The sequence below is a fragment of the Calonectris borealis genome, chromosome 1 (genome assembly GCF_964195595.1).
Source record: "Calonectris borealis chromosome 1, bCalBor7.hap1.2, whole genome shotgun sequence".
Taxonomy (NCBI): domain Eukaryota; kingdom Metazoa; phylum Chordata; class Aves; order Procellariiformes; family Procellariidae; genus Calonectris; species Calonectris borealis.
In genome coordinates, this window is record NC_134312.1 from 110,626,926 (window position 1) to 110,767,926 (window position 141,001).

The 141,001-nt window shown below is 37.5% G+C and overlaps 2 protein-coding genes across 2 annotated transcripts; one reads left to right on the forward strand and one right to left on the reverse strand.

The window, feature by feature from the left end:
• Positions 1 to 28,464: 28,464 nt before the first annotated feature.
• CHODL (chondrolectin) lies at positions 28,465 to 56,257 on the forward strand. The gene is made up of 7 exons (XM_075173776.1): positions 28,465 to 28,555; positions 44,586 to 44,898; positions 45,640 to 45,797; positions 49,183 to 49,230; positions 49,613 to 49,696; positions 51,392 to 51,494; positions 55,718 to 56,257. Exons 1-7 carry the CDS (start codon positions 28,465 to 28,467, stop codon positions 55,800 to 55,802), a joined length of 882 nt encoding a protein of 293 aa, XP_075029877.1. The 3' UTR covers positions 55,803 to 56,257.
• A 4,718-nt stretch (positions 56,258 to 60,975) lies between these two features.
• TMPRSS15 (transmembrane serine protease 15) lies at positions 60,976 to 119,781 on the reverse strand. The gene is made up of 27 exons (XM_075140596.1): positions 119,637 to 119,781; positions 116,806 to 116,936; positions 116,436 to 116,503; positions 115,542 to 115,586; positions 113,071 to 113,213; positions 111,334 to 111,378; positions 108,521 to 108,637; positions 106,432 to 106,551; positions 100,670 to 100,778; positions 97,800 to 97,909; positions 94,751 to 94,888; positions 93,339 to 93,488; positions 90,906 to 91,008; positions 90,268 to 90,418; positions 88,889 to 89,030; positions 83,997 to 84,086; positions 82,562 to 82,687; positions 81,957 to 82,088; positions 79,391 to 79,501; positions 76,576 to 76,708; positions 70,666 to 70,761; positions 67,131 to 67,180; positions 66,507 to 66,681; positions 64,220 to 64,401; positions 63,877 to 63,972; positions 62,821 to 62,960; positions 60,976 to 61,131 (listed from the first exon to the last, which is right to left on the reverse strand). Exons 1-27 carry the CDS (start codon positions 119,779 to 119,781, stop codon positions 60,976 to 60,978), a joined length of 3,204 nt encoding a protein of 1,067 aa, XP_074996697.1.
• Between the last annotated feature and the right edge of the window lie 21,220 nt (positions 119,782 to 141,001).

The window sequence follows — 141,001 nt, forward strand, 5'->3', positions numbered from 1 at the left end:
GAAGGCACTTTATGCTACTTCTAGTAGCAACTGGACATAAATGGAATAAAAATAAATAAAAATAAAAAATAAAGAATGTATTCTGATTATTAAGAACATAATTTTCATTTTCACGGAATTAATTTTTACCATAGGCTTCTGATGATGATGAGTGGCAGAAAGTCCTTTTACCCTGATGTGTAGGAAACAGAAAATAAGAAAATGTGTGTTTTTCTGGAAAGCAAATTATACAGGGTTAAGGAATCTGGCTTCAAAAACGCAAATAGATCTTTTTTTTTTCCTAATCTGTGATGTCCAAAACACTAAGTAATCAGAAAAAAGAACTGGAATTGAATCAACTTTTTGAGAATGCATCAGATAGTGTATTTGCCACATGTCTTTCTATCCTTATGTTATTTCTACCATATTCTAGGGAAATATGTAATTTGCAATTAATAAAACCATATCAAGATCACAGAAAAGCAGAATTTAATGGAATTCACCTATTAACAGACCATTCTGCCAATGATTTGCTGTAACTGAGCATCTCAAAAGCCATCCTTAAGATCACAGCACAATTCAGTTACAAAAGGACCTCTGGAGGTCTGTCATCCAATCTCCAGCTCAAAGCAGGGTCAGCTAGAAGGTCATACAGGCTGCTCAGGGCTTTGTCCAGGTTGGTCTTAAAACCTCCAGGGATGGAGTCCGTGAAGTTGCTCTCGGCAACCTGCTCCATTGTCTACCTGTCCTCACAGGCAAAAAGATTCTCCTTATACCCAGTATGAACCTCTCTTGTTTCAACTCATGCCCATTGCCTCTCATTCTCCTGCCATGCACTGCTGTAAAGATCCTATATCTGCCTCCTCAGTGACCGCTCCATAGGTATGGGTAGGCAGCTGTTAGGTCCCCCCACAGCTCTTTTCACCTTTTCAGGCTGAAGAAGCCCTGGCCCATCAGCCTCTCCTCACAGGGCAAGTGCTCCAGCCCTTGACCATCTTGGTGGCCCTCTGGTGAACTTTCTCCAGTTCATTGGAATCTTTCTTGTATTGGTGGGCCCAAAACTGCATGCAGTCTAGATTTGATCTGTCAAGTGCACGCAGAGGTGGATAATCCTTTCCTTTGATCTACCAGCTGTGTTCCTGTTCATACAGCCCAGGATGCTGCTAGCCTTCTCTGCTGCCAGGGCAGGCTGTTGGCTCATGCTCAGCTTGCCGCTGGCCAGACCCCCAGGGCTTTTCCAACCCGGCAGTCACCAGCCTATATTGTTACCAGTGGTTCTTCCTTCCAAGGGGCAGGACTTCTCATCTGTCCTTGATGATTTTCATAAGGTTTCTTTTGGACCATTCCTCAAGCCTGTCTAGATGTCTCAGATGATAGCCCTGCCCTCAACAGTATCGAATGCTTATCCCAATTTGATGTCAGCTGCAAACTTGAGCATGCACTCCATCACCTCCTCCAGGTCATTGACGAAGATGACAAACAGGACAGATCCCAGGATAACCCCCACTAGTATTCCACTTGTTACTGGCCTACAGTTAGAGTAGGACTTATTACATCACTCTCTGACCCTAACCATCCAGTCAGTTTTGTCTGACCATCTGGACCATAACATTGTAATTTGAACACAAAAATATTGTGGAGGACAGCATCAAAGCTTTGATAAAGTCAAGGTAAATGGCATCTGCTACTCTTCCCTAATCCACAGACCTAGACATTTCATCTTAGAAGATAATGAGACTGGTTAGGCATGACTTACCCTTGGTAAATCTGTGATAACTGTTCCCCATCACCATCTTCTGCTTTGTATTCCCGAAAATGTGTTCCAAAATAGATTGCTCCATGGGACTGAAGTGCAGCTGACCAGCCTGCTGTTCCCTGGGTTGCTTACTTGGCCATTTTTTGAAATGAGTGTGACATTTACCTTTCTCCATTCTTCAGAGGTGTCCCTGTGATTTCCATGCCCTTTCAAATATCATAGTGGTTTTGCAAGGACATCGACCAGTTCTCTCATCACCCTTGGATGATCCCGTGGACTTGTACTGGCCAAGTTGTCCCTGACTCAATCTTCACCCACTGCTGGTAGGTCTCCTCCTTGAACCCTATCACTAAGTGCAGGGGTCTGAGAGACACTGTAATGTAGTGGTAGAAACAATGTTGCCCTTCGTGTCCCTCATAGGTCTTGACTCTAGCTGAGCTTTGGTTTTCCTGGCACCATTCCTTCATGCCTGGACAGCTTTTCTAAATTCCTCCTGTCCTCCTAAATTACACCTGTCCCTGCCAGCATCCTCAATATATAGCCTGTTTGCACTGGGGCTCTGTCACGAGTTCCCTGCTTTGCTCAACAGTTTGTAGCTGAGTTGCACAGCTGCAGACCAGAAGTCTTTCTCTCTTGCAGGACAATAATTTTATTGCACAAAAGTCTCTCTGGATTTCAATGGGACACATGCAACAATTCATACTTCAACTCCCCTGTAGTTTGTGTGTCTTCTTCTTGTAGCATAGCTAGCCATCTAAAAAGGTATCTCCAGAATCACTGAGCTGTGAGCAGCCAGGAGTATAGTTTAACTACACAAGCTATGAGAACCCTGTTAGTCTTTTATACATAACAGAATTTGTGGAAAAAAAAGTAATAGAATGTACTTCACAACAATACGGTGTTTTTAGGCAGCGTTTCAGTGAGTAAGCACCCCAAATTCCAAGCATTCCTACTAAAAAACATGTGCACACAAACACTAGAATAAATGGAAAAGAAGAGAAATAAAACCTCCCTATCAGTACTGTTCCCTGATAGGAGGAACAACATGAGCAATTTAACACCAAATTAGCTACTAGGAGAACCTAGTAGTTAATTCCTTAGACAGCAAACGAGAGGAGGGATGTGGCAATTATTCAATAGAGTCATATTTAAATAGATCTGAAAAGCATTACTAATGTCTAAACTAATTTTTTTATTGTTGTGTAAAGAAATTTCATGTAAGAAATTAGATTTCTCAGCTGACTGAGATAGATACATTATAAAGTCTTACAGAAAGCGAGGGCAGAATAAGAAGCTTTTTATACCACTAAGCACAAGAACAAGCACAGTACAGGCTGGCAATCTCCAGAACTCTCTGGCAGACGCTACTGCTTCAGACTCAGCAGCTAAGTCAGGAAGATTCTCCTTTATTGTTCGGACGCTACAACAATCGAAATATTTCCACTTTTTGCTCAACTTTTTGGATGATGCATTTTTGTCTAGAATAAAGTTAAAAATATTGAACATTATACAAACAATGTGAAAAGGTTTCTTTCTATGCCATATTAAATTTGACCCTTCCTGACACATTATTCTGTGTAATTTATTATGGTAGGGAAGACAAATTCAGAGAGATGGAAAGAAATCCTAACAGCAAATTTGTGCTAAGTCCACTGTTATCATACAAAGATAACAGTTTTTCCTAAGGAGGCTGTCTACAGTGAGATAGGTTTAATCTAAAATTTAATATCAGCTTTTATGAGTGAAAGAGAAAACTGAAATAAAACATGAGCATAAATGAAAGAAATTATACAAAAATTACTATAATTATGAACATCAAAGTTACTTATCAAAACTCCATCTTCTTTATGCTAATTATTTTCCCAACAGATTATTCTGAATAGGATGAAGCCATCTCAGTTATGAAAGAAAACTAGTGTTTTCCCGTTCCCTGATAATTAGTCATTCATATTTAGATAGCCTTCATTCACTGCTGCACAGGTGCCTCAACCTTTGCCACACAACGTTGAGCAGTATTTAAAGAAATAGTCTTTGAATACTTCTAAAGGAATAATGAAAAACTGTATTAACAGCTTAATCACCCTGCCTCTCTCCAAACAAGAGATTTGTCATGTGAAATTCATCTTTTTTGTCAGAAACATGCACAAAACAGTTCTGACAGACTAAAATATGACAACGTTGTATCAGCAAGCCTGCTTCAGCAGCCCTGCTAATTTAACACCCTATTCAGCAGATATTCAATTTCCGTGCCTGCTGGCCATGAAGTTTCAGTGAACTTCTATGGGTTGGCACCTGCAAAGCTTAATTCCAATTCAATAAACATAAATTCCTGCCTTCCTCATTGCAGATATGTTAACTGCTGACTATGGCTATGACTCTCCAGCAAAAGCATGTCCTATTCACATATCTATATATAGAAGTCAGCATTATATGTCCATCAGACTTGCGAACTTATGTTTGGATAGACCACAACTAATGACATATGAGTGGGAGGAAAGTCCATGAAGAATGGTGGAAATACAGATGTGCTCAGAGATGTCAGAAGGAAAAAGGTTCCCTGATCAATGTATCCCCATCTGTCTGGACTCTGAAAAAGTTAGTTACTTACGGCTATAATAAGTACTAGAAACAATTTTACAAAAAAACCCCAACAAAACCAACACTCCCCCTCCACCCCCAAAGTCTTCTGAGCTACTGTATAACTTCATGGATAAAGCAATTCACCTGCATAACCTATTCATTGTCCCATGAGCCAGGATCTTCTAATGGAGAGCTACTGCTAGGATGCTACACTGCATCAACCATAATGCACCTTACTCTCCCACTGACACTGATAGGGGTGCATCATGACTGATTTAGGCTAGACAGGGAGTTTATGTAAGATTCAATAAGGGAAGAATGCTTCTAAATGCCAGGATGTCTGGTTTTGCCATCTCAGCCACAAAACAACTCAAAATCTCCAATCTGAGTAATTTTAATCAGAAATAGGTAAACAACACAATTCAATGTTGCCATGGAAAACTGTCATGAGATATCTGATTCATAAGATAAAAATTTCATTATTTTCACTATTTAAGCTGCTTCAAGATGAAAATCGAATGAAATAACCAATAGCAGTCTGCTATTTCAATAAGCTCCTTAAATGAGCATCATCCATGAATAGAAAAAGCAATTGTCAATTGTCATCACTGACGACAATTGATAATTGTCATCACTACTTTCAGGAAAAAAAAATAGACAGGATTAGCTGTCACTGCAAATACATAACATGAATGAGTACATTAGGCCAATTTACAAGGCTATGGGAAGAATTACATGAGATTATCACCAGATCACACCAGACTGATCTACAATGGTGCTTCCAGTTCAATGCTGGTGGTTCTTTGCAGTTTTGAAGGCCATTTAAAAATATTAAAAAATATTAAAATAATTGATCAGACAATAAAATAAATATAATTGGTTGGTTGCCGGAATGGCTAGGAGGAATTTCTACTGTTTATTTAATCTAGATTCTTGAATTCTGTTAGGCCTGTTCAACAGTGTGTGCATAGTACGGGTTTTATGGTAGTAGAGATATTTAAATTAGCTTTAAAACAAGCTGATTTGAAAGCTAGAAACTACCTAGCTAAAGCAGGAAATTTGGTATGGTCTAATTAACCATGCAGAAACAAAAATTGACACGTGGCACTGCTCAATTTATGTAGCCAAACTTTCAAAAAGATCATAATGAAACATCGCTGCAGGAGTCTGTATTTCAGATGACCCAAAATGACACCCTTTTGGGTGGTTAGAGGAGTCTCAATTAACAAAACTCCCACAGCCTTAAAGCCAGGATAACAAAGAACTGCATGGATTACTGCCTTTGCTAGTAAATATTAAAAGGGATGAGGGATTTATGTGCTGTTACTAAATTGATCTGGTTTGATCTCCTTAAGGAAAGGATATAATTTTTGAATATACTTATTTTTATTATCCCTCTAAACATAAGGACCATTTGATTTTGATTCCAATAGATGATCGTTACACACAGAAGATCTACACTTCCTTCTTGACCATCACCTCAGTGTCACATGCCTGGCTGCTAAAAGATGAACGACCAGCAGAACAGAAGTGGAAGTGCAGAGAGCTGTACACCAGAAATTGAACCATGATTGTTCTCTAGAAGATGGCTATCTATACATTTTGGCCAAGATATATTGGCTTGCCAATAGCTGTTTGTCCATCTGAAACCTTTCATTGACTGGTTCTGTGTGGTTCTGGATGCCAGGTGCCCACCAAAGCCGCTCTATCACTTCCCTCTTCAGCTGGACAGGGGATAGAAAATACAACAAAAGGCTCGTGGGTCAAGATAAGGACAGGGAGAGATCACTCACCAATTACCGTCACAGGCAAAACAGACTCGACTTGGGGAAAAAATTAATTTAATTTATTACCAATCAAATTAGAGTAGGATAATGAGAAATAAAACCAAATCTTAAAACACCTTCCCCCCACCTCTCCCTTCTTCCTGGGATCAACTTCACTCCTGATTTCTCTACCTCTTCCCCCCGAGCTGCGCAGGGGGACGGGGAATGGGGGTTGCGGTCAGTTCATCACACGTCGTTTCTGCCACTCCTTCCTCCTCAGGGGTAGGACTCCTCACACTCTTCCCCTGCTCCAGCGTGGGGGGAGACAGTCCTCCATGAACTTCTCCAATGTGAGTCCTTCCCACGGGCTACAGTTCTTCACGAACTGCTCCCGCATGGGTCCCCCACGGGGTCACAAGTCCTGCCAGCAAACTTGCTCCAGGGCTCCTCTCTCCACCGGGCCACAGGTCCTGACAGAAGCCTGCTCCAGCTCCCATGGGGTCACAGCCTCCTTTGGGCATCCACCTGCTCTGGCGTGGATGCCAAGGGCTGCAGGTGGATATCTGCTCCACCGTTAACCTCCATGGGCTGCAGGGGGACAACCTGTGTCACCATGGTCTTCACCATGCCCTGCAGGGGAATCTCTGCTCCAGTGCCTGGAGCACCTCCTCCCCCTCCTTCTTCACTGACCTTGGTGTCTGCAGGGCTGTTTCTTTCACATATTCTCACTCCTCTCTCTGGCTGCAGTTGTGCAGGTTTTTTCCCCTTTCTTAACTATGTTATCCCAGAGGCGCTACCACCGTTGCTGATGGGCTCGGCCTTGGCCAGCGGCAGGTCCGTCTTGGAGCCAGCTGGCATTGGCTCTGTTGGACATGGGGGGAAGCTTCTGGCAGCTTCTCACAGAAGCCACCCCTGTAGCCACCCCACTACCAAAACCTTGCCAAGCAAACCCAATACAGGTTCATATCATGTCAAACTAGAAATGTTTAATAGGAAATCCCTGGAAGAACAGGAATAGAGGGAAGGACTTGAGGATGAGAAGGGAGCTAGAAGAGATAAGAAGAAAGTAGAATGACACCACACTGCCAGTACTCAAGTGCAAGGTGGTGACAGAGCAGCAGAAGAAGACATAAAAGGAAAAAAAATCAGAAGGGAGGACAATATAAGAAGTCAGTATCTTGGATATCTTCTCTCTGTCATTTGACATGGATCTCTCTTCACTAATTCTTATTGATTAATTTCTACTGACTTCAGGGGGCTTGCACACTAGACTTCTAACACAGTGAAGGAGGGTAGGAGTTAAATAAGGACAGTGTGTAAAGTATGGAGACAGCAATCAAGTTTAAAACAGAAAATTTGAGACACTTCACGGATTTGCTGAATAATATAGGTATCATTAATATAAAATTCAGTAAAACTGAATTTGAGGTTCATTATAATATATCACTAATGGGCTAGAAATTAAAAACTGTAATGTTAGCTCATATTAACTTTAACTGGAAATTCTAGTTTCCCAAAACCTGTCAATATTCCTGTCTGTACACAGTAGCTTGCCTTTATTTCAGATCTCAACAAGAAAGATCAAAGCGCCCTTGCAGTGGTTAGCCTGGAAGAATATTGTACAAGGAGTCTGTGATCCACATAATGGTTAATCTAGGTGTATGCCTCTGTATCATGGATGTCTGTGATTGCTATTTAGTCAATATATATACAGTCAATGTATAGTTAGATGTACATGTAGTCAAAGCATTTTAATCTCAAGTATATGTATAGTATATTGTCTTGTTCAATTGAAATATTATATGCACTTGATCAGTAATGGCAGCTTTATTAATAAGATAAGAATATTAGAGTGCATTGTCCAAGGCACTCTTCAAAGCTAAGTCCATATTCCAGTCCTGACTGCTGTCATTGATTGAGAAATCTGTATTTTGACCAAGACCTTCTAAGAACACCAGTGATCTTAGAGCTGATGAACCTCACCATGGATGGGATCTGTGCAGCGTGCTGTGCCTTGACCATAGGTCCATCTGATATCATATCATCTCTGGGTTCCTAGCATCAGAAATAAGATTTTATAACTGGCTATCACCTTTTCTGGGTTATTAATAAATAGTTACCTGCTTTGCAAGTACTTGTGCATTTCTTATGGGATGTGGAAAGAACTGGCACCTCCTCAGTGCAAAACAGCTCTTGAGCTTCTCCTTACGCATACAAGGAAGACCTGACCTCTGTCTCTGTGTTGGTAACTGAACAAATCTAACTGCAAACCATTAAGGGTATATGCTGTGTGAAAGGTGTCACTAAAATCCACTGCTATTGCATTTTTTCCAACCCTCCTACCCAGCATGATGAACTCTTACGATGAATTGCACATCCATAGTACACCTCTGAGTAGCACACACAATAATATTGAACTGTGGCAAATAGTGCAGTGGGATATTTTTGGAACCAGGAAAAACCCTCCATTTTCCATAATGCAATAAAATACACCACTGCTTGCACTTCAGTGAAAAATTCACAACCAGGCCTTCAGTCTTCCTTTTTTTAAAACTATTGGAAAATGAACAGCATGCTGAAGCTCCATTCTAACTGTTTTTCCTCACTAATTTGGCCTCATTTCACAAGTGTAGACTGCCTGTGCCAAGATTTTATACACTGCTTTTTCTTTCTCTCTCCACTGTGCCAATAAAAATGTTTTTCATTTGAAGTCTCATATTTATTACTTTCAGTGTCACTTAAAGAAATAAATCTATCACGGAGTAAAGTGCAAGTCAATACAGTAATGTACATACATCAAGCAAACTTTTTACCAGCTCAGGTACTACGGTACAGATAATAGAATTCTTTGAAATATACTGTAAGGTAATGTTCTTAACTATAACTGTAAATTCTGCAGTAAGCCAATAAAAGTGTGCTTTTATGCTCTAATAAATGTCAGTTTTTAAATATCCTAAGATGCCTTAGCCTGTTTTAACCTCATCCTTATAGAATTGCTCCTTTGAATTAAATGGGAAATACATTTTATCTATTTTTCCTTCAAAAATAAAGAAAAAAAAATCTGTATAGTTAGTAGAGCTTCCACAGAAGATCTGCAATGAAGACTCTAGCTCCTAATAGCCTCAGACTTACTGAAACTGTATGGTTACATAAAATAATTATCTGGAAGGTAGCTGTAGAAGTAAAATAGATACCCACAGCCACTTATGCAGTGTACCCTCTCCTATTTATCTGGACGGCCCACGGTAAGCCAGAATGAGCTGTGTTCAGGCCACAACCTTACCTTATCAGAGAGATCCTTTGACTACCTAATGCAGTTGGCAGGAAGGTTTAACTGCATTTTTTTCAAATGTTTTGCTGGGAAATTAAAAAGTCCAGACAGCAAAGGGATCCATTTGGTGGACTTAACTCTCAGTATGTGGGCTGAGCGGTTGGCTAGACAACCTTCAGGCTGGCTTCTGTCAAAAATTTTGATGGAACCATCAAGTTGTCTACGGGAACACAACACCATCTGTAGTGGGCATTACAAGTGCATTAAAAAATAGGCAGATGAATAGGTATACATATATATTTCTGAAGTATTATGATCAGGCAGATTCACCTCTTCATTTCCATTGGCAGGCAGGCATTTTCTGTTCATTTTTCATATAGAACCTCTTAGAGTTTTCTTTAAAATAGTACATAAGGAATTGTATGTTAGACTTGGGTATTGCAAATAGCTTCCCTCAGACAAGCCATATGTCCATGCCACACCACACTGATTTCAGGCTTCTGGGTACGCTGTGAATCAGTAACTTACACATCAAATTTGCTCAGTTCACATGCAAAATGGTGTTTTGTTTGGATTTTATTACTACCAGTTCTGTCAGAGCATCCTTAAATCTGAAAGCCAAGCTACTTTGTTTTTCCAGCTCATGCATTTTCCAGTGGAAATGAGGTCTCTGATGGCCTAATTTCACTCCTGCTTCAATTGGTACTAGTCTTGTCCCTGATAAGGGCTTCAACCTGTGCAATTCTACAGAAGGTGCAACAGATGAGGAGATTACACATATAAAGCTAAATATATTATGGCAATGGATTTCCACAGATGCAACTGTGTGTCAAAAAAAAAAAACAACAAAAAACCTTCAAAATTCTGGAAATAGCACATGAGAAAGTAAGAACTGACAATGAGATGTAAACCATCCTCCTTTTGGATTGGTACAAAGATCACAAAAAAAAAAAGAAACCACACACCTTGCAACACTCCCTTTAGATGTGCAACTGGAACACTTAGATAAAGCAAAATCAGAAGCCTTTTTCCTCAATCACTTTTCTGACAAATTCTTAGTAACACTTTGTGTAGTTTGACAATGATCTGTGCAAGTTCATCAGTTTTTCTTCTAGGGCGTTTAACACAGCACCTATTTTAGTATGGAACGTACTTTATGCTGTTACCATTTCTACTCCTTCTGAACCCTTCAGTTTTTTTAGACTGAGTTTATTTGTGCAAATGGCATGCTGCACAAGGTCTGTAAGTACAGTATATAATTCTTTAAAAAAACAAAATTCATTTCACTGGTTAGTATTATAGTAAGAGCTGAGGTAGGGAAGTGACTACAGATAAGTGAATACTGAGCAGCTAACTTACAAATATTGTAAACATTGAGATTTTTCAATATTGAAGACAATAGAAAAACAGAACTGTTTTTACTGCCTTATCTATCAGCTGAAGAGGTTGCCAAGACTTCCAAGTGCCTGATGATGTCCCAGTGACATAGGTCAGAAGACTAATTACCAGCCAACCCAAATGGCAGAAGAAAACAGACATTCTTCTCTTTCAGGAGAAAGGAAGCTGATTAATTTGCAGATGAAATTTATCAAAAGAGAGTATTCAGCTCTAATGTTCTCCTTCGACTACAGCAGTGAAGCACAATGCACTAGCAAATTCAATACACACAAATCGCTAGTGATAAAAAGGAAGCAAAAAGGTCCTCAGAGTCTCTATGCAAGCAGATACTCATCAGCTCTTCGCTGGAATGATTTGTGCTCTTCATTATTATTTGTGCTGCTCAGTTGCCCAGAAGCTCCAATCATTACTGTTACCACCTTTGCTAGTATGATCCAGAAGGAAATCATGCCAGCCTCAAATAGCAGACTACTTTAAAAAGAAAACATAGGTAACTGATATAAGATCAGGACTGTTAACCTTATTTTACTGATTGGGATCTGAAGTACTACTAGATACATTCCAGGATGTTGGAAAAGCTAGAATTTAAGCCCATCTCAAAGCTCGGCCTTGGTCACAAAACTACCCTCTCTCATCAGCTTTTCACTTAACTATTGTTAGAACAAGACTGACAACTGAAACCATCTGCAACTGTCCGCCTTCTGAATGCTAACATACTGTTAGTACACCCTGGGGAACTGGGTATACAGTTGGCTGGTTACACATTTCAAATTATTTGACCCCATATGAACTTGCTTTATAAGCCTTCACATCAGAATAGGGGAGGTTCGGGTGTTACTAAGGTTAGGCTTTGATTAGCGATCAGAACAGAATACAATTTACGCAGTGCTATTGAGATTATGATTGCATACACTGCCTCAAAACTTCTACCTGATGACACCATCATAGGTCAACAGCAGCCCAGCTGACTTAGGGAAATGGCCTTCCTCAGCAGATATATTCAAACTTTGAAATAGGCACAAAGATATTTGCCAAAATATTTGACACCCATCTTGTTCCTGGATTCTGACCTTAAGTGCAAGTAGTAACACTCAGCTTTGTGAGCTGACACTGTGTGAGTGAACTTCAGAGAAGTAAATATGCAGCGATAAGCAAGTGAGGAGGGCGAAGGGTAATAGAAACTGTGACAGCAGGGGATAATTGAAATAAGAACTAATTAGGGTCAGGTTTTCAGTAATTATGGGGGCCTGAAATGAAATATACACTTTGGACATTATCTCTAGGCAAATTTAAAACAAGAAAGAGAAGAGAAAGTCAAATCTCCCTGCTGAGCACAACACAGATGTGTAACAGACCTGCAGGACCTCAGCAGCGTGCTGCGGTTCCAGGGCACGCTTGGAAGGGAAACGTGAAGGATGGTCTGACCCAGCATCAGCAACAGGGCAGGCTGCCCTGCAGGCTGGGATGCCTTTAAAGTGCTGGAGCACAGATTTCTGAGAAGGAGAGAGACAGGCTGAAGAGAGCACATTCCTAATCCTCATTTCAACCCCTAAATTCCAAACTGTGTTCCCTTAGAAACAAACATAAGAGTAAAAGTTTTCCAGAAAAGCGCTACATACGCTAACTATCAATCCCAAGGCAATTTTACTTTCTCATCGGGTCTCTCCCTTCCCACCCCCCTGCAACTGTCATCTTTGTGTTTAATCTTTGTCATAATGTTGTCCCCTGAATTTGGCCGCTGGCAAGAGTAGAGGCTCAGAAATGGTCATTCACTCCGGGGAGGAAAAAGTTAAATTGTTTTGATTTTCTTAGTAGATGACTCCACTGCAGTGTTCAGTTTCAGGTTAAATACTTCACTTTCATTATGAACTCCAAGTAAGGTATTATTGATCAGATCTGAAATGAAAACAAACCTCTGTATTTATACATTTACAATGTTGTTATTGTAATTATTGGTCTTGAATCCTCTCATTCATGTTTCATTTTAGGACTTCCAGGTTGAAAAATTAGACTATTCCTCCAGAGGAAAAATTCTGCTTTCTGATCAAGTCTATTTCAGATTGTCAAAATTAAATCCACAGCATGCAGAGAAGTCTGTGTTCCAGAAAAGAACCTTCCCTAGCTCAAGTACTTTTTATGACCATTTAGTTCACCTTTGTTTTCTTCCTCTATTTCACGAAGATGACGTGAGTAATGATTATTATATTAGCTCTGGTACCATGAATGCTACAGCAGACTTGCAGCATAATTCTCTTCCTCCCTAGGGAATTGATATTTTTATTCACAGCACAAGAAAACCTAGTTTGTGAACAGAATATTTTTTCCCCATTTCTGTTTCTTTCTTTGGTGTTTTGATGCAATAAATTGATTACATAGACTAGACAGTAGTTTCATAATCCTGTTCTGAGCCTACCAGAATTAATTACTGTTCACATAATACTATTCAGGTAATATGTTTTAAAAAGCAGAATACTCATTATGGTATAATTTTCAAGGATGCCATCCACATGGTATAACTCCCAACAGTTATGGGGCTGGATGCTTGCATATTGCAAAAGGGCAAGGTAGTTAGCAGGTGAGGAGTTACCCAGTAATGCCAGCTGGTGCAATGTGCGGTCCTGTCTGAGGTTGTCACAGCATAGTTCTTCTCCCCCATTAGATCAGATTTCACCTGCCCTGGCTGCAAGTATCAGTGTTATGCCAATGAGTGCAGATGAGGTTAAATAACTATAGAATGGATCTGAGCCCAGTGAAATGAGTAACAGGATTTCCACTGGCCTCATGACACCTTGTGTCTGGCCCTCAACGCAGTCCTTTGCACTTAAGACAGTTTTGATCCAATTCCCTTGCCTCAAATAATCCAAGGTTCATAAAAAAGGCATGTGAAAGTGTATCTACCTGGAGACCTCTTCAGCAGCTTGTTTGCTGTTTAGCAAACAGTTCTCAGCATCCACAACTGAAGTAACTTGATAGTTGCACTCAGAGATTGCAAAACCGAGGTTTCCTGTTCATCTTGTCCAGCTTACTTTTAAAACTGCACTTTTATCTGGTCTGTCCCTCAACTAAAGAAGAGGAGAACCTCAGATCTTGTTAATGCACAAACACAAACGCCTTTTGTAAAGAACTTATTAGCACACCCAAAATTTCTTTATGATGGCTAAATTTATTGCCTAGATCAATGCTGAAAGGTTTTCTGTCACTAAAATCTCTCTAAGCCCTAAAGTTAGCCAGTGATCACTCAAGTCCTTTCTATTACGACAGCCTCACTGAGCTTCTCAAGTTTATCAGTGAATCAAAATGGTATCTAAGGTACTTAAGTAGTACAAAAATTCTCAACGTGGCATCCAAGGCATTCCTAAGGATGATTTATTAGGATGATCCTTCAACAGATGGACTTAATGAGTTCAGAGAACCATTTCGATCAGTTACAGAGGTAAACAGATCTAGAGCTTAAGCTAGAAGCTTGGGAAGCCGTTTTCTAGATCTTCTTTGTACAAAATTACAACAATTTCTTACTTTGCTATTTCTTATACAAACCAGTCATCATACTTATCCTTATACAGACCTTGCCATTGTCCTTGCAATTTTTATTTTTTTTCACTAAACAAACATTTGAAGATGATATCAGGGTGACATTTGGAGAAGGATGCACACACAGACAAACACAGACAAACACAGCCTTGAAGTAAATCAACATTTATATTCCTTTGCTACTTCTGTTTTGCACCTTGCATCTGTAGTGATACACTTGAAAGCACACCTACTGCACACCTGAAGAACTATACAGCTGTTAACGACTGAAACACTTTAATAGCATTGAAAGGGGTCGGACATACAAATCACTATTAAAGGAGAAGTGGTTGCCACATTGGTGGTGTATAGCTAAATGTGACAAGATCTTCAGAGGCTATTAAGCTGATGCTGTATCATATTGAACAAAGTAAAGTTAGCCAGTGATGACTCATGTCCTTTCCATCACAACTTAATAAATGGATACAGAAATTATATTGATTTTCATGGATAAGTAAGTAGATCTGAAATCTGAACACTCGATGAAATATAAATTATGGAATATGGACCACGTGTGATGATCTCATAACAGGGTGAAAAGTCCTTCACTTGGAGAAAGTATGCTAAACTGCAAAGGTTTATTTTGACACACTATCACAGCAGGTTCGGGCTTTTCTTTTGGTTAAATACAGTTTGGCAAACTTCTCCTTGTGCCGTTAGCATTCTCTGAAGCCTTGACTCTAACTGTAGAAAGCTCTAATTGGAATACCTAGTTTTTCATAAAGTGGAGAGTATTAACGTGAAAGTAGTAATGTGAAAAGGGCAACTTCGGTCAATAATACCACAGAATGAAGAAATATGAAAGAAAAACTAAGTATTTGCTGTTTTTAAATGAGAACTTGACAATCAGCTTCCAGATTCATTGCAATTAGAATCATTAGGTAAAAATTGATTTTACCAAAAGAGATTTTCTACATAATAGTTTCTTCTGAATTTACTTTGTGGGGGATTTCAACCAATATGCCTCCACAGATTGAGGTTTCTAATAAAGATTTGTTTCTATAAAATCAATTTTCTTTTTTATAAAGCAGAAGTTAAACCTCTCAAACTTGTAACTCAAACAGGTTTTTAACCAAAAATTAAGAACTTTTCCAAAGTTACTTTGGTCAGCTTCTATCCTAACTACGACAATATTTTATTAGTAAGGGCCTGAAGATGCAAGCAGACCCTCTTGGTTATTTGTCCATATACCACACAGTCAGATCAAAAATCTTAAACAGAGAAGAGTACTCAATCATCAGAAATGTAAGTATACAGGTTATTCAGAGGTCAAGAAGATGCAAAATGGAGTCCAGCAGTCCTCTTGTTTCCTGAACTCTACAAACTAGTTTGAGAAGTCAATGAGGAGCTTTTTCAGCCTTTGAAAACAGAGTATGCTCTCCTTAAGCTCCTCATTGCTCATTTCTCACCGTTTTAGTAGTTCTCCTCCCTTCATGCCCCCAGAAGATGGCAGTAGTAGGGCAACATTTTTGTCCAATTTCCATCAGCAATGCTTTTTTATTATTATTATTTTTTAAATAAAATTTATGCCATGAATTTATTCACATTCACTACAGAGGAATTCATCCCTTTCCAGAAGGCTTCCTTCCATTCCCCATGACCTTGGACATTTCAGCTACCCAAACGTGCAATGTGCATTCACATTGGGGGAGCACCAGCACAGATATTTGTGGATATGACTTTTAGTCTTCACATCTCCCAGATACTCACCCCAAATTAAAGCAGACCACATAAATAAGTCCTGGCTTCCCTGCAAGATTACCAGCAATTTTGGACAGATCATGTGGCTCAGGACAATCCCAGATACGGCTCCATGAGGTCACGGCAGCCTGGGAAAGCATCTTACATGTTTGGGAACAGTTCAGTGACATCATGAAATAAAGCCCCTGAAGGGATACTGAGTTTGTACTATTTGTAGAAAGAGGATTCCCAAGTCTTGGGTCATTCAAGTCAGCAACAAGTCTCTCATGGGCCTTAAGGCAAGTAGGGCAAGATCTGCAACACACATGAGATCAGAATAGGATGCTTTGGGATTTTTCAGTTTTTGTTTATAACATTTGGATTAGCAAAACTATCTTTAAGATGTTCAGATACTCAAAACTTTTGAAATATAGCTCCTTTAACAGACAGCAGAATCACTCATTTCTAGCTTCTGTGCTTTCAAGATGGAGACAATCTTGATGTGAAAGGACAATTGGGGAAGAACACTTAAGGAGAGACAAGAAAAACAAAATTTAAATTAAAAATTCATTTCCACTCAGATATTCCTACAGCACTATCTGTAAACATTTGCAAGTTCTCAAAGATACCTTGCTGTTATTTTATTTTCCTTAACATGCTTAGGAAAATGTTTGAAATACAGTACCTTACTGTATACAGAATTTAACTCATACCTTTTTCTGAAGCTTTAACAATTAGACAAAAACAATTATTTCCTGAGCTAATTCAGCACCACAACATACCCCATAGCCAATTCTGCCAACTAAGACAACTACTTCCAGGACAGTTTCCATGCAGCCACTTGGCTGCAATCCCTTAGTCCGTCTTACTAAGAAACACTCTCAGGTTTTCCTTATTAGGCAGCTGGAACAGCCACAAACACTAAGATGTTTTGCATTTAATGATTTAATCAATTTTGCTCTCTGCTCAGAGGCCAGACACATGCACCTTGTATATGCAAAATGATTTTCGTCTTTCATCTATGGCAAAATAACTTTATATTGTCAGTGCTTTTCTAAAGGAAGATTCTGTTATTAGCATTCTCTCTCTACAGAGAGGAAAGAGGGCCATGTGTAGAGAATTGCATGCAACAAACATCAGTGGAATAGAAGGACCATGAAGAGGGGTAAAACGGAGATAAAGCAATACCCAAAGGAAAAGATTCAGCTAATGAGAGATTATGATGTATTGAAGCGGACTTATCTCCCTGAGTGGGAAACTTAGTCCTAACTTGAAGAATACTAAACGTTTAAACAAGATATACAAAAGAAAGAAAAATCAAGAAATCCCTGGATAAAACCAGGTTGGGAGTGGGATTTCTCAACTTCAGTGCAAGACAGGAGAACAGATTGGTCTCATGTAAAAATCTAGGAAGGAGGAAAAGGAGACTCTACAAAGAAAGGAGGGGAAAATAGCCTGATATTCATATTTTGGGGGAAATAATAAGAGATAGGAATAAGAAAGTAGTAGTTATGCATTTACAAGTACAAAAGCACTTTCCTGCCACCATTCCCTGACAGCAAACAGGCTCTTGATCTTTTAATAATTTGATTAGTTATATGTGTGCTAAGTTTTTAGTTTCCCCGAAAAACCCAACCCAACCCAAACAAAAAATCCAAACACTTTAAAAAGGCACAACTACCTACCATTAATCACTTGGCTAAAGTTAGGCTAGGAAGATATGGCAGTTTAACATTCCTGATTGTACCAGATATGTCTCTAAAACTCTTTAAATTCCAGTAAAAAGACGGATACATGTGCCAAATGAAATGATCAATTTTTTTCAGTTTTACGACTGAAGCAGCTTATATAGAACACAGGAATTAGTAGGTTTTTGCATTGTTTTGAGACAGATAAACTCATGCTTACAGCACTTGATTATTTTATATCTATCATCACTCTACTTGGACAGTGGAGAATATGATACTCTAATATATACACACATGTAGAATATATACTAAAAATTAGCATATATTAATATATTATTACATATATGTATGTTTATATAATACATATTCTCTAATTCTTAACGCAGTTTGGGTCTCCCTGAAACTAAGTGCTAAAAAAAAAAAAATTTCAAGCTTTTTCTCCTATTGAAGCAACCATAATTAAACAACAACGCCAAAAGAACAGACATTTTGTCCATAATGTGATCTTTCAAAGATGAATGAAAAGGTTTTCTGTTGCTGCTTTGAGGTATAATTTCAATTCTCATGAGCAGTTCTACTAGCCTGATGCTTGCAAATTGCTACGTTGTATGAAGCTAATAGACACCAAAGACTGATTCTATAGTAACTTTTAGGCTTTTTGTTCTATTTTAATGTAATTACTTATTTAATTTTATTTCATTGAGCTATGAAAAGTAACTAGCTTTTATTGTTGGTTAAGTAATATATTTACCTCACCAAAGTGCTTGTTAGCAGGATTTTGGGAAAGAAGAGAATCCAAACACATTCAGAGACGAATTAAAGTGGCCTTCATTTGGGAAGATGATCCGAAAAGGATCATCCTTAATTATCTTGCCTGTGGACTAGCCATATGGTGGAAGCTTTGCCAGTAATACTAACTCTGCAGTTTCACTACATACATTCCCTAATATCTGAGTTGTTCTACAGCCTGTTTACAAAACTAAGAGCTTACACCACATACAGAAGAATGGCCAGGTGACTTCAAAAGGAAAAATAAACATTCAAATCAGTTTTCTGCAGTGAGTTTCCTCCAAGAGGACATGAAGCGTTTCCATCCCATCCCCCTGTAGCCTGTTATTTGACATTCAACTCTAGAGAGCTGAAGGCATTCCAAATTTGGAAACTCATGAAACCATGGGTCAGCTTGTGCAATGCAACGTTTGACAAGAATCATTTTAACGAGCAGATATCCTTAAGGTATTCCACATATTTAAGATCAGAGTATGTATTGCATAAGTTTATTATATAGAGCTTTCATTGTAACAAGCGTTACCAGCATTCTTGGCGTGCCAGTATTTGTTTTTGTTTAGGTTAAGCTAAGACAAAATCCCCCAGATGTTTGTTTTTGAAGTAGTATCCTGGGTAGTATATCCTTTTGCGATAAAACTAACCTTTGCCAAACTAGCCAATGCCAAGAATTATCTTCTCTTTCCTTCTATAAAGCTATACACTTTTTTTCAGGCTTTTACTAATCAAATTTTTCATATAGGAATTCTTATTTCTTAAATGTCTAGATTTCTTTTTGTGCTGCAGATGTCAGCAGTTCTTTCCTTCCTCCTTGAATAAAACCTTCCACCCTTGAAACAAGTTGAAGTTTTAATTCAACGATGTAGTCTCACGAGATTATTCAGTCTTCTCTGTAAAGATGAAGTAAAATTACTGATTAGACTTTCTAGAGAGGATGATTCTGTATTTCATGCATGTTATCCATTAAACCAGCTGCTGCAGGGTGTTTTGCGTGTGGATTGACTTCCCCCCTCCCCAAGTGGTTCACTTCAGGAAGTTGCAGGGAGAAGGGAATGAAAAGAAAGGAAGAAAACAGAACAATTTAGGATGAGTAGCATGTTCAGATGGTATCAGTTGCCAAAGCTCAGTTTTGGACAGAAACATGAGAGCCAAGCCTTCAGAGTTCCTGGCATCCCTAACATTGATTAGACCTCATTGGGAATGCAAGAACAGTAGTTATAACTGGCATTCCTGCTTCTGCAAGATAGGGAGGATCACAAATAGCTTTACTCATGAAAAGAGATACCAGTATGTGTCTAGAAGAAAATGAATTCTGTTTCCTGCTGAATCAGCCACTTTATCACTGCAGAGCTGAATTAGCAACAATTGACATCTGCAACTGAATTAATCCCAGCTTTCCAGGAATTAGAATCATGAAACAGCAAGGAGTCGCTGACACCTTGTTACCGCCATCTGAATTACTGAAAGTTATGAGACCATACTAGTTCTCCTTCTTGAAGGGAGACCTATGATGAAGCTACCCCTTATTAAAGAAGCAATCCCCCAAGGTGTAGGTAGCCTTAGCAGACCTTGCATCTGGAAAACACCACCATTTGTTCAAGAGAACAAATCCATGGAGGTCACTGGTTTAGTGTTACATGTTAGGTTAGAATAGCAATATGACATTTGGTTTAGCTTCTTCTGGAGCTTCAGCATCACAGCTCATTTGATTCCAGCCAGAGAACTAGATCATGTTAATGAGCCATACTGCCTAGTCTTTCAAATGAAATGCTAAAAGGCCAGTAAACAAGGCAGGGAACACCATAGGTATAGCAATGTAGGATATGAATGAAAAGCAATTACCTTACTGTCCAAATACTGAGCATTTTTCTTAATTGGAATACTAAAGGTTAGGTGTGCTTGATCTAACAAGTCTATGCTTTTGCAGGCTTTGCCTTATTTGCAGCTAGCTACCAGCTGAACTCCAAGTTTTTCTCCACCCCACCCTATTCCTCTTTCTCAAGCTGTATTTATACGAGCAACCCATCTTTATTACAGAATCCTTTTACTTTTAAACTGTATCCATACAGAAAAAGCGCAAATGTACACAAATCTGAAACACTGGCTTCTCAGGCAGAAAGGCTGAGATCCAGCTGCCTGGGATCCAGTTGCTAGCAGCTGAACCAGAAAGACAGTAGGCCAGAAATCTGGAATTTTACAGGAATGCAACTGCTCATCACCCCTTCTGCTTCCAGCAAGGGGCAGCTTTCAGAAGCCTCTGATTTGCAGGACTTCTGGTTGGAACAAAGCCAGAGCTGTGAAAGACTGTTTGTTGCGGGAAACGTGTTTGTGTGTGGGAAGGAAGGAGAAGACAAAGATAGCAAGGGTAGCAGCACCTAACTGTTAATCCTCAGTATTGAAGCCTGAGAATTGGGATGACTCCTTCTCATAGAGAGGAATTAAAGATCTAAGCCACTGATGTGAAGTCCTTAGTCACCCTTCAGTCTCCTGTGGCTTTAGCCTGCTGTTACACCACAGCCTGCAGAGTCTGAGACCTTGGCCTCTCTCTCCTCAAATCTGGGTCGGAGAAGACATACTCCAGAGTATCATCCAGGTTGTCCTCTCCCAGGCCTAAATGGAGCTCTTTCTTAGTGGAAACCTGGACTTAAGTGACAGAAGTTGATCAGATCTGGTGCCTGCACATGAGGATGTCATGAGCTGGGAGGCAATGTAAAAATTTCAAGCTATGAGCCTTTTCAAGGCCAACAAGGAAATGCAGGTCAGAGATTCAGGGATTTCTTACTTCAGTTTCTGTCCCAAGGAGATAGGCCTTGCCAGCCTGGAAGTTCAAGCAAGGTGGGGAAGCACTGACTACATAGTGTTAGTGTAAGCTAACCTTCTTGTGTCAGGCCTCTTCTTCTAAGGAACTTTGGAGTGGCTCTTAAAGAAGGATAACAAAATTCTCCCAGCAACCATATTTCTATTTTGAGGTTTTCTAAGTAATATTGTTATTGGTGGCAAGAATGGATCAGAAGGGCAGCGAGAAAAACTTGAAACGTCAGCTGCTGACACCCGAGTACAACAGCCTCTGGAGCAACACAAGACAATCTTGCTCCTGTGTATTTCTGATGTCCCTTTCCCTTTGCTCTTGCATTTCTGCTTCAGTTGGTCATGACTCCATTAACTTACAGTCCACACAGTTCAGCCAGCAGAGGTGCAAGAAGTCATCTCTGCACACACGCTCATGTCTTGCACTGTGAGTGTATCCAGCCCTGACGTTAAGCATAGTTTGGTCTGCTTTGGCACAACACGCAAGATATCCTCTTTCACTCTCTCTGTATCATAGGCAAACCCATCAGGCAGGCTGGCTAAGACATGTGAGGTGACCTATCCAGGCCAGAAAGAACAGATTCCAACAGGTACTTAATGGGGTAGACGTCGAATAACGTTGCCGGCGTCAACATCGCCTCTTTCTTCTTCTGCTTGGAAGAGACAGAAGCAGGTGCACTACAAACTTCGTAACACAAGGCTGTAAGTTTGGTGAGAGTTCTTGCTAACAAATTGCATGATTTGATCAGAACATATTAGGAAACAGAACAAGGTTGTGAAACAAAGGTGTTTTGGTTTGTGGTTTTTTTTCCCTTCTACTTGAATGCTGATTTGCATTAGAGCTACTTAGGTCATTAAAAAGTTGAGACGCTGACAAAAGCAAACACTGAGTGACAGGAAGGACTCCTTGTTCTACTTAAGAAACACTAAGTCCTTCCCAGAGAAGGAGAGAGAGAAGACATCCCTACCACTCACAGCTACCTCTCGTGTACCCTCACCTCTTTGGCTGACATGTAAACCCCAAGTCTCAGCCTTAGGAAGCAGCAGAACCTGGAAAGGAAAATAGGCTTAGCGGTGAACTGAAACAGAACGGTGTGGCTGGGAACAAAGGAGGTTCTGCATGTGGCCATATCACTGCTGTTAGGAGGAGATCAGGACTACGCAGCACTACAGAGTTGCTCTCACAGCATTACAGAGCTTACGGAACATGACTCAGGCTTATCAGGAGGAGCAAGAATGAGCTGCAGGCCTCAGTATCAGCAGAGTTAGGGAAACCTAGTGTTGAAAGAAGAGGGTCAAGACAGGGTAACATTGCAGGATACTTGCAGTAACACTCGTAGAATTATCAAATTAGGATAAAACGGTAAGGAGTAGAGAAACAGCATAAGCATTGGCAGAGCTGAGAAAAACTGAGAAATGCACTGCAAGAAAATGCTTAAAAGGAAACATCACTACATCTGCAAAAACAATATGCGATGCTCACTTTGTCTCTGACAGCCTAGACTAACCCCTTCTGTTGGTAGGTACAAATACCTCCAACGGTAAGAAGAAACAGCAAAACACAACCCACAGCTTAGGTTCCACAGGGAAAGGAAGGATCCTGAGACTGTCAGGCAACCTCTACTGCTGAGCAGATCTAATAGTCGTCAATCTTTATTGGTTACCACATCTTCTTTGAATCTTTCAAATGCCTGAAAGCAGCTGAGAAGGAAAGAATGGGTGTATCGTCCTAGTAGCCATGCTTCAAGAAACAGATAAAGTTTTTAGGAGAAAAGAACACTTCAGCTAAAGAAGTACAAGATAAAATCTGTACCCCTTCTCACATGGTTGCTGATTCACAAAAGCACTTGATCGACCCTCCTAGCAAACCTGTCCTGCTCAATTGTCACAATAGTAGTTAAAAGTAAGCAGTAAAAACAAGGTCTGAAAACTTAATAAGTGAATCTCATGACATTCCTGAACAAACTTGCTGTCCAGAAAGTCTATAGAAAATTCCAGATTGTGAAGATTTTGATAAAATATATGAGCACAAAATAAGATTAGACAATCACAAAGGTCACAGCAAAAAGGAAATGTGTAGTGCATCTTTCATGCGGGGTACAGTGGCAAGGCTTACGTAAATACTGCTGGTATCTGTAATATATAGAGACTCTAGCATCCAAATGAGGTTCTATCATCATCTCTGGCACATAGAGAAAACAGGGTAACACAGTGAAAGAATAATATTGATCTTAATACTTCTACTCTCACGAATTTGCTACATGATATTTGATGTACACCAATAACCAGGATTTAAGTTCTCATTCAGGCAAATCAAGTAAAGATATACAGATGCACCCAAAAATATAACTTAATCTCCTCCAGTAGACTGGAGTGGAGACTTCCAGTGGACTTTGAAGCTGGGCATCTTAAGAAAATATTGCTGCACTCTTGCTGCTTCCTCTGACAGAGAAAGAAGGGGCTAGAAATTTGACTCAGCTGTGAATTCTCGTGAACCACTATTTTTACCCAGAAAGATGAATTTTCTAAGAACAGTTGTTTTCAATTACCTCCTTGCCTTGCATGTGTTTTCATAATAAAGCTTTAAAGTTGTCAAAATGCTCATCTTGGCAGTTCAAAACACCACTTACTATCTTGGTTTGGGACAGAACTGTTGCTCACTTAGAGTTAGTATTTTGCATCTGGTTTGAGAATCAGGCTTAATTAACTTGCACAGAGTTTCATTCTACTGATTAGTCTGATCCAAACCCAAGAAATATTAATAAATTGGGTCTGTAGCCATGAAGATTTTGCTGAAGGACTAACTTTAATGGGATTTTAAGGGTGGGGGCGGGGGTGGAGAAGGCATGTTATTTTAGTAGGTACAAGATACTACAGTTTAAGAATGCTTAAAAAATCTGTGAACTTACAATTTTTGTGCTAATATGTAAAAAATATCCTGTGGCCTTTAAGAAACCCTGTTTATCTAAAACATTTTGTTCATTTTTTTTAAAGCTACTTCTGCTATATGTTACATCTAAATGGATTATAATCGAAGGAAATTAAATTACTTTGGCCCTCCTTGGCAGAACTTGGTGTAACTGTCAGTCATACTGCATTGCACGTACAGCCACAATGGCATTTTGCACTGTGCAGTGCAGCACTATGCAGAAATACCTGAGTTAGCGCTGAATTAGCTGGCTCAGAGCTGGACAGATTTAGGTGGGAACGGTGCCATTCCAACTGGGGTCTCGCAATTCCACCCAGCGCACCTCGCTGGCCCCAGCTACACAGTCCACTAACTCACAGGTAGTTTGGGAATTTCTAAGCGGCACTGTATTGTGCAGGCTAGACATACATTTTTAGACACTTGAATAACAAAACATAGTACATTTCCTTTCTTCTATCCTCTCTCCTGCTCCTCTTTTTCCTTTGACTTGCATTAACTTTATGAGTGGATGGTACCTCAGATGCTGCTAAAGCAGGGTGAAGGAAGCTTAAAATTTCTCTAATCCCTTCCCTCCTCTAGTACATCTTGCATCTTCTCAAATGTTTTTAGCATCTGTACTGAATTCTTTTCCGTAACTACAGAAAAAAAAAAACCCAAACATTAAAAATATAATGCTATTATAATCCGAAGAAAATTGGCAGGGGAAGCTATGTAGCTTAAATTGTTTTTGGAAGCCAATGAGATATCAAATTGATAGAGGTCTAGCAAAGTTATTTAATAAATTATCCATGTGCAAGCCATTGCACATGGTAAATGTACAAAATTCTTTTCTCCTACTACTTTCAATTGTATACCGGGGCTGCATCGTTAGAGACTGCGTCATCTAGGCTCAGGGGCAAATGACAGAAAAATTTCAGATACAAGTGGGAAAACTAAAAAAAAAAAAAAAGAGAATAATCATTGCTGAGAAATTAACTGAGCAAACAGCTGTAACTCAGATTTTAAACAGAACTTAATGAAAGCGAAGTATACAGTACTACCACTTCAGTTAATGGTTAAATAGAGGAACTCTTAAGTCACCCCAAAGGGCAACTATTCCAACTTAATTTCCCTTGTTTTCTCTTCTAGGCTTGTTTGAAAATTGATTAGTGAAACTAAATAGTAACCTTATTTTAAGATTGGCCAAATTTGGTCTTTAAAGTGTTTAAAAAGCAATAAGGAGAAACACATCAGCATTTAAAGATCATACTTATTCACAAATTCATAGGCTAAATACCATTAAGTTATCCAATGATTTAGCCACCTTATGGAAAAAAGTGCTCAAGTTTACCCATTTTCTTCTATGATTAGGCAAATAATTTGCTTTAGAATAAAACTTACCTTAGAAAAGTACCTAGTCCCAATTTGAAGATAGCAATATTTTGAAAGTTTTATGTTCAGCTAAACTATCCTCTTTCTAATTTTGTTTTTTCCAGATTAGGAAATAAAACCTTGCAAATGTGGCAAAATAATGATGCCAGAGAAAAGACAGTCCACCTTTCAAAGAGTTGCTTCGTGGACATACAAGGTATTAGGATTTTGCAATAATTATTATAAACTTTTAATAAACTAGAAGTTATTTATATTCCGGGTACCAGAACTTTGAAATATGCATTGCCAGTTTTTTGAGTTACAATGCAATTATTGCAATTTGTTAAAATTGTATTTCATTAAAATTCTAGGTTGCTCAGTCACTTCACAATGCCACCGTGTCTTATGCACAGTTCTGAGGTGGGACATACATTGTGGATGAAACAAGGGTATCAACAGAGTGAATATATTATAAAGACCATAAACCTGGTCCCAGCAGTGAGTCCTGTTTCCATTGTTTAGAAGGTCCAGATGAACAACTGCAAATTATGCAGTTGCCAGGTCTGGGAAGCAATTATTTTAAACTGAAAGTGAAATCACCATTTCCTGAAAAAAAGAAATATACTTCAACTATGAAAAGGACAGGGAGAAGTAGACAGATTAATAAGTACCTTCTTAGCTGGTGTGAATTGGCACTGGTAAGGACAGCTCCTCTGATGCCCTGTATCACAGGGCTCTGTGTTTACTTTCTGCAGGAAGGGAAGCAGCGAGCGGCTGCAAGTAAGATGAAGACAAGCCTGGAAAGTTTCTGCAGATAATTATGAAAATGCATTTTGGTCTCAACACAACTGCACTTAGTCTTTTTTTTTTTCTCCAAGAGACTTGTGTGATGAGAAGTGCAGCAAAGATCAGCAGAATGCCAGGAACAGTCACTGTATATACAATTTTGGCTAATAAACCAGCATAAAGCATGGCAAAAAAGTGCTGCGTAATTTACTAAAGTCAGAATTTGTTTTGTTTCCCTCTGCATGCTGGTAATTCCACTGGAAAAGAGATGGCGATGTGGACGCCTAGAGAGTTTCTTTAGCTGTGCGAATATACGACAATTTCATTTCAACGTGGCTTTAGGAACTGGCAAGCTAACGAAGTTTTGCAAAGTTGTAAGAAAAAGAAAGAAGACCTTTCCAGTGTTTGTGGCTGGTATTCAACGTAAGATTCCCACCAATTTGGAAGGTGTAATTTCTGAGACAGTAGGAGACTTTACACTCTGGAAAACTTGTAACATCTTTCTAATTTTCTCCACCTCCTTTAGCTGGACATCACTTGAGATCCAGGTAATTCAGACAAACTTGAACTCCCTCATATTTGCAACACAGGAGTTGGTTAAAAACACATAGAGCTGAAAGGCTTTGCTTAGCAAACATGTTTTAAAATTCTCACTGTATTAATAGTTTTTGGTCATGCTCTTCTGTTTCTGCATACCATCAGCTTTACATGAGGAAAGGGCTGAATCTCAGATGCCATGGAGATTTCAGGTAACTTCTCCATTTCAGAATGTATTGTTCAGTATGACCGGTTTTAGATCACAGCTCAACTTACCTACAGATTTAGAAAAAATTAGTTATTGGCTTGGAAGCCTAAAATCCACATGGAAAAAATCTGTATCAGTCAAACAAATAAATAACTGTGCTATTAAATAGAAAAAGTTGGTAGCAAAACACAGCAGTGCTTGAAATAATTTTCCATTGCTACTTATAAACTTCAAGGTTTTTTTTAGTAAGAAACTGATCTCAAGTAGCTTTAAGGCAGCTAGGAAATCCATCAAATGTTTTAAAATCCATAGTAATCTGAGATGTATTGACTTCAAAACTTGGCTATAAACATCTAAAGGCAAAATGACTTACCAATATGCCATGTATATATGATCTCTAGCTGAGTTCTGAGAAAGATGAAGTTGACTGGCAAACCATGAAATCATTTGCGTACAAGATGTCCTTTAAACCTATCTATAATGATCTATCCCATTTAAAAGCAAAGCGTTCATAAATACGTAAGTAATAAATCTACAAAGTGTATTTGTAGAAAAAACCTTAACATGACCCTGAAGAAGAAAGTCTTTAAAGCAGTCCTTCGAAGAGGTCCGAAAGAAGTACCACAGTGTATTTTCGGAGGGCAGTAATGTGAATTTGACTACAGTATCTTCCAGGGCAGTGAGAAAAGCGGACTTTCCAGAATATGTACCTGTGCATACGCATACGTGTTTATACATTTTTAAGTTGGCAGTAGTACATTTCTGTCCTTGCTAGGGAAAGCCCAGACCAGGAAAGTCTATGAAGCCTTTAACTGATATGAAATCCACACGGACCTGGGTCTTGGTCACATTCACCAGCCGCTAAGGCAGTTACAGACCCCGAACGACCCGGCAGGCGGGGCTGGGCAGCCGCCCCCGGGAGCCTCCAGCCCGGTGCGGAGCGCGGCAGCCCCGGGGGCAGCAGCCGCTGCCGCGCACCGGACGGGCACCTTTCCCGCCCTGCCGGCCGCCGCGGCCGCCGGCCAGGAGGGGCGGGCGCTCCTCGGACACCGCTCCCCTGCCCGCCCGAAACCGGGCTGCCGCGGGCGGACACCCCCGTGCCCCCCGCGCAGCCGGCCCCGGGGCCTGCCGGGGGGCGGCGGGGGGCGGTGCGGGGGCGGTCCCGGCCGCCCGCCTGGGCCGGCCCTCGGCGGGGGGAGCAGATATAGGCAGGGCTGCGGCGTGGAGGGGAGGCGGTGGCGGGCAGCGGCGCGAAGCCGGGCGGGAGGGAGAGAGGGAGGCAGGTGGGCGCCCCTTCCCCGCCGGCGGGCATCGGCCTGCCCTGAGCGGCCGGGGCGCTTCTCGGAGGGGAGCCGGCAGAGGGACCGCCGCCATGGGGGCCGGAGGCGGGCTGGGGCTGGCGGCCGTGCTGGCGGCCGCCGTGCTTTGCGGGCCCGGGGGGCTCGCCGGGCGCGTCCTCAGCGGTGAGTGCGCGGGGCCGGGGCCGGGCCGGGGCGCGGCGGGGAGCGAGGGGCGGTGCTGCCACCCGTCCCGGCGTCGGTGTCCGGTGTCGGTGCGGGGCCGATGCGGGAGTGCATTCAGCGCTCCCGGGAGCCGGAGCCACCGAGGGGAAGGGCTGGGGCCGAGCCCGCTCGTTAACTGACCCGCGCCTGGGGGCGAGCTGTGAAATCCGCTTCCGAGCGCGGCGCGGGGGCTGGCGGGGCGCGCCCCGCCGCGGCGGCTTCTGAGGGGCCGCGGTGAGCCGGGGCCGGCCCGGCGGGACTGGCTGGGGGCTGGTGCAGCCGGCGGAGGGGGAAGCATCTATCGTTTCGGGTCTTCAGAGGCGGAAAGCCAGGCTGTCAGACTTGGGCGGCAGTCTGAAGTCCGGTCCTGCCAATACGGTGTTCTCTTGGTCAGGCACGTCTTTAGATTTGATTGATTGCCTGCAAAACGTAGCTCCGTTTTAACTGTTTAAAAAGATAGAGCATGTACTTGCCACAGTGTCTTTCTGAGGAACAGCTATACATTGAGATTTGTTTGCATCTGTACAGGAATGTTTCTTCTTTGTTTGTAATATAGTTTGGAGGAAAAAGCAAACTTTTAAGAGCATGCAGCATAAGTAGTTTTGTTACGTGTGGGTATATCTACAACTCTCAAAACCGAGAGGAAGACAATACTTCTTCAGAAATCCGTATCTAACGTTTGAGCTTAGGTTTAATTTAAGAGCTGTAGGATCACATTGTGATTTCCAACACAAGGTGCATATGGTCAGAAGCTACTAAATTTAATGAAAAGGATATTTTTAATTGCACTTCGGGTCAAATCCTCCAAGCTAAAGCTAAGAGGCACTCGGAGGCATGTTGCGTGTGCAAGCACATCCATGCATTTGTCTTGAAACAAAGATTTACATACTTGACTGCACGTGTTAACAAGTTATGTGTGTAAATCTCTGTATATGTAGGTAAGAACATGTCTCTTTACAAACTGATTCCAGAACAATGCAAATTATTTGTTTACAATTGTTTCAGAGGCTGTAAGGATAGCATGTCAAGAAAAATTTTTTTGTAGGGTTTTTTGTAGCAAATACTTGGTTGCTGAATTCAGATAATTTTCTTAGTTGCTGATGGAGTACAGTCACCGACCATTTTGGTGATGTCTTATTTGAAGCAAGTTTGTGTGCAGAACTGAGATGTGCTGTTGGGCTTTTGGTGACACTGTATCTTCCAGGAAACACTGGAATAACACTTTGTTATTTTAAAGAATAGTGAAGATTACTTACCCACGAGATGCATTTGGCGTTAGTAATCTCAGTGCAGGAGTCCATGTGCGGCTGAACAAACCCAGTCTCTTAATCTTTTAGCTGAAGCGTCTGCATTTAAGTGAATATATGTAGCAAATTGAGTAGAGGTCCAGCTTTTAAAACAATGTGTAATATGTGTATACTGCTTAGTCAAACTCTTTCTAGATGCATATAAAGCTTTGGGGTTTTGAAAGAATACAGGCTCTACCCCATATTTCCCTGAAGCATTTCAAAGTATGTGATGAGTCTCATGTCATTGTATTATGCGGGTAATACTTGGCTGGTAGAATACAGGAGAGGATTTGAAGCCAGTTATAGAAGGAACCATTTACGTATTATCAGGCATATTAGCTGAAGTTGTATTCATTAGATAAAGATTCTCTAGACAGTAATAGCCAAAGATATTTAGTATGCTTATGCCAGAATATTCTGATATACTGGCAGGAGAACTTACTTTTTTTTTTTCTCTCCTCTCAAGGACCACACCCCTATCCTGCCACATGCACATGGATACGTCTATACTAGTAGTAGTTGGCATTTTTTCAAACAAGAAATAGTACTATTGAGTTATTGGGCAGTGTGTGCTGTCCACCTGACTTCCATCTAGCTTATCTGTCTATCTTATATAAGAAACAACAGTTTGGACTTAAACAGGCTTACATTTAATATCATAAGTCTACATCATAAACAGACCTGTTTCTGAAAAATTGCTAATTTATGCTTCAGTCATGATAATCTGGAACAAATGGGAATCTCACTGCTCTCATTCCAAATAAGTTAAATATATAATTCCTATCACTCACATAGAAACTGTTCCTGAAGCTGACTTGAGTGCTGGTTGGACCTTGTGGAAAGATTCCCATTTACTGGAGTAAGTTTGCAGGAGACCTGGCAATAATTGCGAAAGTGCAGCCATTTTGACCACAGTGTCAAGAGGGCAGAGAAGGAAGGGTCTACCTTTTCAAAATGCCATTTCCGTAGGTAAAGGTTTTCTGTTTCTTTTTCCAAGTATGTTAATTTTCCTAGGATATAATTAAAACGATTATTTGCATCAAACAATTCACATTTAGGTGTTAGTTCTTTGTCATCTTTAATTTGGGAATTATTGAAGAGAAGTAATACAAATGCTTTGTATTTTTTAGTGTAGTTAGACGGATGTTTTGTGAGCAGTGCTCACAGCCTCCATATCAGAATATCTAGTGTTGCCAGAGAATTGATTCTTAAAGAAAAAAATCAAAGCAGGCTCAGGAGAAACTGCTGAGTTTGCCTTGCTGTCCCATGACATCATGAAGAACATGAAGTGATGATAATGCAGTTTGCAAAGATGCAATTACTTTAAGTATCTATTGGGCAGGCAAGATGCAAGCTAATCTGATTACTAATCATTTAACAGCCTATGTATTAATCATAGATGTTATACTTTAATGACTACTGTTTGCTATCTTTTTGTATTTCTATGGCTTTTTAAATTTTGCTCTTTGCTATCGCTATGCATCAATAGCAGATTAAATACTGATATTGTATTTTAAAGCAATATGGTTTTTTTTTTTGGTGTAAAAGTATTTGGATATATAAACCACTAAATTAAGAAAATCATTGGGTGGGTCATGAAACAACAAGAGTTGCCTCTAAACTATAGGCTTATTTGCTTCAGATGCCTTTAAGGATGTGGATATGTTCATTCGCACAGCTTATGACCGGATTTGAGTTGGTCGTAAAATATTGTAAAGTAAGATAATTAAAGAAGTATCTTCATGGGTAATGAATTGAATAGAGATAACAAACCCTTTCTCAAAAGGCACAATTTAATTTAGTTCTATTGGCTTGGCCTGCTTATTTCACCTGAGTTTTGTCTGTCAGACTTTAAGTATTTTCTGTAGATGAAACCTTCTACTGGTTTTTTTTTTTTGGGCATGGGCTGTTAATTTTAAGATACATTTGTAGCTCAGAATATGAGAAAGTATAGTTTGAAAAAACATTGCCAGTCTCGTCTATAGGATACACATGCAACAGTTTTGTTTATTGAACACAACATTTTGTTGTGAATGCCCAGCATTCGGTTCCATACTAGAAAAGCTTTTAACGGGCATGCATGCCCACATGGTACAAGACCTTTTTGTTCAGTTACAGGTCTCGGTAGTCACTGAAGCTGAGAGTCTGAGAACTGCAAGGGAGGTTGGGTACCTCACTCTCCTAAACTCCTTTATTAATTCCTCTCCTTATGCACCTATTCTGAGCAATGCCTTCCTGGAGACAAATCAATGATCTAGGTTCTTAAAGTGAAACGAGGTGATGACCCTTGGATATAATACACGTTTCTACTAAACACGGCTTGCTCCTAACCAAGAAATTCCATAATACCTTGTGGAAAGACACTTTGTATTAGGTAAACTACATGACTCATAGATGAGAACATAGTTTTGATAACCTGAGATGCGTGATGGTGGATGAGTCCTTCTATAGCAGGGCAGAAATACCAAAGTACTTAAATCAGTTTCAGGAATCAAACTTTTATATTAGAGGCGATCCCCCTTTATCAACCCTGTAAAGCTTACCTTGCCTATGGGGGAGAGTTATGCAGGTTGGCCAGACTGCGGCTCTATTCAGGGGCTAAGGAAGGTGTGATGAAAAATTCTAGCATTTTGTCTCAGGTGAGTAGGCTACTTTTCCAGGAATACAACTTCTCCTTCTCAGTATCTTGTTTGAAGATAGAGGAAGGCATTGCAATTCTCAGACTCATGATTGCCAAGCCCCAGTACCCTACTTGGCTAACGCGCCCAAGAGAAAATACTTACTGTGGAGGGAGCTATGATAAATAACGTGTGGGACAGTATGGATAGTCCACTTGTCTTTCACATGGCTTTTCTTGCTGCCAGCAAGACAAGGCTGGTGTGCTGTTTCAGTGCAGCAGCTAGGTGCAAAAAAGTCCCTCGCCTTGTTGAAGTCATGTTCTGTACTTTGACTTCACTTCTCTGTAGTTGAGGTCTGATCCTGTGCAGATCAAACTTCTTGATTAGAAGATGTTTGCAGGAAAACATGCTTTGGTTCATAAAGTGCTCTATACAGCACTTTTTTGAAACTAATTCTCAAACAAACAACTTTCTCTTTGCAAATGTCTCATGAATCAGAAAAGAATGGATAGTACTAATGTGAAATAAGTAAGATGAAGCAATGACTTGATAGTAATTTCTACACTGGAATCCTATACTCATACCTGTCACTCACTAGTCAGAAATTGAGTCTCTTGCTGAAGCAGTCCCCACTCCCACCACTGACAGATTGCTTCACTTCCAAGCAATCTTAAGAAATACTGAGTCCTAACTAAACAGTTGCATGGCCCTAACTAATGTAGCTGCAGTATACAACTAATCACTCTAGGCTCACTTTATAAGCAGTGAAGGAAGAAAAAAATCAGTATTTTTAGAGTGGGATTAATTTCATTTTAACATAGATCTTGAAAATACTGTAGGTACACCCTGTTTCTTTCAGTTGTCTACACAGTGAGGTCAGTGAGCCAGCTCAGATATGGACAGGTACATTGTGAATGACTAAAGTTTGGTGAAATCAATCTCATTCTATATATCTCAACAGTTTCTTCCCATACAGGGTTGTAAACGTGTGATGTGAATTAACCAATTATGCTTTACCTCCATTTAACTTTATTATAAAGGATAACTTACCCTAAGAGAAAAATATTTTAACTTACTTCTCATCCCCTCAAAGGTCCCTTCTATTTTTGCCTTAAGGGAACTGTCACCAATTCTAAGATCCCATGTGGATTGGCTTTTCCCACTTTTTTTAGTAGAAGGTGAATGAGCAAGGACTTGCCTGTTGCTTTCTCTTTTAATTGTGGAATTACTGCAAAAAGATGGGCACTCTATTGCACTCTTGTACTGAGATGCATATAAGGCGTTCCACCCTAGGAAACTTTAAGTCCATAAGCCAAGGAAATTAATATAATTTCACATCCATATATATATATATATAAAAATTTTACTTACACCTGTGGCAAATACAGGTATCTTGGTAACAAATCCATGAATATACACTTACTTGGAAAAAGGCATTCAAATTTCACTGAAAAAGAATAAGAGAATGGATGATGCTTGCTCTGGATGATGAGTGATGAAGAGTATATTTTAATGACTAAAGATTTATGAACTGTTTCCTTCTAGAGACAAAAATAAGAAATGAGCAATAGGCAGAAACTCTCAGAAGTGCTTAAGCTTATGCCTGTGAGAAATCCTGTTGAGGGAGTCTACTGATGTATATAAAACTAGGTATGTGTGAAAATGTCTGCTGGTTTGGGACAGGAGAATAAGAATAGTCTCTGCTCCCCTAGGCTGGCACACATTATACTTAAGCCATTCAGACTGCAGTTTTTGTCAAGACTATTCCACAACATGCTAACAGCAACTTACTAGCTGCTGTATTATGTCTGTCTTAAAAGTGTCTGGGAAATCTGTTCTGGTCTTCACAGCTACACAGAAAACTATTGATGAAGGGACTTAATTTGCCGTCTTGACAGTGTCTGTGTCAGTATTTATGCTTTTTTATTAAACACCTGAAATGATGGAACACTCTTGGTGTGTCTTTAGGCTGTAATATATAAAAAAATTATGTTAGTGTATGAGTGTACAAGACTTTTCAGAAAAATGAAAACAATCAAGCAAAACCACTGCCAACAGCTTCAGTGTTAAGTGTTGGGGTTTTTTGTTTGGTGTTTTTTTTTTTTTAAAGTCCTGGGTAAATAATCCACATCCTGGAGCAGACTTGTAGATGTGTAGGTCTTTCTAACACATCATATTTCCTTTATTTTGAATAGGCTCAAATAGATTCCATTGACATTTGGGTGTTATCATTGGCCTGCCTGCTTGTGTCTGTGGAAGTGAATAGGGTTATTTATACTCATGAAAAGTGTTATACTTTGGGTAGTTTTACTTTTTTTTTTTTAACAAACATAATTCTTTGTTAGGGAAACTGTAGTCCTGAGTATATATTGCAAAAGAAAATGTTTATGCTCCGTGTCCTATGCTTATGGTGACTTTTCTTATTGCTGGTTGAGAAGACGCAGATTGTGCCATGTTGAAATACAAGCCTGTCATCTCTGTGCATTGTTCTCATCATGCTTGGTGATGCCAAGGAGCCTGCATTGCTCACAGTGACAATGTTGCTAGACCTCTCAAAGACAGATGGGAAAATATAGGTCTGTCACCAATCTCAGTTCGTTCTTAACATGGGAAAAGGGAAGGCAACTTGCAATTTTTAGGGGTTGTCTTAGCAACTATGTTGGCACTTTGCATGAACCCCTAGGACAGTGCAGTTGTGCACTGGCCCCTCATGGAAGCAAGTGGCTGTCTGCCATGATCATCCCTGTGATATAGACCCATAAAGTTCCCATGATCAGAAGAGAGGAAAACAGTTATTACAGGAAAAGCTAAATGGATCTCAGGCTTTAAATTTATGATGTGCTAGATATCTGAAGCAGAGCTGATGCCAAGAAGTAGGTATGTTTCACTTAGAAGAAAGGAAAACTGTCAGTGCTTTAATGATTTGACCGGAGTGGGGAAAAAAGAAGTACTTGGGAAATACTTTATAGATTTTTTTTTTCTTGACACTGACACATCACTCGAATCAGTGACTAAAACTGTTTCATAAAAATGGATATTTATTTTCCAGTTAAAGACACTTACCCTGTATTGATTTACGTAATTGTAACCGTATGTTTTCCTGCAAGGGTAATTATGGATGGTAAAGTGTTGATTAGCTTCTAATGAGATGCAGACATCAAGCTACTTCTTTACAGTTCCATTATCAGTGGCCTGAGATCCCTGCCATGTGTGCCAGAGCTGAGAAGCTAACTAGAAGAAATAAACGTGTGTGTTTGTGAAATGAGTGAATAAGCCTATCACTGCTTGGTGAAGATGGCAGCCTTTTATGCGGGCAGGTATTCCAGTTCCCAGTACATCAAGAACAAGCCTGTGTCTGAAACACCACATCCCTGATTTTGAAAATCCAGACAAACTTGTAATCTGCTCTGGGGAAGACAAATCCTCCCAGTGCTTTATTCAACACAAAGAAAAACTTATCTGTGTTTTGTAGGACAAGGAATCCTTGCTTGCATCTTCCCAAGACCTAGAACAGTACAGGTTCTGAGCACATAGAGGCTTTAACAAACCTCACCAAAAATAATCCATTTAGATCACTTGTCGTCATGTATGTTTTTCATATGTATATTTTTTTAACCACCTATTTTACTAACCAACTATCTTGCTGCAATATGCAGGGAGGCTATCAGATTTCATTTTAATTGCATTTGTATTCAGCCAGATGGCAAAATCCGGGTGTTAGTAATAAGTAATATTCTTTAATATTCAAATCAGCACTGCCCAATGCTCCTTTATAAACAGACTGTCTCCTTTCTGATGGCTTGGTTTTGTATAAGTGTAGCTATTATGGGTCTATTGAGAACCGTTGTTATTCAGAAATAACTAAGTCAACTCCTTGTCTCCAAAAGCGCTTGGAAACACAATAGCATAACTAGTAAAGGCTGACATACAGGTGAAAACTCAATTTCAGCAATAAATGAACTGAAAATCACTTCCCATGGCAAAAGAGAAAATAAAGACGACAGGGATGGGACTGGGACAAATGCAGCTTTATATTCTGCATAAGTGTACTAAATCTGTGTATGAATGGTATAATACAGTACTTTCTTTTTACTTACAACTTCCATTGTCCCCTGTTTTCTCTCTCTGCAAGAGTTGCATTAATCCTTTGGCTGGTGTCTGAGGACCTCTATCATCATCTTTGCTAATTCACAAGATATGGGATGGTTAATGGCTAAAGATAGTCTGGCCTGTGTTTGAGAGAGAAGAGAAAGAATTTGCCTTTTACCTATCATTTTCTACATGCTATCTATACATCTATAATTTTTACATGCTAATGCCTAAGAATTTAGCAAGAAAGGGACTCCATTACGACAAGTATTGTAAGAAGTCTGGCTAATAGATGAGTTTTGCTTAAGAGAGGTTGGGGCCAGCCTCTCAAGCCACCTTAGACATTGTCTACTTGCTAATGACTATATGATATGATGTATACAAACCGTCTGCCTGTATACATATCTACCTGAAGTACAGCTACTTAATAGGCAAATGTGGCCCTCAGTTATTTTATATAACCCCCTAAAAGGGACTTGGAACCTTTGAAAGTTTTTCACAGAAGAAAAATCACTTTGGAGAAACTGTATTATGTATTAGGTATAACCTCTAATCCAGAAAAAGTATAAATGAATGTCTCTTCTCTCTACAGACTTAGTTATTAGGAGGGTGGGAGGAAAAAGTACCTATAAAGGTATGGAGGAGTTAGCTATGAAGATATTAATACAGATGCAGGCTGGCAAATGATCTGTGTAGCAGTTTGTATTTGAATGGCAAATTTGTGAACACACGGAATTCCTTAAGCTGCTCAGGAGCGTGAGCTGAGCAACATCTATGATTTGAATACTGACCCAACTAGAGAACGATGAGTCTTCAGTATTACAAGCTTTGGAGAGAAAAGATGGCAATTTGCTTTTATCACAAATGAAGACAGAATGTAATTATGAAATCTTATCAGAGTAGTATTTTTTTAAAAAAAAGTTATATGAATCATCAAAAAAAATTAAATTCAGTAGATGGACACAAATATCATGCAGTAAAACATCAACAGCAGTAACATAATATATCAAAACATGACCAGCAGCTGAACCCAATCAAAATCTGACTGGATAATACAAAGGTCAGTTGACAAGATGCATCAGCTTTCAATCAAAATGTGGTTAGGAAAATTTAATACCTTTTAGCCTCTTACTGGCCACATTCTGAAGTGCATTGCTGGAACTTGGCGTGGAGCACCCTGTGGCGTGGGGACAGGCGAAAACAAATTGTGCCCAGTGTCCTGCATGCTGGTTACACAGCCCGTGAAGTCCATGTGCTCACACAAGCTCAAGACGAAGACTAGTCTTCATAACACAAGCAGAGAAATATTATCGAGCCAGTGGAATATTTTGGTTAATTTACGTAGATTTCTGTCTTGCTACGATTTCATGATTACTTTCACTTATGTCCTTGTGTCGTTATTTTGTTACTCTATTTTCAGAGGCCTCCATCAGCCTCATGCTGACCTTTGGGACTCTGATTAGTGTTAAACATTTCACATTCCTTTGTACCAAATGCTCCTCTGTGTTTTCTGCTGAATCCATTGTCTCGGGAAGAAAAAAGTCACAGTATGAAAACATAATGGACTTTTCTACAGCAGGCTTTGTGCATTCCTTTGTTCTCTCCTCACATATGCTATGCACGTGCAGCTGCTGTTCCCTGCTAACCTAGGTGGATGCTAATGGTAGCAGACCCCGGACTGTAGGTTAATTTATGAGGTTCAAGAGGAGGAGGGATGGGATTTACCAGCAGGGAGCTTATCTTCTACCTGACATCTTCAAAACCTCCAGCTGAGTCATGTTTGTTACTCAAGATAACCTTTGTGCCCCTCATTGCCCATGGGGTGTAGTTAGGACTGAGCCTGATGCTCGTAGGGAGATGAGTCTTGAGCTTTAGTTACTTTATCAGTAACTTTGCTTCTAAATGACATTTTGCTATAACTACTGTCATGACGGACCTAAAGAAACCTATGATTTCTGTTTAATGAAGCATCATTGTTAAAACATAATGGAGACATAATTGATTGAAATACCAGCTGAGAATTTGCTTGTTTCTCCTTTTCTTGAAAGAGACTTTTTTCCCCTGCAGAAGTATCTGCAGAAATGTTTTAACTAAGTATCAAGTATTTCAACTAAAAGCTACTTTTGTTTTAATGTTGATATCAAAACATTCTACTATGGAGCTGCTAAGTGACACCCAAGGATGAAAACTGATCCATATGGATGGAAATGGTAGCTAGCACTTCTTAGAGCAAGTACTGTACGCTTGCTTTCTTCAGCTAACGGGATGCTGAGACAAAATGAGTGCAAGGGAATTTCAGCCAGTTCAGCCAGTTTCTCTGCAGTAGGCAACTAGAGCTGCTAAGGCTGAAGGAACAGGGCCAGAGCGATGTTGCGTGGCTGGTGTACGCAGGAGAGGTAGAAAGAACAAACCTGGAGACATTTCCATTAAGGAAACTTGGGAGACCTAATCTTGCAGTTTTGCAGCTGGGAAAAAAGAGAAGAACAGTCTTTGTCTGTCAGTTCGTTGTTGCTTCACCACAGCACTTTCCCTCAGCAGGCAAGAAAGCAATTGTTGATGAAAAGGTAAGGTGTGGGTTCGTGACGCCAAGGCAGGTGCATGTTTTGCCTATTTCTGTGCCCACTTCTGACCAGGGTCTGGGCTGTTCTGCTTGGGTGAGGGAAGGTGGGTCAAGGATTAAGGAGCTGATACACTCCATGAAAGGAAGGATATAAGCACTCCACCTTCACATCTGCAGGTACTCGGGTAGCGTTGGTTGAAACCTTAACTCGTCTGAGCATTTGTAAGGGAAAACAGTAAGAGTGAGTTCTTGGAGCTTATTAAATTAATTATGTTAATAATGTTTTCTTTCATCTCTCAAGCAGCACAGGGCAGATTTTGTTGAAAGGTTGTAAAGGCTTAACTTGCCTATATTTATTCACATTGCATAGTATCTTAGCCTGATTCATTCCAATAGACTTGCTTACAAATCTAGTTTCTATTCAATTGTGACAGAAAAATTGGAATTCAATTTGTACAGTTGAAATGGTAAAGTGAATGTTGCTTTAGAATTAACAGTGGAGTCTCGTCTGCTGCAAAGATGTTAGAAGGAGGTAAAATAGTCCATAGTTAATGTTTCCATACTTATCTTGCCTGCTATACAATGTGGTCCATTCTGTCATTTTTCACTGGTAAATTATTTCTGCTTTGTATTTCAGAAATTAGTAGTGAGAGAAGGCTGTAAAATATGAAGCTTGAAAACTTGACATCTCGGTGTGCTCCAAGAAGAGCACTAAAACGGGCACTGATTTGCCAGCTGTTAAGGCACAACTGCAGATTTCCATTAACACGTTGAACTAGCTCCGCTACAGCAGATAAAAGTCCCCTTCAAAAGAAGAAAGAAAAGATTCAGAGTAGGTCATTGCCTAAACACAGGGACTAAATTAACTAGAACAAAAAAAAATTCACAGCTTCTTCTAGAAAGCTTACTACTCTGCATCACATACTTCATTCATACCGGATGGGTCTTAGTGCCAAATATTTCTTGGTTTCTTGCTGTTTTCTCTGTTATTTTGCAGACCTATATTCTTGCACAAATGATCGGCCTGTAAGGAGGAAATTATTTCTTTTGCCACAGGTGTAGAGAGCAACAAATGAAAGAAGTAATTTAGGAGTTGGATTGTAGCAAATTTTCACTTGTTCAGTTCTTTAACTTTATAATACTTGATTTTAGAGTTATTTAACCCTGCACAAACAATAACAATGGTATCCTCAAAAAATGATTCAGATCAGTTTAGGGGAAGGAAAAAAAAGTCTTCACACAAAGTTTCAAGATTTTAACTCACTACCTGTCAGATAAACCCTTGGGTATAGACTGGGCCTTCACGTCTGTATTCTGGATGGCTCCAAGAGGGCTCCCTGCTCCGAGTGCGCGACAGTGGCCAGCTGTTACTGGGCACGTCCTAGGGCCGCAGTGGCACCTATGGAGCAGCTCTGCTGCCGTTGTGCGTCACAAGTGCCTGTCCTTCTCCCTGCTCTGTACAGTCCCACCTGGTTTCCTCAGCTTGGTGTGGTGATGGAGCTGAGCCTTGACACCGATGCGATCTCCGCATTGGACCAGTATACAGCACGAGTGACGGCTTACGGACACGAGCCTTGTAGCAGCTGAGAAACAGCAGGTGCCATTTGGCAACGTGGGTCTCCGTGCGGCAGCCGGCTGGGAGATAAGTACCCTGAAGAAGCTTGGTCAGTTAGCCAGCAAGGAGCCATTTGTCCTGCTGGAGAGGTCAACTGATTCGGGTTTTGGGAGAGTCACAGAAGAGCAGAGACTGTGCCTGGGAACAGAGAGTGAGGGGGACACTTCAGCCACCTGAGAAACACACGGGGCGGATGCGTGTGCTGCGGATGGAAAGCTAGCTGTTTTCCCATGAAATGGCGGCGCAGCACAGGAATGGAGATCAGTAGTGGCCAGCCCTCTCGTCTCAGTGCATTGAACGTTCCTGCGTGACTGAAATCGTGACGGGGATATTTTGATACCTGAATTTGCTCATAACTTACTACTTGGTGTCAAGGAGGAGTATGTACACAGAATGAAAGGCATCATGAGTTTATTTCTAAAAATTGTCTGGGAAATAAAAAGAGCAAGACAATGGACAAAGGACTCCCCATAAATCTGCATATACATCTTGAATTAATGCTTTGGATCCAATCTTTAGTTACAGGGAGAGGTGTGGTCCTTCTTCCTTATAAATGATTAGTGTCCTACATAATTCAGTGCTAGCCTTTGGATGTTTGCACTGTTATGTACATATGGGTATTCTGGCAATAAGCCATTGTCACTCACCCAGTGGTGAGGATCAAAATGTTGATCAGCTCCTCCTTCAGTGTGCGCTCTATCCTGTCAATGAGACAGAGCTCCTGGGGAAAATAAAAAGGTGACGATCGTATTAACGAAATTTGAATTGCAGCATTATAGATGAAGGGAATGAGCTGTGATTTCACGTGCAGCTTTCATTCTTGCACTTCCCACTTTTGAGCATTTAGAGTTATGACTTTGTAACTTTGAAAATAGGGGTATTTTTTCTTTTTGTTCCAAGAAGTCTTACAAAGAACCCCATTATTTTATATGCATCTCTTACAAGGGGTCTGCCCCTTGATTCTTCAGCACCATTGCCCAGCTAGGACTATGGCTCTTTATTACATTCATAGATAGCAAGGCTCTTAACCTATATGAATAAAGGGAAAGGAATTGGGACATACACAGCGTTGTCAGGACATTATCAGAGAAAGTCCAAATAGGTGCTTTCTTCCTGATCTCAGAGCCTGGCTTTTTCCACGGATATCTGTGGCACAAGCTTGTCCTTACAGTAGGTTATTCTTGTTCCTGTATTATTTTGGCAGATTAACTACTGATAAACAAGTGACTTTTTGTAAGTCTGTCTGCCAAGCCTAAGTAAGAATGAGACCGCCAAGACTCTTCTCTTACTGACAATCCTTCTCCCAGATGAACTTTAATAAGGTATCATAAAGAAAAGGTTTCAGAGATTTTTTTTTTGAGAAAGATTACAAGAATCATAGGAAACACTAGAAAACTAAACATAGTTTATGCCTACTGCCCCTATAATTTAGCTTTCCACAATAAAAAAGATCCCCAAAATAAGAATTACTTTTAGATTTAGCTAAAAGTCATGAGATGATCCTGTTTTTACGTTCTGATGTTCATGCAGCTTTGACACAGTCTGCTTATTCTCTGCAAATTCTTGAAACTATGCTCTGTGCAAATATAGAGAAGTCTTCAGTCAGTTCTTGTGCTGTATGCAGTCTGCTATGGGAAGTATGCTCCTTGTCATTAAATACGAAGATGAAGCAACACTAAAGCAAGAAGAATTAACTTTATTGTATCTTTTAGGCTTTTTTTTTCACTTCTATGTTTATTCTTTGTATATAGAAAAAACACTGGCTTAAAAAGCTTAAGTACAGCTTAAGTTATAGGATGATGTTACTGTTTCCCAGTGACAAATTACAATATTTTTTTTTAAGGTAAAACAGGATAAAACCTGTTCAAAGGTAAAGCCAAAGGGTTATTTACATGAGTCGTGTATCTGGGTTTGCTTAAGAGTGGGAGTAAATCAAGATTTTCAAATGCAAAACTGACATGGTGCAATAAAATACTGTCCTTGCCAAATTTTCAGTAAAATGATAAAATTTGTTGATTTCTAAACAATCTAGATAATGCCCAGAAGTTCTTGTTACTTTGGTATCCCTTGGTAATTCTTACTTAGTTAGCAAAACAAACTTTCCTACTTTTCTTCTCCAATGATAAATTTCCGTGCTGAAAAAACTTGATTTTTTTAAGAGATGGTTAGCTTTTTTCCCTATATTTAGAACCCTTCTCCTGTCCCTAAATAAATATACTGGAGTCCAGTTGCAGCTGATAAATGAGTTTGTTCATTCCACATCTTGTATATGTTGAATAAACTCTAGAGAATCTCACTAGTTGAAGATGATGATAATTATTTTTCCTCCTTAGGAAAAAGGAATGTGTCTTTCTCAGCCAAAGAACTGGAAGGAATAAACATTATTTCGTCATTTGGTTTTTGATTCTTTCCACAGACATAACTCTGAAGGGCAAGGAAAAACCGGTGTGAATGCAGTGGATCTAGTGCTGTCTGAAAGCATCACAGGGCTTCTTTGTTGTACCTGGATAGTATTGTGATATCTGCTGATATCTGGAGTTTCTGTTGGCTGTGTTAAGGGATGTGAAGAGTGTGGCCGCCTCCTCCAGTCCCAGGAGTCCCTCCTGCCTGGCCGCTGGTGCCCGTCCCGGTACCCAGGGCCCCTCTCCGAGCTGAGGGATGTGGCTGCCGCGTTCCCCTTTGCTGGTTCAACCAGTAGCAAAGCTGAGCAGGTGTCCCAGTGCCGCACAGAGAGGACGCTGACACGGCCATCACACAGACTGCCGCAGACAAGGCGCTGCCTTCAACAGCGCCCACGCGCAGGACCCACATAAGCATGGACAGCCAAGTCCCCTCCTCCTCGGCGGCTGGCAGAGATAGGTCACTAGGGAAGGCACGCGTCCAGACACCCCCCATGTCCCATTTTATATGTGAGCGGCCCCTTTTATACCCCTTTCTGCCCATTCCCCCTTTGTTCCTCCCCATTCCCTAACCCTGTGTGGTCTCTCATCAGATTGCATGGTCCCACCAACCCCCCCAACATCCTGGGTCCCCAGGTGTGCATCCTTATCCAGTTGCAAAGTTCCATTTGCCTGCGGTTTTTTGATAGCCTACCAATTAGTGTGTCTGACAAGGTGGGTTTTTTTCTTGTCTTTTTCTCCGTTATGTTCTTCTGTCAGGTTTGTGTCTGTATATTTTGTTCCTTTTCTTACTATTCCTTTTTGTGCTGGAAAAAGTCATTGACCAGATACCCTTAAAGGAGCAGACACTCTCCTTCCCTTACAGGTTGCGTTTAGACACATTATAGGAAAGAGTAGCTATGAGGTCCTTGTGAATACTCCCTCTCAAGGTTAGACAGCAGAATCAAGAAACTGCTAGCTGCTTCTTGCCACTAAAATTGAGTATTTTAAATATTTTTTTCTTCTGATCAGATAGCTTTGATTACCAAATAGAAGTGGAGTTGCTCCATTAGTGTGAAATAGTTAAGAAAATACCATTCAAATAGATTCTGGCTATAACAGAGGGGCCTGATGGTACAGTCATTAAAGTAGAGAACATTTTTCTAGAAGTTAGCGGGAGTCTTCAGTGTCCTGGAGAGTTTCACAGGCCTTGGGAAGAAAGCCACAGATTCCCATGAACTGATGATATTTGCAATTTAAATTAAAGCTGAGATTTTCAGCAGTGTCAGTGTATCACCGTGAGTCCTTTCAGACAGGGGCAGAAGGAAAGAACCTACTGTCCTTCTCCATCACTGTATGCATGCCGTGATAGATTTTTTTTTTTTTTGCAGTTGTGATATTCATTACTGTACTCTAAACACTCTCATATTTATATTTTTCAGGTCAAAAGGTGTGCTATGGTGACTTCAAGCGCTCTTGTTACAAGTTAGCTTATTTCCAGGACTTGTCTAGACGCGTGGGCTTTCAGGAGGCCCGCCAAGCTTGTGAAATTGATGGTGGGGCTTTACTGAGCTTGGAAAGTGAAGCTGAGCAGCAACTAATAGAAAACATGTTGCAAAACCTTACTAAATCGGGCTCTGGGATTTCTGATGGTGATTTCTGGATTGGGTTATGGAGAAATGGCGACGGACTAGCCACCTCAAGTGCTTGCCCTGACCTCTACCAGTGGGCTGACGGCAGTATTTCACCATTCAGGTAAGTCTGTAAAACTGCTTATTGAGAAGGTTTCATGGAAAGAAATGGAGAGTGAAATGCCTGCCAAGTCAAGTCTTCTGTAAAGAAGCTTGAAGACTTGCTGCCCCGTGAAGTTAGTAGCATCCCTCCTTAACTCCTCCAGAGAAAGGGGAGCTGGCAACCAGGGTTTTGAATTTGAAGCTGTAAGAGGATGGCATAGTGTGGCTTCAGCCTACAATCTTCTTTGCTCCCAGGTCATGAATTTGCCTCTGTATGGCTTTTGGAGGTTTTTCTGCCCCACGTAGAGGATTTAGGATGTGGTCTGAAAGCAGGCAGGCAAATTCTGCAAGACTGGCCACCTCGAATCAGGGAGCCGGCCAACAAGTAAATTAATGCAAGTTACTCAGTGTAAATTGTTCTGTTTCTACCCTGACTTTTGAAAAGCCTTTAATTTCCTGATTAAGCCAAAAGCCAGAGTAGCAGCAGCTCACAGGACTCGGACAACGGGACAGGTAAGAGTCAGATAGGAACGAAAACAGAGCAATATAGTGTTATTTCTGCAGAGGTGCTTTCAGAGGTCAGATTATTTTTGAAGCCCAGGCCCTAAACTCCTTTCACAGAGGAGTTGTGGGAAATGCAGCATGTCTTTGAAGAGGATGGGGCCATTGGTGTTGACATGTTTTCATTGATGTAAACGCCTTTCCTTGGCATCCTGATGAACCTTACCTTCAAAATTTGAAAGTTTTCTTTGTGTACCACTAGAAATTGGTATACAGATGAGCCTTCCTGTGGAAGTGAAGCCTGTGTTGTGATGTATCATCAGCCAACTGCAAACCCTGGTCTGGGAGGGCCATACCTTTATCAATGGAATGATGATAGATGCAACATGAAGCACAATTTCATCTGCAAGTATGGCCCAGGTAGGTGAAACTAAAGTTATATTTCACAGGTGGGACGGTTTCTTAGAAAAACAATTGCCTCTTGTTTTTTGAGGGAATCTACAAATGTCTTGTGGCCACACAAGACCTGCCTGTGGTGCTGATTAGTTTGGTGTGCGAGTGGCTGAGCTGACATTAACAAGGGATGTAATATATGAAATCTAGTGATAATTTAAGTAAACCTATCTGTATCCAATAAGAATGTTTTTAAGGTTAACTTCACTATCATGCATTCCCAGGTTTACTTTGATTTAACTCATTCACTAGTTATTTTCTTCTCCACAGAGTGTTTTAAGTGGCCATTTTCTACTTCCGTTGCTTGCTATCAAGTAGGATGATCAAGACATCTGTTGGTCCTACTGTAAAAAAATTACACTATCCTTCTTGTAGTTGCAGACCTCTGACATTTTATACCAACTTACGTGTGATGGTTGTTTCTAAAAGTTTTGGCCTAAAGAAAGAAAATAGAAGTTCAGAACAACAGGAATAAAATTCTGCGTTCATGCGTGTAGATTTATAGATATGAAAAGCAGATGCACACTAGTTCAGATGGTGACAGAAAAAGCCACATCTTAGGCAATTTGGCTGTACTTCCAGACATGACATAGGTTCTGTATATGTCATTAGAGGAAACATTAACTATACACTAGAACTTTGTGCAAACAGAAAAAGGACGTGAAAAGTAAACTTTCAAGTTGAACCTGTAACAGTTTCTACTTTTGGTGGTACTTACAGTAAACGAAAACATGTTTTTCAGCAGGATCATGCAAATATTTTCAAATAATTTATGGTATGTCTGCTTTTCAAAAACTAGTCTGAAAGTCAGAATGCATATGAAATCCAACCCTTAGGAGCTATTTGACCTACCTAATTCTGCAGTTTCCTACCTGCTTTCTCTATGCTCATGATCTAGCAATAATCACACTCTTTATAGAGATCCATCTCTCTGTAGAGATCCAGGCTATTTTCTTCCTCCAGTTTTGGTGGATAGATAGCTTTCTCACTGTCTAATATCTTAATGGGGATATTAATGGCAATTCATATTGCAAGCGAATATTAAATACTTGGAAGGCTTGATATACCCACACTTTCCACCCCCACTCCTCAAATCTCTTCCTGCTTCTAAAATTATTAGTGACTATCACTGTCTTATGGTGATCAGTTCTCATCTTGGTCACACCGGCCATTCAAGGAACTGTGACATATACAATTTTATTACTTTTACAACTGAACACAATTATTTTGAAATAAGAGAACACAATAAAATGTTTTAAGTTGTTAAAATAACAGCATTTTTATGTCAGAAAATGTAGGTTTGATTGAAAGGGCTCAGTTTCAAGTACATTTCATACCTTTAAAAGCAAACAAATTTAAGTGAAATAATTATTCTGTAACAGTGAACTGCTACAATTCTAGTTGTGATGTGATAAAGAATTGTTTTTTCCTATTGCTTTCACCATCTGAAAAAATGCCAAGTATTTGGATTGGCAGAAAACAAAGTGATAACAGTAACAGTGAAAATGAATTTATATTTCTTTCACTATGTAGAAATAGATTACTAGTGTATAATGAGGCATATAATAAGGCAAACAATATATAGGTAGATTATTATTAGGACTGACATTGTTACGCAGCTAAATACAGTACTGCTGAATTGTAGCTATTTACTTTTCAGGCTGTTGGAATTGTGCTCTTTAGCAAAGCAGACTATTCTCCAGAAATGTATTTTTCTATTGCATGGAGAAGAAGAGTAGATGCATAAATGTATATAAATAAGTATATGACATTTCTTTCTCTGCCTGAAGAAAGTACAACACTGTTTGTAAGAAAATTACATTTGCTATCTAAAAGCTAGTGAGACTTACAAATGACGTTTCTCCCCCCCGCAAATCACTGTAACAGCTTCAACATCAGCCGTTTGCAATACAAAATACATCCATTTTACCAGGATTATTGAAGTACCACATGCATATTGAATTTCACTTTGTTATCTGAGTACATTGTTTTTCACAACTTTCCTGCCTGTTTTGAGTGTATGGTGTATGATACCAGTCATAGGCCAAAACGCAGAGGTTGTAGGTGACCGTGATGAAGCTGCATCTGATTGTATCAGTGGCAAGTTTAGGGCAGCGCTTATTAGACAGTCTTGCTCAAGCAGCAACTACATTTCTGGTAGTCACTTCCATTTTTCTAAGCCCTTTTTATAGTACCTCCCTTGACAGCATTTACTGTTGCAATGTTCAGCCTGGCTTTAGATCATATCGATCATTCAGTGATCTTAAATTTAATTATAGGTTGGTAATTGCAACCACATTTAGTTCCCGTCCCGCTCCTGTAGGTTTGATTATGCCATCAAATTAAAAATTCATCTCCTCTTCTGCTGTCTAGAGCCAGCAACTCAGTTCTTTGTGATATTTTGGTATCTTTCTCTATATATGGCCAAACATAGCCAATTTTACCAGAGTAGATGGAATAATTGCCTTTGTTCTAGTAGGCTTTATTGCTTCTTTGATTTCTCCCAGCATTTTGTGTTTATCAGGACACTCGGAACTGCAGGCTCATAGCACTATTATGTTAATATAATCTTATGATAAAGGAATGGTATTCAAGCAATCATGCAGATTCCACTCCTATGCCCATCCTTTCAATATGAGGTAATTATTTCTGTAGTCTTTGTAAATTCTTAGTTGTAACGATAGCCATAAGTAAACTTGCAAGCCTCTGCAATACAGCTCAAAACTGTGAATTGGTTCTCCAGTTTCTGATGCATTGCAAGAAATAGGATACTGTCATTCCTCTTTTGGTAATTTCACTTCCTTGTGTGATGTATTAGGACCCGCTGCCCATGATTTGTATTTTAGGGCTGCCTGTTGCAAAACCAAACTACGTGAAGCTGACATCTAACCTCAAAAACTTGTGCTGCTTTGTTTTGCTTCGTAGCCAACATTCTGTAAGCTTTAGTCTGAAAATGTGAATAAGATTTAAGTATTAATAAGAACACTTCCTCTTATATTGTTTTAGGATCGTCTGCACAAATGAAACTTTGAATATGTTAGGAATTTTATTCAGCACAAGAAATTAAGGGATTCAGTGATTTAGCCAGTAACCTAGCAGAAGCCACCAAGAATTGGAAATACAATAAACTATAGCCCTTTTCTAAGGAGCAAAAAAGTATGAACTAGAAGTGATTTGACGCTAGTTTGCAAATAGTCTTTGGTAAGAAGGTTAAATGCTGAAGAATTAAGCAATTACTGTTTTGGAGAATGTATCTATTTTTGTGATACTGCATGCAAAATAATGAAAACATCTGGTTTATTACACACATTTTTCATTCTTCAACAATTGATTTCAAATATTGATTTAACAGATAATGTCTTAGAAAAAGAATTAGGAGACAGAGCAGAGCCAGATTACGGTAAGAAATTTTGAAACATTAAATTGAGTCGCAATGTTAAATACATAAATATAAGGATAGCTTATAAGAACCTCCAAAATTACTCAGGTTTAACAGGCATAGTTTAGAACTGGAACATATGAAAAATGAATCCTTTAGAGAGCAATAGCTACAACTATACAGCTATTGTTCAGAATCGTTCTGCTCATAATTCTTGTTCCAGATGTAATCTCGATTTTGCAATAAAATCCTGTTTACATGTTTATATCCAGCAGTTTAATTGATCCTGAAATGTTCATTTTTCCAATGTAAATTAAGATGTAATTACTATTAATTTATTTAACAACATAACAGCCATATTTTGTACTCACTGTTTTCATAAAGTGTCTGATACCCTTTTCAGGTATTTTTCCAACGGTGCCAGCAGGAAATCCTTATGACACAAGCAAACCAGAAGATCAGTATCATGTTATTGCTACTGAAACAGGTAATGTGTTCATATGAATTTAGTGTTCTGGTAAAAATATTAACAGTGACACAGTTAAATTAATCTTTAACAATTTCCATTATTGTCAGTGGGGAGGAAGCAGTCTATTTCCCCAGGAAGTGCCCTGAAAAAGTATACTTTTGAATAACATTTCAAGAGTTTTAGTCAGTCGTCTTTGTAACTGCGGAAACAAATTATTTCCCTGTCTCCCTGAACTTTGACCCAAATCTACAGTGTAGCAGTCCTTGAAATCTGCACCGTTGTCTCTGACCCTGGTGAGTCTCTGTCAAGATGCAAGATTTCACCAGCGTTCACCCGGCAGTGGAGCGTCTCCTTCTAGGCTGTGGTAACCCGTGCCTTGCCTCTCTCCATCTCCTCCCAGCCTCTTCCCCAGCATATGTAACAAACATATGGTGCATATATTATCTTTTATATCTGATGCCTGGGGCTCACCACAAAGGCACAAATGGTTCTTTCCTAACAGATAGGGCATGAATTTTTCAGTTATCTGCAGAATAAGCGTTGTGCCATAGCTCTCCCAGGTACCCTGTGTTTTAAGGAACTCCACGTGCTAAGAGGAGTTAAATGCTTTGCTGAGATTTCTAGCAGAAATGGCTCTTGATATTTTGAAAATGGATACCCACTGCCTAGGAGCTTGCTGTAATGCTCCTAGCTATTTCATTTCGCAATTTATGTCCTGATCGGAGTCCTGCGGTCCATGAAGCGTTGTAGCACGGCTGTAATTCAAGGATTTGAACATCTCTGAGGAGCAACTCAGGATCTTACAGGATTACAGCATGGGATTATGGAAAGCTGGCACTCCCTTTCCAGGCTTGTTGGCTGGATTCGAGCCGTTTTCCTGACTGATATTCCTCTGGAGTTACAAACAACGGGAACGGATATACTGATGAACTGTATTTTGAAATCAATAATACTATTTATACAAACCATTCAAAGGCTCTGTAACTAAAACTCATAAACAAACCCAATCTGAATATTCACATTTACTCTTGCTAGTGAAAATATGTTCAAAAGAGGACAATGGGTAAGAAAGTCTCCACAATTTGTAGTTAAATGTATACTGTAACAAGACATGGGCATATAGTTACTGAAAAATAGACAGACCCTTTCTGGAAGTTGTAGACCCCGTCCTCTATTCTAGGCGGGTAATAGAGTCTCAACTTGTACCATTTCCCACCCCTTTTGCCCAGAGACCTGCAGGGGAGCACCTTTAGCGCTCTCCTCATTAGTCAAGGACAGTGTATCTTTCTCTTTTAAGGAGAATGGGGAGACAAGAGCAGAGTTTGTTCCTCTTGTGGTCCTGCATGGGTGGGAATCCAACATGCAAGGGCAACTGAGCAGACGGGTTATACGGACTGTAAAAATAATAGGCTGTGAAACGTACTCCCTTTAAATATTTGAATTTTCAATTACAAAATTGGAAATCTCACATTGATGCACACAGAAAATGTCAGAATTTAAGTCCTTAAAATATGTTTTGCACATCGCTGGAGAAGTACTATTTTATTCTTGATATTGCTGAGTCATCTTTTTGGAGCTCTTCCTATAAAAGGAATGTATAAATGGTCTTTTGTGTAAGTTAATGTATGTCTGATATTTTAATCCAGATTTTTACTTATGTGGTTAAAAGTATTTCAACATGGGAGACATTAATGAGAACTTTTTGTCTTGTAGGTATAATTCCGAATCTAATTTATGTCGTAATACCCACTATACCACTACTGCTGTTGATACTGGTGGCTTTTGGGACTTGCTGTTTCCAGATGCTTCATAAAAGGTAAAATATACTAATCCAAATGGTCTTATAATGCAGAATTCATGTTTCCATTGGCAAGCTATTCATACTGAAAGGCTGCTTACATCTGTCCCCATATATGCGAATAAGCATCTTTCCTTCTATGAAAATCCAAGTAGTTTACAGCTGAACGCTCACCATCAGGCTTTTCCACAATGGACTGAAATAGTTCCAGGTCTCTCAAAGTATGTTGCCACTAGAACTTCCTCTCTTTCTGAAGACGAATTCTCGGCTGACCATTTGATAGGCTGAGCTACTGGCAGCACTTTTACCTCACCTCTTCCGTCATGATTACCACCTATACAGCGTCTGGGCTTTGGGGAATAATACCGGGGTCCTCACTGATAGAGGGCGAACTCAAGGACTCACTTCAAAAGTGCAGTTTGTTCCAAGGATAAACCTGAGGGGTCAGCAGCTGTTTAATGCTGTTTCAGTGCACATCTTATACGTACACCAGATGAGCCACTGGAGCAGACAAATTGAAAACAAAAAGCAAAAACATGTTTTGAGCCACACGCCAGTGCAACTCCTTTGTACATCATGTATCTGTCAAAGAAGATACATAAAGTAAATAGACATGTGTACATAGATGTAGTATCAAACAGTTGTATTATTATGCAAATAGTATCAAACAGTTGTATTGTTATACAAATGGGAAACATTTCAGCCTATGAAACAGGATATGTTTTGATCCATGCTTTAAAATTCTTGGGACTTTTTATCTTTCTCAAAATGTGATATACCAAGATATGACAACTTACAATTTTTTTTTTTCCTAACGGATCTTTCTGAAAATTTCAAAGATATCTTTCATTCTGTAGGTTTTTTTCAGGAAGCATTCTCAAGTTAATGTAAAAGTTTAAACTGAAATAACTGTTTTATGGATAAACGTTATTTTGGTAAAATAACAAGAGTAATAAACAGATTCACAAGCTGTTATCCCTCTAGAAGAGCAGGAGTACTAGTAAGGAATATGACATCACTGTTTTAGGAAATCAGAAAAAAAAAGTTTCCTCCTTACTTTTAGTGTTTATTTTTTCTTTGTGGTTTTTATTTAGCATTTTCTGCAAATAGCTGAAATACCTTATTTCAAGTGAGAAAACACTCCAAACGTCAAGTGTGCTTATATCTGTATGAGTGAGTGTACACTGATGTTCACAGCACTCTTCAGTGATATGGCTCATTGAAACAAGTGAACATAAAGAAAAGATATTATGAGGTCTGCATCATAAACTAGATTGTGTCTTTATGTTATGCACTTTCCTGTAAAGAAAAGGAAAACGTGCACTTTTCAACCTGTCCTATGGCAGGCAAATTCATTGTTGTGAAAGGTTGTATCCAGACCTCAGCACTGGGGCTGTAGAAGGTTGGAAACTCAAAGCAAAGAGAGTAATAAAGGGATCATATGTATAACAATAGCAATTATATAAGTAATCTACATCTGGATTATATAAGTAATCTAAATCTGGAACCCTTATCACAATGGACCTGGATTTCTTGGTAAGTATGACATACGTGTTCATACCTTTTCTGGCAGCTCTTTCTCTCCCCAGAAAAGGTTCAGCTCTCGATTACTCCTGGGAAAACAATGAGAGATTCATGGCCCACTGAAATCAATAGAAATAGTAGTTGACTTCAGTGGGCTTTGATCAGGCCTTTGATGCTATAGCAGTTCATCCAGAAGTAATTCATCTGAACTTCCAAGACTTAAAAATTGCATGACACAGATACTGGAAATTCAACTTGGAAGACTGTACTTTTTCTATTAGCTTGGTTAGTTTGGTAGATTAAATGATACAAAAATCAGGGAGAAAATGAATTTGAATCAAGAGAGGTTTTTTTTTTTTTTCCAGAATGTTCATTTTGGGTTGCACCAGAGCTTTTAATTAAAGAAAATAAAACAAATTTTCATTAAAATTCCTTTAAGTCAAAAGAGGATATGCTGGTATCAACAAAAATGAAGTATTTTCTTTTTTATCTGTTGAAACAGAACTTTGTTTTTAAAAAAATGTTTCCCCATCTATTTTCGGTTATATTTCCACATATGACCTACCTTGTGAATCATTTTGGTTCATCACAAATACACAGTTCTTGGGTAAAAAGCAAATCAAAAAAAGAAGCAATCCCTTGAACTGGTCATCTGGACACTGTAACACTGTAGAGCTTTAGGAAAGGGATTCTGTCCTGCTGGGGAAGGAGAGATCCCCAACTTTCCGAATGAACCTGACTTCTCATTCTTTTTTAGGCTTCCACAACATGGTGACCTTTCCTCTGAAAGCCACAATCCATGGCCAACCAGGACATGCCTAGCTTGAAAGGTCATGACTAATTTTGCCTGGCGTTGGGCTCTTAAAGGGTAGTAATAAGGCAAAGCAAAACATCTTCCCTGTAGCTAGTAGAAATGATCAGCTCATTCATGCTTAGATGCTCTCCCTTTCATTTCTTCCAGGGAAGCAAGGAGAAACTGCTTCAAAGACCCATCTCCATTATCATCTGAATGCCTTGCAGAAAGTTTAAATTCCAACCTGGTATATTTCTCAGTTTCTATGATTGCATTTGATGGTCCAAACAGCGATATGCTCAAGCTATTTATTGCATCTTCTTTACCTTTCTTACTAAAACCTATTTCCTGAACCAGATGTATAGCTGTTGAAAATCAGCGTAGGTTCGCTGAAGATAAGCTCATTTTTTACAGCTGAGGTTCTGATCCAAGGTATTTAGAAATTGTTCCTGCTGTGTGGCAAGGACTCTCCATTCAAAGCATTTCATCATTAATTTACAAAATATGCCTGATTTTGCTGTATTAACCTAGAAGGAAGTAATGAATCAGTTTCTTAAAGAAAGAAGTGCTGAAACTACTTGATTCATTGCAATTGCTTTGTTTATAGCATTGTGGCCTGATCTAAAGTCCACTGAAACCAATGGGAGTCTTTTCAATTACTCCAATGGGCTCAGGTACATAATGCATTACTTTGTAGGACTTCAGAGGTAAGTCTGGAGGGACTAAAAACTACTGTACCGCCCAGCTCCCTCGAAGTACATTTTAAATCAACTCAGACTCGCTCACATTTACACACCAGGAAAGGAGTAAAACTGAATGTATAGGACTGGTGGGATTTGACTCTCAGGTTTCCAACTTGCAGAATTATGTAGGGCTACTTCTCCTCCTCTGGTTATTACTTAATTGGAAAAAAACATCAGTGTGAAATATTCTGGCCAGAGACTAAAACATTTTGATTGAAATGCAGCTGCAATGGCTCATGAAGTGCCTTTTCTTTTCAGTAGACTGCAGTGCACCGTCATCTACCATCTAAGAGAGGAAAGGTGGTGTGTTGTGGCAGTCTAGCAGAGATGCTAGCCATGTGGAAAGACTGGCATCAACTTACAGGGCACCTCAGGGCTCCCTGTAAGGATTGGAGTGAACACTTTTGCAGTGTTGCAGAGCAAGTACTTTTGGAACCAGATTTATCTTTTTTATTAAAAAAAACCCAAACACAAAACCTACCCTTGACAGTTTTGAATGAAAACTAAGCCTAAGGAAGCTTTCTACCAGTCATTCATTGCTAGGAGTCTGATTCATGCGCCATTACTTCATTAGAAGTTAGGTCAAGCCCTGAAGGGAGGCGGCTTTCTGGCGTACCAGTACACGCTGGCACCCGTTAGCATACCGTGGTCGCGGGGGTGCAGCTCCAGGGCGCGCAGGGTTGCGGGCAGGGTTGCGGTAGCCCCCCGGGGCGGGTGGGCTGCACCCTGAGCACGTTGGACGCGGGCTCAGGGGTGCGTGCGCTCCCGTCCCCCGTACGTCCCCCCAGACAAGGGAAGCGCCCAGCTCCCCACCACCCTGGTCAAACAGTCTCCACACCCGTCTTTGAAAAGACCACTCCGTATGAGTAGGTGTGGTTGCATGTGATCTGGGAAAAAAACCCAAAGAAATACGGGCCAAGTCAGTTCAGTTCCCGGGAGGAGCGCTGCGAAGCGGGGTGGTCTGGTAACTTTGGTAGCAGTTGCTTACTTCGACCCACCGCTGCGGTCCTGTGCTTGGTGCAGCATGGGCACGACCCTTTTGTGGATGGGGAACCTATGCTACGAGAGCAACAAAGGTGGCCTTCAAATAGGGGATGAAATACCCAGGTCTAATCACAAACCTGAATCAGGACTGCAAAGGCACAAATGCGCTGAAAATAGTTTATATTTTTATTTTTCAGTAAAGGAAGAACGAAAACCAGTCCAAACCAGTCCACACTATGGATTTCAAAGACGCCTAGGAAGGACAGTAGCATGGAGGTATAATGACTTACTGACTGAACACAAAGCAAAAATAACATTTTGCAGTCAGGCTGTATTATAATGTCGTCAAAGAACGTTAGCTTGGAATGGCTTGAAAGTGCAAAGGATCTACAAGAATGAACTGTAAGCTCCCCCTTGAGGCAAATGTTCAGATCATTTTTATATAATGTTTGATTATCAATTCAGTAACAAAATATGCCATGCTAAATAAAGGGTATGTGTTTATTTTGCTAAGAGATGTAAGTTAGCTAGTTGTGAGCAATGAAATGAACAGAGCATTTGAAGTTTTTATGGGGAAATATCTACAATGTATATCAGTTTTAAGGTTGTTTGTAGTTAAACCCTCTGTTTCCTTTAGTCTCTCCTGCATTGTAATGTAGTTGATGTACTGTAAATGGAACTGACAATTTTACAGTGTAACAATTATTTATCTTTACATAAATGTTTGATACAAAATATTTGTTTAGTATTTATTTGCACTTAACACAGTTTTTGATCCTCAGGCACACAAATTATTTTATTACATATTAACATGGTCACTAGCAGAGATAGCCACCATGTTGTGACATTGATCTGAGGTGGAAAAACTCAAGGATTCATAAAAGTAATTTGATGTCATATAATGAATCCACTTTGCCAGGGAATGACCATAACTTTTTGACATATTGGTCCAAGGTCAACATAAATCACTTGGCAAGTGATACCTCATTAATGAGGTGTCCTTTGAAGGCAGCCATTAGGTATTATTTAAGTAAAATATTTTTTAATTTTTCTGAGGAAAAAAAATAATATCACAATGGGCAAGAGTTTAAAATTAAAATTACTTGTTTCAGTAAATCTATGTAAAAATACATTAAAGATCATTTAAATATAGCTAATAGTTTGTTAGGAATAATGTAGTGTTGGATCAAAGAGAAGATAAATGGCTTTTCTTGGAAGTGGAACTAATAGATTGGTCCCAACATTACTCAGACTATTAGCTAGAAAAGCATTAATTATGTTAATTGATAGACAGATTTAGAGGTAACCTTGATGCGTTTAAAGTCGTCTTTTAGCGTTATTATTAACATCATTAATGTCCATTCTCTTTGTTTCCTTAAGAGCTTTCTGTGCCATAAGAATGGTTTTACCAGTCATTAGGAGTAGATCTTGGGGTGGTAGCAATAGCACTCTGGCTGATTTGTTGGTGACAGTCTGGTGCTGTAGCAGATAGTTAATGGGTTTTGCTGCAGTTGCAGCAAGAGTTCAAGAGCACGAATTCAAGCTAGTTGGCTTTCCATTAATACAGATGCAAAACTACTGCTGGGTGGAAGTTGGGGAGAGCTGGACAGAAGCAAAAGCGTGTTACTCTTTGGGTTGCCTACACTGTGCTAGCTGATGTTGACCACAGCTTCAGACACAAATATGTATCAATTTTTCTGAGTAAAGGAAAAAAAAACCACCACAACATTGAAAGTTCAATACCACTAATACTAATTGTGCAATGCTATTGCTGAAGCGCTTTTGGAAGGCATCTTTTACTTCCTCTTTGAAGAAGCCTTCTTCTGTAGTTCGGGTTAAGCATTGCTATTCCTACTTACAATATTCTGTAGTTTTTCCAGTCAGTCAGAATTTCCTTCTTTGCTCAATCCCTTACTTCAATTTCCTTTGTAGTGATTGTAAATAGAGAGAAAGTACTATGTTTCCGCATGATCACCAAGGCCAGAATTGTTTTTCTCCTGACTTAAGTATTACTTAACTCAACGGAGGGCAGGAGATTCCTCTTTCTTAGGAACAGTTGCAGTAAAAAACTTCTTTTTTTTTTTATGGTCTTGAAGGATTAACTCCCCCAAGAAAATAGGGAAGGAGGGAGAGTGAAGATTTACATAAAACTATTTCTTGATACGTTGTGCTTCTAAAGGACATGTAAAGGTGTAGCAATTGATGTTCTGATTAATGCGGCAGAAGTGACAGAAGTCATTTCCATGCAGCAATTAGGAGAATGCAAATACCTTCAGATGTTTTTCTTACAGAGTGAAGGTAATTGCTGGGCACTTACCAGTCTTAAACTCTGTGTGAAGGAAGAACGGAAAGTGGCATGCAATGCTTTTATTATAATGAACTCAAATTCTATATTTCTAAATAAGAAATATTGGTTATTGGGACAAAATATTTCCATATCATATCACTGGCTTAGGGGAAGGAAATAGTTTCCTTCCATGTATTTCCTTCACTTAGGATGTTGTTCCTAGATACCAGGTAAAATCTAAACAATCTTAAGAATCCTATGTGGAAGACTGCAAACGGTGCATAGATCAAACTTACAGTCTTACAACGTCCACCTTTAAGTAGATGATTCTCTTCCATGCAAAATATACAAATCCCATACATACACAAATTCTTTCATCTTTATTTCCCTTAGTAAGTAAGGGTAAAAGAGAAAAGAGGGAAAGATAGGTGTGTTTCACACTTACAGAGAGAAGACCTAGAAATTAGACTTTATGCTGGTATTTCCTTTGGATTTGTTGGGGCTTCCAGAAAAACAACAGCACATATTTACGTGACATGGTCCATTAGTGGCAACAGAATTGCAATTTAAAGAGAAAAACAACAAAAAAAAACCCAACAAAAAACCCCCAACCCTCTCTGTCCTTCATATTCACATTAAACTACAGAATGGAGAAAGGAAAATGGTTTCCAATTTCAGGTGACAGATTGCATCAACTAGAGCCACTTCAAATAAGCTTGCTGGCTTTTATAGACAGCTACAGGGTCCCCTCGCGGTGACCACACTCCCTTCTGCTCACTGCCTCTCTAAATCTCTTCCAAATGGCAGCAGTAGGTGAGGCAAGGAACTGAAGGATGAACAGTAAACCTTAGCTAGTCCTCAGATGGATGGCACGGCTTCAGTTTGGCATTTTAAAAATGTTATCCTCCTCCTCCTCCCCCTATTTTCCCCAGGGAATATAATTTTTCTTTTTTTCCATAGTGATCTTGGCCTTTTGCAAGCAAGAAGGATCTCAGAGAGAAAGGTCTTGTTTCCTTCTTTAATCTTTTAAACTTTTTTGGGTACAAACAAATGTAAGTCAGCATCAAGCTTCCAGCGCCTGTTTCAAAAGCGTCTTGGAGCTGTGACTCAATTGAAAATAATCCATTCTCTAGACATAAATTAGTTGATATAAAATGTTTATTTTTAATTATACTAGTCTAAATTACATATATGTTTCTATACCAGAGTTTGTAACAGGAGATTTTTTACTCTGAGGGGATGGTTTGTTATTGTATACCTCAAAATACATCTATGCTTTGCATTTTGAGAAGCAAAAAGTACACATAAATAGAAGTATATTACTGTATTTCTGGGAAGCACATTTTCTAGTAACTGGCTGCTTTGAGTTGGCTCTTGTATTTTATTAACAGACTGAAACACCATTTACAATAGTGATGTATGGTAAATAATGCAGAAATCATGTCACATTTTAATTAAGCATTTTAATCTAATTGCTTCGTCTGAATCAATTCATACTGATAGCAGAATGCACTTCATTTTCAGTGGCTGTCTTCAAGTGAAGGAGAGTAACAGGAGAAACAGTAGTCCACTATGAAAGATAAGATTTGCAACTTTAACAATTTAATGTTAAAAACCGTGTGGTTTATATGAAAGAAGGTGTCTAAAACACCTTTTATCTTCTCTCTGGCTTAATTGCATCTCTGTGTTCCTTGTCATCACAGATATATTGATAAAGCTAAATATTTTGGTCTGGACCTACTCCTCTAATGCTTACGAAGACCTGAAAACAGTTTGGGACTTGATATTTTTTATCAGTGACTGCCAACCTGTGTTTGTAAGCTAGCCTGCTATTTTGAGCACTTCATATCTGCATTTAGTGTTGTAAGCACCACATGTGGGAGCTCCTGACAAAAATCATACATCTCTGTGTATATGTGTTGATACACATACACAGTAAGTTAGAATGCATTTTGTATTTTCATGCAGTACTTTGGAATTAAAAATATATTAAAATAAATAAATAATTAAAAACGTATTAAATTCCTACACTGAAAACAGAAATAAAGGAAATGCATCCTATTACACTAACATTAAGACACCACTGAATTTAAGGCATTTCAACAAGTAGATAAGTATATTTTAATAGAAACCTATTTAGAAAAGAGCTCAAAAAGATAAAAAAACCTTTTCTTCTTCATATTCTTTCAGAATGCTGTAATGGGCTATCGTGATAGTTTTTATACAAAGCACAAAATCAGTATTAAAAGTCATCAGTACAGAAAAAGCATGAAATATATCAAAGGAACCCTATTACTTTTTATTCACCAGGAATAGCTGATACTCATTATTGTCAGATGTTTTTAAAACCATTACTTTTTATGAGAGGAAGTTGCAGTATTGTGAGTCCGTGCTTGGGTGTACACAAGCACCTATCTATAATTGCTTGAATAATTGCCAAAACACTTGCCTAAAAAGAAAACTAAAAAGCTATATTCAATCCTTATTTAACTCTATTAATTCCAAAGGAATTACACAAGAGAGGACTTTTGGCTTACATTCAGTTTATTCATTAGAAAGCAGCATGATACATGATCAGCCTTTATGTACAATCCATAAACCTCATTCCAGAGCTTTTTATAATAGACAAGACAGAAGAACTCCCATGAGCCCAGTTTAAACAGATAACATACACCTTCATTTTGATATGTGGTGAGATGACTGAGAAGAGTTGACTATGCATTGAAATGAAAATGCATGTTGAAAAATACGGTGTAAAAATATAAGAACAGGTAATGTTTGGCCTGAAATTAATAATTTAGACGATTTTTCAATAAAGGATTTGCAATTTGCAAACAACTTTCTTTTTTTCCTGCCCATGCTTTGTAAAGCCCTCCACTATGCATTTAATGCACAGGTGTTCAAAGAAACTGTTTCCCCATGGTCTCATATAAAAGAAAAAGTAAAATGGTAAAACTATTTATTAACAAAACCACAGCATCTATTTTGAAATATTGCTCTCAATTGGTAATGGAGTTCTCAATTATTAATATTTTCCTCCCCAAAATTTAAGTATTTATTCATTTTCTCTAAATGTGACATTGGAATGCCAGTCTGGTTTACATCATTATACAATGACTTACTTTCAAAGCTTACTTACTTCTATTTCTATCATTAAAAAATATGAAGCTAATAGATGATTTTTTTGATCCAGTCCACAAGCATGGTGACTCGAACATACACTCCTGGTCGTTTGGGAAGTGCACACTCATAGCCAAATGATGTTACACCAACCAAAACCCACTTGTTACCATCTTCAAATGTCAGAGGGCCACCTGAATCTCCCTGCAATATGAAATTCAACAGTTAAAAGTGAACAGTGTCAACTCTGAAGCAGAGCCTGTTTATGATGTTTTGTTCATGTTAATCCTTAAACATAGGCATTGTATCCCTATATGTCTTGGGCACCAGAAGTGAGATCAATATGATTCTTCTGTGTGGAAAAATTCTTGAGATAATCCATTTCCTTTTTTTCTTTTTTTTTTTAAAGGATGTGATCTTAAGCTCTTACCACTCTTTCATTACAGGACTGAGTTTCAAATGATTTTTTTTGCTTATTACTTTTATGTTTAGCCCTTCATCTTTCACAAAGCCTGGGTAAATGTGTAGGGTTATTTTTTAGTTTAATCTATTCAGCCAAAATGCAGTTCTATTTTCAATCACCCCAGAGTTTCTGCAGTTTCGGATTTAGAGAAAAAGATGGCAAGATTGCCAGAAGAGGAGGTGTCCTTTTCTCACACGTCCTTCTCAATAGTTTAGCAGACGTAGTACTGCAATAGAGTGTGGGAGACCAAATCTGATTCATCCCACAGCCTGAGAGAGGGATGAGTCAGCCATGAGCGTCTTGTTTTGATGAGAAAGACAACAATGACTATTTTTCATTGTCTATCGAGTTAGTTGAACCAGTATTATTTTTGTCTTCTCATGGCCCTGCGAATGGAGCTTTACTGGCGAGTTCTGCAAGGACTCGGCCATTAAAATACTTCTACCCTTAACTCTAGGGCATCCGCAAAAGTTCAAAAGCTCTGACAGCAGCCTTAAGGCTGAAGCACTACCAGAACTTGCTTGTTTGTCTTTGCTCATGGTTGAATGGTCATTGATCACAACGCTGGTCACTTGTACTTTGTATCAGACTATGGTACTACACTGCTTTTTTTCAGTATGAGGTTCAGAAGGTTCCTTTTTAGGAAAGAGGAGAGCCACAGAGGCTGAAGGAATGGCAAGTGAAATTAGGCTTGCACACACTCCTCCTTCTAGACTAAACTAGCCACTGCACCTGGTGAAGGCTTAGGTTGTGAGGGCAAGGCAAGAGCAGTTACGTGAGGGTGCTCCTCATCAGACTTGAGGAGAACCTGCCGGTCTCTATGCCATAGACTCCATATTGCTGGAAGAAAAATTGTGTGACAGCCAACTCTGACTATGTCCTCAAAGAGAAGCAGTGTGTTATAAACAGAGCTGTAATGGATAAAAACTAGATCCCCAGGAAGCAGCATATGAGATCAATGCAGAAAGGCAGCCTCTCCAAAATACTGTGGCATTCACTTACAAAAGGTCTCCAGAGTCTACAGATTCTGGGGAAAAGCATCACTGCTCTCCCTCTTTATCTGCATGAAGCATTTCTGAGACTTCAATCTATTTGATATTTATTTCTCTGTACTCTGCTTTTCCTTAAGCATGTCCCTCTTTCCTTCATGGAATTACTCAGCAGTAATTATTCGAAGCTTAGTGCAGAAAATTTCCAGTCCTTATATTTATCTCCCTCCACGGTTGTTTATGTCAGTATGATACAAAATAGATTTTTATCTTTTCAACTTGTATACTGCTAAAGTATTAAATGGACAAAATACTGTGAGTAGAAATTACATTCGTGGGCAGTGATTGTCCTGGTTTTAATGATTGGAGGATCAGGGAGCATTTTATTCAGTAATTAGTTGTGGTGTATGCTAGCAGCGGAAATGAATCGCTTGTATTTACCTGACAGGAATCTACTCCTCCTATGTCATATCCCGCACAGATCATATTCTCAGTAATACTATATTCTGGCATCCGTTGTTGGCATTTTTCATTTGAAATGAGAGGGACCTCTGCTTCTTGCAATATATCTGAAGTGGGACCTGATGAAAATACAAAGTACGTTTACCTGATGTAATAAATATGTACATCCCGCTCGGAACACCGATGGTTTTGTTCCTGTTCCAGCATGTACTGAGCAGCAGGAAGCTCTGCCTCACCACTGTATTATTCAGGCTTATACCCCTGTAACACAGTCACTTACTAATCGGTGCTCATTAACTGAATCCTGTCTTTCATTTGTGTAATGGGACTGAATTTGGTTATAATTAAATCAAGATTACTAAAATCAATGACTATGAACTCACTGTGGGGAGGTGTAAGGGATAATTAAGGGCTTAGGATCTTGGATTGTCCAATGTTTCCTCACTATTCATTGTGTAACTGTGATTGACTAGTTCAAGTTTTTATAAAAATTTCTGTTACTAGTTCCTATCCAAAATTTTAAATGCAATTTTATTCTGAAGATGTAGAAGCAAACATGTACAAGCAACTGTGGAAGTGAAATGGCATGTTTATTATTTCACAGAGACTCCAAATCTGGAGCATGTGGTATACAAACAAAACATACATTTCACACTACAGTCAGTATGCTTGACTTCTAAGGAAAATCATTTGCACTTTTTCAGGAAGACTAATCTTCCTCCTCTCCTACCCAATATCTGGAAATAAGATGTATATATTTCATACTGAGAAAAGTAGTCATCATAACTTCTAAGGGCATGCAATAAGGTTTTTGCATAATTTAATGATCTTAGATATGTATATTTTTTCTGATAAATATGTTATAATTCCATTACTTTGCTTTAGAGAAGGAAGAGCGGAGGGGGATAGTTCCCAAAGTTTCATATGGAGGAGTACCTCTCTAAACTATACAACCTTAGCAACCCCTGTGGAATCAGGAGGAAGCTTTCTCTCACAGCTTCATGCCTGTCATAATTTTCCAAGCAGATGACTCACCTTCGTTCATAATACTACCCCAGCCAGCAATGGAGCAGTTAATTCCTGGTAAAAACTGTTGATTTTTTTCTGGTAAGCAGATAGGTTGTATGTAATCTGTGAATGAGAAACAAGCAATCAGTTTCAACCTCTTCCCTGTATTCAGGTTTTTATGAAGTCACATAAGAAAATATTCATTAATTCAAACCCACTTTTTGGGCAAGATACCCAGGAAGTACTGGACCGACTCCAGAATGATTAAGTTGTAAAAAATGTACAGCCACCCCATCACCCTCATAAGCTTAGCACAGTTAGAGTTTTGCATAATAGAGTAAATCTGTTTTATGGGAAAATAACAACTCACCTGTGTATTGCACTTTGTATTGAAGGTGCATGAGAGCAATATCACTATCTTTTGTATGCTTCATGTAATGAGGATTTATAACTATTTGATCGATATTTTGAACCACTGTTGAAGGCTGTGTCATATCTGATTGGTCATACAAGCCAAGAACTGCTTTCCATTGAGATGGTTTTAATTGCCTCCTAGAAGTTGCAAGGAATATTCACAATTATGAATGATTAATGAAAGTTTTGAAAAATATGTTAGGTGAAATGCTAATCTTTAACCTCATGGTAATTCATAGCATTTGCAGATTTTGTCAAAATAAATAGAATGTAGTGGATGTGCTTACAATTTTGTGATAGTAATACTATCTTAAACATCCACACTGTAGAAACATGTGATTTTTTGATTTTTTATGTTAAGCCTATGCATTATTTATAAAGAATTAATCAGACAGTAGTGCAGAGGAGGAAAATACATTAACTAAATTACTATGGCTTTTTCAACACTCTGAAGAATACTGTTGACTGCCCACTAGGCAATTAATATCAGTCCCAGTTAGAAAATTATTATGGAATATCTAAAGAATAATAGGTCTAAAGTGTCACTGGAAATGCTGCAGCTCATAGACTCAGAAAATTGGTCTCTTAATTTTTTAATCTAAATCGAAAAAGATATGCTAAATATGACATAATCTGCATTTTTTGCTGAGCTACGCATGCTGGTTTGAGGCTGTATTTAAGTTAGAGAACTTAATTATTTGCTATTTTTTAATCAACCAGTTCATAGTTTCAAAAATATGTTTTCAGCCTGATTGTTGGTTTCTGCTGATCCATTGCTTTACCATTAAGAGGTTACCTTGTTCTAAACTAGGAACGTTTAAGTGGTGAAACACTGGCACAGGTTGCCCAGAGAGGTGGTAGATGCCCCATCCCTGGAAACATTCAAGGTCAGGTTGGACGGGGCTCTGAGCAACCTGATCTAGTTGAAGATGTCCTTGCCCATGGCAGGGGGGTTGGACTAGATGACCTTTAAAGGTTCCTTCCAATCCAAACTATTCTATGATTCTATGATTCTGAGTTAAATGTTCAGAACTAAGGTGTGAAGCTGCAAGCTCCCACTTAGGAAAATACTAGCAAAGTCAAGATGATAAAATGAGATATAAGTGAAAATAGAAAGGTGATTTAAGTGAAAAGGAAATACCAAGACAGGTGTGGATTTATTGTGTGAAAACTAGGAGGGCTTTATCCTTCTCATTTCAGTGTCTTTGTGTGGAATATAGCTCCTGTCATGCAATGAGGCAGCATTAATGTATTGGCATAGTCTCCACTGCCTTACTACTTAGCTATTTATAATGAAAGCTCTACTGTAATTTTGAATATTCATGTGTCTTGTTTTGCCATTCCAGTTTCTAGGTGTCTTCTACTGCACTTGTTTTTATTATAGATGTTATGGAAGCAAACCCTAGAAAATATTTAAACATGCACCACTTTGAATGGTACAAATAACACCATCTAGAGGATATCCAATATTGCTTAATCAATGCACCTAAATCAAGATTCATTCCAATGATGCACAGTAAGTCTTGATCAATCTCTGATAATATACAGGAGAAACAGGCAACACTGAGTTTACCTTTATGAGGTATGATGTCATTCTTTATACCACTGGCAGAGATTCAACTACTTAATGAAGGCCCACATTAATTATGGGTTAAGTGCAAATGCTCGGCATTAATACCATATATTTAAAGTGCAATTCTTCACGCTCCTTAGTTTCCATGATTCTCTGCTTTAAGGTAAGGACCGAGCCTTTACCAGAAAGTAAAGGAGCCTTCAGCTAGCCCACAAGTGATTCAAAACACAGTAATTAAACAGTGAGCTAGTTGTTAATTTTTTATATCAGTGTCACAAATTATTCATAATCTGATGCCTCCTTAGTGAACCTGCACATAGAAAAAGTGTTTCTTCATCATCATTAAAATCAAAAAGAAAAGACATGGCATGGATGTCATACGGCTGTCTCAGCTAGTTGGAAAGATGCCCTGGAGTCAGTGGAGAGAAAGAGGCACTTATGAATTTATATTAATTTCATTCTGAAGTAAACCTCTAGAAACGCTCTAAAAAGTGCCACTCCCCAGTGATTTCAGTATGATCCTTTGAAAGTGTGTTTTGCTCTATACAGGATTGATCGATGGCTCAGGTCATACTTCAACCCAGCTTTACTGGTGACTATCCACCATTTGGATGCTTGCACGTTGTGGGAGTGTCAGAATGTGTTAGCTTCTGAGTGCAACGAACATTACCCATATACACAGTGTGCTGCTGTCACCAGCCATTCATCACTGACAAGGGAAGCTCCACAAACAGGTCTGGAATTAAAATGGAGTGAAACTATCCAAGGCCAAGCCTCTCTTCTGGCATCGCTTCCACCTACAATCCTTGTTCCACTGTTCTGAGTTACCGGGTGTTTTCCACAAGCTAAAATAAATAAATAAATAAATAAATAGATAAATAAAGATTTGTAGATTTTTAGGGGGGTATACCATGTTTTATTAGACTAGCTAATATTCTTGGAAAAATAGGCTTTGTAGTATCTGAACTGCTATTCAAAAATACTGTTACCATGGAAAAACGTTTGGTGTTTTATAGCTGAAATCAAGATGCAACTTTATAACTTAGATTTAGATGTGTTCTTTCCTCACACCTTCTGGATTTTTTATATGTGTGTTTTCAGTATAGACCCATCTCTAGTGTAAACTTAACTCTGAAAACAAGTGAAGACTGTAAATTTTCCTGTGTTTATATCATTAGGAGTATAGCTTTTATAGTCCATTCTCTAACCTTTCAATTCAAACTATAAACATTAGGCTTTACGGACTGAACAATTTGATTTCTGTGTGAGATATTCCTAGGGTATGTGTACTTACGTTTAATGTTACATTGCAGATGAACCACCAGGTTGTTTAAACAGTGTTCTCTAGAATGAAAGTGCAATTAAATCACAAGTATCTGCACACCAGGTAACTCTAAGTGACTGTCAAATATACATACACACACACATACATATCTATAAAAATGTATCTAAGCATATATATACTTTTATATATAAGTACATTAGTTTATCAGTATCAAACTGTTTGATAGTTTAATTTATTATTTTGTCCTACATGTTTTGTCCTACATGTTTTAATTATATTTTAATTATAAATATACAACATTATATTATATATAATATTAAATGTACATATTCCTCTTCAATGGACACTTAATTGGTGTATGTTATGAAAATAAAAGTAGACTCCCCTTGTGTTTTAGGGAAATAAGTCATCTGTCTGTGACAGATTCTCAATAGAATTGTAACTGCACATAGTATTTTATCTACCTTTTCAGATGTTTTCAATAACTTACCACTAGAGATCAGTGTGACCAAAGAATTTAAGAGGTTAGTTTGATATCACTGTATCTTTTTACTAAGCTTATAATGCACTGTAAAATATATAGCTGCATATACAGGGTTAGAAATTACTTAGCAGAGATATAAAACTAGAGTCTGAAGAGCACAAGACCACAGATCAAACCTACTCAAGCATTTCTGATACCCAGAGGTTTTAAGATTATCTTTATAGCCTGTAATGAATCTGAACACTTGGGACAGTGTGTGTGCTAGCAATTTAAATCTGATACACACAGAAATATATCAGAGGAAAAAAAAAAAGTCTGCCAATGCCTAGTTTACAGTATGCATTTCCACATGATTTTTAAATAGAAAAAAGGAAGGATACTTTAAATGTGATAGGGTATTATGCATCCCTCCCTATGTTTGCTCTAAAATTTGGTATCTGTTGTGAGGGAAATAATGCATGATGTGACCCAGCATTTTCTCAATGGCATAGTGGTGCAAGAAGGGCAAGTGAGACTGTGACCACCCCCCACCTCCCTAATTAAATCTTCACTACAGAGGGGATAAGAATGAGATATGCCTCAGCCCGGAATAGTCTCACATAGCCATTTTCCACTTCAAGATAGATGCATAATTTTAAAGCTGTAATTTAAAGTGGAAACCAAATTCTGTGATTTGTATTCAAATCCGTATTGACTTCATAAGGGTGTCCCTTGGTAGTGAGACAAACATCAAGGAGGACAACCAGAAATGCATAAACCTACAGGAAACCATCTTCTGCATAAACTTCATAGCCATTAAATACTCTTGACGAAGCTCCCTCCATAGGCTTTAAAAGGGTAGTCAGTGGTACTGCATATTAGCTCCTTTATCCAGTCCTATGCTTTCTGTTAAGTAGATGCATCCAACATGTCAGATTTGTCCCTATTTTTTTACATTGAAGCAGGGAGTTACATGTAAGGAGGGTCTTTGTCCCACCACCAGTACCTACTGATTGCTTTAGTAGAAATTACTTCATGGACCTCTGTTTTTTCTTCTTTCTGAAGCTATCTCACAGTATGAAAACCACTTCCTTGCCTGCACTTCAATTCACCAGTCCTCAGCTGCCTCTTGGTCAGCACAGGAGAGTCCAAAAGGCAAGAGAGGCATTGCATGTGCTGAATACCCATCCTCTGTGCCCCTCTGAGTGTCAACTATGAAGCAGCATGCCGGGCAGAAATCTGGAGTAGTTGGGACATCTGTGAGTATGATCTTCACTTAGGACTGGCAAAAGCAATTATGCCTGTGGAATCTGCTCACATATATCTTCAAGGCAGGATTTTGCCCTGTTACAAAACTATCCTGCCAAGAAATACATTATCTAAGCGCATCAGAGAACAGTTTTGCTGTCTCTGCCACCACAGCTTTCAAGTCTTATTGTATGTGCCCTCATTTGCTTCAATGGTAGTTACGCTTGAATAAAGACCAAAGACAACGTGAGAAATACATTTTATAATTTGATTACCAGTTAATGAATTTGGTTTTTTAAATTATCAAATCTGTGTGATCTTTCTATCATTCATTACATGTACAAAAAAAGTGTGCAAATCTGTAATGGTATCACCCTGTAAAACAATTCCTATCAGCTGTCCAGATGAAACATGGTAGAAGATACCTATTTCTGCAACAGAAATACAACTAAAATGAATGAACTTACTCCATTTCCTCCTGCATTAATCACTTTTTAGTGTTTGATAGACATTAACAGAAGACATCTTTAAATCATTACTGCTCTTTAAGATCTCTTGTGGCAATGCTGGTTTAGACATCCACTCAAGAAAAAAAGAAAAATAGCTTGCAATGATATTCCATTAGTTTAAGATACTTTCACCACCAGTGAGAATGATAAATGTTTGGGATTAAGAGAGTATAATTAGAACATAAAATGTATCTTTTTTAGAATTTTTTTTTTACTGTAGATAAAGTACAGCATAGCAAATTAAGAATTCTCTCCTGCTTTGTTACTATGTGGTATGTTTATAAAGGAAACCTGAAAGAACATGGACTCTTGCCATGGTTTCAACATGGTTTCAGCATTTTAGCAATTAGACAGTAATTTTCTGCCTCAGTGCTTTTGCTAGGATTCCAGGGAAATGTGTATAATAAGCTCTCTTATAAGCAGAAAGACAGTAATTGAAGTAATTATATATATTTTTTTAATCCGATGATGACAAGCCTTTCTCCTTTTGGAGGTGTACTGTAAATCTCAGAATTTCCTGAGAATATAATCCTATGCTAACGTTACATTTTCATTTAATCTACAAGAAACTCTACCTGTTTGTAGGACCCTTCAGAATCACTTCAGCTGTTGTTTAGACTGAGAAAGATTAGAATATAATCGAATGTATTCCAAGGATCATCTTATCTAATGATTCACTTCTAAATGTGGAGACAAACCCAGAAATCATTTTTGAGTGGGACTAATTTGTCTAAATATAGATACCTGTCTGTGAATTGCTTACCTTAGCAATCCACACTTAGTCCTAAGTTTGTATCAGTAAAGTCAATGGATTAGAGTGTGACTCATCATATTTCAAGAGGTGCCTTGATGGATCATAATTTGTAGTGCTTATTTTTCTCTAATGATTACAGAGAGAACCTGGTGTGGTAACTACTATATAATCATGGGTGAATGTCACTCCTTTTTAATTCTTCTACTATATTATATATTCATAATTTAGAGATATCTAGATGACAAATGTTTTGTAAAAATAGCAGTATTTATCATTTCCACAGTAAATGTATAAAGACTTCACTTAAGATTGTACTGAATACTAGTTAAAAATGTAGTAAGCAGATGGACAAGAATGGAAGGGGGAAGAGTGAGTTGTCCAATGTTACACAGAATTCCGCAATAGTCTGTATAGAGTCTATTATAGAGAATAAAACCTAGATATGTTTATAGTCCATACCTCATACAGAATCATGTTACCTCTCAGATAAACTCGAGCTAGAAATTAGTGTGTAAATGATCACCACCATACTTTATCCTTTGTATGAGGAAGAAACCTCACTCTACCCACCTTTTTGTAAATATTAGGCTGTGGTTAGCTGCTTTGGTGATGTTGACAAACGGGCCTTCTCCAGTGAATAATACAGTTGATGACATATTTGCATCCCTGGAAGGAAAGGACACACACACATATTTTTAGATATTTATCCTGTTCCACCAGTGGAGGATTGTTTGGGAAATGATTATGCTGGTGGAATAAACTGCATCTTTTTTTTCCTGAAATAATGACTATTTATCAGGAGATTTTTGAGGCTTGAAACTCATATGGATTAAAATGTGACTCTCATACTTTCACTCTTACATCTTATTCTAAGATTTCTAATGCTACAATAATATTGAAAGAGACATAAATTAATTATTTCAATAGCAGTAAATTATCAGTTTCTGCTTTTCTGTGCCACAATGAAGGGTTTGCAGTACCAATTCTTAAATAGATGGAGCTAAAACTTAGTAGGCAGAAGGGAACAGTAATAGCTGAACTTTGGAATATCACTTTTTTGAGGGAGGGTAATTACATTAATACCGTACTTCTATACCTAGAGAAGAATTAAAACTATATTTTATATCATGAAGAATCTAATGGAATAAATGCTACCTTCCTTGGAAGTTAAGTTTCACCACATAGATCTGTTGAAATCAAAATAACTCTTTGTGGAGTAAGTCAAAGCTGTCATGTTTGCTATTGAACAGAATAGTTCCTCTGAAGTGGGGTGTGCTCGACTCACTTTTTTTGTAATGGTGGCCTTTTGAACGCCAAGAATGCTTTGTACTATTGGTGAGATAAATTGTTTTAATGTTTACAACCCATATCCAGATTTACTTTATAGCCCATTCTGCATCATATACTTCGTGATACTGCATATGACCAGCTTGGAACATACACCCAAGCAACATATTTGCTTTCTCTTGAGGAAGCATGGGGAAAAAACAGCTGTGGTCAGACTACATAATTTTTTTGTGAGTGACAGCTTACTCCCATCTGACCCTTTAGCCATACATATCTCAGGAGCAAGAAGAGAACCATTTGTGCAGGTTTAATACAGGGGGAGCACCTGTATATCAAGGAAGTACCATCCCTTCTCTTCAAGTGCAGTAAATTTCATTTTCCTGGGAAGTATGAAGTCTAAAATCTGCCTGCAAATCTGCTGTGTACGGAGAGTAAGACTAGGCATAGCAGAAAGGAGGTGTTGAATAGCCACTGGGAGAGCTGTACAACCCACCCTACTGAAAAAGTCATTACTGCAGCATTTCTCAACCTGGCAATGACAAAGCCCACTTAATTCTGTCCATAGATATATATAGAGCCTAGCGTACAGACCTTTTTCAATATAAAACACTAGTATACTAATACGTACTTCAGGGATTCCCCCAGAAGCCCGACTTGACTTTTTAGACGGTCCAGGGGAGTGCCAACCCAGGTAGGTAGAATCAAATTCTACAATGAGGAACTTCACTGAGACCAGTCTAATCACTGAGCTACGATAAGTGCAAATGTGTGTAAAAGTCACTAAGTTTTTTCTTGAGAAAGTTAGTGAGCAGGAGCTTTTACCAATGTAAAAAATGAACATGCTTACCAAGTTTAGAGTATGTACATTTATGAATATTACTGGCTTACATTTTCCATGGCACATTATACCAGGAAACTTCAATTGAATGCATATGTGTTTTACTAGATTACTGTAACAGACCCTGTAATAGGGCAAACACTATAAACCTTCCAAGTCAAAGCTTCCACCAACCTCATAATACTTGTGAAGATCTCTCATCTCACCTCAGCATCTTTCTTCGTCTTTTTCAGCAGAGTCTGAGCAAACTATTTCCCACTCTTCTGCTTCTTTTTTTTTTTATAAATGCTGAAATTTCTGGATTACAGTTTGGAACTTCTCTGAGCTTCTCTGTAACCACAGGGGCTTTATCAAGCTTCCCCAGCTTTTTGAAATAAAATCTAAGCCCTTTTTTTGAGAAAACCTTTGATAATTTCATTTTGTTTCTTACTGCACTGAAGCACACACAACTGGAAATCTCTAAGCTTTATGAGTGACCGCAAAAATCAATCTGCTACTATTTTAATTAACTTATTGGTAAATGGTGAGGGTTAAGCATTTCTGTAAGTATAAGAAATCATACACTTTTCCTGGAGATACTCAGACCTGTTCTGCAGGTCTAGAAACGCAGCGTCACAGCTCTTTAACTTCTGTTAATGAAAATGATCTTTTAGAAATCTTGCAGGTTGCGACAAAAATGGCCTTTAAGAGGCTAACCTAGGTGTTACGTGTACCTCATTCCATTCAACATGCTCACAAGGCAAAACTTACAGAAAACTTAGAGAATAGTCTTAGAATTTTCTTACACACGGATGTACAGATATATCTCTGCAGTAAATTCCTCAGATATTATTGGTCCTCATGTACCTAAATACTCTATGGATCACTATGATACCAGTCTCTAACTCGGTCTCAGATGTGCTCAGTAACAATAAGCAGTAGCAAATGTTGGGAAAGATTCAGATGATGTAGTACCATGCTGAAAAAAATACTCAGAATAAGGATAGAAGTGCAATTGTCTGATAGCTACAATTATTTTTCCTGTTTAAAAAAAACCAATGCATTTCTTATTTGAAGAAGATATGTTCACACCTTTTGTAATTCATTGTTTAGTTCTCAGGCTGTGGGATGTTTGCAGTTTGTTTAATTTGTGTTTGAGACACAGGGCAGTGTTTCTGTTTCATCTGCTGATTTTCTGAGAGTTAGAAAAACAAACAATGAAGAATAGTACCAAATTACAAATAGCGAACACTTTCTTTGGCATAAAAAAGCTTTGTTCACATGTAGATTCATATGAAGCGCTACTGTTTTCTAAATGCTTGCATGCACATAATTTTTTATATGAAAATTTGAAAATGATAAATAAAAGTAACTTCTCTATACTTTCTGGATTTGAAATAAAGCTTCTTAAGCAATGGGTTTAAGCCAAGCTTACTAACAGTGTCTGTTCCTAAGTGAAGCTGTGGACCTACAAATCCAAAAAAATCATTGAGACTCCTCCTGTGGCTTTCAGGTCAAAGTGCACATTATTACTCAGTGACAACTGACATGAAATTAAGTCTATCACCAAATTATTAGGACTGTCCTAATTCTTGTCCTCAGTGCTGCAAACAATGCTGCAGAGCCTGAACACACCAAGAACCAGGTTCTTTCCTACATCCAGCACGTGACTCTCATTGGCTCTACTGCAGAGTAAGATCATGCTGTCTGTTTATTATCCTAATTTATCCATCAGAATAACATTTTTTTGTGTATAAATTTTGGGGGATCATTTCCACTCCTTTCAGGCCATATGTTAGATCCTCAGCACACTGGAGAACCTGGGTCTGACAGCCAAAGACAGGATTTTCTGAGGTGTCCCAAGGAGCTAGGCATATAGCTACTACTGACCATTCATAAGTGGGGAGGATGAAAACCTAATTGACCTGGAAATCTCAAACAAGACGTTGTATTCCAATGAACTCATTTCCTTCTCAAGAATTTTGTGAGTTCATGAAGAAAATAGACTGCAGGGTTAAGAGCAAGTCTAAACTCTCAGTCCTTGTTGGACTTTTGGGTATGGCAAAATTGCAAGGTCTACCCCCATTCCTGGGTACAATTCAGTAAAGACCCAGCTGGCTCTGCTCCCCGAGAAACAAGCATGTTTCACACCAGACCAGCAGAATGGTGAAAAGCTCAGTGTATGATTTTGTTGATTCAAGGAAAAGCGATGCTAACAATACTCAGATTTTAAAAGTGTTGTCAGATCCACACAGTTACAAGTGCAAGCTGAGCAAAGGATCTTGTTCAGGTTTCTCAAGAGCATCAATCTGTGCACCTTGCACTCCAGACTCATTAAGAATATTTGTAAATAATTTACCTAAGCTATATTTTGTAGATGAACACATAGGCATGCCTCCAGATTTGTTTCCTGTTTGGCACATATCACAAATGCGGCAGTCACATATTTGAAAAGTGGAGGAAAGGGATTCTCATGTGTGATTTATTAGAATCTGTGTGGAACGTTGCACTTTCTAGCCCAGCTACATAAATAATCAGGACATGCTACAGGACTGCTATCATTTCAGTCCTTTTCATAAATTAAACAGTAAATGACACTAGCAAACGTATAAGCAATTAACAGCAAAAGTAAATTGTCCTAGATGAACCTTAGCCTCTTTCTCTAATAAAGCATGATTCTAGGTAATTATTCAGTATAGGAGCATGAGCTGTAGCCTACTCAAGACCTGTTACTACAAACATCCATTTAGTAACAAATATGGTGCCACTTATTAACGAATATGCTGCTACTGGGGGATTCATGGAAGGCAGAAATAGTGTGATGCTTACATGTATATCTATGAGAATTTTATCCTATTCTGTAGGATCAGTAACAGCAGTAGCACCCAGGATACAAGAATGTGATGTAATTTACGTTTAAAAATAGTTTTTCTTGAAAATGGGAATATGTAATAAAGTGAGAAATGGAATTAAAAAGAAGTAACTAGGAAACTTAATAGGAATTTTTTTAGCAAGTATATCTGACTAGTTTATAGACACAAACTGAAACATTGCCACAGAATGTTATGGAGACAAAAGCATAAGTAATTTTTAAAAGGTAATAGAAAGTGCCATGGAAGACAAAGTTCACTGAAGCCTGTCAAATATAAAAATGTAAATCAAACCAACAGACCACAAAATGACTAGTGTCCAGAAGTTATAGAGGGAAAGGAGGTGGGGGAGGGGGAGAACGAATCAGAGGAAGAAGGCTACTGGCCACTGTAAAGGACAAGGTATTTGACTAGAAGAACATTTAGTCATAGTTTGTATGTTCTTATATGCATGCGTAAATGAGATAACTACATCCATAAATTACAATCAGGTTTTGTGCATGCAGGTATCTGATATTTACATAAATGCAGTACCTCCCCAAAGGGAAAAAAGTAAAAAAAACCAAACCAGCACACATTCAACCAATGATTAAGAATATTTTCAAATAACACTTGGATATATTTCTAAGTCCTCCTAACTCTGTGATTTCTGCAATGAATTTATCAGAAGGGCATTTGCAGGCATCCTACTTTGGTCAGAGACCAACATAATGAATTGCAAGCTTAGAATTTAATTTGATTATTACTTGGATGAGTGACATTCCCTAGAAACCTCAGCGCTGTAGGAAAGCTATTTATTATTCAGTGGATGGCGGTGAAGTTGCATACAGTGTAAGTCAGTCCAGAATTTAGGCCATAAATTTTACCACAGATGATTGAAAAATACAACACTTCTGCACTCAACCGTCCCCACCTTTTCCCTGGAAATTCTGCTGAACAGTGACTGAAGCCAAATCTATTTTTTCAGTCATATACTTCCCTCCTCCCTCCCCCGTCTAAGTATACCTCAAGAGAAATAGTTTCCTCTCCCAACAGCTCAGGTCTAATGGTAGGTATGAAATGTACTGTGAGCCCAATAGCAGAATACCCAAGTGATTATCTTGAATTTATTTGAAATGAACATTAGTATGATAGCAGAGCAGCCCAGGCTGCTGTTTGCTCCAGCTTTACTCTTGAGCCATCCTCATAAACGTGAAGACGTAAATGATGACATAAAGCGATAAAAGACTAATACCTCCACATCAGTCTCCCAATATTCTCCAATACGTATCCTCATGCCTAATCTGTCATATTCAGAGTCATCAATCCTGTAACGAATGCCATCAAAACAGGGTTTGCAACACTTACAAATTTGTTGGCATGCCAAGCACTTCACTTGCCACAGAAAAATACATTTGCCCTTTTTTGGATGGTAAAGGCATCAGCAAAATGATGAAGAAAACACCACTGTACAGACTCAACAAACCTGCAAACAAGTTACAAGGACAGTGAATATTTTTCACTCACCCTAACCCCAGCAGCTGGCAAACACTGTCTGAAATCTGTTCATTCCAATCATCTGCACATGCCAGGTGCCACGTCTTCCCAATCCTGGCCTGTACCAGCCCTTCAGTGCTTCGAGAACCATTAAGCAATCTCACTGTAGACCAAAATGGACAGAAGCATTTCAGATAGGTGGTAAACCACCCCCCTCCCCCAAGCAAACAGAAATGGAATATAAACAGATTTATTATTGCCAGCAAAGAACAAAAAAAATTAAAATACATTACAGTGGTAATAAACCCAGCATCTCCAGGATGTTGTGTTCCCACAGGAAGGAAATGTTATTGTTATCTCCTTCTATATTTCTGCCACAGGAGAGTTTCATACCCTGTATTTTGCAAATGTCTCGCAAATAGACAATAAACAGTACATTTTCCATCAACTCTAACCAATGTTTTTTCTTAGCCAGCATTATGTAATTTCCAGATACTGTGTGAAGCTTTAGCTACACGATGCTCAGTAACACTGATTGGAAATAAGGTTAAAACCAAGGTAACAGAAAAATTGGATTTTCCAGTTCCAATTGCTATGAGAATTTTCAGTGTTTTCATTGCAGCTTTAGTTAAAATACATACACATAAATAATAAAAGCTCCCTGAAAACAAATCTTTCTATCATCAAAACTTTTCCCAACACAAAATATTCAGAACAAAAATTCAGAAACTCCTTAAGTATTTGGTGAAAAATCTTATGCTATTGGCATAATGACTAAGGAAGCTGGACCATAAGATTTAAGAAGGCCAACAGAATCCCATATATGTCTCAGAACCTACAGCTGCATTTCAGACAGATGACAGTTATTGCCAGCATGAAGTAGGGAAAAACATACAATGCATTTGAAATTTACTGGTTGCCAAAATAATTAAAAAAAAAAATCTTAATTGTCCAGAAAACCTTTTTCCATGAAAATATTTCCATAAAAAAGTGTTCCCACTATAGTAAAAAAAAATATTAGATTTTTAGGAATGCCACTTTGACACCCAGAATGCATGAATGAAAGAAGTGATATACAGTGACTAGTTAATGGTAAACATCAGTCATGAGAAATTTTTGAGCAGTCTTGAAAAAAAAAAAAAATCTCAGAATTATTTGCACTGTGAGATGTCTCCAAATTATTTCTGACACCTCTCCTCTCTTCTTCCTGAACTATAATTCTTTTTCCTTTCTCCTCATCAGATCCATGTCCTTTTCCAAATACATTGTTGGAAAGGAATAAGAGAGTCACTGAGAACTCAAAAAATGCTTAATTCAAATGTCATATATTATAGAATTCTGCAAAGAGATATCCTATGCCTTTTTTTTGCAGTCCCTATGAAGTTTCAGAAGCTGGAGTATTTGAAAATAACAGTTTGTCTATTTCAAATTGCCACTTCTGATAAGAAATTGGTTTCAGGAAAATGAGCAAGACTTTTGGACACTGAAAAGACTCAATGTGAGGATATCTAATTGAATTTTAATTTTAATTTAAGGCTTAGAATGATTTAGCCAATGTTTGGATTAAATGGGTATTTGGAAACAATTCTTCCAGTCCTTTAATGTGAGGTAATTTGTTTTGAAGGAGTAAACAATTTATGGCAAAATAAATCTTTGGGAAAATGTACATCATGTTAATGTAGGTGATGGTTACTTTGTTCAGATCTTCTTTAGCAATGGCTGGAATAACCCATTCAAGTCCTCTTTGCTTAAGAAGAAGCTGAAGTGACTTTTAGTCTACGCATTTTAAAGGAAGAATATGTTTGCAACAAAATAGCTAATTGCACTAATGCAAAGAGTGAATCCGTGCCTTCAGACATATGTATATGTATACATATATTTATATACGCCCTATATATGAATATATATATAATATGCATGTAAAAGACATTGAAATCAATGAGAACTGTCAGCACACATCCAAGGACATATCTGATCCTTAGCAGTCCTCTTTAAAACAAAGGAAGATGACGTTGTACTGAGCTTAGAAGCCCGCTTTTCCCTCTTCCGTTAGGGCTCCATAATAGATTGTCAGAACAACACTTTGTCAGAAACAGCAATTTAATTTCTGTGCTAGGCCCAACATGATTTTAACATCAGTTTTGCATTTAAATTATTGCGTAGAGAATGCTATTTCCATGTTGTGTGAAATGAAGCCGTATACTGTACACCTACATTTTGGAAAGAACGATTTTACCAGAGGACTAAGCAATAGCAGCTGTTGGTCTCCTTGTTGTAGGAACGTGCACATCCACTATGAGCAATGGATGCTGCTTTTGCAGCTGTGCCATCCCTTCACCCTGTGGCAGTGCCTCCACAAGATGGAGTCCAGGCAGGCTGGAGCGTGCCACGTGCTGTAGTTTGGCTTCACACCCACAAGACTATCTGGGAATTTCTATCAAGACGACTCTTATTCTCTACCCTACACTGCATAATTTATACTGCTGTGAAACTCAAATTAATTACAGCAAAAAGTGATGGAATTTGGGAATATGAAATGGATACAGAAGGAATGCATGTAATGAGTTTTCATTTAATTTTAAGGCCATTATAAGCAGCCACAGTTTTAAGCACAGAGGAACTTCCTACCTTTTCCAGAGATCTTCACCAGCTTACATACACTATCTCAGAAAAGTGACTTTGTTTTTTGAGCCCTGACAAACTAAATGAGATAGTGCTATGTAAATTGGCATGGCCTACATGCAGCTGCAGTAGTTTATGATAGCTGAGGTTTTGTGGCTGTTTTGCTAGGTAATTCCTACCAAAGGTGCATGCATTCCTTCTCTTTCTATGAAGGAAACCTTACTGCACTTTGCCTCATCAGAGCCATCTTCACACTGAGGTAGGTTGTCACAAAGGTTATGCAACGGTATGCAGTCCCCGCTACCACACTGATGCTCGTCAATTGCACAAGCTCCTGAAAGAAAATAGGAAAGGAAAATTAATCCGTAATTACGAGGAAGGTTGATGTTCACTGGAGATCATACAGTTCACCCGAAAGAAAAATTGAGTGGATAGTATGCAGAACCGTTGATTTCCTTTTCTTTCCTTTCCTATCTATCTCTTTTTCAAAATAAAGATTATTTTCAGATAAAGAGAAGCTAATTAAGAATAAAATCTATGGTATTATACCTTGTAGTTTCTGCTATAGTTAGCATTGCTCAGTTACTAGTGTATTTCTATTACATGTAATAAACTTTGGAGGGATGAGAAAAGTAAAATCCTGGTCAAATCCTCTCAAAAGTGACTAACGATTTCAAGTTCCAGATGTTCAGCACTTTCACAAAAGTTTAGAGACCTTAAAGTATGTCAAGTCAAACATACAAGTAAAAAGGCATTGAAAGCCAAGAGCCTCCTTTCAAAACCTGTCTGGGAGGAAAGGTGGAAGAGACAAAAGTAACAGAAATGAATGAGGAAAGCATTCACAAAAGTAGGATTAAGCTACTTCAGTATCAGTTATGTAACAAAAGCAGATCAGAGAGAGAGTAAATATAAAGTTATAATTCTTTCTATGGCCAAAGTGGCCATAATGGCACCATTCTATATATTTACAGGAAATACAGAGTCATAAATTTAAATTTTATTGAAAAATTGTTTATTTTCTTTATTTTACCTTCCTGGACTTACTGACTGAAACTTTTAATTATCTAGAAGTTTTATTTAAGGCAAGATAATTGCTTTGCTTCTGAATTTTTAATATTCGTATAAAATGATTCATTCATCAGTCAGTATGACCTGTTGTACAATATGGAAGCAAAAGAATATGGTTTATAAAAGGTCTGATCCAGATTTTCCCACCTTCAGTGGCCATAGCTGATGCCAGATTTTCCGTAGAACTTAGTTCTCACTTAGACAGGTTTTTTATTATATTGCATACTGCCAGAAAGTATTTCTTTTCAAATTATGCTTCCTTTTCAAAAACTCAATATTTCATGGAAAAATAAAATACAAAGAAAAATCTGCTTTTCTTGTCAAATTAATTGATTTACTGTCAATCCTTTTATTCTTGGACTAGCATGCTAGTGATATTAGTCTCTGTCCTTTGGCTGCAAAGATCATGAATAAGCATAATTCTTTTGCAAATGGAACCTTTTTAATGTATTTAACCAGAACTGGCAATGGCCAGTTTGAGAACTCTGTCTTGCTAAGCCTCATTTTTATTTTACAACAAAATATGGGCAAAGCTGGCTCATCACAGATGCTGAACCAGCTAAAAAAAAGGCATAGTGTTGTTGGACTGAACAAATGTGATAGAGAAAGCAGAACAAGAAGCAGCAAAATGGTCATATTTCCATATAAACCTACCTCTCAGTCTTGTACAACTGGACTAAATGGAGTTGATTTTACAAAGGTAAATCAATGCTTAAGATTTTTTTAAAGATTAAGAAAATTAATATTATTATTACTGTAAAAAAGCTGCAGCTACCTAAACATGCTGGGAGACACTTGCTTTTTATGGAATTTAAAATAAGAAATATTTTTATTATGATATTTAAAGTAAGATTCTTCTTGACTTTCTGCCCATGCAAATGAGTGGTACTTCACACATCTCTGAATACATACTGCTTTTTCTTTCTCTTTTTTTCTGCTGTCAGACTTCCACAGTAATACAAAGTCTCTAATTAATTTTGTCAAGATGTGGCCAAGAGTTAGTGTAAGTATTTGTCCTGGTAAACATATTGCTGTTCCATGTACTTTAGCATTTGGCTCCATTTTGCGTGTTTTTGGAGAGCTGATTGCTGAATTACTTATATGAGTGACAAGTCTAACTTCAGTTCCCAACAAAAGCAGGAGTCTTTCAGAAGGGTATTCACTGGGACCAGAAACAGTGCTGCCCAAATATTTAAAAGAGTAACTCTTCCCAGATTCTTCACATGCTAAGGACCAAATTTTTAAAGATGCAAGAAGGACTGTATTGCAAACATTAGTCAAAGTTACCATATACGTTTTTCTCTTCTAGTAGATGTGATCGATAACAAATATTTTACAAATGCATTTAAACACATATTAATGACACCCTCAAATGAGTCACTAAGTGATGTTCTTTTCTGGGGCTTTTATAGGGAATAGTTTGTATTTGCCCTCTTAACATTTGAGTAGTTTTTGGTCAAAATACTGATTCAATTTTTCATATAATATCACACCAGTTGCAGATGGTACAGACATTGATCCAATTACACTAAAGCAACAAAAATGTCACTTATCATGCTAGAAAACATAAAGTACAGATGGGTAACTGCTAGGCTTTTTCTCTTTAACTTTTTCATATTTCCATTGATCAAGGGCTCAGATTTACCTTCCACTCTCCACTTTTTCTCAAATGTTTTTGGCCAGTGGTATAACCTCTTAAATACAAGGGTTTGTATGCTTACCTAGGTGGTAGCCAGTAGTAAAGTTTGCAAGAAATCCCTTCTTTGTTGCAGACTTGTCCGTAAGGAGGATTACTGTCATCTCGTTTGTTGTAGAGAAGACATCTGGCAAGGGGTCTTGTCCTGTATAGACAGCTATTCTCCAGGAGAACATGAATACCTTTAAGCTATTTTGTTCTTATGTATTTCAAAATGTTTTAGATTCAAAAGCAAATACTGCTACCACATGAATACAGTTATTCCCCCAAACCTAACTGCTATCAAACTGCAATGATCAAAGCTCAACCCCAAATTTGACACATCAATATAGAAAAATAAAGTTCAACTAAGAGATTATGCTTCTGTTTGTCCACATACATGAGTAGTCTTATTTATAGAGAAGTTAATTTCATCTGGATTGCACAGAAAGCTGAGTGTGCGCAAACATTTGGGAAATGTGATGTCACAAACAGTATGCTTTCTCAAGTTTTCCTTCTAATTTCTGAGATCAAAAAATGTGAAAAAATGTAGAATGAAATAAGAGAAAATTAATTTCCTTTATATGATATCCATCAGTTTGCTTCAGCTGTTTGATTACATTCATTTTAGTACCCAATGCTGTTACTTGCCCAAAAGTAAGGAATTTGGTCCTCTGCCGTCTCTGACTTCAACTACATCATGAATATTTTCCAGATCAAAAACCTGAAAATGAAGTTGAATGTTTTTTCCCTTTTCAGCATTTAAGTACCACACACCTAGAAAATAATGAAACACACACAAAAATCACCTTTTCTGTTGTTACATTTACTGTGTCATTTTCATGTTGAAGGATTTAGGGGGAAAAAAAAATCTCTGCTAAACTATTAAGAATCACCCAAGAGACTTAGAAGTCTAAATCTTATCTTTAAAAGCAACTTAGCTGTCAAGATCCAAAATTCAATTGACTCTCGTTATCTAAATCACTTTTCAAAACTGGATTTAGGCTCCTAAGACATACACACATGTATTTTTTATCATTCATGACAACTGTTAGTTTCCCTAAAGTAACAAAGTTGATTCTTTTGTAACTGTGAAAATGTGACAAATAGTCTTATTTGAGTCTTATTTGATAGTAAGATAATTTCTATAATCAGTCACAGAAGCCTGTCTTTCAAGTTAGATGTCTTTCAAGTTAGATGTCTTTTTAGAGAAGTATTTGCTTCTGTTTAGCCTATGCTTTATCATATTTAATCTATATAAGTGTGGATACTATGGAAATCTTGTAAAGAAAGTAAGAAAAAACAACGAGGTTTTAATCTGTTCATGGAATGAAAAGTACTTTCTCACTAGTAGGAATCTCATTTGGGAACTTGTGAAATTAATACCTGGAAATGAGAGTTATATCTCAAGTGGGATGGAAACACAAAATTACAACTCTTGTGATTAGCATCCCAAAACAATTCTCCAGTTAAAAGTGAAGTAATAAATAATTAAAGTTTCATTAAGAAGCAATGACAAAGTTATCTTTCTTGCTTCATCCATCAGCAGCACACAGTGGACCACCTTGAAACATTTTTGCTTTTGCCAGCTGTAGCTTAATCTAAAACAAGTAACATCAGTAGAATAACGATGTCTTTTCACTAGTATGTTAAGAAACATTCAGTAAAGAGAGGATCCCTTGAAAAATGCATACACGTATTCTTTGCCTCTAGAAAAGGTTAACTATTTAACAGAAGAGATGATAATATTAACCTGGCAAATACATTGAGGTGTAATGGTAAAATGGGGACTTTCAGCACCTTGTCTGTTGTTGCATTGACATAAAGATATTTGACATAATAGGCATGATGGAATTGGCCTGTTTGAACTCTTTCCAAGGAATTATGCTTATCTTCATCACTTTTTAATCAACCGGCCCATGATTCCTTAGCTTCTGCTAAGTGTCATATAGACGTCAGTTAAAAGATCCCACTATATAGCTTAGATCTTTTTTGCTTGACAGCATCTGATTTGGGAAAGCAGATTTAGTATCTCTACTTTTATATGGCTAAACTTTTCCTGAAGACTTGGAGAAGAATGACTTACAAAAAGCTTGATTAGGGTAATTGTTAGGAAAGTTTTCAGAGCTCAATGTACTGTTTGGCTCCCAGAGTTCAACCGGCCCTCCACAGTCAGCTGAAAAAGAAAATATTTCAAAAAACATAATTAACTTATTGTCTTACTTTTGCAATCTGTTGTAAAAAAATAATTTGGAAAAAGTAATTTTATGAAGAGGATATTCAAGCTAACTTAATCACTGTAAGGGTTCAGTTACGGTGCCATTGAACAATGAGTTGTGAGAAGCCAACACTCCAGTAAGGACACAGAGCACTGAGGAAACAAGGTGTGTAAGAAATTCACTGTCCTTATTAGTTACAGTGTCTAAGTCAGACCTGCTGACACATACAATCAATGCCATAGTGTAATCTACAGTTATAGTTCATATAATGCTGTTTGTGAAGTGCTCATGCCCAGGTGCACAACTGTATTCATGATGGTGATGTGAGAAGTCTTCCCCATGTAGTCAGGGGGCGGACACAGTCTGTCCTTCATTTGGTGATTATTGCTCTGCAAGCTGTGCACATGACAGAAAATATGAAGAAAAGAATGTAATACAGTCAACTGTAAAATTTACTAGTACATTAATAGAAAAGCTAGAAAATGTCAAAGAAAAGAGGAAAGTTCCCCCCTCCAAATATAACCTATTTATGCACTTAGTTTGTATGCCTTGCTTATTATCTGATTGATCTTCTTGCAGCATTAGCAGAGACACTCAAGTATAAAGCCCATTTTGTTGTCTAGCAAATAAACTTTATAGCCAAAAAATCCTTATACTGTCATCTCAATTTCATTAGGACCCTAAAAACTTTTACACAAACCTTGTAAATGGTAAAAGTAGCTATTTGCTTTTTCCTTGAAACAACTGCTCCAATAAGAAAGGTCTTTATCATAAACATGTATATGCACTTATATAAAAAAAGGAATAAAATTTATTTAAAAGCAAATATTGTAGATATGTATATACACACATACACGCACTCACACACATAGACATAGCTAACTGTGCTTTATATACTCAATATTCTCTTTCAATATATAGTTTAGATGATGGTTTACATCTGAAATATATCAGCTTCACATTCCAAAACTTTACTTCATACTGAGAAATATTATTTATTTTCATTTCAGCTGTCCCATCAGAATGAACTTTGGAGTTTTCCCACTTCTGTTGTTTGCAATTATTTTATTCAAAAATAAACAGTACTTCTCCACCTGCTTCAGGAAATAGAAGTTAAGGCAGAAGAAATCTACCTTTTTTATTTTGTTTTGTTATTGTTTTATTCTTTGAATTAAAATTGATTTTTTTAACTTTCAGACTTTGGCTAAACTTTAACACTCTTCCCCCCCACCCCCCCCCTTACGGCTCAAATTTTGCGTTTCACTATGTCTGTCAGTATTGCATACTCTGAGCCACTTGGTTGGGGACTGCATAATCTACAAGTCCTACTGAGTTTGCCCATTGAATCCTACTGGGAGGAAGCTCCACTAAATACAAGAAAGATTTGAACTTTCTCACGACATCCATTTTATAGAACTTTCTATTTCACCGAATCAATCCTGGCAAGAAAAGCCCAACTCTCTGAAAGGAAAAGGAACTGTTAACAATCACACGCTGACTAACAAGGATATTATGTTTCAGCCGTATAGCTCACAACAGGGACTACTTTCTGTAAATACCATTAACAACAAATAAAGATTACATTGGCTTTTTTTATGGAATATTACTGCACGTACAAACAGACACACAACTATTGTAAAGCTGCATGAAGAATATATGATTTTTAGCCAGTATCTGATGATATGAGCAGAGAAAAAAGAACTTTCTTAATAGCAGAATAGGGGCAACTTATGATGAAATGTGATCTGGTGTTGACTACATGTAAGGCACATTAGTAATGATCTTCTTTCTCTTACATGGAAAAATGATAGAAGTAATTGATTTTACTCATGTCTGGAAAAAATGTTTTAAAAATTTCCAGTGATCTTTAAACACAAATTTATATGGAGTTATTCGTATAGCTGTCACTCGTTAGAGAATGAAATAGCAATCAGCACCAATAATCTTGGTCCTTTCATTGAGCATAATGGACGATTTTCTCAACACTGTAGAAAATGATATATGACCTATTCATAAAAAAATTCTTCTGTGCTTTGGCCAAAACTTTAATTTATATTGACATACACATCTTAAGTGTAGAATCTACACTGTAATTTCCACACGTTTGTTTGTGTTAAAAGACAGGTTATAAATGAATATGAAGATGAAAGCAATCTTTGTTTTAGATGAAAGTGTAAGCTGACAGTCTTGTGCAAAAGACAAAAGCAAATCCAGCTTTCCTATCCCACCACCAAAATTTTTTTTTGAATTTTCATTGAGCTTTTGTGGCACTGTGAATGATGCCAGTGCCTCTTACTGAAGCTCTAAGTCTAGCAAAAGAAATTGGCTCAGCTCAAATTCTTTCATCTCTTGTTTATAGACATGACATTTGTAGTGAAACTATTAGTGTTAGTAAGCTTGCACCACATCCATCAAAGTAATTTCATTCTTCTTTGAAGATGATTGATAACATTCACTTTTTTTCAGCAGGTTACAAATAGTGTGTAAGTAGCATGCCTCAGCAAAGTTATACAAACAAGTTAGTTTTCCCCCAGCAGCAGCTTAGACTGTGCTTTTGTATCACATCGAAGGACAGTAGGGATCCTCTCTAATCTGTTTCATAAGGAGTTATATGCCAACTGACTACTTTCTTTTTCTGAATATTAAAACTTTATCACCATATTTTGGGTAGAGATCTGTAGTTTGAATGACATTTCTTTGGTGTTTTGACAGCAGCACTCAGCTACTATTTACCACAGGGTCATTCTACCACTAATCATTAGGCTGATGCTAACTTGTGAGGTGTGTTTACCTACAGCACCTGAAAGATGTTTGGAGGTGGCAGACACCAGCACCTTTCCACAGTATTACTTTAATGAAAACTGCAATCAAATTCCAAAACTCACGTTGGTAAATTATGACTGAAATTACTCGTTTTATTAAAATTCAATTTTGCTTACAGAGACATCTTGTTGAACTTTACCTCCTTATGTCTCAGGATGGAGCTTTAAAACGGAATTTTGCTCTTATATTTAGAAGGTTTTGTTTTCTTACCTTTTCCTGATGTAGTAGATTTAGAGGTGATAGATTTGATAGAATGACAATATTAGTACACAGTGCTTCAACATAAATACAATGCAAAGAGTCTTTTTCTATTATTTTAATTTTAGACCATTTTTATTTACTATATGCTGTCAAGAGAGCAACTAGCTGTGCTTTGTAAGTGGCAGTAAATCTAATAGGAGACCGTCCTGGAACATACTCTGTTTTAATGATTTGAATGCATCTGTGAATAGGTCTTTTGTAGAAATCTCTTTTTTCCCAAAAAGTTCATGCCTCTTTCACAATAAATTACAAAGCCCTATCAGACATTTTAATGATTTTTTTTTCCACAAGCTCTATTCATATTTGTACCAGTTTTTGCTTTGAATGTGTGTGGACCTGGTTAACATCATATGCAGTCTTTCTTCATTGTTTTACATACATTTTCCATATTTATAATGATGGCTACAGGTATTTTTTCATATTTTACTCAGTGAGATTCTTCTAACTAGCTCTGTGAAACTGGGATGTTTTGAGGAAGCTTAAATCTCTGTGCTTTCCTCCAAAAGACTCCGCAATATGATGGGTCTGGATCAAGCTGTACAACCTGTCTGAAGAAGTGCATAAGCACTATAGATAGAGACATTTCATGTTTCATTAACTTCTAGTTGACTTGGAGAAGATGGCAAAAATGTGCAAACAAAACCAACCCTCCTCCAGTTTCCCACTGAACCTGGGATTCAGAAGAGGTGCTAAGAAGATTGTGAGATGAAATGAGATGAGGCCTCATCAAGCAGGGAAAAAGCCCCATCCATTATTACTAGAGCAAGCATCTCTTCATCACTCCTGCTTTACCACAAGGAATAGAGTTAGCAAAGGCAAAATTGCAGAAATCAGGCTTAGGTTTTGACACATTCCATAATTTATGCAAATATTGAAACCTCTCATTAGATCAGGGAGTGGAAAGAGTCCTTTGGTTGGTTTTTTTTGTCTGCTCATTTCCTCCGAAACCAGAAAAACTGCTAACTCTCCTTCTGTCCTTTCTGTTTCCCTATTTAAATTTTTTTCAGAGCAAATATTGCTTTCTTTTTCCTTTTTAATATAATGAGATATAGTCGGAATAACAATATGGCCAAATGTATATTGGAAAGAACTCATTCATTGTGAGCCTTGTTCCGGATAATACCTCCATTTTGGGTATTAGATACTCACATAGATTGTGCTCCATTCTTAAACCATTCTGGCACTATTATAGATTCATTCCCCTAAATATGAGAGTTTTCAGTGTGCATGTGTTCTCAGAGCTTTGTGAATTTTTACTATTGAGACCTCTAGTGATATTCTTATGTGACATTGTCATTCTCTTATGCCCCCGCTACATTGCTTATAATTTCAAATATAGAAGTTATAATGTTCCTTCTCTTTCTTCTTCCTTCCCCTTCAGTGGCTTCCTTACTAATTAAAGCTTTTAGAGACAAATTCTGAATTCTTTAATTATCCTCCACTCTTCAAGTTTTGGAAGATACTGTACTGATAGCTTAAGCTGTGAATCTACCAGTTCTGTTGCTATCAATGGAGCCATGGGCAGGGAACATGATCCCTGGTATGTTATCCTGCAGATAATTTTAGAATGCTGAAAAGAGATTTTTATAAAACTGATGGTTGAAAATTCTGAATCACTCATACACAAAGGCAGTAATAGGAAATGGCAATCAACTGTAATTTAGTGTTTACTTACTAGGAACTGAAGGGGCAGTAGTAACAGTTGGAATCACAGTTGGCTCTGCATAAATACTTTCATTACACTTTCCCTTTGTCAGGCCAATGTCATCCAAGGCAATATCACTGGGACCACGCTTTTTAAAGGCATCAAAAATAACCTGAAGTTCACGAAAAAATTAGAATTTTAGAATTTAATGAAAAATTTTTCAGCTTCCTGTGCTGAACCATTCTGTCTTCCTTCTTGAATGCTCTTATTTCCACTGTAATCTACACTGGTGCTGCACTCAGAGGAGGGCATCAGGGGTGAGACCGGATTCCTTGCAAAATAAAACAGCACTATGCAAACCGAGTGGATCATTCTAAGGAATACAGGAACTTCTTCATATAAATAATGAACATGATTTAAAACTATTCAATAACTTTACTTTTTATATATAAATACATGTAGTTTTTGAAACACAAATTCTGTATCATTCGTCTCATCAGTCCAAAGTTCTCCTGATCTAATGGCAAATCTCCATGAAAAATTGAAGTTAATATCTCATTTGTTTGTTATTGTGCTTTAATATCCACATATTTAAAATGATCCTGCTACCAAGGAATTTGTGCTGCTGAAATACAGCTAGGTATAGCACTCTTCCTGACATCATGAAACACACATTTGCTGGAAATGTGGTGCAGCCAGGTCACAGATGCATTTACTTCCTCAGTGCATCTTTTTGGCAGTGCTTTTGCATCAATCAAAACTACTATAGCAGGACAAGCCATCCCAAATACCTATAAAAAGAAATTGTTTTCAATAGAAAGTTGCTGAAGGAATTGTCTAGCATAAGTCTCCTACTTTTGTTTACAGATAAGTCAGGTCAGTTGTTAACCATGTGGTGCCAAATACATGTCTGTCTGGAACACACTTTCAGTGAATTTTCTGTAATTAATTAGTGAAAATACTGCTTCAGAATCCAAAGTTACTTAATTTAAATCTTCTCATGGCTAAGTGCTTCATATCACACTCACTGTTGAGATTTTAAACTGCACATCAGATTTTGATAGGCTTTGAACACCCTTGTTCTGTGGAAAGCTCTCTTTCATGATAACATTTATTGTCCCATGACAATGTTAAGGTTTTCTGTTTTCTACAATAATAATAACACTTTAAATTCCAGAGTAGGGAAGTGTGTGGGGGTGTGTGACAATTCAAATGGAGAGTCCAAGCTTCTGCATGCTAACATTTATTTGATGGCATGCATTAGTAAATAGTACTAGATTTTATCTTGGGAGCTGTGGATCATTGGGTTCATTTGGCAGAAAACTCTGATATCAGTTTAGCTAAAAAATAAATTTTTAAATAATTTTTTTCTGAAATAAATTTTAGAAAGAACCACCAGTTTAACAAACCTTAAAATCAGATGTTTCATTTAAAGTTACTTGTCCATAATTCCAGTTGTTTCCATAGTTTCCTTCTTTCTGGAAAATGATCTTTTCCAAACCATGCTCATTACTTATGCTAACTCTTAGACGATAAACATTAGTACTGTACATGAAATACCTAGAGAGGCAAGAGCAATTTTGGTATTATTAGAACAAAGTGAAATTTCATGAAAAAATATCAAGCTTTTTATTTTATAAATGGTTTTATGGAATTAGGACTAATTTGCAGTGAGCATGAAAATAAAATGAATCGTATGTTTAGATTACCCCTGGAAGTTTTACTTGGTACTTTGCTATATTTTCTGCAGAGGCCTAGATAAGCTTCATGACAAAAAACATTTCAGGGATTCTTAATATCACTTCTGTATAGAAATGAATATTGGATGCAAGGTGAAAAAGAAAATAATACATTAAAGCTAACTGCAAGAATCAAACCTATAAAGAAGTCAAAGTTTCAGGCCTGGAGTCGAGACTGATCATGGAAATCCAAACAGAAGCAGGCTTATATTGCTGGCACACTGGCTTGGATTAATATTATATATGAAAGAAAGCTATTTGGTTTTATTCTTAAACAAAGTATATGTTTTGGAATTATGTAAGAATACCAAAAGCTTAGACAAGATGAATCTAAAGAGACCAAAGGCAAACTCAGAATCCGAACTCTCTCTTCTCCGAATCCAAGTCCTACCGGTGTTGAAATATAAAATCCTGAAAGATAATGAGCACATTTTAGTCAGTACAGAATTATGATTTTTTCTTTAATGAGAGTTTTTACATTAAAAATAATATCAATAATATCAAGCACAGATAGTTTTGCATCACTTGGAAGATTCCTGACACAATAAATGTGAATGATTATCCCAAGCTATATACATCAGTCAATGACATATTAAAATGAGTTTTTAAGCTTGTCAGACACTACTCAGAACTAGACATGAAATGGGAAACTAGTCCTTTTGAAGTCAGTGGGAGGTCTGCCTGTGAAAACAGTGATTCACCTGAGTGATTTCTACTTAGTTTATAAAAATGTCTTCCTGTTTGACATTGCTTGTGATTTTGCAGAAAAATTTCCTGACATTTTTATAATTTTTATCCATATAATAATGGGAAATACGGATTGCACGTTGAGGGGGGTGAGAGAATATTTTATAACAAGGTGAAGCATTATAAACAAGAAAAATACATTATCTGGAGAAATTGGGTTTTTAACTTTTTCTGAGTTAATTCCTTGCAGCTGGGAATCTGGACTTCTTGCTGCCATATGGAAATATAATGTGAGGCTACAGAAGCATTGTGATTTGTCACAAGAAAAGCAAAATTAGGCAGAGTTAAAAGTCCTAAATAAATTTCTTGCTTTATTGAAATCATGACTGTAATCTTAGATTTTATTCTATCTATCTATCTATCTAATAATACATATGCAAATATTATATTCATAGAATCTACAAATAAATACAAATATAATTCTATAATTTAAATTATATATACTATATTCTGTTATTTATCCTCCTAGATTAGCTAGCTTTTTCATGTGAGAGGTTAAAGTACCTGAAAATTAGTCTGAAATCTGAATCAGGCCTTTAATTTCCTGTGTTGACTTAGGAAGCATGCATTAAAATATACATGGTGTCTAGCTTTAAGAAAATAAGCATAGCATTCTTTTTCAGAAAATGTCTTCATATACTCAAAGTGACAGTTCTCTGTCTTTGTTTCATCAATTCTCTGAACATTCAGAATCAATTGTAGAGTATGTATTAAGTCCTTTGCTTTTCAAGAACAGCAAAACAAAAATACACTGTCTCACTGAATGTATGTAATAGCTAGATATTAATGATGCAGCTCACATTTTTACTCCAAACGCAGGTCATAGAAATTTGAATATTCAATATAATAGCAACATTACATATAACAACATTACATATGTCAGCTTAGATCTAGCAGAGCGAAACAGAGAGCACCTAAAATAAATTAGCATTTTCAAGAGAGCTAGAAATCATTGTCAAGTGTTTTATTAAACAAATTTTACGTTCCTTCATCTGATTTGTATTCTAGAAGTCAAGTGGGAAGCGTTCTGAAGATTGTTTAGAAAACGTGTATTTACTCAGAGAGAGGTGAATAATTTCTATCCAATAACATGTTGAATAATATTTTTTCTTTTCCTGGAAGTAACTTCTTCCTGAATAATTTGCAAATTTTCCAGCTATTTGTCACTGAATAAGTTCTGTATAAGTCTTGCATAGAATACATATAACCATTGCAAAATCCAAATTATGTTAATTAGTTTTATCTGGACTGACAAATCAGCTGAGAAAGAGATTGTTTGGTTTTCCTGTTGAAGCAGAAAAAACCTTTTGGAGTCTAGTTCTGGGATAAGCATTCATGATACACATTCAAAATCTGATTCCTATCAAGTATTGTCTTTTTAATTAAAACCCACATTTGATATGATCACTCTTCCAATTAAGTTGTTTTGCTATAGCAGTTGCTGGAGTGTTTGTGAGTTTTGCACAGGCATTAAAAATTAATGTGTTTGGTGTGTGATTCTAACTAGGGACACAGAGGTGTTCTATGTACCCTGCAGGTCAACTTTATGTTAAACCAAAATTATTCTGTGACAACCATGAGGATGTCACCAATAGATAGGGATGAAATACAAGTGATTTCCCTAAAATATAACTATACTTGTTTTTTCCTTAAGGTAAACATGCAGTTATTTGACCTATAGCACTGTTGCATAATAATAGAAATTCCTTTCCCTGATAAGGCACTTCGGCATATTAATAGCATTGAAACTTTTCAATACCTCATACTTTAATCACTTTATATATTCCTTTATTTCTTCTCTTAGTTTTGGTATATTTCCACAAGATGGCAATCAGTAGCATAAAATGTTTTGTCTGGTAGCCCTGACTCATTTTTATGGCAGAATAAAATTACATCCCAATAATACCATTATGAAGAATCCATAGTATAGTGGTATAACATAAGCTAAATCAAGCTTTTCCTTTAATCTGCAAGCAACTTGTATTTGATCTTACCTGATATGTTGCCAAATGTATGATCAAAATCAGGACCACTCATAAAGGGGAAGGTAGGGCCCTGAACTCTCTCCCAGTCTGAATCATCATCCAAATCTTGTACCCAGTAACAAAAGCCGTCTTCAAAAGTGCAATTGACTTTCTCATAATCTGTGAATAAGAACCTCTAGTAAATAAAAATGGCAGAGACGTTAAGTATTTTCTCAGAATTACATAAGAATGAGTGATGAAAATGTAAATTTTCAAATATGTTGGAAAACTGGAGCCCACGGTGACTCAATTTGGTCTTCTATGCAGTGCAACATAATTACTCAAATAAATGTGTCATTTGTACTTGTTAACAAAACACTATCGCTGAAGGTGGCCCTACGTGCTCTTGCACTCATTCATCAACCTTTTTTGATCCTTCACCAGTGATGTGGTGAGGGGCTGAGAGAGGACCCGTTGCATAGCTAACACCAAGGGCTAACCCTGCTCTTTTTCTCTTTTCTTTGCCAAGGCCTGGATTGCTCCAGCTGAAAGGACTCACCACCAGAGCTGAACGCTCAGAAGATAAATGCTGTGCTCCATGCACCAGGGATGCCCCTTTCCTTGTCTTTCATTTGCTCCTTCTTTGCTCACATATATTTGCTGCAACATCCTCATCACTTTTCTTCCCATGATATTTTGCTCACTGTCTTTTCATGGTGCCTTGAAGTGCAGGTCAGCCCCCAGCAAGGGCTTCCACATGACAAGAGTTCGCTGGCACTCTGGATGCTTCCTGCAGCATATCCCTTCCCAGTCACATCCCCTGTTCACATCCTGCTCAAAATTTAGCAGCTGAAGAAGCCTTCACTTGTCCAATCTGCATCTAAATTTTTTTCCGACTACTAAAGAACACCAACGCATGAGTCATATTGCTGCATTTTGTTGTCACTGTAGATATACTGCATTTGGACTTTTTCCAATGCCTATTTACTGAAGCAGTATTTTCCTGAATGTTAGTTTTACGATTTGGGACTACTACTTGTGGCAATGAGTTAGGACGTCAGAAACTCTAGAGAGCAGGTACTGTCAGGCGATCACAGAATAATGATTAGTGTCAGTGATTCAACAGTGTTCATTAGTGAACAAACTGGCTGAGAGGAATCTGATGGAGATATGGCCAGAGTTTTACTCTTATTTAAACAGGTTAACTTTGTAAGGCATCACCCTACTGCTAAAAACAGGCCTGCAAGACCTGACAGTCTTATTGAAATCAATTATTTCATCTTTAAAATAATATGAAATCTCTCAAAGTGGATCTAGTTACTGGACTGAGGCCAGAAAATACTGCTTCCCTTTTCATCTCCATTTTGTCAAACTGAAAATATAGTTTCACCAAACTTTCAGGATAACAAATACACACATATACACACAAAAAGAACACTTACTGTTTAGTTCATTTGCATTAAATGTAGTGTACGTTGCATTAAAGCCATTGTAATTTTCAGAATAATCGGATATAAACTGTGCTGTAGCCTCATCAGAAAAAATGTAAATTGTCTCAGGATTAGTCCCTGACAAAGAAGCTGAGAACAAATAAAGAATAATATAGTCAGAGAGAAAGCAATCCCATGCACACTGAAATCCCCACTACTGTCACAAAAATACAGTGGATTAGCTTTTTGAGTCTTAAAGAATGATTTCTCTCTTGTATTGTGATCCTGTCTACAATAGCAAAACCCTGAAGGTATTTAGCTGCTCGGCTGCCATATAAGTATTCTGCATAACCCATCCCTCATATCCATCAATATGGATATCAGGTAGTGGAGAAATGTCTCTTATAGTACACATATTCAACACTATAATCTTCATATCCATGCTTATTATGCTGTAAATGTTCTCAAAATTTACAGATATGCTCTCTGAAACCCTAGAATCCAGGATTGATTACATATTTTTGTTATATATACTTACTCTCACATTTTAATAATTAACACATACGCTTACAGATATTCAAAGAGTAAGGAAACGGTGAAGTTACACAAGAATTTCATTTTATGATGTATGCATGAAGGCATATAGCACAGGAACAATTTCAATGTTTTGAGAAGCAACAGGACAGGGTGCTAGATAATCTCATCTAGGCTCCCTTTTCCATGAAAGGTTGGACCAGAGGATCTTTCAAGGTCCCTTCCAACCTGGGCAGTTCTATGATCCTATGGTACAATGTACCTAAATTTTGACTTTAAATTCTGAATTAATTTAAATCCACTCATATAAATTCCGTACGTGTGAAATGAAAGGATCGATACATAGAATCATAGAGTCATAGAATCATAGAATAGTTTCAGTTGGAAGGGACCTTTAAAGGTCATCTAGTCCAACCCCCCTGCAGTGAGCAGGGATATCTTCAACGAGATCAGGTTGCTGAGAGCCCTATCCAACCTGGCCTTGAATGTTTCCAGGGATGGGAATCTACGACCTCTCCGGGCAACCTGTTCCAGGGTCTCACCACCCTCATTGTAAAAAATTTCTTCCTTAGATCTAGTCTGAATTTACCCTTTTTTAGTTTAAAACCATTACCCCTTGTTCTGTCACAACAGACCCTGCTAAAAAGTCTGTCCCCATCTTTGTTATAAGCCCCCTTTAAGTACTGAAAGGCTACGATAAGGTCTCCCCGAAGCCTTCTCTTCTCCAGGCTGAATAACCCTGACTCTCTCAGCCTTTCTTCATAGGAGAGGTGTTCCATCCCCCTGATCATTTTGGTGGCCCTCCTCTGGAACCGCTTCAACAGGTCCATGTCTTTCTTGGGCTGAAGGTTCCAGAGCTGGACACAGTACTCCAGGTGGGGTCTCACCAGAGCAGAGTAGAGGGGCAGAATCACCTCCCTCGACCTGCTGGCCACGCTTCTTTTGATGCCGCCAAGGATACAGTTGGCCTTCTGGGCTGCGAGTGCACATTGCTGGCTCACGTCCAGCTTTTCATCCAACAGTACCCGCAAGTCCTTCTCGGCAGGCCTGCTCTCAATCTCTTCATACCCCAGCCTGTATTGATACCGGGGGTTGCCCCAACCCAGGTGCAGGACCTCGCAGAACCTAATGAGGTTCACACGGGCCCACTTCTCGAGCTACAAATCATCATACAGTCATCATATAATGATAAACAACAATACGGTCATCATACATCGATACAAGTCATCATACAGTAAAATAGTTGCTCCTCCATCTAAAGCTGATATGATGCCATGCAACAACAGTCAGACTAGTGACTATATTCAGGATAAGAAAATCCCGAATTCCTCACTGGTCTGTGAAAGTTTTTGCCTCTACTCTTTCTTTTCTGAAATCCTTGCCAAATTTTGCACAGACAGAGAGACTTTGTTTTTCTGAGGAGGAGCTATTTACCTATTTGTAATACTATATATTTAAATAGTGCCAAATTATTAAGGAAAGACAATGGGCATCATCTTTCACACTTTTAATTATATATGCATTATTTTCCTTCCTCCTTCTCAGGTTCTTTTATTTACTTAAGTGGAGAGTCTTAATCTGGAAATATCTTGTAGTCCTTCTTTCCTCCACATTTGGTATTTCCAATACCTGGAAATCTACCCCTCAAACTGCAAAGTTTTAGGCAATCCACTGAAGGACAGTTAAATGTCACAGAAATGTTAAATGTCTTTAACATTGTCTTTGTGGTATCACTGGTCATCCCTACGGCAGTCTTTAAAACAATGCAAGTTAATGGTTGCTGAGAGAATATCATTGAAGGAATCTCTCACACCTAAATTGAAATTCCAAAGGGGGGTCAAATTCAAAGCAGTACTGAAAGGGCAGAATTTCTCCATTCTTTGTGTTATGGGTCTTTTATTATTTCTCATTCCCATTCTCTCACTGCTTCCAAAAATAAGGATAAATAACAATATATCTTTCTGACTTATCTCTATATATTTATCTTCAAGTATATGTATTCCACCTCTGATGGAATTCAGCTGGATAGACTGAGTCTTGTGAAAAATGGGCAAAATCCCAGTTTCCAGAATAGAATATAGAGACAGAGACAAGATATCATCAATATTTCAAGGTCTGAGGAAAGCAATGCCATGCTTGTAATGAATTTCAGGGAGTATCATAGTACTTCTCCCAACAGTTTCAATTTAGATACTGTCATTTTATGTTTCTGTGTGTGATGTTACAGGATCTTCTGACAACATATTTCTAATAAAACATGGACCCCACAAGGCCATGGCTCTGGTCAAGTTATCAAATAAGATTCTAAAAAAAAGCAGAGATTTCTTAATATATTAGGGAAGCATTTATCTGCTCACTTTGTAAGAGTAGATATATATATTGAGGTCAATTGTCTAACAGGGCAACTTTACACAGATGCGTTCTTCCAATTAAACACACGCATGCAATTTTTTTCACTTCAAAACGCTTATTTTACCACTTAAATTTTATTAATGGAAAAGTAATATTAGGTGAAAAGTAACCTTACCTCTTAAAATCTTGTTTTGTCCTATACCTTCAAAAATATTTAAATTGTCCGCATATTGTTGTGTATCAAAAGAAGTGAAGTTCAGTTTAATGGATAACCCTTGAGGCACTCTAAGATAACAAGAGAAAAATAAACCTCAAACCTGAAAGTCATGTTCTAGTAATCTTTTTTTGACTGTAGTAAATTCATTGCATGTTTGAATGATGTTAAGTTCAGAAACAATGTGAAATTACATTAATCAAGATTATTAATCAAGATGACCTATTTGGCTAACTTCTAGTTTGTAAAATTACCAAAGGAATAGGGCATAAACCTTTTGTAACAGTGCAAGTACTCCTTTACTCACTGGAGTTAAGTATATTTTAGGAACGGAATCTTCTAAACTCTAGAATATGATATTCAGATGAACAGTTTTTTTGTGCATTATTTTTTCTCTGTATCTATCTCATTAATTTACAATTACTTTTTAATACATGTTACTAATAGATAACATCTCACTGCTCAGGTAGGCTTCCTGAAGTCTGAGGAATGGTATCATGGTATCAATATGAACAGCAAGATATCAAAATCTGTCTCCTGAAAGTCCAAAATAATGTCTCTTATGACAAAAACAGGATTTACATGAAGATTTGAGGATCTCAAACCCACTGTTTGGGAACATGTTGTCAAACCTAACCATCACCCAGTAAGTTTAATAACAAAAATCACTTTAACTAAAGTGTAAAAAATGCTGGGTTTTACTTTGCTGCAGTTATGTTGTTTCAGTAATCTATATTTAAGTAGTTCTCCCATTGCCTTTCCACTAAACATATATGGTAGTCCAAACTGTAAAACTCTACTATCACAATCAGCTTAGCTTCCTATACCACTATTTGTTGTTTTCTGGAATTGAGAGATCCAATGAAGATAGGTTTTTAACAGCAATCAGCTGGTGCTTATCAGTACTGATTAGTAGAGAAGTGTGAAGTAAATGAATATTTGCATTTGCTTTTTTTAAATTTTTATTATATATTTCTCCACAGGAAAAAAAAGATCCTTGGTTTGAAAAGAGTAAAACATATAGTTGAAAGGTAATCTTTCAGGAAGCTAATCTTTCAGGGAAATATTGAGCATACTGCTCTTACTTTTAAAAGGAGAGGAAATTACATCTTCATTTGGGGAGGAGTGAAATGGGGTGAAAATGTAAAGCTTTTCCTAAAGATAGTGGGGAAATCTTTCCAGACAAAGAAAGGCAGAAGAGAAATTAAATCTTGGAGGTATTATAGTGTCACTTTTAACACGTTTTTATAGGGATAATAAAAATAACAGGACAAAATGTCTCTCATTCATTACTGGAAAACCCAAAAGGTTCCCTCACAGAAAAAATTCTGTTTGAAAGTGAGACAAAATTTGAGTACCACATTGAATTTTTCAGGCCTTTACTGTCAGTGTTGCCAGATTTTTTTAAAGCAGGTAACTGGAAAATAAACCAGATGGTCATTTTTTGGCATTGATCAATATGTAATTACCCAGATCTGCAGCACCTATACTATATTATTTGCAGTTACTCATGATTCTTTCCAAAATTAAGCTTTTGTTAACTACATACCTGCTCTACCTAATAGATGTCTACCTAATACAATGCTTCTTGCAGCTATAGCAGTGTTTGAAGCAAAATTAACAGCTTAGAAGGAAGTAGTGCACTCGAGACATGATTATTTATCGTGCTTAAATTCTGTAACACCTTGAACTGAGGAACAAGTCAGGCTTATATTCTGAACGATACAATTTTGTGCTTTTCCTGTAACACACCTATATTTTAAAACCAGGCGTAGCCAGTAATTATTGGTGAAGAGTATTGCTGGAAATGAGAAGGAACAAACGTACTAAACCGAAGGAAAACGACGACTTTTTCCTGAAGTGTCAAAGTGAAGACAAAAGTCCGGAACAAACTCAAAGGATAGCACTTCCCAAAGGAGCTTTGGGAATGAGAAGTCCAAATCTTATTCAATTTTAAAGGTATTTCCTTAATCTCCTTTGAAACTCTCCTACTAAATTAATACTTCTCAGAATCAAAGAATGGCCATTATTACAAAGCCATAATAAGAATTACTGCCTTTCTAAGGAGTAACTACTGAATTGGCAGTCATTGTAGGGATTTTTAGGAGCTTCCAACTTGCAATCATCTAACTTATTTTAGATGTGTACTTTAGGATGAGATTTATCGCATACTATGGCTATCTTTTTTTCTCCCTGGCCTATGAAGTGGACCTAGAGTGCCAAAGTCAAATAGGTGTCCCTCCCTGTAGGTATGTATCTGTGATTAAACAAATTCCACTTTTTGTGCCTAGGGCTTAAAAGTCATTTAGTGCTGTTATGTCAGATGATACTCATGCACTTTTAAAACATATTCCTAAATGATTTAGGAGCACAGGTGCTGTTAAATCACAGATGAAACGTGTACCCAAAAATGACAAGGGAATTCTTGAAAATGCCATCTGTTAGTAACAGTTATATCATACAAAACCATTACCTAAAGACTAGTATTTACAGTAATACTTTGAAACAAATATCTTGCAATTATTTTGAATTATGTGGTTTATTTTGAGCTCACAAATACGTTCCTGTGCATGCATATAATACACAAGATTTCTCAAAATCATACCTAAGAATTTTTGTAAGTGGGAAAATTATTGATATAGTTACAGGTTTCAGGCATGCAAGTTTTTAAAGAAAAGTTACATAAATACAAAGGAGAAAATGCTATTACATATTTTTCGTGCTGGGGTATCTGGGAATACAAAGAAATGGCATAAGGTTGATGTGCATGAAACAATATCACCTCATAATCAAAAAAATGTTAGGTAGAAAATTATTGGAAAATGGCTTACAGTATAATCCATTGGCAAACGATATTTGCATTATACGGTTTTGGATAATTCATAGAGTGAAAAAACCCAGAGGAATCAGTCAACATAAATTTTCCATCACAAACTGCAGCTGTAAAGATATAATGAAGAACATTTGTCAAAATGCCATTTGAAAAACACAATCAGAGCCAAAATGAGGGTGACCTTAGATATTGGTTTACATGGATTACCTTAGAAATGCTTTGTAAGCAGCAATGGGAAGACAAAGTATAACACACTACCAACTTACTCGCACTTCTAATTCCTGTGACTATTTGATCTCAAAGTACTGTATGAGAAGAAAAGCAGTACAGATAATTCACTTTTAAATTAGAGACAATCCAATTAATCCAAACTAGTCCAAACAAAATAATTCAAACCCAACGGTTGGATTCAACTAATTCAACTCTCTTTCTTTCATTTTATTTTATACATTTGTAAGGAAACAGGATCTTGCCTTAACAGTTTTTATCTACAGCTGCTTTAAATAGGAAACTGTGTTTGCACTACCAGAAACAATTTGATATCATGTGAATAAAAGCAAGAACGGATATGGTTGACTATTGCTATCTCTACTTTTATGAGCTTCCTAGTTCCTCACCTTATATATTACTAAGTACTTAAGGAGATAAGTGGATATACCAAGTTTCATGCCAGCTATCGAATTCATTCATCTGAGGTAAATGTCATCCAGCATCATATAGTTTTTCAAAAAGCTTTTATTAGTTTTGTTTCCTTGGTGCTGCTATTCCATTCTACACATGTTCTTCAGTTTAAAAATCAGTTATTTAAAAAAAAAAAAGTACTTTTAAACCTCAGCAAGGTTTAAAAGATTGGAAATGCTAATTCATGTAGAGTTGTTTTATTTCAGCAGACACTGAAGCACTGTTGAAGCTTTTGCTGCATCTCTTGAGCATTATGTTAGGAATCTGTCTGATGATGGGTTTTTTTCAGTTTTTCAGAAAGCATCATAGAGCTTTCAAATAAGAATAAAATCAGTACCATACATGATTATCTGGAGCGGTAAGGACAAGTTCATCAATTTGAGGCAGATAATCAGAAATTAGATAGAGCTTTTCATTAACATCAGAAATGAACTCATACCTATAATGACTATCCAAATTATGAATAATCAATCATATCGAAAATTAAATGGAAATTTTATTGAGCATAGTCATCCTCTGGGAAACGATATATAAAATGATAAATCAGGGTTCCTTGTCTGTTCATTTTATAAGTGTAAAATTCTTTCCGACTACCACTGTAGCAAACACAATATGAAAATTAAGGTTTATTTCATTCAGGCTCAGGCATGCACTGTTAATAAAGACTGTGCAGAATGAACTTCACTAACAATGATATGTCTAATGCATGAGCTGGAGTAGAAACATATTCCCTTTTGCAATCTTCATGGCCTTTGACAGAAAAACAAACACATAAGATTTTAAATACATAGAGAAAAAAGGTCCATGAAAGAGAGAGTAACTATTCTATATAACCTTTTTATCAGAATAGGCTACAGCTTTAGAGCTACATATTGGTATAGAAGTACTTTTTCTGTCCATTTTAATTCATGTGTTTCCTGTCCTTACCAATGGGTTAATATTTACAATCATTTCCCACTGAGAAGAATAAAATCAGTGTGAGAAGAAGGAAAGTGCCCAGGTTGCTATTAATGTGCAAAAAAGTGGTACTGTTAATGAGTGGTTAGCAAGACACATCCTGATCTAAAAAGGAGTTTATAGCACTCGCAGTAATAAAAAGAGATATAGCATACTGTTCTAATAAAATAAATGACAGAAGTTCGCTCTTGTCAATAACTCATTTATGTTCTTCTTGTTTCCTTTTATTTGTTTCTTCTTATCTTTTAAGAGACAGTGAGTAACATGAAACAGGACAGAAAGATTCAGGCAAAAGTCCTTAGGCTCCTCATCTACAGCCTAGCAATAGCCAGTGCTTAGTATTTCAGGAATGAGCAGATGGGTCCTATTTCCCTGAAGAACCTCCCAGTGCTTTCTTGTTGCAGGGAGGAGGCAGCTGTGGTCAAAGGCGGGCAGGATCACGGAAATCAATACATTTTTGCCTCCTCCTGGAGCCCTCAGAAAAGCCTCAGCTGTTCTCCTAACGAGACAGGAGACATCTTTTGTAGGAACCACTTTCACTGCTTCCCCAACATGCATCTTGTTGTCCATTTCTATTTACTTATGTTGCATACAGGGCACATGAGGAGGGCTTAATCCTGTCACCCTTGAGTTGCAGGGAGAACTCCCCAAGCTGGTCAGATCAAGCCCGCCTATTTCACTTGACAGGACCTTTCCCTGCCAAGGGCAGTACATTACTTCCTGGCTTACATATGATTAATCTCTCAGTACTGCAGCGATGCTGTGAGGTAGGTAATCACAAAATGTTAGCCTAGACATATAATAACTGCAAAGAGAGTCTGCAGAGAGAAACACCCCTGGGATCAGCCTCCAGTCCCCCTTTCCTTACACTTACGTGCTACCTGGTTGCTTTTCAGCAATGCCAGCCATTATTAATAGATACTGTTCAGACTTTCACATTTCTCTGAAGACCCTTCCATTGAAATTGCTAACTGCACTTTTGCAATGCCTTTTGTTACTGCACTGCATTGCAGAGCCAGAAAGAAACCTTTCAAGATAATTTTAATCAATAAAACCAAAAGAACGAAGGTGTTCAGAATCTGAGATTTTACTGAATTCTGTCTAATGCAGGAAGAGACTATTAAAATGCACCCTTGTATCCTATATTTTAAAACCACTAACATATTCTAAAATCAGAAGTACTGGAGGGAATAATAGTCAAGATGAAAAAACAAACCAAGTTGTTTAAAGGGCAGCAAATCCATTGTGTGCAAGAGCACCTGTAGCACGAATTATGAATTGGCTGTAAATCTCATTGTGAAACTCTGAAGCACTTCTGAAAATCTAGACAATTTTAGCTTTTATGTGACTGTATTAAGTTACTCTAGGGATGGGACATAAGTGAAAAATCAAAGAGGTGGAAAAATTGGCAGGTGTCCCAAACGTGCATACGGCCTATTGCCACTCATTCCACTGGTTTTGCAAAGTCTGTTAAGAAACCTAAATATATAAATTTAGAAAAGCTCTGAGGTTTTGGATGGAAAATTTTAAGACTGAGAATGTAACATAAGAGTCATGGAGCAACAATTTGTCCTCTGGCCAGAATTGTATTTCTGTAAGGTTATGAGCTGAAACTGCTAAACTAACGGTAACTGAATGAATTGCTTGGAAATACCAGGCATCAGTGAAGGTGAACAGGGGCAAATCATCCAGCTCCCTGAAGTGGATGTTCTGTCTATTTTTACTTGTATGCACATTCCTGAAATTTTCAGCTCAGTTGAGCATCTTCTTTAGTGACTGTTAAAACACTGATTAAGGAATAATATCGCCAGTTACAAAGGAGCAGGGTATTCACAACTTATATTTGGTAGAGATTCAGGGAGAGAGGCAAATCAAATCCAAAAGCCATGTGCCTAAGAGGCTATGCCTCAGCTGAAAAACACTACTCAAGCACAATTCATAACTTAAACCACTGTGTAGCCTCCAGGGTACAGCTGAGTCATGTCTGCATAGCTTTGACTGCAAGTAGGTGAGCTTATTTTTGTCTGTATCTACCAATGTATGAAGTTAAATTAAATTCTGTCCTATATAACAGGTCTGACTATAACATCTTTAATAAAATGTGAACAAAACTTGAAAACTCAGAGCTAATAATTCATAGTAACTAAAAAGCATTCATTTTGATGAAATGTATAATACTACTTTTTAACTATAAGGATCTGCACTTTTTTATTTAGCTATATCTAAAATAAAATAAAACAAACAAAATAAAACAATATAAACAAATACCCCAAACCAAATCCATGTCTCAAAACAACAGTATGATGGTAGAAATGAATCACTGAATAACTCTTTGGGGTTGTGCTACCTTAACACTTGCAGTGGAACAAAGGTCTAGCTGAGGCTACTTCTGATTTCCTCAACTATAGAGGGACTGGCTCAGAGCCCATCATTGTTATGATCTAGTTGCATGCAGCTGTTATGCTAAATAGACATTTGGATGTGTTTCAGTGGATATTCTACTGAAGTATTTTGATAGATATTTTCCCCCAAATGTTCCGCTAAGTCTCCCTTCTGAGTTGGCTGCACTCAGAAGAATGCAGATAACGTGCAGGTCTGCAATTCACCTTTTTGTTCTGAAGAGAATTCCACTTCTGGCAGAAGGGGTCAGCATGTCATCAGCCTTCAGAATCAGGCTTGCCGATTCTTTTAAAAAAATTGGTCTTTTACTTGCTTGTTTGTTTTTAAACAAAGCCCAGCATTTTACATGTTTTTGAAAGCTCAGACCAGACTGCCCCCACCGTTATTCTCAGGAAAGCTCAGAAGGCTGTTCTCCCAGCAGAAGGGAAATAAGCTTTCCAGATTCCTAGCACCAAATTCTATATTTAAAAAACAAACAAACAAACAAACCAATCAGGGAGTTAATTGCTCCAACTTCTCCTAAAACATTTGCAAAGTTCTCTTTGTAAGAAAACTTTACAGACTTTAACTAAGAGCTGAGACTGTGAAGAGCAATACAGACGACATTAACACACATGCCTCCCCACCAAAAAGCTGCAACATAGTCAGACTCCTTGGTACAATGTCACAGTGTTCACCGCTGCATAGAGCAGTGGCTGCTCTGTACAAAAAGCTACTCATGGAAACTAGGCAGTCAGATAAAGGCAAACAAACTCACTGGCGCTGAAGGATATAAACTTTTCCCGTTAAAAACCAATCAGGTTTCAGGCTTGTAAGATTTTCACAGAATCACAGAAGGGTTGAGGTTGGAAGGGACCTCTGGAGGTCATCTGGTCCAACCCCCGGCTCAGGCAGGGCCACCTGGAGCCAGTTGCCCAGATTTTCACACCATCATCTTACATCCCTCCCTGTGGTGCCAGAAACTCAAACATTTGTGTCGGAGTCATACAGACGCTCCCATTCCCCAGCACTCGGTGTAGTGGGAGGCAGGTGGGCGGCCCACAAACAGGGTTAGAGTTCCTGCCAGGGCTCCACGCTGCCGTGGCAGCAGCCACACTCGCCTGCCCTGGCTGCAAAATGCTGCCACTGCCCACCCCCCCAATCTAAGTTTCTGGATGTACAATGTCAACGTACCTGAGTGTACATAGTAACCTGGGAAAAGCTGCTTGCAGTGTTTTGTATGATGATATTCTTAATGCTGGAATCAAAAGAGAAACCTCTCTTCTGACTCCAAATATGCCATTAGGTGGTTTCTGATACTAGGTAATGTGACTTTATATCTGTATAGGGTCATAATTTTAATTTATTTGGAAAGAACATTATTTGATATTACTGGTACAGAGCTTCATGTGAAATTTCTATATTATTTTATAATTTACATGATATTTATTTATATTATTAATATTTATATAGTAAACAATATTATCTATATTATTTTATATTAATATAGCCAGATTGTAATATTTCTTCATTATTTGTTAAGCATATTCTTCATTAATGAGAATTTTAAAGAAAATTGTTTCCATTTACCAGATAAAGATTATAACAATCATTCTTGTTATTATTTTTAGTAGAATTGATTTGGACTTCACTGTACAGTTTATTGCCTATAAAATATTTACAAACTACTGACAGGTTTAAGTATGTTTAAAAAGACTGATTTACAGGGGTTTACATTCTTACCACATCTTTTTTCAGATTCATCTGAACCATCCGGGCAGTCCAAGACTCCATCACAAAATAAATCTTTTCTAATGCAGGTTACACCATCATCACAAAGTTCAGCAGGTGGCAAACACTCAGCTGAAATAATAAGGACAACAGCAATAATAGCACAGCAGTAATGCACTTTCACTACAAAGGAAAATTGACTTACTTCTGGTTACTCTAGCACAAATCAAATCAACTAGTCTACTGTGTTTTACAAAACTGCATTTTTAGAAGCCTGGAATGAAATATTACATACTAAAAAGATAAATTTGGCACAGAATGGAGGAAGTTCTCAGAAGTGAACATATTTTTTGAAACTAAGCTTGAAGAAAATTTCCATGAATTTCCATTTCTCTCCTCTGCCCAAATAAACTACTTTATGTAATATAATAAATGACATTTTCCAATTTCTTATAGCTTGAATAGCATGAGAAAACTGTACTTTAGTTTAAATAACAGCGAAAAATCTCTGGGTTTAGTTGAATTCAATTTAATTTAATTTCTTCAACTTCAACACGTCACAACATTGCACTTTGTCATGCTAAAGAATCTCATTTTTTAACCAGCATATCTTGAAAATGAAAGCCTTTAAGATGGGATTTTGAAATACCAGGAATATCAGAAACCCTATTCTTTTCAGATTTGCAAATTAAATTTATAAGTTAAGAGCAAATTTCTGCAAAAAGAATACATGGGCAGATCCTTAAAATTGTGGAATCTCACTAATAGTATTTTCCTAGAGCATAAATGTTCTTCCGCTGCAAACATGCTCTTTTAGTCTTTAGATGGTTTTGGTCTTAGACATCTGTAGAATTCAGGTAAGTCCTATTAAAGTGAACAAGAACATGCAGCTAAAATAAGCTTTGGATAACTAACTAATTTCAAAATTCTTGAAAATTACATTAAATTCCATGGAAACTACTCAACTAGCACTATTCACATAGTTCCTTTTCTTTTACTTCAGTAAAGGCTTACTGAAAAAAGTAAAAATTTCTTATGCAAGAAGGAAAAATATTAATTTGTAAAACTGATCTTGTAGCCTTTAACCATTATTGCTTGATTTATTTTTTTATAAAACTCTTAGTTCTGTGATCAGATTAAGTAAATGCTTGTATGATGTTGTATTCTATGGTATCAGTATAAGTGACAAAGACTGAAATTGGTTTGGATATATTGTAGCATTTCAAAGTGCTTGACAAAACCCTTTCACTGTTAGCAAAGCAAACAGTGTAAAGCAAAAGAGCTGCCATTTTGCATCCAGTTGGTAATTGAAGCAAACCAAACACACTTTAGTCAAGTGTTGGAGGTGGTATAGTGCCAATGAATGAATTGCTACAGTTGAGCAGAGACGAAACTGTGCATTCTAGATCCAGAACAAAAACCCAACCAATAATCTAGGAATATGCTTTGCACAAGCCCAATATTCAAGCAAACATTGTTTACATACAACACGCTCAACTCTAGTTTTGTTCTTCAACTCAGAAAACTAAACAGCATTGCCACCTACTGGAGAGAAAGAAATTAACATTTTCTAGTAAAACTGACTTTTTTTTTAAGCAGCAAATTATGCTAAATTGCAAAGTAATTGCTATACTCAACTAAAAAATGACAGTAAATACATTAGACCCATTTGAAAATGCTTATAAATGTCATATATATTTCACCATTTAATAACAAAAGGCTAGGGGAGGATTTCAAAGATTTAGAGCGCTTTGGCTTTCTGTCCATTGGAAGTCATGTGAGAGTTTGCTAACAGCTTTTTTTTCAAAAAGCCCCAAGAAATAATAGGAAACAAAAATGAGTAGTCAGTATGAGCGTAAATATATATATCAATATACACAACATATATAACATTTCTGTAGAACGTGCACTCTTAGAAGTCCCTTCTCTTCGAAGAGGTCTCCTTAGTCAAATCAAAGGTAAACCCGCATATCATGCATTTGTAGCAATGGGATGCGAGAATTGAATGATGCGAGAAGAGGCTGTACGCAAACAGTGTAATTCTAAGATCTCAGTCTGTTTCATATAACCTCCCTGCTTCTCCCCATACATAGTTACCTACCTGCAGTTGTAGAGGACCTGCTTGTGCTGAGTTGTCCTGAACCTGGGCAAACACAACCGAAGGTTACAACTTTACTTCTTGTCCTCTGGCAGCACCTCTGCAGTTGCTTGGGAAGAACTGAGCAGCAGCTAGTCTGCTCTTACATCTGCATTATTTGCTGTATCCCCAAACCCCAGCTTAGGTGATGATATGGTAACGCCAGCTTGAGTGGCTTGATCCTGAAGGTCAAATGTCATAATAAACATAAGAAAAATAAGGTGGAACCCAAGTGTATTTTAAATCTCATTCTTTTAGCTCTAGTCACATGCTTTTCAGCAACTTCAAAAGACTTTTGTTTTGGTTTTTTTTTTCCAAATAAAATTTCCAAATTAAAATAACAGCAATGCTTTCTTGTCTTCCCCTGGTATGTAAAAGTTCTGACCTGAAGTTGGTGTCAGGGAGCTTGTAATTAAACTCATGGGATCTGATGAAACAAGAAAAGTTATGACAACTTTAATATTAGCACTAAAATGTATATGTACATTTTCTTATAAATAACATTGCTCAACAAATCAGTTATCGCATGAGGAGGTGAGCCTCAAATCTATCTAGTATTGTATATTTACACATACCTGTGTGTATACATATTTACACATTTACAAATGCCTATGTACATAAGTAGATTTGTATTAGTGATAGTAAACTGCAAAACATTCTGGAAAAATTGAATGCTTATTTGTGATGGCTCCAACACAACTTCCACTTAGTGGTGCTTTTAATAACAATCACTGAGGATGCCCCTGGCATTTCCAGCTCCCAAATAGTCTTTTTTTTCCCTCTTTGAATTTGCATTAGCATCCCCATTTACTATTTTTGCTTTCTACATTAAGACTCAAATATGTGAGTAGGATGATGATGCCCTTAGCTGAAAAAGATCCCCATGTCATTACAGTTAATAGATCTTGTCCCTCAGTTTATAAGATGAAGGGCCAGAAGGAATAAAATGAGAGATGTAATAAGGCCTTCTCTACAGTTTGTCATCTATCTGTTTTGCTGGCAGAAGTTGCTGGTCATTGGCCATCACAGACTTACTTTTGCTAGATATTCCTGCTCTCCCAGACCTACTAGTGCACAAACTTACATGAGGACTTCATAACAATTTTCTATCAAAACATGCTGATTTGGGACACACTATTAAACTAAGCTAGGCCATTTTGTATTAAATGGGTTACAGAGCATTCTATGTCAGCAAATTTAAGGACACAGTTCCTCTTGCAGAGAGGTGCAGCTGGATGGACTGTTCTCACACAGCTACATTCAGAGTAGGAAGCTTCATTCATTGCTTCAGAGTAGTTTCCAAAGTGTTATATACATATGTATCTACCTACCTATCTATCTGTATATTTTCTAAAGGAACATTATTTTGGAAGGAATGAAACATTCAAAGACCTAAAACATGGATGCACGCATGAGCAAGCAGTTCTAATGAAACAATTGTCAGGAAGCTACATCTTGAAGACTGTTAAAAAAATTGGGGTTGTTACAGGCACTCCCAAAAGTGCACGCACAAGTTGACAGCAAAAGCCATGAAAGGAAAAGCACAGGGCAGTGACCGAGGCATCAGTGGTATAAGCATAAATCACAAATGGTCAATTATTGTGTGATCTCACTAAAGTAACATGTGAGGTGGATAAGGATGGTCTTAGGGTCAACAGAGCCAAAACCCAAGCATCCAGCAGACGTAAACATACCACATATGGTAAAACTTGGATATATCGTCAGATTTGGACTGAAACAGAAAGAGCAAGGAAGCAGACAGTGTTAAGAAACATACAAAAATGACCCTACGCAGACCCAAGACCAAGGGGGAAGGAATCCACACCAGGAGCATTATTCCCATTCCAGCCTGGGGTGCTGACCACTCCCAGCTCCCTTCCCTCTTCCTCTTGCACCTCCCTCCAACCTCCCAATTTCTTCTTGAGGATGGTTAGCAACATTGAACTTAGAACTCAGGGGTGCATTGAGATAGCACACTAGAGGAAGGGATAGATAGGAGAAAATTTGTATGTTAGCAGTTTTAACTGTATCATTGGGAATAAGCTGTAGTAATTGTACCCTTTGGACTATACACCTTCGTAGGCCTGTAACTAGACCAATAATAACCCTTTCATTGTTATGACTGTGATTAGGCTACCAATAAATACTTGACTCCTATAATCATAGGTGCATTTTTTTAGCTCACATAAATTGCATGGAGCTCCTCATCTGGTACCCTGACCTGGAGAATTTGTATGTGATAATCTGTATGCAGTTTGTATGTGACAACTCTGCCTGCATCTAGAACTACAAAGTACCTACTGTATTATTCAGCTGTCTGACTGACTTTTGGCAGGTTTGTACTCAGTGAATTTGTGAGAGCAAGGAGTTGTGTCTGCTTCATATCCTATCGTCATAAGACTTCCAGTGATAGTGGAAGGATCAATCGACATTGCGCAGTATATCGGTAACCACAGCATGAGAGTAGGACTCCCCGGCCTCATCTACCTGCCTAAATCTGTGAAAATGTCAGCTTGCAACTCAGCTGGTTGATGGAGACTCAACTTTTGTTTTGATCTGCTAATTAAGGTCTTAGAGCTTTTGCACAGACTTCAGATCACTGCTTTCTCAAATGGTCAGAAATGATGAAGGGTGGCTAACTGTCACTGAATAAACCCCAGCAGTCACGCCCTAACTACAGCCAAGGTATCTTTACTAAGTTATACCAGCTGAAGAGCAAGTCTTATGTTTCTTCATGTTATATTGGTATCAGTTTCTGTTTTATGAAAGATACTGACCTGACGAAGTTAAAGGCATCATTGTAGTAAGATTTTCTGCAGCTACTGGAAGAAAGCAAGTTCATTATAAACTCCTTTTATTGCACAGCATCTAGTTTTATACCACTCAGAGAAAGAAAGGTTAAAAAAAAAAATCAGCTGTGACTATTTCTCTTGAATCACTAGCAGTGTCCCGCTTCCCTCCTTTTGACCATCTCACGCTGTTTCCAGCCTTTTCTCAAACTCTATGATCTTCCTAAGGAGGAAGAGTCTATATTAATCCCTTTCAATCCTCAATCCCTATTCATTATCTTTCATATAAAATGTCTTCATGTGGGAAATCTCTGTCTTGACACTTTTTATACTATGGAGATTTTCAGAGCACCTGTGTCTTATAGAACAGTATTTAGATCAGATAAATGAGTTAAAACTAACCTGGGATAATTTTCAAGAAAGTAAGTTACTTTTAATCACAGTGAAAACTGTGATTTCAAGCAAGTGACACCTGTGTTGTAGTTCCCTCCCCCTCTGAAACAGGTATAAGACTTCTCTTGCAGAACATGCTGAGATATAGGATGCAAAAGTGCCATATATGATTATGATTGTTAATTAGTTACAGTTGTTATTATATTGAAGCGCTCCTGATGGAATGGACCTGATGGAATTTCCTCTCATGTGAAAAGAGACGTTTTAATGATCCACAGCAAGAAAAGTTTGACTACTTCAAAGTTCATCAATAGATATACAACCTTTTAAAAAGCTCTTCATAATTTTCTTTGGTGGCATTTTTGAAGTATAATAAGCAATCACTTTCCACAGTGATGTGCAGTTATTTAGAACAACTTCTTATATGTGGTGCAAGTAGTGAAGAGAAATAAAGATGTCAAAACTCTGAATTTAGCTTTTGAATATCTGAAGTACTTAGCAAAAAATGCACCTTTTAGAATAGAGTAAGAGACATTGCACACCAGATGTCCCACTCCTCTTAAAGCAATCAGTTGCTACTTAATAGTATCTCCAGCAGGTCTTCAAATGTCAGCTTATCAACTTCCACTTCAAAGGATTCAAATTACATTTTATCCTCATCCTCAGTGAAGGTCTGTTTTGAAGCTTAAGGATTCCCATTGATCTTGTTGGGCTTCCACTTAGGCTTTGATAACTTTTCTAATACTTACACACTATATTTGTATATTTGCAGAATTTAAAACTACCTAGTCTTTAGAGCCACATTCCTTTTTTCCCATTTACACTTTACCTAAGCTTTAGAGGAATATGAAGTCAGTTTCTTGGGTGTACTTCTCCAGAAGCCACATTCTGTATTCAGTTTGTTGTTCTTACTGACATCTTTTCAATAAATGAGCCTTCACTCACTGTGAGGCTGAGCCCTTTTCCTTATTCTTTAGCAAAACAAAATAATATGAAACAACACTGTTGGGACTTAATTGCTTTAATTTGGGGGATAACGAAGTTACAAATGTTATGCTACATAAAAGAGATGAAATTGAGTGGTTTTCACTGGGAAGTCACTACTTGTCCTTTACTACCTCCTTAGTGAACATACACAATGCTGTCTCATACTTTCTAGCTGACAAGGTTGTAAATGATTCTTTCAGCTGCTACTGAAAGTTCTGTAATGGGTAAGGAGGGAACCCGTAGGCATAAGTAACAATCCCTTTGCTGTTTGGGAGCCAAAGTTTTCATTCGTGTTACCTGTAGTTCTCAAGGATTTAATAGAGAAAAAATGTTTACTAGCATTACCTGTGACTTGTATGCTGTTCACATCAATTTTCAAAGTCTGGGTAAGATTAGTTTTATTTGAGTTGATACCCAAAACCAGCTCATTTTTTATTTTCTCAACTGTTACCATCTGGTTAAAATAAAGGTTGAAGATCACAACAACACTAGCAATACAAAACAGAGAAGGTGATTAGTTACGCAAGATAATGAAGTAAATCTGATATATGACTTATCATCTAGACAATATTTAATTCCAACACAGGTTCCATTTGCAAAGTCAGAGTATCGTTAAGTGTTGGCTGGCAAAGATGACATATAAAGAAACACCTCTTAATTATCAGGTAGGTTGAACCTTGGAGAAACAGGTTTTTTTCTTTATCTACTCTTATTTTCACTGTGGAAAAAAACAGAACAACATTCATATCAATTGCTGCAGTGGAGCTGAATTTGAATAAACTAAAGGAGAAGTAGGTTTATTGTTTTTCAACAGGTCTTCTAGTTTAAGCCCTAAAATATTGATGGTGAACCTTGAAGTGTTATGAAGATTATATAATACATTCATGTTACAAAAATATAATACAAAATGATCACTTCTATAAAGCAAACATCGTCTGTGGATTCTGCATCTGTGAGGATCTGTTGTGTGACTGCCTGGATTCTCATAAGGAAAGAGTAATGGCTGAAAGCACAGATATTTTTAAATCAGTGGTTAAACTACATTTAACTTCTATGGGGCCTGAATTTTATCCAGAGTGTTGTCTGTTTGCTCTATCCCATCTCTTCTAGATACGATTATTAAGTAATATATATTACTATTTTATATTTGTAGCTAGATTAAGGTAGTGTCAAAGTATGATGCTTGCTAAAGATAAAGTTTTTCTCCATTTACTTAAATATAGGTGCAAACTTTTTTATTCCTAAGCACTTACACTACCTAATTGCAACTGACTCAGCAATGCTTTTTGATAAGGGGTGATTAATCCTGCCATTCTGCTGAGCATAGTTTCCAGTTTGCAATATATGGAAAAACTCTCCTCTTTAATTTCTTACATGTTTCTGATAACCTCTAGGCCATGCTGAGCAAACAAAAGCTTTTATTGCTATGCTTGTGACTCAGCAGAGTTTCAAGGATGAAATAACAAGGAGATTGCCCAAAGGGGTAAACACTTTTTAAAGGAAAAGAGTCAACTAGAAAATAATTTCTGAGATAAAGTAATATTTCAAGTATTATTTCAAAGCAGAAATGAAGACAGATCCTTACCGATGTATTAAAAGCCAGATCCAACATTCACTGATAGCAGATTTTCTGTGTTTTTTGTGGTATTTGTGTCAAGATACAGGGGTGGAATAGGTTTTACCAAATATAGATGTTTACAGTGCAGATATCTAGATTCCCATTGTAGTTGATGGAAATAAATAAGCTGTTCTTTGGCATAATTGATCTCCTCCTGAGAAAGGCATCTAAATTGACCAGATGAGAAAACTCTAAAAATCCATCACTTACAAAGAGAGTCTTGAGCAACTAGCTCAGAGATGTCTCCATCTTTGATGCCCAAATTTTGATGACAATAGTCCAATTCTATGTGCAGAAACCAAATTGTGCTGATTGGATCTACCTTCACAGGGACAAAAACCTGGAAGTGACCTACTCCTACCGCTGTGTACTCCATTCCCCTGATGTTATAAAATCCTTCATAAAGTGATCATACTCCACCTTTCTAGCTAATTATGTTTATGCCCTCGCTATTCCAATCAAGAGATTGCTCTAATTCAAATCCCCATTTTCAACATACATGTATTCACATTTGGCTAATATCCATTTTTCTTTTGCAAGCTCGGTCATTCAACTGAACTATCTCCTCTGAATATTAATCCACTTTATGTATTTACAGAAAACATTCATATCACAAGAACAGCTGGTATCACAGAATCACAGAATTGCATCATCTCTTGTCATATAATGTGGACTTTTCTTTAATTTTGTGGTCTCACCTATAAGACAACTAATTATAAGACAACTAATTATATCACTCATTTCTCAAGGTCTTCCAGTTCTTCTAGAGTCTTAATCTTTTGTCCTCTGTTTTGTTCTTGCCTATCATAGCGTGTCATCAGACCTTTCTGTATTTAAACTTAAGTTACTAATGCTAATGAGAGATCTGCCCCCCAGCAGCTTTCCACAAGCAAGCTCAGCACAAACTGATATCCTTTCCTTTCTAGCTAGTTTCCTACCTACTTCACTGTCCTTACCTTTCCTATTTTTCTTTCTAAATTGACAGTCCCAAGGACTATTACATTTTTTATTTCTTCTAATCCTAAAGGATGTTTTTGGAGAAAAGGTATGTCTTGAAGATTCATATGCTCTTTAGAAGGCCTTATCCAATCTCTAAAGATGTATTTTTTCATCTATTTACTTTCCACAGAACTTTCTAAATTAATACCATCATTGTCTCTTGCCCGTATTTTAAGTAAACTTTGTCATATGCAATTACCCAATCTCTGACTTCTTGAATCTTTCACAGCCATCTTCATATTTCCTGTAGAAAAAAAACAACAATAAAGCAAAACACAACACAAAATCATATGATTCCCCTTTAGTTTATAATGTTGTGGATAGGATGGAAGCATGTTCTGAAACTGTTTAATAATGGGAGACAGTACTACACGTGTTTTGCTGAATCAGGATCTTATTAAGAACAGTGCAGGTGGAATTAACACTACAGACCTCACTGCATATACTGGACTTTTTTGCCAGCTGGCCTTCAGTAGGACAACCAACATAATAGGATATTGAAAAATGAAGTCAAACAAGCTTTAATAAATGAAGCAAGTCTTACTGTATCTATTTTATGGACTCTTTAGGACAAACAGGGTGCAGCTTTACCTGGTGTCAAATGACAGCCTTACTTGTTAACACCCTAAGGAATATGAGTGAAATGGATCCATGTCCATAGGGACATATGAGTGTATTTCCATTCACCTCAGCTTGTGCCAACAGATTTCTAACGTGAACTTTCTCCTAGACGGCAAGGGCCAGCAACCCTGCAAACATAGCACAACTAATAAGCCTTGGGAAAAAAGAAAAAAAAAAGATTTTAGCAATTCCTTAAAATATAGAAGTTTTGTGAGTTGGTCTTACAGCTCAGCCTTACTGGTTTGGTTAAGGCATGGACATACAGGAGCCCGAGAAGGAAGTTTGCCCAAGGAAACACATTGGTGTCAAACTTCCCACAGCAGCACTTGGAAGACGTAAGATGTGAAAGGAGTAATACAGGATGTTCCCAAGGATCTCTTGAAAAGCGAGGTATTGGTAAGCACTCCTGAGAGAAATAGCTAAGTGAGGCCTTTTGACGTTTATTTGCAAAGTTTAATTAAACTGTACCTACTTGAACTGGGAAATTTCACATCTCCCAAATTCGTTTTTCAGATCACTTGCTTGAAAGACTTTTTGTATCTATACGGAAAAGAGAAACCTTGAACCAATACAGTAATTAAAAACACACCCAATTGCACACTGCATTCCAGGTTTTAATACTAAATAACTTTTCCTTCCCAAATCCACACTACAGAAGCAAACTTTTTCTTTGATGCTTCACTGATTTTCACAAATAAGGAATATATTGAATTCTGACCAGGCTTAGGACCTGAAATATCTCATTTTGGAGGGAGGAAAAAGCCATCGACAACAGGTCATGTTAGGGAATTAACATACCTACCGCATACTCTTGAATTAACCAGAGACCATTAGGTTCTTACCAATTGTTCAACATCAAAGGCAAGGACTTTGAAATCAGCTGATGATCTGTTTTGCAAAGCAGGAGTGAATGATGTCCCAGAGAGTATTTTAAATGTTCCTATGTAGCCATGAGTATTCCCATCTGCTTCAGCTAGATAATTAAAAATAAAATTCGGTGATGTTTTGAATTACATAGAAATAAATGAAAAACGTTACATTAGATTTTATTCCATACATATCATCAATACAATAACTTTTAGCATTCTGTTTTACTTTGTAATCAGAGATGTTTTGCCTAATGCTGATTTTAAAAAAGTGATAGACATTTTTTAGTGTTTACAATAGTTACAACTGTAAACATATTTTTATCAATACTATTTGTCCTTGGTTCTCATTACTTCCAATTCTGTTTTAAATGCTGTCTTACAGCAGTACTGGGACTGGATAAAGGGGACAATGGTATGTCCACTTATGTCTAACACAAAGGACAAAGATACATGGGAAGAATGATAGTTAGTTTTTTGCGTGTTCTGGATTAAAAACATTAAGAATTACTGTTTCATGCTTTCTGTATTAAATGCTGTACACTTTTTTATAAATGTACTGTTTTTGATGACAGCACTGGAAACACTAGTGTCAGACTAGTTAAACTATTTTTGACCCGACCTTTCTTATCAATACATGCATGAAATGCTGGATTTATGAGGAAACTAGATAACTGGTCCGTACTGCAAATTTAATCTTGATTTTTAATATATTAAAGCATATGAGGTATGCATAAAGCAATTAATTATACATTAAAAATATTTCCTCTCTGTGTAACACACTGGAAATTTTCAGATAAGACCTGAATTAATGTAGTTGATTGATAGAAAATGCCTTTTGCTTACCAGTTACAGTACCAGTGGTACTTTTAGGTTGTGTTTGAAGGCATTAACATCCAAAACGAATTTTAACACAAAAGCAGATAACTAATAAATACTATAATAAACAGCTTGTGATGGAAGGCACAGCCTAGTGACACCAGTTTGCTACTATCAATTAGTAACAGCAGACCACTTTGAGCTTCTTTGAAGGCCATTTATCCTCACAACAATTGCAAATCTGTTTAAACAAATGTTTCTAAATAGCAAAGGCCTTTTTTTGTTATATATGTCAAATGTAATTTAAAAAAAATTTTATAATTATTATTTGTACATGATTAAATTCTTGCCTATTCGTCTTCTAAAACCTAAGTAATTAATTTAAAGCCTGTCTCTAACTAGATGCAATAATACACCACCATTACCTTTAAGCTCATTTTATTTTACTGGAATGTGATAGTAGTCTGGTAAGAGGGAAAGAAAGTCAGTAGGGAGAACAAGTTTTAAAATCTGGAATGAAAAACAATAGCAACTAAAGGAATAAACATGAATATTCTGACAAAACATTTTTTTTTTTTAAATATGGCTTACAGCTAGTTTAATCTTTATGTGCTTCAATATGTATATATATTGAATATATATATAGTATGGACTTTTGGTTAATGATGGCACCAAAAACTTCAATGTATCAGAATTACTTTTTCAGCTACAAAAATCACTATAATGAAAAAATATATTTCTTGAACCTTTTGCCTAACCTGTTTCCTTCACCCCATTTCAAAACATCTTTTTGATATTAGCTGTGAGGGCTTCCAATCAAAAATCTAGATCACAGAAGGGTTGAGGTTGGAAGAGAACTCTGGAGGTCATTTGGTCCAAGCCCTCTGCTCAAGCAGGGCCACCTACAGCCAGTTGGCCAGGACCATGTCCGGACAGCTTTTGAGTATCTCCAAGGATGGAGACTCCACAATCTCATCAGTCCTTCACTGGACTCTCTACAGTAACTTCATATGTCTCATGTATCGCGGAGCCCAGAACTGGACACAGTACTCCAAGTGAGGTCTTACCAGAGCACAGTTAACATATAACCACAAGATCTTTCAACCAAAATTTCAGTTCCATTTGAAAATCGTCTTACGTTGATTTTTTAATTTAGTTTACTTTGAGTATCAGTAGCTTGATTCTATCACATTCTGAGCATTGGCTAAATATTAAGAATTACTTTACCTTAACTTTACATAGGGCTGGGAGCTGACTGTCTAATACAGGATCTCTCTCACACTAATAAATAACTTTAAAGTAATTTTTTTTAATAAAAATGTGTCCTGGTTTCAGCTGGGATAAAGTTAATATTCTTCCTAGCAGCTGGTATTTTACTTTATTTCAATTATTAAATTGTTCTTATCTCAACCCACGAGTTTTCTTACTTTTAGTCTCCTGATTCTCTCCCTCATCTCACTGGAGGTGGGGGGAGTGAGTGAGCGGCTCTGTGGTGTTTAGTTGCTGGCTAAGGTTAAACCATGACAAAATGAAAAGATTCCAAGAGATGTAGAACACCTAAAGTTCCCCACAGACTTCAGTGGATTATCAATGTCTTTCTGAGTCAAACCTCATACATGGAGAAAAAAGCAAAAATTCACAATTTGCCATATTACCTTCTCCAGTTGATGAATACAATTGAATAACCAAAGCTTTATAGCTTCGATTGCATTCCAGGGACCTCTCCCAAAGTCTAAACCATGAAAATTCTTTTCTATGGCTTCCGACTATGCTTCAAGTGCTTGTATTTTTGCCTGTTTTGTTCATATCAATTTTAGGGGAGAAGAGGAGGAAAACATAAAAAAACCCCCAATCATAATGCCCCTCCGCCCCCAGCATTAAAAGCATAGCATGAAATATGAAATATAATTAAAATGACAACACTATTGGCTTCAAAGTCTGAACATCTACTGAAGAACTCCTGAAAAGGTTAAAGGTTGGCTACTTACCTTGTTCTAACTCCTCGATTGATAACCATGAAAGTACAATCAGTCCAACACAAACACACACAAAAACTGCAAGCAGAGAAGCAAACAAAATTTCATAGTAACTAAGAGGAACATATTTCTTATCAGATGATTTTTTCAGCTTCATTTCTGTCTTGAAAGCTTGTATGAATTAAGGACTGACACAAGACACAACCTGAAAAGGAGGGTAATAATCCACATGAACAGATATTTATAGGAGACGCTTGTAAATTAATTACACCATAAAACTTCATTGACATACGTTTTTATAACTTTCCTAAACAGTCATATTCATACACAAGATATGCAAATATGAAGAAAATAAGTCTCTTCAGAAAGGAAGCACTTAATGAGGCATTCTGTCTCAGATAAAGAATAAGCAAAACCACAGAAATGTAAGGTTGGTCTCTGTATTTGCAGTATTTCTCGTTATTTGATATTTTTAAGTGAAAATTAATATAAAATACTGCTGTCGGATTTACTGTTTATACAGGTTTTTTTGGTAATTTTTCACAAGTGCAGTTGTGAGAACAACAGTGAAAGCCATATCTTTCATCATTCTGGTTAAAAAGTTTCTTCAAAAGTAATTTTATAGGAAATTATATATAGGAAATGCTGGCAAATGAGTTGTTTAGTACTGTGCCATAGTTCAGCGACGTGTTCAGCACTGAACGATAATTCAGCAGTTCAAATTTAATCTGCATAAGGAGTGGTTCTTTGACCACATATCTGGATAACTACCCAGAGAAGATACTATGAAATGTATGCTTGTTTTATACTTTCTTGCCAGGCATAAATGTGCCAGAGGATGCAAACCCTTGATAAAATTAAAGCATTGCAGATGGTCAGTGCTGCATCCGTAATAAAGCAAGAGTAAATTAAACAAACAATGTACCATCCAGTCCAAAACTTTTCGTTACAAATTTAATCTGTCAAAACTTTTGGGTAAATCAGCTCCAGAAGAGTAAAGTCAATCTGATTTTATGTTTTGTGTCCTGTGAACTACTGTTTTTGACTCTGGTTCAGAAGTCCTAAATCCAGATTTATGGTATGATATTCCTCAGCTCTCCTTACAGAACTGGAGAATCTGAGCAAACCATATTCTCACCTGTAAAAGGAAAGAGAAACTTGTCTGAGTCAATCTTTGGACGAGAGAGGCTCTACCTACCTGTAAATTGGTGGAAATGGAGATAATAAAAATTGGGAAGAAATTAGAACGGCTTGAAATAAGACTCTTGGATGACATAACAGTTCTCCGCCCGGTCTTTGAGAACTGGGATATTTGAAAGCATCTGCAACACAACTGAACAGATTTAAAGCACTCTAAACCACAATCAAAATCTTGGCCTGACAGTAGTATCCTTGATTGAGTGTATTATCATAACACAATGAAAGAAATTTAGTGGTATTTCCCATTATTAACAATAAATGATGATTTACTTAACACCAAAGTTTTTGAAACAAAATTCAGGGCAGCTTAATCATATTGCTCTCACAGAACAAAAGTAAACTCCGTCTATATCCTGTAAATGGATGAGATCTTCGAGTCATCATGCTAGATGAATTAGAGTAAGAACTGCTTATGTATGAATATAAATGTGTGCGTGTGTTTATATATGTAGATATACTTATGTGCGTATAAGAGCAGATTAAACTTGTACTGCTGAACACTTGAACTATGGCACAATAGTATCTCTGTAACTATTTGTGATCATTCAGCAATAATTTTAATACCCCTTATTACAAGGGATTTAAGTTTCTATATTTTTCTGAACATTCACTCTATCACAGAAGTTCAGAATACCTCTAAATACCTCACTTTGGTCAGTTATACATGTTAGGTTATTCCACATCTAGCAGAACTACATCATTACATGATAGTTGATAGGGTGCGGGTGCCCAGGGGCTGGCAGGAGGCTGCAGGGGGGCCCCTGTGAGGAGCGGCTGGGGCTGCCCCGTGCCGGACACAGCCGGTTCCAGCCGGCTCCAAACCACCCACCGCAGGGCGCGGCTGAGCCCCGCAGCCACGGTGGCGGCGCCTCGGGGAAAGCCTGGGTAAGGAAGGGCAAAACGCTGCCCGGCAGCCAGGGGTGAGGGGAAAAGTGTGAGAAAGAGCCCTGCGAGCCCTGAGGGTAGAGGAGGAGAAGGGGAGGAGGTGCTCCAGGGGCCCCGGCAGGGATCCTCTGCAGCCCCTGGAGAGACCATGCTGGAGCAGGTATCCACACTGCAGCCATGGAGGAACTCACGCTGGAGCAGGTGGATATTTCGCGAAGGAACTGCAGTCTGTGGAGAGCCCAGGCTGGAGCAGGTTTATCCTGAAGGACTGCAACCCGTAGGAAGGAGTCACACTGGAGCAGGGGAAGAATGTGAGGAGGAACGAGCGGCAGAGAGGAGCTGTTATGGACTGACCACAACCCCCCAGTCCCCATCCCCCTGTGCCACTTGGGGATGGCAATATATTAAATTACTTTTCCCCAAGCTGAGTCTGTTTTGTCTGTGATGGTAATTGGTGAGTGATCTCCCTGTCTTTTTTTTTGACCCGTGAGCTTTCCTTTCCTATTTTCTCCCCCTGTCCTGTTGAGGAGGGGGAGTGAGGAAGTGGCTGGGTGGGCATCTGGCAGCCAGCCAAGGTTAACTCACTGCAATCGTCCATGCTGCATGAAACAATACTAGTTTACTCCTGTCTTATTCCTAATCAGACATTTTCTATCACAAATTTGAGGAGTTTTGTTCAGAGGGACTTTGGATTCCTCTGTCATATTTTGCATAATTTAAATATTTGTATCATTGACATTGCATATCACTAGTAAAAGACAAACACTATTACCCAAAGATGTCACTGCATTTTAAATTCTGAATTTATGCCCTAATGGTGAGGTGATTAACTGGAGAAGAAGTAAAAGTTGTGGGCATTTACAGTTCAGTTCTTTTACTAGCACCTTGAATGTGATAGTCAAGTTGTATATGTGCCCGTATACATTGATTACAGTCTGGCCAAGGACATAACTTAGCATGGGTAGTCTCCAGTTGGAGTTGTGACTCCTACAAATGAACTCATTTGCTGAACAATTCTAGCTGGTAACAAGGTCATGGTAGCAATAATTAATAGGCAAGCCCTGGCCACTGAGCTGATAGTAATTAAGAGTGAGCTCTTTCATTAATTTGTTTGTAACATGTTATAGTCTGTACTACTATAAGCTGGTTAAAAAAGAATATAAACCCCCATGATTTCACATATTCATTCGTAAATCTTCAAAATGAGGAGGGCAGACTTCAACACTGTGCCAATGCTAGCTTACCATTAATCATGAATTACAGAAGCAGAGCAGTTTATTCTGGAAGGAACCTATGAAGGTCATCTGGTTCAACCTTCTGCTCAAGCCAGGGCTAACAAATTAGATCAGGCTGTTCAGGGCCATGTCCAGGCAAGATCTGAATACCTCCAAGGTGCAACACCCCACAACCACTCTGGAAAAACCACCTGTGCCAGCATTGACTGCATAGTGATTTTTTTTCCTTATGTCTTACTGGAATTTCAGTTGCTGCAGTTTGTGTTTATTGTCTCTTGGGCTTTCACTATGCAATTCCGAGAAGAGTCTGCCTCCATCTGCTCTGCAATCATCCCTTAGGTAACTGAAGGCAGCAATTAGACACCTCTACCAGCTTGTCAGCCACCAGCCAGTACTGGTACATAGGGTTATTCCATCCCAGATTCAGGACTTTGCACTTGTTGAACTTGGTTGAACTTTATGAGGTTTCTGTCAGGCCATTTCTATGTCTCTTAATGACAAGTATATCCTGTAACTGCAAACTTCCCTCTAGCCATTGACTTGCTTCTACTCTTTTATTCCTCATTTAGTTACTTGTCTTCCTGTTCATTCTCTTTCAGCAGACTTAGCTGTACATATTTTCTTTTGATTATAATTCTGAAGTTTATTTTTCACTTCCATTTCCTCTATAGACTGATAGGACTCTTGGAAGTTGGATTTGGTTGGTTTGCTACATAACTAAACTGATGAAACGGTGTGGTCCATTCAGGAAAAGAATGAGCATTAACCGATGTTACTACCAAATTAGACAGAATTTCCATCTACTGCAAGTTGTGAGTATTCACAGGTCATGAAGAGCCTGCAGCACAGAAATTACTCACTGGAGAAAATAGTATAAAATTAAAAATAATAAACCAGATTATTCAATTCTATTGGCAAACAATTTGCAAATAGGAAACTAATTAAATCAGTTGCATGTTATTTTCTAAGCCCTAGTTTTATGATACTGCTTGTGAACTGTATGATAAAACAATTATACCATGATTTAAAAATAGTTTAAATAGTACAAAGGCAAATATTCTATTAATGTGTTCAAAACCAGAAAAATATGGCAACTTACTTAAGTATTGATAAGTGATAATTTTTTGGAATTATTACTATAGTCATACTAGTGAAATATGAGATTAGGTAATTTTTAAAGAAATAGGTCATTTCCATGGTAGAAGCCTCACAGATTCACAATTTAGTTCATTTATATTGCATCCACATCTGCAGCTCCACAGGTTTTATAGCCTTATTGGGCTGCTTTTATTTCCTTGTTCAATCAATCTCCAGCACAGGGTGAACAGACTGCTGATATAGAAAGGAGGGGATGTTGTGTTCAGATAATTCCTCTAATACCCAGTCTATCACAACATAACTAAAGCCTGACATTCCATTAATAGCTAGCTATCTGTGGGAAAATATTTTAGTTACCCACAAAGACTTGCCCTCCCCCATCAAAAATGAAATGAAAATCAGCTTTCTTATGGCAGCTGTTTTCAGATGTCTAAGTGATTTGTCCCTTTTGCTATGCAGACTTCCATAGAGGGAGGCAGAAAACGGAATCAATGGATCTGCAGTGAAAGTGCAGAAACAGACCATGAGCTTATTTTTACTATTACATCATAAAAACAAGTTTAAAAGGGAGCTCATATGGAAGCATAACTTCTCAGTAATGCCATATTTTAAAAATCCAAAACCTGCATATTGATTACCTTTAACTCTTCTAACTGCATGTATTGAGGATGAGGAAGTGGTAATGGTCAGCCAGCTGTCAAACTTTATATGAAATGAAAAGCCTGGACCTCATTTACTAAATAAGTTATCAGAATTTTTAGTAGTTAAAAATATATGATTCTTTGTGTAATCCTTTATTTAATATTGTTTGACTAAGAGTGGCATAATATACATCACTAATGTGCTATTCTCTCTTCAAACATCTTTGCATGCATGTTTGACCCAGCAAGACATAGCTTGGCAGAGGAATCATGACTTAGCAGAGGACTACATAGTCTTTGTATACACCCTATTTTCACCTGTTTCCAGGATAATACAACTTGGAGGACTTGCTGAATCTTCAGTTTTCTAGGATGGTATTTCTTATCCTGAGGTTCTTAGGCAAGATCACAAAATTTTGAAAGTGCATACAGTATTAAAGATGTAAGTAATGAGTAATTTTCTTTTCTTTAAATTGGACTAGAGATGATGAAAAAACTATCCTGTAGAATACAAAAATGTTGAACAAATTTGGAAAGACCTGTATTTTAGTCAAGTGAAAGGTATGAAGGAACAACATTCCCCCCCTGAAGTAATTCAGTTTGAGCTAATTAAAAATCCAATCAACCAACCAAGCAAACAAAACTCTCCAAAACCAAACCAAAAGCACCACCTGGTGTCAGGATCATGTAACAAGTATAACTGTTCAGAGGCCTAGGTAAATGTAGGTCTCCATTAGGCTAAGGTAGGTCAAAGGTGGGAAGATAGAGAAGGGAGCTGGACACTGATATCTGTCTTCAGTCCCTAAGCATTCCCTAAATTGGGGCTTTAAGTATACACTGAAATAACAATTGTTGAAAACTCTGAGTTGATGTCTGGTAGGTCTCATCACATTGGAAGATTCACTGGTAGTCAGAAGATCTGCTCATGGAGTCATCTGAGAAGGTGTTTGCTCTAAGACACTACCCAAGAACTTTCACATACACATTTGACAAGAAATAATTTTCCTAGGGGTGATCCCTAAACAGATGGGATGTGCAAAATAATACAGTAATGGGTAACTGAATGCAGTTAAGTAACTGATACATTTACTTTATATGGAAGACCATACTGAAACTCTGACAAAGAGTTCGGAAGAGTTTTAGATTCCTATCACATGAGCTAGTATCTATGCTGTTTTGTGCATTCACAATTTAATTAAATTCTGACTTCCAATAAGTCTATAACAAAAAGGAAAAAAAAAGCATAGAACCCCCATGGATTTTATACAACCCTTGAAGAGTGTTCAGAAATTTGGATTAAAATTAACTGTTCAATGAAACGATCCAAATGGATTGCTGGGAACTAATATGTCTCCATGTTAATTGATCCATATCAGGAAAGTAATTTAAAATGCACTGCTGTCATTAGCAATTGTAATTCTTCAGACTGGCTTGGTGAAAAAAAGAGTTTGCACAGAAAGCAAAAGTGGAATATATTACCTTTCCCACAATTTGGAGGAAGACTTTTTTTTTTTAAAAGCAGCAACAACAAAACACCACAAAAAAACCCCAGCACCAAAAAAATCATAACTTCCCTTGTTTAAGCACATGCAGAAACATTCCACAGGACAGCATTGAGGTTCCTTTCCAGATCAATCAATATCTTGTCTGACTTTGAGTAGCTGCAGCTCAACATTCACTTACTTTTCCAGCAGTTCCCAACACAGAATCAGAGAATCCTATTTTAAGTCAGAATCAGAGACATGTGTTTCTTAATAGATTATAATAAAATGTGGGGCAGAAGAAGATTATGCAGAAAGGAAATCTGTGGTGAATCCAGTTTACTTCAGCAGAAGTGATCACAGAGTTAGCAGCTAGCACTGAGAATAAAGAAAGATTTTCACCTAACTTTAGAGATCTAACGGTGAGGGGAAGAATTTTCTTCTGGAGGCAGTCAATCCTTCTTCACTGAGTAAAGAAACATCATAAATAAATATTTTAACATAAATGTCTAATTTTAGTTAAAATTAGGTGAGCTGAGTATAACTTGAAGCCTTCCATTCAGAAAATAAGTTACTTAGTCATATTGAATTAGCTGGTTTTGCACCCCTACATGCATGTGCTTCCTTATATTCTCCCTTATTATTAGGAGAAAAAAGGTGTGGATCACGGGAACAAAGTGAAGATAATAGCAATCAATAAATAAAACACTAGTTAGTGGAGGCTGATGACAGAAGAAAACAGAAAGCAACATGAACCATCTGAGTAATAAAAAGAGCATGCCAATGCAAAGTTCTCTGTGACAAGTAAATAGGACGAGGCAGGAACAGATATGGCACACATGGGGAAGAATCAGAGTCCTAACTCAACTGATAACACTGAATGGCAAAATAAGCAGGTAAAAGACAACAGTCAAGGGGAAGTAGCAACATTATTGCTGCTCTGATTGAATTAATGTAAAAGTCAGTGTGGAGCAGTGGCTGAAAACAGCAGTACATTTACCACAATGTAATAGTTTCTATGAATAAAAGCAATTACAGCAACATTACTGTGCATATAGATTTGTGCCTTATAGGCCAATATGGAAGCTTTGAAAAGAAAATTAAAATGGCAGGGGAATGGTTCTCCTCTGCCTTCCTTAGCTTTTATTCAGAATGATAGAATAAATGCAAATTACTTTTTCTATACTAGACACACAGGTTTTTGTCAGTATGTATTTGTTTCTAAAGAAGCTTTGGAATAAAAAAATCATATCTGTTTGCAAGTTAAGGGGCCACAAAACACAGAAAAGAAAAAGGTCTGAAACAAAGACTTAGCTATGGGCTAGTCTAACCTCTTTCCATCCTATTTAAATTGTTTCACGTTATCTCTAATCTCTGCAAAGTATGGGGAAAAATACTGGTTTTAAATGTTCCAACAACTGTCACTAAAATGCATCCTCGTCTTTTTGTGTAGTCTTCAGCAACCTTTCCCAAGATTGTCCATGTTACTTAGCAAACTGTTATTCTTGATACATATTCAAAAATTTGTGTCTCAAAAAAAAAGAAAAATAGGAAATTTCATGTTTAAATATGAATTAAAGCATTAAGACCTGTATTTCATGAGTCTTATTTCAATTATTGAACACTTTGTTCAACTTGGAAAGTTGATAAGCATTACTATCCCCTGTTCTGCAGATCACCTAGCTGAAGATACTTACAAGGTTATTAAGTTTTAACTATAAAAAATGGGAATAGCACCTGTTTCTCTGAAATTTAAGTGTTTTATAAGTCCCAGTCTCCAGGTCATCTTGCTAAATCTCTGGCTCTTTTAGGCAAAGTCATATTTAAAAAGGATCTCTTTTCTTACAACTCTGGAAAACCCTAGCCATAAATATCTCCATAGCAGGAAGAGTAAGAAATGACTAAGAAGCAATAATTATCTCTATTTCTAACCTATATAATCAATAATACAAAGACCAAGATAGTTTGTCCATAAGCCTTTGGAAAGATTTGGGAAATCTGTATGTGAAATCCAATTTGGTTTTATGAAACGTTTGTACTCCTGTGTAGCTATATTATGGATGTGACAGCACTCTTAACTGACTGAGATTCTGAAAGGCAGAACATAAGAAACAAAGTCTCAAATATCTTCGTTATTATGCCATTTGTTACCACCTCATAGGGTTATTTCTGGTTGACCATATCAGCCAGAGCAAAGGAAAATCAGATACACAGGTCAGACACAGAATACTCAATTTAACGGAGAAGATAGGAAGAAGTAAATCTGAAATCCTTGGAGTTCACTCATATAAATACTGCACAAAATGAGGAGAAAACTGAGGCCAAAGAAGCTGTAAAAGAGCACTGATAAGCATTTACCTAGTGCTCAATGTGTCAAATGTAAGCATAAGTTTGCTCTCTCTAAATACGCATATTACAAAGCATTTTGACAGCATGACATTTTTTGATGTTAAAAATATTCTGCATCCTTCCAAAAACATTCAGTCTCAGTCTTGCTCCCTTCCTTTTGAAATTTGTGGTAAAACTTTCAGTAGAAGCTGAACCTGACTTGTAGAAGAATTACATCATTGCAGAATCATTTGAAAAATCCCACTTACACGTAAATTAAAGTAGGGCAATTATGTGTTTGTTTTGGAGGAAAGGGATGATAAGTAAACTATTGTACTCTATCTTTCAAGACCCCCCAAACAAGATAACACAGATCAAAAGTTAGATCACTAAATGATTTGATCACTCTTAATTTTCTTGTCCTCTGTACTTGACCCACAAAATAACTACTGAAAAAAAGATAATTTATATTCTTTTAAACACATATGGAAAGGCATCCGGGTTAGACCTCTGTGATAATTCATTTAGCTTCTTGCACCAAATCAACTTTTCACATTGGACATTTGACAAGATGATGGAGAAAGAAAATAAAGAATGGACAATGGGTTTCTTATTTTTATTTTTTTCATGACAATTATTTTAACAGTAGCAGACAGATAACACAGCAAGATGAGGAAAATGCTCTTGGATTTTGAAAATGAGGTCAACTAAGCATGTAAGTACTTTATCAAAGGTTCATATAATTGGACTCACCTGTTTGAACAGGAGTTCAAATTTTGATCATTGTGTTCATATTGCTCCTCATTACCCATTGTGAGTGCTACAAAAATAAGACTATCTCTTTCAAAACAATTTAAATGCTCCCAAGATGGTGAATGGTAAAAAGTTTTATAACTTTCTGTTGTTAAAGCTATTGATGACTTCTTTATTTTAATGTCTATCCAAAATAGGAAAAAAATACCTGATATCAAATATAACAGAACACATGAAATATTAACAATGGTATTTGAAATTGTATAGCTTTTTTTCTATGGCAAACTTTCAGCCTCAATTTATGCTCATTTAAAAATCAGAATTGCCACTCAAAAAGCAATGAAAACTGGACAACTGAGATACAGGACTACTCTGCATGGAAGGATTTACATACAAATGTAAATTAACTCACAGTTTTGATATGCTTTGGAGGAAAATAAAAAACAAACAGAGGAAAACAGTTGCTCTTTTAAGTCAGTCTGAAACGTGGCAAAAAGTAAAAAAAAATATTAGAAACTGACAAAATTGCAATGCTGCCAAAAATCAGGCCTTAAAAAATTCCCTATAGATGAGACCAATATTTCAGATTTCTTACAATATTCTTTCTCTCGTGGGATGGGAGGGACAGGGAATGGGAAGGGGATGCTTCGGTATAATTCTACAAGAAAGAATTTTAGAGTTTGCAAATATATCAGCATTTTAGCTTGTATTTATCTATCTTACTTTTGCTATACAAATATACAAGGATTTCAGCATTTCCAGCTTACAGATATATCAAATTATTTCAATAGAAATGTCAAAACCCTGTAATCACTATACTGCCTATAAACCCCCTGATTTTTCCCAACTTTGCATAAGCAATCCATTTTGAATCAATTTACCTTTAAAAATTTGTCTTATTAAGTACTAGCCCTGCAAATGGATTTGAGATCTCTGTTCTTTTTCATTTACATATAGAAATGATATAAGATTACAGAAGTGGAACCAAGCTGGCAGTTCTGTTGATAAAAAAGAATGTAATTCCCTCTCTTATACCTCTGTCAATTCTTTAAACTATAAATGGAAAATTAAACTATTTTAATAGTCACAAAATGATCTTTAACTTAAAATTTGGAGATTAGATTGAGTTGTACATATATTCTAAGGCATCACTATTAGGGTACAACTATATTGCAAGGTTTTCCTGTTGCTACCAACTGAAAAAGAACCCATATATGTTTAGTGTTATTTGAATTATTGTCTTGGGGACAAAAAGATTTTAGCCCAGTCTGCTAGAAACTGGCCTCCAAAACTCTCTTCTGGAGGGATAAGGACCCATAGATCTAACAAGTTTTCAGAGATTTAGGGTGGCAGGGCAACACAGATGTAACATTCAGAATCTGTAAATGCTGAATTAGTGGAGTCCCACATCTTTTATAACAAATATTAAGCCTGAGTTTCTATTTTTTTTCCAGAAATAACAAAGAATAATCATGATAGATGACTCCTTCTAAAAGAACAGGCATGAAAAATAAGTCTGGTTTATTTAAATTTGTTTGATTTTTTTTTTCTTATTTCTTAAATAAAATATTTTCCTACACTGTAGCAAACATCTGACTTTCTTCAAGAAGCTTACAGTTTCATTTGGGGCACTAATGTCCCGCTTGTACCAGCATGCATTTCCCCAGTAGTATTTTTTCTTGCTGATTATCTTTGAGATTTTATCTTTGAGATAAGTTTATCCAAGACAAAAAGGAGGTCATAAATTATAAAGTCAAATTGTGTCATCACAAGCATTTTTGTAGTGTTTTCAAAAAAAGAGTATGTGGAGGCTGAAAACAGTATAATCTCCCAGAACAATGATTTTCACTGCAGTCACACGTGATCACGTCAATAGTCAAATACAAAGAGAAAGGGCAAATTTTCAGGGTGAAGCAGTCTAATAAAATGCCTATTAAATGGTGTAATAATACAACTACACAAACAATAATATTTATACAAACTGTAAAAATTTGAGAAATAAAAGAATAATGGAATTATAAATAACATTTATCTCTTGTAAAATTTCAGTTGTTTTCTTTTGGCTAGGAATTATGTGAAACAAATTAAAATAATTAGAGATATTCTTGTTTGAAAATTATTTCTAAACTGTTTTCTAAAAAAGCATGAAAAACATGACACTTTTGAAACAGTGAAGATGGGATTGTTAATAGCATTTACACTGCCCCTGGGAAAGTCAACAGAATACACCTGCTCATTTAAAAGTCACAGGGATGGAGACAAACCATTTGTTAAATAAAGTACAAAAGCTGAATTTTCACCTCATTTCTAACAAATAACATCCTATGAAAAGATCAATCCTCAGTGAAAAATAAAAATACAGAGAATTAGGAGATATCCTATGAAAGTGAGATTTAGAGTTACTGAGATGAAAATTAAAGAAGGAACATGTTGAAAGGACATACCAGAAACCTAGAAGAAAAATAAAATCCAGGTAAAAAACCTGCAAACTAAGGTAAAAAAAAAGCAGAAATACTAGAAAAGTTAAAAAAAAAGTAAAAAAAAAAAAGCTTCATGAATTTTGAAAAACACCAAACTGTATAGATTGAAGTGCGACATAATGTGCAAAAAATATTTTCTGTCAGCTATGAGTAATTCAGGCATTAATTATTACAATTTTTCTTTCTTAAAGGAATCCATTGATTACTCTTCTCTACAGTAATGTGAAATTTTGCATGTAACAATGAAGAAATTATTTGGTAAACACAATTTTAAAAGAAACTTTTGAAAGGAACTGTGAATGTAAAGTCATTTTGTTGTAGATAAACTCAAGGATACAAATATATGATTTTTGATTTAAATCTTAAAATATAAGAGGGGGAGTATGTAAACAATTACCTTCAATGTTTTTGAATGTCTATATTTTTGGATAAACAAAATGTATGTGTCATTTTGAAACAATTGTGAGTAATATTTAAGTCAGTATTTTGAAAATGTGCTGTGAGGATGTCAATAGGCTTTTAGATAAAGGGCTAGGGTGGAAATATCTCAATTTTCAAAGTACTTTAACAAAATTCCACATGAAGAAGTATTAAAGAAACTAAGTTGCCACAGAACAGGTGGATAGGTCCCTTAACGGGGACACATAAAGCTGCTTTAGGTACAGAAAGCAAAGGAAAGAGCTTAATTCTCACTTTTCAGGGTAGAGAAGAGTCTGTAATGGAGTCCCTCAAGGACTGGTGCTGGGATTGTTTTTTAGCCAGCCTCTTCAGCAATGACCTAAAGAAAGGAGGAATCAGTGAAATCTCCAAGTTTGCTGCTGATGTTAAGCTTTGGGTAATTGTCAGATGCACTAATGACAAGGAACTCTAGAAGGATCTCTCATACCTGAACGAATGGGTAAATAAGGTGGAACATGACCTTCAGTGTAGATAAATGCAAGATCATACATCTAGGAGAAAAAAAAATCTAAAATACGACTGCATGATGCTAAATGTGGGAGTAGCAGTTATAACTCAGGAAAAAGATCCTGGGAGAATTGTTAGCAGTCATCTGAAATCTTCAATTCAGTGCATGGTGACAGCCAGGAGAGCAAAGAAAATATTAAGGGCACCATTAGGAGGGTTAATGGCAACAATAAACAGGACATCATTAAAATTTACTTAAAACGTTACTTAAAACCCTTGAGGCACTTTAATCTTGAGTGTAGCTTCTGCTAAATGGGCAATTTCCATTCTCTGTATCAGAAGAATAACAGACTAGACTTAGGGAGGGTACAGAGGAGGGCAACTAAAGTTATAAGGTTTGGGAGTAACCAGGTTTCTGTATGCTTCCTAAGTGACATCTCCCATTGAGAGACAGAGCATCCTATTGAGATTACCTGGATAGATGGACCATTGGTCTGACAAAGTTGTTCATGCCTTGTGTTTTTTAAAAGCCTACTTTACATACATATATTGAGTTGCTTTATTTTTTAAATACAAGTCCAGTAATGATTCCAAGTTTACATGTTTACTGAGCCTTCAACAGAATTTGGATTATCCTGACTTGGTGAAGAATGAGAAACATGTTCATCTCTAAACTTTTGTATGAAAAGCTTGATACAACTACTAAACATGTCAGAGCACTATATTTGCCTGCAATGCTTGAGCCCGGTTCCAGTGATCTGGTTCCTTCTTAGCTCAGGAGTGATCTGCTTAGGAAAAGGTGCTCAAAATTTCCTTTCCTGAATGTGACTTTCTTGAAATGAATGCCATCTCTGCAGTATAGTTGGATATGAACAAACACATTCACACCCAGTGGCTCATTGCTCTTTTGTTGACACCCACACTTCCAAACAGTAGCAAAGAATTACAAAGGTTCAAGGATATCTCCCTCGTAAGATTAGTTATGATGTTATATGGCATGGAATATCCCTCTGGCCAATTTGTATCAGCTGACCTCGCTCTGTCCCTGCCTAATTTCTTACCTCCCCCCATTCTACTCACTGAGGGGGTCAGGATGGGAAAAAGAGAAAACCTTGGCACTGTGCAAGCACTGTTCAGCAATAGACAAAATAGTAGAGTTAGAACACTGTTTTAGACACAAATACAAAACACAGAGCCATACAGGCTGCTATGAAGAAAGTTAACTCCACGCCAGCCAGACCCAGTATAATAGATAGAAAGAATATTACTTAACCTAATGATGTAATGTACTGAGTAAATAAATAACAATGAAGTAGGTATGATAACCATTACATCTATGTCCTGGTTTCGGCTGGGATAGGGTTAAATTTCTTCCTAGTGCTGTGTTTTGGATTTAGTATGAGGAGAATGTTGATAACACACTGATGTTTTCAGTTGTTGCTAAGTGCCCTCCTAGTCCAAGGACAGCTCCTGTGCCTACTGACTGAGCTAGGTACACGAGATGGGAGGGAACATAATCAGGGCAGCCAGCCCAGCTGGCCAATGGGGTATTCCATACCATGTGACGTCATGCTCAGTATATGAATGGTAGGCGTGATCCAGGAAGTACCGATCGCTACTTGGTTATCGGTCAGTGCGGGTGGTGAGCAATTGCATTGTGCATCACTCATTTTGTGTATTTTATCATTATCATTATTATTCTCCCTTTTTTTCCCCTGTTCTATTAAACTGTCTTTATCTCAACCCACGAGTTTTTCTCACTCCTACCCTTCCGATTCTCTCCCCGTCCCGCGGGGGAGAGGGGGGGAGTGAGTGAGCGGCTGCGTGGTATTTGGCTGCCTGCCAGGTTAAACCACGACAATCTAATAAAATGATATGAAGCATATGCATTGGTGACAGTTGGTGACACTGTGGGTACTAAATGACAAGAAAAAAAGAGGAAAAAATTAAAAGATAAAAGTGATTATTTTAACAGTTAACAGTACTTAGGTAGTAGGGAATTTTAACCTCCTAGGGAGGAAACTCTTAACTAACAGCTCAGTTCTGAAAACTTTCAAGAAGATGTGAACCACTGCATTAACAAATCTCACCGTCACTGAGACCATCATGTCAGATCTTTCTTTTATAATCTTAAGCACTAATATAAACTACCTAAATCTATATAGGGAATCACACAAGTTTATAGGCTGTAAATTATGAACTACTTCACAGTTAGGCTATGTATTCTGACCTTTTTACCTGTGGAGAGCTCCAATTCACCTCTTTCTGATATCTCTAGTATTTCCTGGTCGTCTTGCTTCCAGTTCGCCTAACCTAATGCTGTGTTGGCACAAGATACCTGTTGTGTACTTGGTGTTGTGGCACTTACATATGCTAAGCTATTACTAATCTACTTCCTTACTTTATTTTACAGTGTTTTGTGTAAGATAACAAAGAGTATGGAATAACAATGATAATATTTGAGGAGTATAGTTATCCACTGTATAAAATTGATTTCTACACTCTCCTGCTCTAAAGTCTACTAAGCCTGCAGGTAAAAGTGGTGGCTCAGAACCATATCATGGTTGATAGGTCCAGACATTTTGTTATTGTCGGAGTATTAGATCTGATTTGGTCTGAAAAATGAAATAAGACTTATTTTGAAGGTAACTTTCCCATGTGTCTTATTCGGAGTAAGTTCTAAATCAGTTCTATGATGTGCAACAAAAGGTAATATAGAGAAAATAACCAAACATTACCAAATATCAGTAACTTCTGAAAAGCAGATGGTTGAAGTGCTTCAGATACTCTTTATTTGCAAAATGTATTAATTTTAATGAGTATGTCTGCTTCTTAATTTGTAGACCCTGTCAGACTTGATAGAGATGTTTTGTGAAATATATAACTGTGCTACTTAAAATTATTTCACCTTCAAAAAGCTCTGAAATTTTTAAAGTGTATTTTTAAAGACCCTCTATTGAAAAATACTTGTTTCTGAAGTATGTTCCCTATGCCACTTTTCCTTTTTTTTTGCCTCTAAGCTTTCTTCTTCTGTCCTTTTCTCCTTTTTGTACTCTGCCACAGTGGACAGTGGGCAGGATGTGGAAAAGAGAAAATCAAATAACCAAAAGAATCCTTTCCTAAATCTAACTTTATAAATTTGTTTTCACATTTTACAAATAATAACAGCATATTCTTATATTCACAGTCTAACTCTGTTTAACTGCTTTTCTTAGTATTTGAAACACTCCTTTTGTTAATTCATTTTAAATATTTTTTTTTCCAAAGAAAGAGGTAAGAGTAAATACTCTTAATAAAGACAGTAGAGGATTGCATGATTTTAAAATTTAAAAATGCCCAAGACTACAGAAGTTAAATATTTGGTTAAAAGAAAGAAAGAAAGAAAGAAAGAAAGAAAGAAAGAAAGAAAGAAAGAAAGAAAAAGAAAACGGCATACAATGCCCTGGATCAAATTTCTTCTCCTGGAGATCTCTCATTTCTGTAGTCTCAGCTCTGTATTTCCTGAATGAAACAGGAGAGTATAGTCTCTTCAAATAGTTATTTAGACAAATTAGTTTTGGCTTAGACATTAGGGCTTAAATTAACACAATACAATTCACAATATTCAGAAGAAAACAGTTATTAATCACACTTGCTCTGATCTTAAATTTCTTTCACAAACAGAATACTCATTCATCTTCAAAGAAGTTTTTGTAAGTCCATATGTTCTCTTTTTGTGAGAGGAAAAGATCTGAAATCTGTGAATCTTGATATTGTGGATGAAGGAAGAATCCATTTATTTCCTGTTCTTTACAAGAATCCAGAAATTTGGTCTAAATAAAGTTTTCTGTGACTGTATGTGGAGATGTATTTTTAACAATTCTGAAAGGTATTTTACTGGTATACGTTACCACATGTATACAGTTTCAGCTGGATAAAGAAACCATATCACAGTAGTTTGAAGAGATAATGTTATGAAGGGGCAAAAAGTCTACCTCATCCTCCTTCTGGTAAATCTATACAGGAATAGAAAAAAGAACGGAAAAAGGTATATAATAGAATATAAGAAATTCCAACTTTTTATACTAATGGAAATGTATTCTCCAATTTCAGAGACAAAAAAGCTGAAACAATCAGCTGTATTTCACATGTTAAAAAAACCTTCACATATTCGCTCATAATATCGAACAAAAAGACTTTGTCTTTTGTATTAATTGGCACACTGCTACCAAAGAGAAGATTAATATACTATATGTGCAACTTATGATGTTATGCAACGTTATGCAAACACTGTATTTTCCCTAAGAGTAAAACCAGATTCTGCTGAACTACTATTCAGCAAAGAAAGGCAGGTTTGTTAGGTCTTGCTCACAGTTTTGGGTAGCAACTGGCTTATAACTGGTTGCATTTAACTTCACTTTCCATGCTATCATAGACTGTTATGAGGCTTAGCAAGGACTTACAGGCTGTGTCTTCACATGACATGATAACACGCGAGACAGTTTCAGACTCTGAAGACAAATGAACTCAAACAGAAGGTCACATAATCCTAGTAGTATTCAGGAAAATGGAATGCAGAAAACAGATTAAAAAATATAATATTAACTCTAGTCTTGTAAATACGTCATCGTAATAGAGTGCAGCCAAATATTTCCTCCTCTTCTTGTCTGATGTGTCAGAATAGGAATCTGAGGAAATACATATGGTCTTAACATTCCTAACACTTTGTGTTCACTTTTACTGATGTAAAATCTACACGCCTCAAGCTATTGTAATCACCAAGCTCAAAGTCTATTATCTGCAAAGTCATAGGCTAAAATGTTGATTTCACCATCAAGCCCATATTAAAAACAAACAAACAAAGAAACAAACGCCCACAACCTTACAACAAAACGCTCAAACAAAAAACAGAGGGGGTTAGTTAGAAATCTTTCACACAGGCTGGTATGTACTACTGAGAGTGGCACAGGTGAAGATAGCTTTAGGTAGTGGAGAGAAGTATTTGCAAATGGAAGCATTCTTACATTAGCACAGCTGGTGAAGACCAAAAAGCACTTTCACTGCTTTCTGTTAACATGGTGGTAGCAGCAGTGGGCATCTGAGCACAGTGCAGGTAGAGGCTAATAGTTAATGGCATTATTATAGCTGCAGTTCTTATGATTAGGAACTTCTTTTTGTTGTGCTGTTTAGAAAGCCTTTTGGAAATAACCTTTGGGATGGGGGTTGGAGGGAGTAGGAGACTAAGGAAAATAACTGCTGCGAGCTACTCAGACTGGGACAGAGTGGAGAATAGCAAGCCAGGTGGAAGAAATGCTCCTCTGTGAGGGCTGAGCCGCAAGAGAGGATGCCACATTGCTGCTCCCTTAAATGAGCGCGTCTCATTTAGAATTCTTTCCCAAGCCTGTGGCTTTCAGCACTCTTTCTTTCGTCAAGGGGCTGTGAGAGCTCTTGTTCCATCTGAAAATAAAAAGCAGGGCTATTACAAACTCTGAATTCGGGGTTGTATTCCCATTACTGCACCTAAGGAAAAATCATATCCCCTCTCTTATTAAACCAAAACTAAAAGTTGCAAGAAATTGTTGTACTATTTGAAAGCTTCCGCTCATGTGGCACATTCTTTCACTAGAGCCCCTTTCTTGCATAGAAAGGAAATTTTTTTATTCTACTGCACAGTCCTTCGGGAGAAAATGAGATCGTTTCAGCTTATTTAGCAGAATAGAGAGAACAGACTGGATTTTTCTTCTTCTTTTAGTTTTTAATTGGTGTGTTTTTTTACAAAGTATAAAGTACTTGAATTTTCCTCCATTCCCCTTTATGCATCTCACATCAGGCAGGAATTTGATTAGGTCACTGCCTGTCATTATGAGCAGAGTAAGCACATAATACTAAGACCACAGTTTTAGCAATCTTTTTCTTAGGATTTGTTTTGTTTAATCCATTGACTCTCTTTAGTTACCTGATTTGTTTACCTCCTTCCCTAGGGAATAATCAGCTTCCGTCAGCTGTGAGAAGAACATCTATTTATTAAAGTGGATTTAAATGAATCTAGGCTAACACAATTTTTAAGTTATCTTCTTTATATCAGAGCCTCTTGATATAAACCCTTAATTTGAAGTATTCACAACTTAAACTTAGAAGATGTAAAATTTGAAGTTACCTTTAGGTGACTAACCCCAACTTGGAAAAAATTACTCAATGAACACAGAATGAAAAACCACCGGAACTTTGACTCTGAGTGCATTCTGAAGTGAGAGAGCAGAGGTTACAGCTCCCTTAGTTTTCCTGAAAAATCCCTATGCCACACATTGTGGGGTAGGACTCACTTTTGTTAATGAGTAACTTCTTAACAGTTGTACTGTTGGGTAGTAAAACGCTTCACTAAGGTTGTGTGGGAATATTTGTATATATATACATAATACATACATACAAAAAAAATCATTAAAATTTTATATATTTAAAAGAATGAAAAAAAAAGTATTCTTTAAAGGACCCTTCAAATATATTTTTTACTTAGTAATCCAGTATCTACTCAAATGTTACCCACTATTAATTAGGGCTGCAGAGATGTATCTCTCTTTTTTGAGCATATATATGCCATTTCTAATGAATTAAGAACAACAGTTATCTGCCTACAGATATGCACATTCTACCTTCAGTATAATTTTTCAGCAAAGACTTCAGCATTTAATCACATTTGCTGTGAGCAGAGAACTGCGTGGCCATGGCAATTACACTATACACGACATAGATCTGACTAATGAAGTAGAGCCTAAAACCTTAATTTAGAAGAGCACGTAAGCTCACACCTATCTGCAAATACGTCCTTAAGACTCACTGACACTGAAACAAAAAAGTTGAATAGAAGTAATTTGTGACCCTGAACATCACAACAGACACAGCATGTTGCAAGACAGCACCTCACTCATAAGATCTCTAGACATTACCAAAATAAAAGCAAACAACTCTGATTTCAGACAATGGATAGCAATTGCTTAGTTACAATCTAACTTTCTTTTTCAGGATGTAATTTGCTAAGCAAAAAACAAATGCGGGAAAATAAAAGGAAGCCTTCTGCGCCTTCAAGATAGTGACTGATCTTGGTACTGAACGTTTGTCCTTCTGGGTATTTTTTTCATGTTATACAACACATGGATGGTATGGACACTTCTGAATACAAATGATAATTTTAGTGAGAAAAATGAAAATGAAAAGATAGATCTCTGAGAAAAACAGAACTACAAAATTTACCAGTAAAACCAGCTAAAACAGGGAAAAGAAAAATCAAGGGAAAGTGGTTCAGATCTTCACAGAAGAAATTGCACAGTTCAGAGCTTGCACTGGAAGAGATATCATTATCTATAGAAAGAAGAGAAATGCTAGACAAAGGTGACCGAATAGCTTGACATGAAAAAACACCCGATGTTGCATGAGTAAAATCTACCCAGATACTTAGGATTGATTTTGATATTGTCAACCAAAGGGAAGAAGACAATCAACAACAAGAAATAGATACAGATGTAATGAAAAGGCCATATAGGCTTCATGTTATACATTTTCTCTTTTAAAATGTTTCAAGTAAAAGGAATGAGTAATGTACAGGAACAAAGTCTATCACCAAATTGTGATAAGTAAAGCACTCGCAAAGTTAGCCTTAACTTAGCCAATGACTAGAAGAGCACTGAGGCATTTTACTGTACAACTGTGGAGCAAATTTAATAAAAAAAATGCGAGATATATGCCATGTCTCTTGCAAAATGAGCTATTGTAGTTCTGTATGATACGTTGGAAAGCCGATTTTATGAGTCATCAGCAGCACACAAAGATGAGGAAGTTTTGCACAAGTTAAAATTGTACTTTTTTTTTTTTTTTAAGCTTATGTGAGGAAACAGGCATTTCTCTTTAGCCTATTGAAAGCTTGTAAATTATAATGCATGACTTTATTATGGATTTGTAACATAAGAAACAAAAAGGGTATATCCTATAGCTCAAACTTTTACTACAAAATATAAAACTTACAGTCTTTCTACTGTTCTTCTTAAATTCCTTAGCCCAGGTGGGACTCATCTGAAAGGGCTCAGGGAGCTAGCAGTGATATACTAGAGGTTATCGGTTCAGCTCTGAATGCCTGCTTGGAGAGGCAGCTAGGGTCCCCCCTGAAAAACTTAAACATTGTAGGTGGTGCTCTTACACATGTTCTCAGTAAAGAGTGGATGAGTAGGAAGTCCTAAAGTGCGTAGGATGATGCAAGCAGGTGTTCCCCCCGCACCTTTTTTTTAAAAGAAGATATTTCTTCAGTCTTTGAAAACCAGGAGGAAAATGTACTTTTCCCATAGGCAGATAACATTTGCCTATGGAAATTTAGAATTTGGATTAAAATAAGAGCCTGTCTAA

What these genes read in the sequence shown, in the direction of transcription:
- CHODL (XM_075173776.1), top strand. Translation starts at nt 28,465, where the DNA reads ATGGGGGCCGGAGGCGGGCTGGGGCTGGCGGCCGTGCTGGCGGCCGCC. An exon ending in CGCCGGGCGCGTCCTCAGCG is followed by an intron (nt 28,556 to 44,585) that starts GTGAGTGCGCGG and finishes TATATTTTTCAG; the next exon opens with GTCAAAAGGTGTGCTATGGT. An exon ending in CAGAGCAGAGCCAGATTACG is followed by an intron (nt 49,231 to 49,612) that starts GTAAGAAATTTT and finishes TACCCTTTTCAG; the next exon opens with GTATTTTTCCAACGGTGCCA.
- TMPRSS15 (XM_075140596.1), bottom strand. Translation starts at nt 119,781, where the DNA reads ATGAAGCTGAAAAAATCATCTGATAAGAAATATGTTCCTCTTAGTTAC. An exon ending in CAGGTCCTCTACAACTGCAG is followed by an intron (nt 106,552 to 108,520) that starts GTAGGTAACTAT and finishes TTATTATTTCAG; the next exon opens with CTGAGTGTTTGCCACCTGCT. An exon ending in ATACAAAGTGCAATACACAG is followed by an intron (nt 63,973 to 64,219) that starts GTGAGTTGTTAT and finishes TCTCATTCACAG; the next exon opens with ATTACATACAACCTATCTGC.